The sequence below is a fragment of the Lolium rigidum genome, chromosome 7 (genome assembly GCF_022539505.1).
Source record: "Lolium rigidum isolate FL_2022 chromosome 7, APGP_CSIRO_Lrig_0.1, whole genome shotgun sequence".
NCBI lineage: Eukaryota > Viridiplantae > Streptophyta > Magnoliopsida > Poales > Poaceae > Lolium > Lolium rigidum.
Genome location: NC_061514.1, coordinates 103,892,818 through 104,036,996, shown reverse-complemented (window position 1 = coordinate 104,036,996; position 144,179 = coordinate 103,892,818). Strand labels below are relative to the sequence as shown.

General features: G+C 44.8%; 6 protein-coding genes and 1 non-coding gene across 9 annotated transcripts; 5 read left to right on the top strand and 2 right to left on the bottom strand.

Moving 5' to 3' along the window:
- The first annotated feature begins 69,993 nt into the window (after positions 1–69,993).
- Positions 69,994–72,412, top strand: LOC124677134 (protein FAM133-like). 2 transcript variants are annotated; one of them, XM_047213133.1, is made up of 5 exons: positions 69,994–70,091; positions 70,319–70,420; positions 71,296–71,437; positions 71,554–71,600; positions 71,919–72,412. In XM_047213133.1, the coding sequence occupies exons 1-5, from the start codon at positions 70,002–70,004 to the stop codon at positions 72,132–72,134; spliced, it is 597 nt and encodes a 198-aa protein (XP_047069089.1). In that variant the 5' UTR covers positions 69,994–70,001; the 3' UTR covers positions 72,135–72,412. The 2 variants fall into 2 exon arrangements, with proteins under 2 accessions (XP_047069089.1, XP_047069090.1); XM_047213134.1 differs by having other exon boundaries at positions 71,924–72,081.
- A 669-nt stretch (positions 72,413–73,081) lies between these two features.
- TRNAV-CAC lies at positions 73,082–73,155 on the top strand. Its single transcript has one exon. It is a non-coding gene; the product is annotated as a tRNA-Val (tRNA).
- A 1,444-nt stretch (positions 73,156–74,599) lies between these two features.
- On the bottom strand, positions 74,600–82,121 carry LOC124676861 (splicing factor U2AF-associated protein 2-like). Its single transcript, XM_047212882.1, has 13 exons — positions 81,965–82,121; positions 80,981–81,109; positions 80,662–80,885; positions 78,274–78,519; positions 78,102–78,194; positions 77,928–77,966; positions 77,314–77,403; positions 77,100–77,202; positions 76,951–77,031; positions 76,473–76,549; positions 76,231–76,311; positions 75,238–75,329; positions 74,600–75,037 (listed from the first exon to the last, which is right to left on the bottom strand). Exons 1-13 carry the CDS (start codon positions 82,047–82,049, stop codon positions 74,911–74,913), a joined length of 1,467 nt encoding a protein of 488 aa, XP_047068838.1. The 5' UTR covers positions 82,050–82,121; the 3' UTR covers positions 74,600–74,910.
- Positions 82,122–90,538: 8,417 nt separating this feature from the next.
- Positions 90,539–91,120, top strand: LOC124669618. Its single transcript, XM_047206201.1, has one exon. The coding sequence runs from the start codon at positions 90,539–90,541 to the stop codon at positions 91,118–91,120; it is 582 nt and encodes a 193-aa protein (XP_047062157.1).
- Positions 91,121–94,017: 2,897 nt separating this feature from the next.
- On the top strand, positions 94,018–98,006 carry LOC124675221. Of its 2 annotated transcripts, XR_006993227.1 has the most exons (5): positions 94,018–94,306; positions 94,654–95,210; positions 95,665–95,900; positions 97,183–97,819; positions 97,913–98,006. XR_006993227.1 is itself a non-coding variant. In XM_047211290.1 (4 exons), the coding sequence occupies exons 1-4, from the start codon at positions 94,134–94,136 to the stop codon at positions 97,738–97,740; spliced, it is 1,524 nt and encodes a 507-aa protein (XP_047067246.1). In that variant the 5' UTR covers positions 94,018–94,133; the 3' UTR covers positions 97,741–97,892. The 2 variants fall into 2 exon arrangements, 1 of the variants encoding a protein (XP_047067246.1); XM_047211290.1 differs by lacking the exon at positions 97,913–98,006 and having other exon boundaries at positions 97,183–97,892.
- Positions 98,007–103,574: 5,568 nt separating this feature from the next.
- LOC124675222 ((+)-neomenthol dehydrogenase-like) lies at positions 103,575–107,816 on the top strand. The gene is made up of 3 exons (XM_047211291.1): positions 103,575–104,085; positions 105,839–106,021; positions 107,147–107,816. Exons 1-3 carry the CDS (start codon positions 103,813–103,815, stop codon positions 107,546–107,548), a joined length of 858 nt encoding a protein of 285 aa, XP_047067247.1. The 5' UTR covers positions 103,575–103,812; the 3' UTR covers positions 107,549–107,816.
- Positions 107,817–132,754: 24,938 nt separating this feature from the next.
- On the bottom strand, positions 132,755–133,632 carry LOC124671787. The gene has a single exon (XM_047208118.1). The coding sequence runs from the start codon at positions 133,556–133,558 to the stop codon at positions 132,755–132,757; it is 804 nt and encodes a 267-aa protein (XP_047064074.1). The 5' UTR covers positions 133,559–133,632.
- Positions 133,633–144,179: the final 10,547 nt, after the last annotated feature.

Below are 144,179 nucleotides of genomic sequence, written 5' to 3'. Positions count from 1 at the left end.
AAGTCATTTGCTACAGCAAACGCTATCCAAGTTCGAATTAATGACAATATTAGAATGATGGCTGAATTGCATGCTAGGTGGGAAAGAGAAGAAAAACTTGCTAAAGAAAATAATGTAGCTAAAGTTTGGACTATTACCACCACTAGTAATGTTGATGCTTCAAATGTTGCTAAACCTCCTACTATCAATGGTAAAATAATTGGTGTTGGCAATGTTTCTACTTCTAATACAAAGCATGCAAAATTGCCTGAAACTGCTGAAATTGTTTGTAATAAAAGTGCTGAAATTTTTCAGAGTATTGGGGACAATGATCCCATTGTTTTAGATCATAATGGTTTTGATTTGTCATATCTCTGAAGTTATTAAGTTCTTGCAAAAACTTGCTAGAAGTCCTAATGCTAGTGCTATAAATTTGGCCTTTACAAAACATATTACAAATGCTCTCATAAAAGCTAGAGAAGAGGAATTAAAACTTGAAGCTTCTATTCCTAGGAAGTTGGAAGATGGTTGGGAGCCCATCATTAAAATGAAGGTCGATGATTTTGATTGTAATGATTTATGTGATCTTGGTGCAAGTATTTCTGTTATGCCTAAGAAACTCTATGATATGCTTGACTTGCCACCTTTGAAATACTGTTATTTGGATGTTAATCTTGCTGATAATTCTATAAAGAAACCTTTGGGGAGGATTGACAATGTTCACATTACGGTTAACAATAACCTTGTCCCCGTTGATTTTGTTGTCTTGGATATTGAATGCAATGCATCTTGTCCTATTATTTTGGGAAGACCCTTTCTTCGAACCGTTGGTGCTATTATTGATACGAAAGAAGGAAACAGTAAATATCAATTCCCTCTTAAGAAAGGTATGGAACACTTCCCTAGAAAGATAATGAAGTTGCCTTTTGATTCTATTATTAGAACAAATTATGATGTTGATGCTTCTTCTCTTGATGTTACTTGATTTACACTTTCGCGCCTAGGCGAAAGGCGTTAAAGAAAAGCGCTTATGGGAGACAACCCATAATTTTATTTCTGCAATTTTGTTTTATATTTGAGTCAAGGTGCTTGTTACTACTGTAGAAATACCTTTGTATCTTTACTTTATTGCATTGTTGTGCCAATTAAAGTCTTTGATAGAAGGTTGATACTAGTTTGGATTTCTGCGCAGAAACAGATTTTTAGCTGTCACGAATTTGAGCTGTTCTCCCTGTAGGAGAATCTAAAAATTCTGCAAAACTTCATGAGTAATCCTCAGATATGTACGCAACTTTCATTCAATTTGAGCTTCTTTATCTGAGCATGTTAAGTGCCTCGAAAAAATTTGTCTTTACTGGATCGTTCTGTTTTGTGCAGATTCTGCCTTTTATTTCACATTGCCTCTTTTATTGTGTTTGAGTGGATTTCTTTGCTCCATTAAATTTCAGTATCCTTGGGTAATGTCCAGAAGTGTTGGGAATGATTGTGTCCTTGCTGAACATGTGAATTTTTGATTATGCACTAACCCTCTAATGAGATTGTTTTGAGTTTGGTGTGAAGGAAGTTTTCAAGGATCAAGAGAGGAGGATGATATAATATGATCAAGAAGAGTGAAAAGTGTAAGCTTGGGGATGCTCCCGTGGTTCATCCCTGCATATTTCAAGAAGACTCAAGCATCTAAGCTTGGGGATGCCCAAGGCATCCCCTTCTTCATCAACAACTTATCAGGTCACCTCTAGTGAAACTATATTTTTATTCTGTCACATCTTATGTGCTTTACTTGGAGCGTCTGTGTGCTTTTATTTTTGTTTTTGTTTGAATAAATTAGGATCCTAGCATTCCTTGTGTGGGAGAAAGACACGCTCCGCTTTTTCATATTGAACACTGGTGTTCTTAGTTTTACTTTTAATGTTCATGGCGAAAGTTGAAAGCTGCTTCATTTATTGCTATTTGGTTGGAAATAGAAAATGCTTCATGTGGTAATTGATATGTTGTCTTGAATAATTTGATACTTGGCAATTGTTTTGAGCTCTCAAGTAGATCATGTTTAAGCTCTTGCATCATGTGGTTTAAACCTATTAGTGGAGAACTACCGTAGAGCTTGTTGAAATTTGGTTTGCATGATTGTTCTCTCTAAAGTCTAGATATTTTCTGGTTGAGCAACAAGGAAGACAGTGTAGAGTCTTATAATGCTTGCAATATGTTCTTATGTAAGTTTTGCTGTACCGGTTCATACTTGTGTTTGCTTCAAACAACCTTGCTAGCCAAAGCCTTGTACTGAGAGGGAATGCTTCTTGTGCATCCAAAACCTATGCCATTTGTGTCCACCATAACTACCTACTATGTGCTATTTTTCTGCCATTCCAAAGTAAATTGCTTGCATGCTACCTTTAAAAAATTCATTCCTTGTCTTTGCAATACATAGCTCATGGGAAAGTAGCCTAAAAACCTATTGTAGTAAAGAATATGTCGCTTATGTATCTTAGTTCTTATAAGTTGCTTGTTGAGAGGTAACCATGTTTCTGGGGACGCCATCAACCTGTCACACCTTTGTTCAATATCATGTGAGTTGCTATGCATGTTTGTCTTGTCTGAAGTAAGGGAGATTTGCCATGAGTTAAATGGTTTGAGTATGCATATTGTTAGGGAAGAACATTGGGCCGCCAACCAAAGCCATGTATCATGGTGGAAGTTTCAGCTTGGACGTTAATCCTCAAATCTCTTATGAGAATATTATTTGTTGTTGAATGCTTAAAGCATAAAAGAGGAGTCCATTATTTGTTTTCTATGTTGTCCCGGTATGGATGTCCTCAAGTTGAGATCTATCAAAATTGAGAGATCAAATGCGATCTATCTCCTTGGACCTTTGTACAGGTGGCATAGAGGTACCCTTTGTGACACTTGGTTGAAACATATGTAATGCAATGATAATCCATGAAAATTCGAGCTAATTAGGACAAGGAGCGGGCACTATTAGTATTCGATGCATGAGGCTTGCAACTTATAGGAGGTTTTATGCATAACACATACGAATTATTACTACCGTTGACACAATTGTTTCCATGTTTTCAAAATAAAAAGCTCTAGCTAGCACATGAGTAATCCCTGCTTTCCTCTGCGAAGGGCCTTTCTTTTACTTTATGTTGAGTCAGTTTACCTACTTCTTTCTATCTTAGAAGCAAACACTCGTGTCAACTGTGTGCACTGATTCTTACATACTTGCTTATTTGCACTCATCATATTACTTTCTGTTGACAATTATCCATAAGATATGCATGTTGAAAGTTGAAAGCAACTGCTGAAACTTAAATCTTCCTTTGTGTTGCTTCAAAACCTTCTATTAAGAATCTAGTGCTTTATGAGTTAACTCTTATGCAAGACTTGTTGATGCTTGTCTTGAAAGTACTATTCATGAAAAGTTTTTGCTATATGATTCAGTTGTTTAGTCATTATCTATTTGTTAACAAACTATAGACCATTGCTTTGAATCACTTCATTCATCTCATATGCTTTACAGTAGTATTGATCAAGGTTATGATGGTAGCATGTCACTTCCGAAATTATCCTTTTTATCGTTTACCTACTCGAGGGCGAGTAGGAACTAAGCTTGGGGATGCTTGATACGTCTCAAACGTATCTATAATTTCTTATGTTCCATGCTAGTTTTATGACAATACTCACATGTTTTATATACATTTTATATCATTTTTATGCATTTTCCGGTACTAACCTATTAACAAGATGCCGAAGCGCCAGTTCCTATTTTCTGCTGTTTTTGGTTTCAGAAATCCTACACAGGAAATATTCTCGGAATTGGACGAAACAAAAGCCCACGGTCTTATTTTCCACGGAGTCTTCCAGAACATCGAAGAGGAGACGAAGAGGGGCCACGAGGCGGCCACACCATAGGGGGCGCGGCCCCACCCCTGGCCACGCCGCCATATGGGGTGGGCCCCTCGGGCGTCCCCCGACTCTGCCCCTTCGCCTATATAATCCTTCCGTCGCGAAAACCCTAGTACCGAGAGCCACGATACGAGAAAAGTTACCGAGACGCCGCCGCCGTCAACCCCATCTCGGGGGTTCTGAAGATCGCCTCCGGCACCCTGCCAAAGAGGGGAATCATCACCGGAGGGCTCTACATCACCATGCCCGCCTCCGGATCGATACGTGAGTAGTTCATCCTTGGACTATGGGTCCATAGCAGTAGCTAGATGGTTGTCTTCTCCTCTTGTGCTATCATGTTTAGATCTTGTGAGCTTCCTATCATGATCAAGATCATCTATTTGTAATGCTACATGTTGTGTTTGTTGGGATCCGATGAATATGGAATACTATGTCAAGTTGATTATCGATCTATCATATATGTGTTGTTTATGATCTTGCATGCTCTCCGTTGCTAGTAGAGGCTCGGCCAAGTTGATACTTGCAACTCCAAGAGGGAGTATTTATGCTAGATAGTGGGTTCATGCCTCCATTGAATCTGGGACGATGACAGAAAGTTCTAAGGTTGTGGATGTGCTGTTGCCACTAGGGATAAAACATCAATGCTTTGTCTAAGGATATTTGTATTGTTTACATTACGCACAGTACTTAATGCAATTGTCTCGTTGTTTGCAACTTAATACTCGGAAGGGGTGCGGATGCTAACCCGAAGGTGGACTTTTAGGCATAGATGCATGCTGGATAGCGGTCTATGTTCTTTGTCGTAATGCCCTAAGTAAATCTCATAGTAGTCATCATGATATGTATGTGCATTGTTATGTCCTCTCTATTTGTCAATTGCCCAACTGTAATTTGTTCACCCAACATGTTATTTATCTTATTGGAGAGACACCACTAGTGAACTATGGACCCCGGTCCATTGTTTTACATCTGAAATACAACCTACTGCAATCATTGTTCTTTGTTGTTCTTTGCAAGCAAACATCATTCTCCACACCATACGTTTAATCCTTTGTTTATAGCAAGCCGGTGAGATTGACAACCTCACTGTTAAGTTGGGGCAAAGTATTTTGATTGTGTTGTGCAGGTTCCACGTTGGCGCCGGAATCCCTGGTGTTGCGTTGCACTACACTCCTTCACCAACAACATTCACGTGGCCTTCATCTCCTACTGGTTCGATAACCTTGGTTTCTTACTGAGGGAAAACTCGCTGCTGTACGCATCACACCTTCCTCTTGGGGTTCCCAACGGACGTGTGCTTTACCGTCACAAGCAGCTTTGCTGGTGCCGTCGCCGGGGAGGAAGCAACACTCCATCAAGCCCCGTCACGCGCCATCACATATCTTGAGTTCTTCACTTGGAATCAAGCACTCAAGATCTTGATCATTCATTGCTTAACACATAAGCTAGAGCTAATATTGAGTTCCACATAAGAACGCCATCTTCATTTCTTCATCTTGATCATATCACATATATTTCTTCAAATCGATGATGTTGATGCCAATACTCAAGGTATATCTTTTATCATTATGGCATCCATACTTTAATCCAACACATGGACTAAAAGTAGGGGAATATTCATTCATATAAACTCAATGAAAACATTAGTCCACAGGGGTTGTAATTAATTACCAAAACCACACATAGGGGCAATGTACCCTTACACATGAAGCCAACACAATCTTGATCAAGTTATTGTAAAAGCATTGTGAGCTAGGATCAAAGTACTCTAAACATAGGCATGATAGATATAATTCTAACAATAGAACTTAGCAACTATGTTACAACATGAGAAGTAACTCAAACAAAAGATCATGAATAATTGTGCAATGAAAGCAACAGTTTGTTTTTGAGCATAGAGAAAACATAGCAAAGTGGTATTCAGCTTGTACTTTATGAAGTAGCAAAACATAAATGCCAGGACACCTTTAAAGTTCAAAGGGTGACTAGATACAAAAAAATTGAGAACAAGAAATAACATAATCATGAATCGATCAATAATAATTTTTGGGACTATGCACATTATACTCAAAATGACAACTATACTCTCTTAATTGGTGCATAAATTAAGAAGATGAAGACTCAACATAAAAGTAAAAGAAAGACCCTGCGCAGAGGGAAGCAGGATTACTCATGTGCTAGAGCTTTTTATTTTGAATGCAATAGAGGTGTTGAAAATATATTTTGAGAGGTATGTATGTCTATGTCAACGAATGGCATCAAATGATCTACCATCCTTTCATGTTTAATGGCTTCAAGAGCGGATCCCATAGAGAGAACAATAAAGTTCCTCTTCTCCTTTGTTTAAACAAGCTAAGTTCATGATTTCTCAAGTACATAGTGTTCGGAGATTTAGATTATTGGTTCAATTTATATTTAGTGGGTGGGCACCCGCTGCTGCTCTTTTGCAAAATTAAGGACTAGCACAATGTGCATGCTAGTCAAGGTGTGAATTGATGTCTACGGGTGCTTCTATTCTTGTAGACAGTGTTGGGCCTCCAAGAGCAGAGGTTTGTAGAACAGCAGCAAGTTTCCCTTAAGTGGATCACCCAAGGTTTATCGAACTCAGGGAGGAAGAGGACAAAGATATCCCTCTCAAGCAACCCCGCAATCACGATACAAGAAGTCTCTTGTGTCCCCAACACACCTAATACACTTGTCGGATGTATAGGTGCACTAGTTCGGCGAAGAGATAGTGAAATACAAGTGGTATGAATGAATATGAGCAAGTAGTAATGGCGCCTGTAAAAGTGCTTGCCGGCGTGCAGTTGATGGTAGTAATATTGCAGGAAGTAAAGATGCAGTAGAAACAAGAAACAAGCGATGATTGCGTATTTGGAAACAAGGCCTAGGGATCATACTTTCACTAGTGGACACTCTCAACATTGATCACATAATAAATAAGTTCTCTTCCTTTGTGCTACATATACTCTTGTTTGATAATGAACACCATTCGTTGTGTAGGGCTACAAGAGCACCTCAATGCCGGAGTTAACAAGCTCCACAACATTCGACATTCATATTTAAGTAACCTTTAGAGCATAATAGATCTTTGCAATTTAAACCGAGTACTAACATAGCATGCACACCGTCACCATCACACTACGAAGGGGGAATAAATCACATCAATACTATCATAGTAATAATTAACTCCATAACCTACAAGAGATTATGATCATAGCCTACGCCAAGTACTACACGATGCACACACTGTCACCATTACACCGTTAAGGAGGAAGAGACTACTTTAATAACATCACAAGAGTAGCACATAGACTAATAGTGATACAAAACTCATATGAATCTCAATCATGTAAGGCAGCTCATGAGATCATTGTATTGAAGTACATAGGAGAGAGATTTAACCACATAGCTACCGGTACAGCCCCGAGCTCGATGGAGAACTACTCCCTCCTCATGGGAGACAGCAGCGTTGATGAAGATGGCGGTGGTGTCGATGGAGGAGCCTTCCGGGGCACTTCCCCGTCCCGGCGGCGTGCCGGAACGTAGACTTCGTCCCCCGGATCTTGGCTTCGCGATGGCGGCGGCTCTGGAAGGTTTCTCGTACCGTGGCTTTTCCGTATCGAGGTTTTAGGTCAGGGACCTTTAAATAGGCGAAGAGGCGGAGTCGGAAGGCTGACGAGGTGATGACACAATAGGGGGGCGCGCCCCCCCTTGGCCGCGCCGCCCTGTGGGGTGGGGCCCCCTTGGCTCCCCTCTGGCCCTTCTTCGGTGCTCTGGAAGCTTCCGGGAAAAATAGGATGTTGGGCGTTGATTTCGTCCGATTCCGAGAATATTTCCTTTCTAGGATTTCTGAAACCAAAAACAGCGTAAAACAAGAATCGGCACTTCGGCATCTCGTCAATAGGTTAGTTCCGGAAAACGCATAATAATGACATATAATGTGTATAAAACATGTGAGTATCATCAATAACGGAAGAAGTCTGGTGACCGGGTGTATACGTGAGCACCCATCCATTGATTGACACGTGTCACATCTAGCAATCCACTTTTACCATCGTTGTTGGGTTAGCAAACCACATCAGCACTAACAATACTTCTAAATCACGTAGGACCCACCTTTTTGAATTCAAATAGTAGGCCAGATGCACTTTCAAATCACGTAGGACCCACGCCAAGTACGCTTAGCGATGGATAAGACAACGTCAAGGCAACAGATCCAATTGACGAGAACCGGATCTCAACGCAGATCGTGTGGCATCTAGAGGGTGCTCACGTATACACCTAGTCACCAAATCCCCTCTCTCATCAATAAAGTAGCATGGAACATAAGAAATTATAGATACGTTTGAGACGTATCAAGCATCCCCAAGCTTAGTTCCTACTCGCCTCGAGTAGGTAAACGATAACAAAGATAATTTCTTAAGTGACATGCTATCATAATCTTGATCAATACAATTGTAAAGCATATGTAATGAATGCAGTGATTCAAAGCAATGGTAAAGATAATGACTAAACAATTGAATCATATAGCAAAGACTTTTCATGAATAGTACTTTCAAGACAAGCATCAATAAGACTTGCATAAGAGTTACTCATAAAGCAATAGATTCAAAGTAGAGGCATTGAAGCAACACAAAGGATGATTAAGTTTCAGCAATTGCTTTCAACTTGTAACATGTATATCTCATGGATAGTTGTCAACATAAAGCAATATAACAAGTGCAATAGGTAAACATGTAAGAATCAATGCACACAGTTGATACAAGTGTTTGCTTCTAAGGTAGAAAGAATAGGTAAACTGACTCAACATAAAAGTAGAAGATAGGCCCTTCGCAGAGGGAAGCATGGATTACTATTTTTGTGCTAGAGCTTTTCATTTTGAAAACAAGAAACAATTTTGTCAACGGTAGTAATAAAGCATATGTGTTATGTATAAGATATCCTATAAGTTGCAAGTCTCATGCATAGTATACCAATAGTGCTCGCACCTTGTCCTAATTAGCTTGGATTAACATGGATTATGATGAGGACATCCCTACTACACCACTGATGGCGTGTAACTCACACGTTCGTTGGGAACCCCAAGAGGAAGGTATGATGCGCACAACAGCAAGTTTTCCCTCAGAAAGAAACCAAGGTTTATCGAACCAGGAGGAGCCAAGAAGCACGTTGAAGGTTGATGGCGGCAGGATGTAGTGCGGCGCAACACCAGAGATTCCGGCGCCAACGTGGAACCTGCACAACACAACCAAAGTACTTTGCCCCAACGAAACAGCGAGGTTGTCAATCTCACCGGCTTGCTGTAACAAAGGATTAGATGTATAGTGTGGATGATGATTGTTTGCAAGAACAGTAAAGAACAATAGCATCAGATTGTATTTCAGATGTAAAAGAATGGACCGGGGTACACAGTTCACTAGAGGTGTCTCTCCCATAAGATAGCATGTTGGGTGAACAAATTACAGTCGGGCAATTGACAAATAGAGAGGGCATAACAATGCACATACATGGTATGATGAATATTGTGAGATTTAATTGGGCATTACGACAAAGTACATAGACCGCTATCCAAAGCATGCATCTATGCCTAAAAAGTCCACCTTCAGAGTTATCATCCGAACCCCTTCCAGTATTAAGTTGCAAAACAACGAGACAATTGCATTAAGTATGGTGCGTAATGTAATCAATAACTACATCCTCGGACATAGCATCAATGTTTTATCCCTAGTGGCAACAAGTACATCCATAACCTTAGAGGTTTCTGTCACTCCCCCGCATTCACGGAGACATGAACCCACTATCGAGCATAAATACTCCCTCTTGGAGTTAAGAGCAAAAACTTGGCCGGAGCCTCTACTAATAACGGAGAGCATGCAAGATCATAAACAACACATAGGTAATAGATTGATAATCAACATAACATAGTATTCTCTATCCATCGGATCCCGACAAACACAACATGTAGAATTACAGATAGATGATCTTGATCATGTTAGGCAGCTCACAAGATCCGACAATGAAGCACATGAGGAGAAGACAACCATCTAGCTACTGCTATGGACCCATAGTCCAGGGGTGAACTACTCACTCATCACTCCGGAGGCGACCATGGCGGTGAAGAGTCCTCCGGGAGATGATTCCCTCTCCCGGCAGGGTGCCGGAGGTGATCTCCGTAATCCCCCGAGATGGGATTGGCGGCGGCGGCGTCTCAGTAAGGTTTTCCGTATCGTGGCTCTCGGTACTAGGGGTTTCGCGACGAAGGCTATTTGTAGGCGGAAGGGCAGGTAAAGGGGCGACGCGAGGGGCCCACACGACAGGGCCGCGCGGCCAGGGCCCAGGCCGCGCCGCCCTGGCGTGTCGCCGCCTCGTCGCCCCACTTCGTTACGTCTTCGGTCTTCTGGAAGCTTCGTGGCAAAATAGGCCCCTGGGCGTTGATTTCGTCCAATTCCGAGAATATTTCTTTACTAGGATTTCTGAAACCAAAAACATCGTAAAACAAAGCAATCGGCTCTTCGGCATCTCGTTAATAGGTTAGTGCCGTAAAATGCATAAATACGACATATAATGTGTATAAAACATGTAGATATCATCAATAATGTGGCATGGAACATAAGAAATTATCGATACGTCGGAGACGTATCAAGCATCCCCAAGCTTAGTTCCTGCTCGTCCCGAGCGAGTAAACGATAACAAAGATAATTTCCGGAGTGACATGCCATCATAACCTTGATCATACTATTGTAAACATATGTAATGAATGCAGCGATCAAAACAATGGTAATGACATGAGTAAACAAATGAATCATAAAGCAAAGACTTTTCATGAATAGTACTTAAAGACAAGCATCAATAAGTCTTGCATAAGAGTTAACTCATAAAGCAATAAATCAAAGTAAAGGTATTGAAGCAACACAAAGGAAGATTAAGTTTCAGCGGTTGCTTTCAACTTGTAACATGTGTATCTCATGGATAATTGTCAATGTAAAGTAATATAACAAGTGCAATATGCAAGTATGTAGGAATCAATTCACAGTTCACACAAGTGTTTGCTTCTTGAGGTGGAGAGAAATAGGTGAACTGACTCATCATAAAAGTAAAAGAAAGGTCCTTCGCAGAGGAAAGCATCGATTTCTATATTTGTGCTAGAGCTTTTATTTTGAAAACGAGAAACAATTTTGTCAACGGTAGTAATAAAGCATATGTATTATGTAAATTATATCTTACAAGTTGCAAGCCTCATGCATAGTATACTAATAGTGCCCGCACCTTGTCCTAATTAGCTTGGACTACCGGATCATCGCAATACACATGTTTTAACCAAGTGTCACAATGGGGTACCTCCATGCCGCCTGTACAAAGGTCTAAGGAGAAAGCTCGCATTTTGGATTTCTCGCTTTTGATTATTCTCAACTTAGACATCCATACCGGGACAACGGATAATGGACTCCTCTTTAATGCATAAGCATGTAGCAACAATTAGTGTTCTCATATGAGATTGAGGATATATGTCCAAAACTGAAACTTCCACCATGATTCATGGCTTTAGTTAGCGGCCCAATGTTCTTCTCTAACAATATGCATGCTCTAACCATTAAAGTGGTAGATCTCTCTTACTTCGGACAAGACGGACATGCATAGCAACTCACATGATATTCAACAAAGAGTAGTTGATGGCGTCCCCGTAAACATGGTTATCGCACAACAAGCAACTTAATAAGAGATAAAGTGCATAAGTACATATTCAATACCACAATAGTTTTTAAGCTATTTGTCCCATGAGCTATATATTGCAAAGGTGAAGAATGGAAATTTTAAAGGTAGCACTCAAGCAATTTACTTTGGAATGGCTGGAGAAATACCATGTAGTAGGTAGATATGGTGGACACAAATGGCATAGTGGTTGGCTCAAGGATTTTGGATGCATGAGAAGTATTCCCTCTCGATACAAGGTTTAGGCTAGCAAGGTTATTTGAAACAAACACAAGGATGAACAAGGAAGACGGTGTAGAGTCTTATAATGTTTACAATATGTCTTTTATGTGCCCAGGACGCCCCCCTAGCTGCTTTAGACCACGTTTAAGATAAACCCTAGTTCTTAGTTGTTTGCTCTAGCAAAACTATTGAATCCCTACACCATATTGCTTGATATTGTGTAGATCCTGAAAAAGTCTTGTGTGATCTCGTTGTTCCATTGGGAATTAGACGGTTGCAACTTACCGCTTCGTGGTCGGCGGCTACGTGCGCAAGTGTGTGGAGTTGCGAATATCTTGCAGGGTTGAGAGCCGTTGCATTGGCAACAGGGACCAATCGAGAGATCTCGTATGCGCCATACAAGTTATCATCCACTTCATCGTCGTGTTTCTCCGCTGCCATCACCCCGTGATCATCATCACCACCGTTGCTTATCGAGAAGATCGGGCCACCCCTTATCATCTTGGTATCGATTTCCAGCTTTTCCTCGGTAAGCCATCCACAATCCACCCCATAGTTGAGTTGTGAGTGTTTTTCCTATCCAGAAAAAGCCATAAAAAAAATTAGGGTTAGGGTTTGCCATAGCCTTAGATTGCACTAATTTTGAGTTTTAGTTGCTTTTCGTAGTTGTTTTTGCGTATCTTTTTCTTTCCATCTAGTATTGTTAGGGTTTGTGTTTTCTCTATCATCTAGTTATCATAGTGTGTCAGTTTTTATTACTCCGAGTCCACATAGCGTACAGTGTGCTTGTTCCCGACCATAGACACAGCCTATCGATATAAAGTGACTAGGAACTTCCCCAGAAGAGACTAGTTTTACCGCTCGACAGGCTGCTCGTTAGGTTATCGGTGCTTTGCATATTTCTGTTGGTCGTGTTATCAAGGAGTTGAGTCAAAAAAAAGGAGAAAATTGAAAAGAAGCAAAAAGAGCTACATAGCTGCGTGTGTTCTACAAAAATAAAAATCCAAAAAGAAAAGTGCTGTGCTAGTTGAATCAAGTGAAGGCCTAAGTTTACTTTACTGCACCCGTAGTTGAGCAATCTTGTGCCTGTCTCGTTGAGCTTTGCTAGCGTCTCTCTTGTGCATTGCAACCTTTCCTACATATAGTTGCATTGCCCCATTATATCGCCTTGTGTGAGTATCATTGGTTGTCTACGGTCAGCGCTAGAGCTTGTTATTGGTGCAAATAGGTAGCCTACCTACAGCCCCACATATACCCTGCTTTGTCGTGTGACTTCTTCTTATACCCTTGATATTCGCTTCGCTACATCCGTGCACTAGTTGTTACTACAAGTGGTAAGCAACACTAATTTACTTTGGAACGGTAAGATCTCCTTTTCTTATCATTTTTGAGTGAGTTGTGAGAGTACCACCATATATTTTTGATTTAGTGCACTAATCTACTAACGATGTCTGCTAGTGATCATAAAATTGTTAACCAGGAAAACAAGAGTGCTGCAGATATCATCACATGGAGGGAGTATGAGGCTCTTCGTAATGAGATGCGACGTGAATTCCGCGATCAGGACGAGGTGCTTAATGGGAAGATTGATGAGATTTCCCAAAAGCTGGATGCTACTCATGTGACCGTCACTACCATGCAAGATCAAATGACGGATGTACAACGTAATCTTGCTGATTTGCGCTTAGCTGTTGAGAATTTGACCACGCAACAACAACAAGACGATGATGAAGATCCTGAGCTTCAAGATGACGCACACAATGCTCGTGATGCGCCACGTGGTAATCGTCCTCGCGGTTGGGCTCCACTTGGCCGCAATGGTCGTGGACAAGATGAGGAAGATGGCTTGGGTAAGCCCAAGTTTTCTATACCCAAGTTTGAAGGAGGAGCTGACGTTGAAGAATACCTCACTTGGGAGCTGAAGATTGAGAAGTTGTGGAGCTTACATCCACATTATACTGAAGACCGAAAGATCAAGCTTGCTTCTTCCGAGTTTGATGGCTACGCTTTGCGTTGGTGGGATGCTTTTGTTCGTAATCGCGACGAGGATGGTGAGCAGCCTATACGCACATGGCGTGCCATGAAGGAGGCCATGACTTCTCGCTTTGTGCCTACAAATTACTTGCGGAATATATATGATAAGTCGACTCTATTGAGACAAGGTGTGAAGACTGTGGATGAATACTACATGGAGATGGAGATGCTTATGCAGCGTGGCCGTGTCCGTGAGTCTCTTGAGATGACAATGCAGCGTTTACTCAACGGTTTGAAGTATGATATCAAAGGCATTGTTCGTCACTACAGCTACACCAATATGAATCAATTGTTACATCATGCAAGAGAAGCTGAATCACAGTTGGTTGATGAAGCAAAGGTCAAAGGTCGAGCTACAGGAGGTGGGCGTTTCACACCCCGCACGGCACCATCTTCGGCGCCGGTGCCTTCGACGCGCTCCGCACCTTACTCTACTCCGCCTAGTAAACCGGTCTCCAATGTGTCTAACACAAAGAAGTCCGAATCTGCTACAAGTACGAGTGGCTCTAATGTGTCTACTGCGCGTAACCGTGATATGGTTTGTCATACCTGTGGTGGCAAGGGTCACTTCAAAAGAGATTGTCCTAACCGTAAAGTCATGATTATCAATGAGGACAATGAATACGAGACTGGAGATGATGTTGATCCTAATGCTCCAGAAGATGCTGACTATGACACTGATGGTGAAGATGCATATCCGTCTGATGCTCGCACCATTGTTGTGTCGCAGCGTGCTCTTAATGTGTTGCCTAGTGCATCTACTCAGCGCTGCAATTTGTTCCAAACAAAGGCTTTAGTTGGTCCTGACAAGGCTAGCAAGGTCATTATTGATGGCGGGAGTTGCCGCAATTTAGCAAGCAAGGAGTTATGTACCAAGCTGAAGTTGAAGTATCTACCGCACCCGCATCCGTACTATATTCAGTGGTTGAGCGACAATGGTGAGATGAAGGTAAACCACATGGTGCGTGTTGAGTTTGCTATTGGACCGTATAAGGATTGCATTGATTTTGATGTTGTTCCTATGACGGTGTGTCACCTACTATTGGGACGGCCTTGGCTCTATGACCGTTCTGTGCAACACAATGGCCGTGCTAATACATATCACTTGGAGTTCAAGGGCAAGAAAATTAATTTACAGACCTATGACACCACGAGCAAATTGTCAATGAGTCTCGTCAGAAAGTTGAAGTCCACTTGGAGGATGCTTCATTAGATAGGCGAGAGAATTGTAATGTTGTGAGTGATATAACGAAAAGTGAGAGAGTGAATTCCTTAGTCTCATTAGCCACCAAAGAAGACATGAGAGAATTTAGTGAGGATCCTACAGCCATGCCTCTTGTGCTCTTGTACAGGGGTACGGTTTTGGTTTCTAACGACATGACCCCTCTTCCTATTGGTGTTTCTAATGTTTTGCAGGAATTTCGCGATGTGTTTCCGGACGAGGTACCCGCAGGACTTCCACCATTGCGAGGTATTGAGCATCAAATCGACTTGATTCCCGGAGCTTCGCTACCCAATCGGGCACCATATAGAACGAACCCCGAAGAGACGAAGGAGATACAGAAGCAAGTACAAGCGCTACTCAACAAAGGTTATATCCGCATAAGCCTTAGTCCTTGTGCTGTTCCTGTTATTCTTGTTCCTAAGAAAGATGGTACATGGCGTATGTGCGTAGATTGTAGAGCGATAAACAAAATTACTATTCGATATCGTCATCCTATTCCCCGCTTAGAGGATATGCTAGATGAATTGAGTGGTGCTGCTGTTTTCACTAAAATTGATTTGCGTAGTGGTTATCATCAAATTAGGATGAAAGAAGGGGATGAGTGGAAAACCGCCTTTAAAAAAAATTTGGTTTATATGAGTGGTTAGTAATGCCTTTTGGTTTAACTAATGCACCTAGCACTTTCATGAGACCGATGAACCATGTTTTGCGTGATTTTATTGGCAAGTTTGTGGTTGTGTATTTTGATGACATATTAATCTACAGCCGCAATGAATCTGATCATATTATACATATTTGACATGTTTTGCAAGTGTTGCGTGCTAGTAAACTCTATGGTAATCTTGAGAAGTGCACATTTTGCAAAGATAAGGTCATATTTACGGGTTATGTTGTCTCTAAGCATGGAGTAGAAGTAGATGTGTCTAAAATTGAAGCTATTCAAAATTGGCCTACTTCCATGAATGTGAGTCAAGTAAGAAGTTTTCATGGTCTAGCTGGGTTTTATCGCCGTTTTGTGCCCAATTTTTCTACTATTGCTGCACCTTTGAATGAATTGACTAAAAAGGATGTTGCATTTGAGTGGGGCGTTGCCCAAGATCATGCTTTTGATGAACTGAAACGATTGTTAACTTCTGCACCGTTGCTTGCACTTCCTGATTTCAATAAGCAATTTGAGATTGAATGTGATGCTAGTGGTATTGGAATTGGTGGTGTGTTGATGCAAGAGGGTCGCCCAATTGCATATTTTTCGAGAAACTTTCTGGTGCTAAGTTGAACTATCCAATCTATGATAAAGAATTGTATGCTTTAATTAGAGTTCTTAAGGTTTGGCAACATTATTTGTGGCCAAAAGAATTTATCATACATTCTGATCATGAAGCTTTGAAATATCGGAAAGCCCAATCTACTTTGCATAGGCGTCTTGCTAAGTGGGTTGAGTTCATTGAGTCTTTTCCATACATTATTAAGCATAAGAAGGGAAAAGATAATATTGTTGCTGATGCTTTATCTAGGAAGACTATGCTATTAACCCATCTTGATGTTAAAATTCCTGGATTAGAGGTGTTATGTGATTTATATGCGATCGATCATGATTTTGCTGAACCGTACCGCTTGTGTGTTATGGGTAAAGCATGGGAAAAGTATCACATACACGATGGGTTCTTGTTTAGAGCTAACAAACTATGTGTTCCAGAATCCTCTGTGCGTTTGCTCTTATTGCGGGAATCACATGCTCGGAGGTTTGATGGGTCACTTTGGGCGTGAGAAGACGCTACTCATGCTCGCTCGATCATTTTTATTGGCCAAATATGAGGCGGGATGTGGACAGTGTATGTGAAGAGGTGCATTACTTGCAACAAGTCCAAGTCCAAGCTGAAGCCTCACGGTTTGTATACTCCGTTACCGGCACCTACTACACCTTGGGAAGATATTAGTATGGATTTTGTGTTGGGTTTGCCGCGTACTAAAAGAGGCCATGATTCTATATTTGTGGTAGTGGATAGATTTTCTAAAATGTCAAACTTTATTGCTCGCTACAAAAGCGACGATGCGTCGCATGTTGCTAACCTGTTTTCGGGGAGATTGTTCGACTACATGGAGTCCCGAAGACTATTGTTTCGATCGTGATGTGAAGTTCATGAGCTACTTCGGAAGACACTTTGGGGAAAGCTAGGGACAAAGCCACCGTTCAAGTACTACTTGTCATCCCCAAACTGATGGTCAAACTGAGGTGGTGAATCGAACCTTGTCACAACTGTTGAGATCCATGCTCAAGAAGAACCTGAAGGAGTGGGAAGAGTGTTTGCCGCATGTGGAGTTCGCTTACAACAGGGCGGTACATTCTACCACGGAGCTGTGTCCTTTTGAGGTGGTGTATGGTTTCAAACCCATTACTCTACTTGATTTGTTGCCTTTGCCCATACATGAGAGAGTTAATATGGAGGCATCCAAGAGGGCAGATTTTGTACGTAAGATCCATGTGAAGACTAAAGAGTTGATCGAGAAGAAAGGCAAGAGCAATGCTGCAAGGATGAACAAGAAGCGCAAAGAGATGTTGTTCAAGCCTGGTGATATGGTCTGGGTACATTTTCGCAAGGATAGGTTCCCTAAGCTGCGAAAGTCTAAGTTGAAGCCTCGTGGTGCTTGGTCCTTACAAAGTGCTTGCCAAGATCAATGATAATGCATACTCGATAGATCTTCCAGTTGATGAGTTTGGTGTCAGTAATTCTTTCAATGTTGCTGATTTGACACCATATGATGGAGAAGACCTTGGAGCGTCGAGGTCGACGCCTTTTGAAGGGGGGGATGATGAGGACATCCCTACTACACCACTACCTCCGTCATTGATAAATGAAGATGAACCTCGTCGTGAAGCTCAAGTCCGATGAAGTTCGGATTGGACCAATTACAAGAGCTCGTGCGAAGCTACTTAAACAACAGGTGAACTTGTTTCTAAACGATACTTTGATTGATGAGAACTTTATACTGCCTAAGTCCTATTACTTATGTATCATCGGGTATCAAGAGGAGACGAGCATCGCACGAGGAGAGGAGCAGCTGGACATGAAGACGGACGTCAAGATGGACGTAAAGCTGGACATGGAGCTGAACATGAAGATATCTCATGGACGCGCGAGGGAGGAGCGGGAGGAATGCGCGAGAGGAGAAGACGACGTCCAGGCCGGTCCAGCACCCGGTCCGACCGGACCCCTGACCGGCCAGCCTAGTCACAGGCCCGGTTGACCGGTCGCCAACCGGCCGCCAACCGGATATGAAGCATCGTACCGGGCAGAAACCGGAAAGTTGCGAAGTTTCCGGTTGCCGCCCGGTTGACCGGACCACAGACCGGCCCGCCCGGTCCACAGCCCGGTTGACCGGATTCCAGACCGGACCAGTCCGAGTCTGTCTCGACCAGATCTATTCTGGGTCGGTTATTCTTGTATCTTTTCGACCAGAACTCGTCCCGGACACCTATATAAGTGCCCAGGACGCCCCCTAGCTGCTTTAGACCACGTTTAAGATAAACCCTAGTTCTTAGTTGTTTGCTCTAGCAAAACTATTGAATCCCTACACCATATTGCTTGATATTGTGTAGATCCCGAAAAAGTCTTGTGTGATCTGCTTGTTCCATTGGGAATTAGACGGTTGCAACTTACCTCTTCGTGGTCGGCGGCTACGTGCGCAAGTGTGTGGAGTTGCGAATATCTTGCAGGGTTGAGAGCTGTTGCATTGGCAACAGGGACCAATCGAGAGATCTCGTTGCGTCATACAAGTTATCATCCACTTCATCGTCGTGTTTCTCCGCTGCCATCACCCCGTGATCATCATCACCACCGTTGCTTACTGAGAAGATCGGGCCACCCCTTATCATCTTGGTATCAGATTTCCAGTTTTGTAAATAAACAAATTCATGAAGCATAATGCAACAAGCATAGAAAGATAAAACAAGTGTAACTTCAAAAATTTCAGCATATAGAGAGATGTTTTAGTAACATGAAAATTTCTACAACCATATTTTCCTCTCTCATAATAACTTTCAGTAGTAACATGAACAAACTCAACAATATAACTATCACATAAAGCATTCTTATCATGAGTCTCATGCATAAAATTATTACTCTCCACATAAACATAATCAATTTTATTAGTTGTAGTGGGAGCAAATTCATCAAAGTAGCTATCATTATTATTCTCATCTAGTGTAGGAGGTATAGTATAATCATAATAAACTTTACTCTCCATAGTAGGCGGCACCAAAAGACCAGTATCATTATAATCATCATAAATAGGAGGCATATCATAATCAACATAAACTTTCTCCTCAATACCCGGAGGGCTAAAGAGATCATTCTCATCAAAACCGACCTCCCCAAGCTTAGAATTTTCTATATCATTAGCAACAATGGTGTTCAAAGCGTTCATACTAATATCATTGCTACTAGCATGCAAATAAGGTTCCATTGGTTTTTTAATTTTCGCATTAAACCATTCATGTCTTGACTCGGGAAATAGTACAAAAAGCTCACGAGATGTTTTCCATTATGCCTTACTAGTGTAAAATAAGAAATAAAAAGATGCAATTGCAGGATCTAAAGGAAATAGCTTCGAGCACACACACAATGGCGACCGGAGTATGAGTGCCTTTTACCTTTCCTCCCCGGCAACGGCGCCAGAAAAGTGCTTGATGTCTATGGGTGCTTCTATTCTTGTAGATAGTGTTGGGCCTCCAAGAGCAGAGGTTTGTAGAACAGCAGACAAGTTTCCCTTAAGTGGATCACCCAAGGTTTATCGAACTCGGGGAGGAAGAGGACAAAGATATCCCTCTCAAGCAACCCCGCAATCACGATACAAGAAGTCTCTTGTGTCCCCAACACACCTAATACACTTGTCGGATGTATAGGTGCACTAGTTCGGCGAAGAGATAGTGAAATACAAGTGGTATGAATGAATATGAGCAGTAGTAATGGCGCCGAGAAAAGTGCTTGCTGGCGTGCGGTTGATGGTAGTAATATTGCAGGAAGTAAAGATGCGGTAAAACAAGTAAACAAGCGATGATTGCGGTATTTGGAAACAAGGCCTAGGGATCATACTTTCACTAGTGGACACTCTCAACATTGATCACATAATAAATAAGTTCTCTTCCTTTGTGCTACATATACTCTTGTTTGATAATGAACACCATTCGTTGTGTAGGGCTACAAGAGCACCTCAATGCCGGAGTTAACAAGCTCCACAACATTCGACATTCATATTTAAGTAACCTTTAGAGCATAATAGATCTTTGCAATTTAAACCGAGTACTAACATAGCATGCACACTTGTCACCATCACACTACGAAGGGGGAATAAATCACATCAATACTATCATAGTAATAATTAACTCCATAACCTACAAGAGATTATGATCATAGCCTACGCCAAGTACTACACGATGCACACACTGTCACCATTACACCGTGAAGGAGGAATAGACTACTTTAATAACATCACAAGAGTAGCACATAGACTAATAGTGATACAAAACTCATATGAATCTCAATCATGTAAGGCAGCTCATGAGATCATTGTATTGAAGTACATAGGAGAGAGATTTAACCACATAGCTACCGGTACAGCCCCGAGCCTCGATGGAGAACTACTCCCTCCTCATGGGAGACAGCAGCGTTGATGAAGATGGCGGTGGTGTCGATGGAGGAGCCTTCCGGGGGCACTTCCCCGTCCCGGCGGCGTGCCGGAACAGAGACTTCTGTCCCCCAGATCTTGGCTTCGCGATGGCGGTGGCTCTAGAAGGTTTCTCGTACCGTGGCTTTTCCGTATCGAGGTTTTAGGTCAGGGACCTTTAAATAGGCGAAGAGGCGGAGTCGGAAGGCTGACGAGGCGATGACACAATAGGGGGGCGCCCCCCCCTTGGCCACGCCGCCCTGTGGGGTGGGGCCCCCCTGGCTCCCCTCTGGCCCTTCTTCGGTGCTCTGGAAGCTTCCGGGAAAAATAGGATGTTGGGCGTTGATTTCGTCCGATTCCGAGAATATTTCCTTTCTAGGATTTCGAAACCAAAAACAGCTAGAAAACAAGAATCGGCACTTCGGCATCTCGTCAATAGGTTAGTTCCGGAAAACGCATAATAATGACATATAATGTGTATAAAACATGTGAGTATCATCAATAAAGTAGCATGGAACATAAGAAATTATAGATACGTTTGAGACGTATCATGAATCCATAACAAACATGAAAGAGATGATAAAGCATTCAACACTTCCTCATGAGCTAAAACAAAACACAAAACATGTAATAATTTTTGAAGGTTTAATGGTAGCACATAAGCAATTCACTTTGGAGTGGCGATGAAATGCCACAAATAGGTAGGTAGGTGGAAACAATTGGCAAACTTTGGTTTTTGGGAGTTGGATGCACGAGTAGAGCTCATACTCAGTACATGTGAAGGCTAGCAAAAGACTGGGAGCGACCAACTAAGAGAGCAATAATGACCATAATCATGCATAGCGACAAAACATTATTAATCAAAGCATAAAGTGATATTACAAGTCAAAAGCTAAATGATCATAGAGGCTTAAGGTGACTGGTTTGTAGTCATAACATGGTGTAAGCATGTGCTAAATCAACCCAATAAAGCATCAAAGGAGAATACCACAATATTATGCTTTTGTATGATGAAAACAACACATGATTCTTTCAATGGAACATTAAGCACTCTCAACTATTTGAGAAAGGTCATGCTACAAAATAACGACTAATCATATAATTAAAATAACATCTAACATTACATGCCAAAGTCTAATCCACAGTCTTATCAAGCTTCCTTTTGCATCACTATAAGCATGAAATATTTTACTCGTCTCCAACACCAATCAATTTATTTGGAACAACTCTCATAGATAATAATAAATAAAGACCAGAGAGCTAATCATACCTAACTAAAGAAAACTAAAAATCTCTGAACAAAATACGAGTGGAAAACAAGAGCTAAACGTAGTACTAGCAAAAGAAAACACTCGCTGAACACTAAGAGTGAAAACTAGAGTGTTCTATGCAACGAAAATGGAGTGTGTCATCTCTCCCACACAAGAATGCTAGGATCCAACCAAGTTGATTACAGCAAACCAAACAAAATAAAACTAAAAACAAAAATAAAGACGCTCCAAGAACAACACATAGTATATGAAGCAAAAAAAAATGTAGTGTCTTGAAAGATAACCTGATATTTTTGTTCATGAAGAAGGGGATGCCTTGACCATCCCCAAGCTTTGACTCTTGTACCTCTTGAATATTTATTGGGTGACATGGGAATCCACAAGCTTGAGATTTTTTTTTTTGAGGGTAAAACAGTAGGGTAAAACCCCACTGCAATTTTTTATTATTAAAGAAAATATATACAAAGGTATAAAGCTACTAAAAAACTACAAACTGTACAAGGTGTACAGAGAGGAAAAAAGAAAAAGAAGAAGAAGAAATCTAAACTAGAGAAGAAAGGAAAAAGTCTAGCCAAGCTTTGTAAGTAGCAGCATGTTTTTTCTTCATCCTGAAAGAAAGGAGAATGAGTTCCTGTCTGAAAACTGCCTTCCAAGCACCTAAGGAAGGAAGCTTGAGATTTTGTCTATCCTTCATCTCATCACATCATTCTTCTCTCCCTACACTTGAAAAGTTCCTTCATACAAAACTTCACACAATTTTCATTAGCAACATTAGTGCAATCAAAATAAAAAGTCCACTTTTTCAGTTCTAACATAAGTCAAACATCCATTAAAACATTATCTACTGTAGCAACATCTTTTAAAAGATCTTTCTCTCAAAGGAACTCAAAAATAAAAACATTAAGAGGCAAATGCAAATAGTGGCTGGGAATAAGAATTTTTTTGGTGACAACACAAAATCTGTTTCAGGACAACAACTTCCCCAAATCTTAATTTCTTTCTATTAGAGGATATTCTTGGCACAAAAACGAAACAAAAAGTATAAGGAGAGGTTATTACAGAGGTAACAACTTCGAAGACTCAACAAAAGAAAAATTACAGAAATAAAACATGGGTTATCTCCGAAGAGTGCTTTTCTTTAACGCCTTTCAGCTAGGCGCAGTAGTTTAAGAAGATGCCCACATAAGAAATATGAATTGAAGTAAAAGAGAGAATAAAGAAGCAAATATAAAAGAAATTTAAGTCTAACCCACTTCCTATGAATAGGAATCTTGTACACAAATAAATCCACAAAGAATAAAGTGACAAGCATAGGAAGATAAAATAAGAGTAACTTGAAAACTTTTAGCATATAGAGAGGTGTTTTAGTACCATGAAAACTTCTACAACCATATTTTTCTCTCTCATAATAATTTTCAGTAGAATTATGAATAAACTCAACAATATAACTATCACATAAAACATTCTTATCATGAGCCACATGCATAAAATAATTATTACTCCCCATATAAGCGTAGTCATTCTTATTAATTGTAGTGGGATCAAATTCAACAAAATAGCTATCATTATTATTCTCGTCACCATAATCATCAAATATAGGAGGCGTATTGTAATCACAATTAACTTTCTCCTCAATAGTAGGTGGACTGAAAATAACATAATCATCATATATTGGAGGCATAGCATCATCATAGCAATTCCTCTTCTAAAGCTGGGGAACTAAAAAGATCATTTTCATAAAAAGTAGCTTCCCCAAGGTTAGACTTTTCCATAGCATTAGCAATAACGGTGTTCAAAGAATTCATACTAATAACATTGCTATTAGCATGCAAATAAAGTTCCATAGGTTTTTAATTTTCTCTTCAAACACCTCATGTCCTAACTCAAGATAAATACTATAAAGCTCTCTAATTTTGTTGTTGTTTTCCATTAAACCTAACTAGTGAAAATAAAAACAAGAAGGAAAAAATATATAATTGCATAATCTAAAGGAAATAACTTCGAGCACTCACACACCAGCAACTGTACTAGAAGATAGCTTAGTAGCCAAAGGATGTGAGTACCTTTCACCTTACCTCCCTTGCAACGGCGCCATAAAAGATCTTGATGTCTACGCACACCTGTAATCTTGTAGACAGTGTTGGGCCTCCAAGTGCAGAGGTTTGTAGAACATCAGCAAGTTTCCCTTAAGTGGATCACCCAAGGTTTATCGAACTCAGGAAGGTAGAGGTCAAAGTTATCCCTCTCAAGCAGCCCTGCAATTACGATATAAGAAGTCTCGTGTGTCCCCAACATACCCAATACACTTGTCAGGTGTATAGGTGCACTAGTTCGGTGAAGAGATAGTGAAATACAAGTAATATGGATGATTGTAAGTGGTAATTGCAATCTAAAATAAAAATGGCAGCATGCAAACATGTAGCAGTACTGGTTGTAAAGAGTGTTTCAATACTTAGAAACAAAGCCTAGGGATCATACTTTCACTAGTGGACACTCTCAACAATGATATCATAATTGAATACAAAAATATTATCTCTTCACCATGCTATTCTGAACCACTCTTCGGTTGGATAACGAACACAAATTCACCGCGTAGGGCTGCATAAGCACTCCTTAAAGTTCGCGTTCCCAATCTATGGACGCCCCACGCTATCACTTTGAGCATACAAACATAGTACTAACAAGACACCATAATTTATAAATATTTCTGTAAATTAAGCTTAAGAGACACACACGGTCACCTTCACACCGTGGGACAAGGTGTCTCCAGAGATCACATAATAAAACCACTTGAGTAGCATAATAGTTGAAGAATAACATCTACATTCAACTAGATTACAAAGCTCATGATCACATAAAGATCATATCATGGGAGAGAGAGATAAACCACATAGCTACCGGTAAAGTTCTCAGCCTCGGGGGATAACTACTCCCTCCTTATCATGGGAGTCAGCAGCAGCGATGAAGTTGGCGGTGGAGTCGATGGAGATGGCTCCGGGGGCAATTCCCCGTCCCGGCAGCGCGCCAGAACAGAGACTTATGTCCCCCGAAACTTGTCTTCAATGGCGGCGGAGTTACAGAACTTTTCGTCGATGGAGGCTGATTGATTTAGGGTTTTCGCGTCAGGAGGCATCTTATAGGCGGAAAGGGCAAGGTCGGTGGGTGCCAGGGGGCCCCCACCACCCCTAGGTGCTGCCAGGGGCTGGGCCTCACCCAGGTATGGTGTACGTGGCCACCTCCTGGACCTCCTACGTCTGCCCTCTGGACTCCGTCTTCATTAGAGTAAAATAGGAACTTCGACTTTTGTTTCATTCAATTCCGATAATATTTCCTATACAACTTTTCTGAAATACAAAATATCATAAAACAGGGAACTGACACTGTGGCATCTTGTTAATAGGTTAGTTCTGGAAAATGCATAAAAATTCAACAAAGTGTAAACAAAACATATAAAAATTGGTGTAAAACAAGCATGGAGCATCAAAAATTATAGATACGTTCGCAACGTATCAGTCATTCAAAGGCCAGCGGAGTTGTTGGCATCCCAAGGGTGTGCATCAACAATTAGTAGACAAGCTTTAAGCAACATCATACTTTTGACTCACAACTTTCAGTTTGACATGCATCTCAATTACCGCTAAACTTCATTTCCTACAAACAAATCCTTTCAAAAAGAGCTATCAATCCTATCATCATATCTATGGGGTTGAGTAACTTCGTGGTTAAACTCTTAAGACAATTAACATTACATAAGTCATCATTGGAAAATCTTTCTTATGGTATTTGATATTTTCAAGTGTAGAAATCATGGCAATGTATTCTATAGGATCACAATTTTTTTCTCAAGCTGGATAAAGATTTGAACATAGTGCATCAAATCTCTAACTCAGCTCTTATGGATATTAACAAAAAGCAAGTGCATACTGATTCGTCTCAAACGTATCTATAATTTTTGATGCTCCATGCTTGTTTTACACCAATTCATATATGTTTTTCTTACACTTCGTTGCACTTTTATATGATTTCCGACACTAACCTATTAACAAGATGCCACAGTGCCAGTTCCCTGTTTTTGTATTTCAGAAAAGTTGTACAGGAAATATTCTCAGAATTGGATGAAACAAAAGCCGAAGTCAATATTTTACCGAAACGAAGACGAAGTCCAGAGGGGGGTCGAAGAGGCACCACAGAGCGGCCATACCACCCCATGGCGCGGCCTGGGCCTGGCCCACGCCAAGGGGGGTGTGGGCCCCCCAGGCACCCCACCAACCTAAATCCTCCGCCTATTTATACATCTTCTCGGGAAAACCCTAGATACCCGAGCTTCCATCCACGAAAATTTCCGCCGCGGCTGCCATCACAGAACCCATCTCGGGAGGCTCTGAAGCTCTTCTCGGCACCCTGCCGAAGGGGGAAATCATCGCCGGAGGCATCTACATCGCCATGTATGCCTCTGAAGTGATGTGTGAGTAGTTCATCCCTGGACTCTGGGTCCATAGTAGTAGCTAGATGGTTGTCTTCTCCACTTTGTGCTTCATGTATAGATCTTGTGAGCTGCCCTACATGATCAAAATCATCTTTATGTAATCCTACATGTTGTGTTTGTTGGGATCCGATGAATATTGTATACTATGTTGAGACTGATTATATATTCATGTCATATGTTATTTGTGATCTTGCATGCTCTCCGTTGCTAGTAGAAACTCTGGCCAAGTGGATACTTGTGACTCCAAGAGGGGGTATTTATGCTCAATAGTAGGTTCATGCCTCTAGTTTTCTGGGAGAGTGACAATAACTTCTAAGATTTTAGATGTGTTGTTGCTACTAGGGAGAAAACAACAATGTTTTACACAAGGGTAATTCTATTATTTACTTTACACACATTGCTTCATGCAATAATCTGTTGCTTGCAACTTAATACTGAAAGGGGTTCGGACGATAACCGGAAGGTGGATTATTAGTCATAGACGCAGTTGGATTACGGTCTATGTATTATGTTGTAATGCCCAATCAAAGCTCATAGTAATCATCTTGTCATGTATGGTCGATATTCTATCAATTGTCCAGCTGTAATTTTTTCACCCAACATGCTATTTATCTTTATGGAGAGACACCTCTAGTGAACTGTGGACCCCGGTCATATTTCCTTTACAATGATAAATTCATCTACTGCAATCCCGATCTGTTTACTTTCTGCAAACATCTATTTCCACTTGATACGTCTAATCCTTTGTGTTCATTAAAACGATGAGATTGACAACCTCTCTGCAAGTTGGGGCAAAGCACTTTGGTTGTGTTGTGTGAAGGTTCCACGTTGTTGCTTACGCCGGTAGTGCGCCCTGCCACTAGTCAGCCAGCAACACCTTCAGAAGTCACGCGTTTCTCCTACTGGTCGATTAAACCTTGGTTTCGTACTGAGGGAAAACTTGTTGCTATGCTTATCACACCTTCCTCTTGGGGTTTCCCAACCGCTTCCACAACAACGCTCGGCAAGATTGTCTGGCGCCATCACCAAAGCACCATCACATACCTTATATAAGTACGAAACATAACTTACTCAAGCAAGTCATTTAAAAGAGCGAGATACATGCTTTTTCAAACCTTTATTGAATGAGAGCGTTGCACATGATCCTACACATGTTAAAGTATCTTCCCCAAGCTAGGATCTTGCAAGAACCAAGCTTGAATAGATAACCAGAAGGAAAGCAAAAATGCAGTTTCAAAAGAGAGTGTGAGAAGTGGTTACCTCCCCAAGCTTGTTTAAAGCAAAGGTGATGCACTTTAATGTTGCGGTATGCATAACCTCTCTTTCAAGAACCTTTGCTTCAATGAGCATTCTTTGATATGGCATGGAGAATCTTGTCAAAGTGAAACGACCAAGTGGCTAGTGCGAGTGTTTGAGGGGTTGGCACACACCGTCAATGTTTCCACAAAAGGTTCAAGTCCCTTAGGTTGTTTAAAGAAAACTGACGGGTTTGTTGACATTGTCCCTGCACCTGCTGCTCGATCTGGCCTCCTGGTACGGGCGGGTAGTACGGGCAGATGCCCGCTCGCTATTTCTTCTCACTATTTCTTCAAATCTCCTGCATTGGGAGGCGAGGGCGGTACGGGTGGGTGGTACGGGCAGACGTGCCCATACTGGTGCCCGCTAAACTCTCTGTAACCTCAAAAACCTCTCATTCTTCTCCGAAAATTCACTAAGGACTTGAAACATTAGTACATCATCCAAAAATGCATACATATATTTTGTGGAGAAATTTTAACCAGGATACGCAACTCATGATTTCATCAATGATCAATTCTAACTTTTGAAATAGTCCCAAGCCAACTCTAATACGAAATCATGCATGTGTAAATACAAGTGCGAATGCGACATGAATGCAACTAGACTCAAGACACAAAATTAAGAAAGACACCTAATAACTTATGGGTTGCCTCCCGGGAAGCGCTTTCTTTAAAGCTATATAACTAGGTTGCGATGATCCATTATTATTTCATCAATAGATTTCAACTAGAGAAGTTTTTGGTTTTACCTCATATGGAGGTATACGGCACTTACAATCATAGCCCGTTCAAAGTCGCACCTGCTTACGGTGCATAGGAGTTTGGTAGATAAATAAATTGTTACTTCCAAGTAATGATGGATATGTCATGAATGGTGAGCATGCATCCATAGATAGCTTGATCAAAAGGATTAGAGACTTACAAATGAATTTAAAAAATTTACCTTGGTTGGCATCATAAGGATATAATTCATAATACTCTTCCTTAGTCGCACTATCATGGGAGAACACTTCATACTTCTCTTGTGTAGCAGGGAAAAATTCAAATGTGTATTTCTCCTCTAGTTCATCATACTTGCTAACAAGTTCATCAGTTCTAGAGATATCAAGCCACTCACAAAAGGAAGCATCATCAATAAACATATCATTTGTAATGTTCTCCTCTTGTCCCTGCACATTAGTACTACAATAATCAATCTCCAGTTCATCATTATTAATGTTCTCCAACTGAATATCTAGACACAAGGCCTTCACGGATATATTATCTCCAGTTTTAACACAATAAGGATTATTACTAGAGATAGAGGCATCATAAAAAAACTTGTCATTTTTACTATGTCATAGTGTTCCTTGCTCATGAGTATCAAATATAGAAATAGAACTTGGTGTAGAGGGCATATGTGAGTGAGTACTTAACTCTTCTTCTTGTTCCCTACCATCCATCTTCATCGTGTGCCTCCTGCATATCTTCAAGTTCCATAAATTATTCATCCTTTTCATAATTTGGAATTAACTCATCGTTCGTCAAGCTTCTCTACAATTCATTATGAGGAATACTTCTTTTAGGAAACTTATTTAGTTGATTGAATCCAACCTTTAATTCATCTCATGTGATCTACAAAGACATAATCTCTTTCTTGCTATCAATATTTAGTTCATTTGAAGCACATAATGGTGCTCCCAAAATAATTGGGCAAAAAGGATCCAAAGGTATATCAATAACATGAAAATCAATAGGGTAAACAAAGGCTTCAACTTTAACGTAAGTATTACGAAGAATTCCACGAAACTTTTGATATGTTCTATCAGAAATTACTAAAACGGTGTCACTGGGTTCAAGTTCATGATCGGCAGGATTCATAAGAATGATAAGGGAGAATATTTATATTTGAACTTAAATCTTTTATACCTTCGAAGTCTGTCTCTCCCAATCTAAACTTAATACTTTCATACCTTTCATTTTTACCTTAGGGTCTTTCTCCAATGAGTCGAGAGGATTTACGGTCTATCCTCTACCTCATTATTTTCAATACCTTCTGGAAGCTCCTTCACTATATCTATAATGGTTTTGATCTCCCCCGAATTTCTAAATAACTTCATAGGCTTCGGTCCAGATTTCATCACCTTTCTTCCTTTTAGGTAGACATGATAGAACTTCATGTTTATATACTTCCTCCTCAACCTGCTTGCCTTTTGGAGTTTCTCTTTTAAATAATCTGTTGTCAAATGAGGATTCATAGTGTTTACAATCATCAGGGAGTTGTAAATGTTTAGCATAACCCTTAATAATATGAAAATATCTTGATGGCTACAAGTAAATAGATCAATTGTAGCTAGTTTCAAAATAAGAGTATCGAACCACGAGGAGCTACTAGTAAAGATCTTAATGTCTCGCTTGTTGCTATTTATTTAAGATTACTTAAAATTTGTCTTAAAATCCCAAGTGGGGTTTGGTTTTAAACAAGGTTGTGTTGTGGTTTGAGAAACAAAAGTAAACAAGAACAAAGAAATGAACTAATGTAACCGAGAACAACGAGTATGCTTGCAGGAATGACAATATGGCTAAGGTGTTCTCGGGGAGCGTAGGATACACCACTAGCGTTAATATTAAGTATGGGCAAGATAATCTAAGTATTTGTTCTCATTGTGGATGGGAAAGGCTCGATAATGAGATGCATGTTTGATAACACATCTCTAAATAACCACTGTAGTGACTTTCAGCAAACCACCTATTGATACATCACAATTAAGAGATTCCCCATGGTTATTTGTGAAAGCATAGTGAGTCCTTTCTTATCCCCTCCTTCTGTACAATAGTGCACGGTATGTCAGTTCCCGCCGTATGTACTACCATACTTACAAAGGTAGTTTCCTCTCATGATCAAAGGAAAATATTGCATGGTCAAATTTATATATTATCACGAGAGAAAACTAACACACAATCACATCACAAAGTCATAAATCATCTTTACTACATATCATAATATAACTAGGGTTTCTCCATCGCTCCCGAAGAACAAAGGAAATACTCACACATGAAGGCAATCAAGATGATCTCAAACATATGAATGGAACATGGTAATACAATTGAATACAAGATGAGATCCACACTAGGGATCGGATTACAACCAAGTAAACAAAGGAGATCGGTGTTGGAGATGATGTTGATGATGATGATGTTATAGATCGGTGTTGAAGCCTTCATGATCCAAGTCTATTCTCCTCTTGAGCGGTGGTGATGGATGAGATATTTTGGAGGCGGTAGCTATGGATTTTGCAAGGCGGCAGGGCCCCGCCGTGGAGGTATGTGGTGATGGGTCTATCTCCCTTGGCTTCTCCCCTCTTTATATAGGCCTAGATAGGGGGTATACAATAGCCCCTCCCACGTTTCCTATGACCTAAGGAATGTCTAGGAACAAACGGGGACAAATTATGTGAAAAAACGTGATAAAAAAGGCCTTTTCTGCGCGTCCAACCCCGTGGTACGGGCGGATGGTACGGCTAGACCCGCCCGTACCTATGGTCGCTAAACTTGGAGATGTTTTTCGTATTTTGGCCGCAATTTCCTCATAAGAACTTTTATTTGAATGTTCTTGGGCTTGTTGAACTCGTATGGACGAGAGCTACACCACCATGGTCTTAGATCTTTATTTTGAAATGATGAAAAAATGTCATTTTTTCCGCTCCTCAAATGACTAAGTTGGGTGATTTCCCTCTCTTGATCCTTTTGCCTTGCTTTATCCATAGTTTTCCATAACACCTACAAACATGTAGAATACAAAGGAAAAAAGTAATAAAATCCTACTAAAATTACTAAATATGCAAAGCTCATATGAAAGTGTATAAGAAGTCGTAAGTACGGAAAATAGGCATAAATGTAGCTAGATGGAGCATGAAACAAGTGACAATATGAGTAATTGTATACTTAAAGAACTCAATGAAAGCGTCAAAATTTAGAGCCATCACAGACCATCTTTTACATCTAGGGTGTGTTTCGCGAGTCAATTGAGAATCTCTATCTATCCTCATACATGCTGAGCCTAGTCAAGTTGGGCTAAGATTTTGGCATGTGTTTAATAGCACGTGTGTGTTGATCCCTGCTGAGTTGAAATGTTTTTGGTAGATTTTATATGTGAAGATACATGAGGCTAATGTCGAGGAATATGAAATTACAAGAAGGTCCAAATTTTACAGACATGGCCTTGAACATAAAACGCTAAAAAAAAACCCGGGTCCTGATATCCCATGATCACTGCATCATGGCCTGGGATGCTTGCTAGCCATGGCTGAGGAAGTGCTTGGATATGGATGCCATGCCGGCCGTAGTGGCGGAGCTTGCTGCGGGCGGCCGTGGCGGTGGAGCTTGCATCGGGCGCACGTCGGTGGAGGTGTTGGCGATGCGAGGTTGTGGCTGGCGGAAGAAAGTATTTCTATTTTTGTTTATAAACAATAGAAATGTGCTTATGGTTTTTTCTTTATAAATAATATGCGGTATACGGTCAAGATAAAATACAACATTTTATTTATATAAATAATATATAAAACATATGCAATCAATAGAAAAAACATTAGCTAATCATGTTTCTTTAAAATATTAGCTAGCTAATGCATCTAAAATGCATACATGAAATTTGTAGTTTATTGCCACATATTCTCACACATTTCCACCTTATATAATGTTATATCAATGTTTTTATTTATTTTGCGATTTTTTCCAATGACACCCCCTTATTTAGGTTATAACTCTGCAGAACAGGAAAATCTTTTTTTTGTGTATTTTTAACTTTCACGGACCTAAAAGAAGTCAAATTGATCGGAGATTTTTTTGAGGCTCAATATTTCACGAAGAGAAGGAGAAACTCAAGAGGGATCCCTGAGGCCCAAAAGAGCCTAGGTGGTGCGGCCCCTACCCTAGGCCGCGCCACCTGCCCTCTTTCCCCCCTCGAGCATCGTTAATCGCCCGTCTTCATTTGCAGATCGATGTTTTGACCTAAAAACACCTATAAAAGGGTCCCCTACTCATCTCGGGAGGAGAGCACCGCAGAAACACTGAAACACCAAAACAGAGACATGAGCAGCGAAGATTGGAGGGGGAAACTCCGTCGAAGCCGCCACCAGAGGGATCTCTACCTTCTTCATGTATATGAGTAGATGCATATCATGTACCCCGTCTCGAGTGCTTGTTTTGATCCAACTTGTATGAAAGAACATGTGTTGGGGAATGTGTGTATTAGTTGTAGTAAAATAGTGGTATTGATTGAATAGTGACATCAAATTTGATATCTACTATGGGTTTTACCTATATTTTGTTACCTCACTAGGGATTAATTAAGTGAATTCATGTTCTATAACAATCTGGTGATAACTATGATGCTCTTGTTTGTTCAAGGTAGCATATTTGTAATTCAAACATCATGTCAAAATTACCTAAGGCTACGCTCTGTTAATTCTTAATTCTAGATTGCTTGGAGTTTCCCTTTCTAGAGGAGTATAAGAGGGATGTGTTGTATCATCTCTATGATAGGATGTGATGCCCATATAAATGCTAATCATACATATAATGAAGTTTCATCAATATTATATTTCTTGTGAATTGTTTTATGTTCACTACGCCTTTATGAGAGAGTAGTCAAGTGAACCAATGAACCACAGTCCAATTTAAACATCAGAAACAACTTTCCAACACCATTACTAGCATTTATATTTCTCGTATTAATTAAATCCAAAAATACTTTTACTATTATCAAACACAAACCAAAACCCAAAAATACCATCGTATTATTGTTTTTACCGTGCTTGTCTAGTTATAGGTTGTTTTACTTTACTTTATTTATAATATATTTCAGTTTTACTAATAAGAAACCTTGTGCTTGACAACCACACGGTGGAGTTGGGGACACAAGAAAATTACTTTATTTTCTAGATTTCTTGAAGAGGAGAAGAAAAGGACAACTCTAAGCTAATTCCTCGAGAGTTCGATATTGTAAGGGTATATTGCCCCTATGTGTGGTTTTGGTAATTAGTGACAACCCCTATGGACTAATGTTTTCATTGAGTTTATATGAAGGGATATTCCATAGATACTACTTGTAGTTCATGTGTTGGATTCACGTATGGATGCCATGAAGATAAAAGATATACCTTGAATATTGGCATCAAGATCACCGATTTGAAAAGACATATATGTGATATGATCAAGAAGAAGAAATGAAGAAGGAGTTCTTATGTGGAGATCAATATTAGCCATGCTATAGCTTATGTGATAAGCAATGAATGATCAAGATATTGAGTGTTTGATTCCAAGTGAAGAATTCAAGTTATGACTCTAAGTCGGTTCCATGATAGTCTCATGAGTTGAGCTATGGTTGACTAAGATTTAGAGCATTCAAACAAATGAAGAATTCTTTATACACCTCAAGATAGTATGATAAAGCATGAGAAGATACAGGGTTGACCAATACAAAGAGTGAAGAATAGATTCAAGATTGGTCAACACATGAAGCATGAAGAATGTGCCACGAGAAGTCATGTGGTATGGTATCTTTCCATGGGCATGCATCAAAAGTGAGATCTCATATAACCCATAAGAGGATGACGTCAAGTGGTGATCGTCATCAAGGTTGAGTTGGGCAAGTTCAAGTTGAGCATCTCAAGAGGATCATATGCTTGAAGCTTGCCGTCCATTTGGTGGTAATGGACATGTGAAGATGTGCATCAATGGAGCTTTCCCATCATGATGTATGGGGGAGCATTTGTGAGTCTTCACGAAGTAACGATGATCAAGTAAGGCATTCCGGCTTGAGTGGTACTTGAAGAGTTATCGTGAAGATCAAGCGGGATGCCCAAGGCAAAGGTATGGCCTTGCTAGGTTTTTTCTTTTACCGGTCTCAAGGTGGTTGTTGGGAGACCAGATTATAGGATAGATAGCCGCACTATCAAGAGGGGCTTTCGGTTGGGTAACTTGATCACATCGTCTTAGGGAGCTCAACCCTTTACATACTTTGAATATCCCTATTACTTCTTGGTGTTTCTCTGTGTGAGGTTCTTGAGCTTGTTGCTAGCTTTACAACAAGCCCAAGTTCATCGAAAACGAAATCCGCATGCATCTTCTATTGCGTTTTCGAGTTTGGACGTCTTCACCGTTTCTTGACGGTGGGAGACTCCCTCTCTAGTATCATCTAAAAATATCCTATGAGGAGTCTCCATATTTTTTTGTTGGGTTTCTATTTGTCGTTATCTGTCCAACAAAATTGTTTTCATGTCAATCGGAGTTCGGGAGCATTTTCTATTTTAAAGAAAAAGAAAAGATCTTTAGGAGTCCTGCAGTCCGGCCCATAGCCCGGCACCGCAGAGCCTCCCGTCGGCCCGCCCGGTGGAAACCGGGTGTTGGGCTCGTGCACACCGGGCCTGCTCCAGGGGGTCTCCAGGCCCACGCCCGGCACCACGCCCGGTGGCCGCCAGACTGGCCGGCCCAGCGCCCGGTCGACCGGCCCTCCCGCCGGTTGGGCCCCTTTGGCCTGATGCGCGGCCTGCTTGCCCCGCCCGGCCTGTTAGCCGGCGCTACGGCCTGTGCACCGACCCGTCCGGCGCCCAGCCCGGTGGATCGGCCGGCTGGCCGGCTGTGTCGTTTTTCTTCCCGTTATTTTCCCCAGCGGTTATATTTTCCCTTGGGCTATAAATAGGCCTTCTTCCACCTTGGGATGGGTAAGTTCTTAAACTCTCTCCTCCATTGTTGACTTTGAAGAATTTGCCCTATCTCTTGATTCCCCCCATGATTCTTGCTCATTCTTGAGGGATCTAAGAGAGGAGATCTAGATCTACAACCTCCTCCAATCCATTCCTCCTCTAAGTGAGGGGAACACTTTGGATCTAGATCTCGGAGTCATTTGTTGATCTCCTCCTTGTTCTTCCTCTCTAACCTCATCCTAGCATCTGTTGCTTTGGTGAGATTTGAGTGTGAAGGATTTGAACACCTCTAGTGTTTTTTCTCTGCATCATTGCATAGTGTTGAGCTCTCCACCACGATTAGTTCGAGTGAGAGACCGTGAGCTTGTTACTCTTGGAGGGTGACCTCCTAGTTGGCTTGGTTTGTGTCCCGGTGACCTCTTCGTGGAAGATTGTGAAGGGGCCCGGGCTTCTCCTTCGTGGAGCTTGTGAAGTGGTTGTGGAGCTTGCCATCTCCGGAGTGGAGGAAAAGCTAGCCAAAAGGAAAGGGCTATTCCTTCGTGAGATAGGATCGGAGAATAAGGTGAGCCTTCGTGGCGTTGGGGAATCCTTCGTGGGACCCCCACCTCTCCAAACGTGACGTACCTTCTTGCAAAGGAAAGGAACACGTGAATACATCTTTGTCTCTGTGTGCCTCGGTTATTTCTATACCCGAGCTTACTTTTCTTGTGATAGCCATCGTGCTTCAAGTACATATGTCTTGCTATCACTTATTGTTCATATATATCGTGCCTATATTGCTTAGCTCTAAGTTATTTTTGTAGAACTTAGTTGAGCCTAGCATATTTAGGTTTTGTGCTTGTAAAATAAACGTTAGTTTAATTCCACATTCTTACAAGCCAAATCTGTAAGAGTTTTTAAAACACCTATTCACCCCCCTCTAGGCGACATCTCATCCTTTCAGATATAAACCCTCGAGTCACCCTTATAGGGAAAAGACGCTTGCTACAACACTCTGCACTTGGAGTCCCAACGAGTTCGTACACACAGAGTTTTTGCCATCAAAAACATATGGTTAATTGTTACCATAACAAAACTTTAGACCATTATCAGTCATGTGAACTTAATTTGAATTACATATTTGCTTGTGTACCTTGGGTTGTACTATCTAACTCACCAACTGTTAATCTAATGAAGAGATTTCCATATATTTGTCTATTATCATTTTGTTTAGTAAGTCAGACCAATTTTTGTGCTTGATTTCGAATAGATTTTTTTGTATTGTCATAATAGATAAATGTAGAGACTCGCAAAATTTTAGACTCGAAAAGGTTCTACTTAACTTGCTCCATGAGCAAAACAACCCTTACAATTCAGTTGAGCTACACTATAGAGATTTTTTTAGAACATAACAATATACTGTTGTTGAAACATCGGGTTGATCTCTCTCAATGATCAGTCTTCCTAGGGTATGTAAAACAGTTAGAGCATCTCTAGCAGATCATGCATGATGCCATACCACAAAAGTGATGTGTGGTTTGCCGCAAACAATTTTGTGGTTTCATATTTGATATGTAAGAGAAAGTATTGAATAAATGTACCGCAATTTTCTTATTTAAAAAGGAGTTCGCATTGCTTGCCAACTTCGATCATCAACACGTAGTCATCATACTTCGAAGCACACATAGTTAGTACTTAGATAAATTAGGATAAAACCTAACCCTGAACAAAAGGAGGCCACATGATACTTCTCACCGCGGGCATCTAGGACGTGATGGTGCCACCGAGCTCACTCGTCGTCATAGTCAAGCAAGGCGAGCTACTAGTGGACTCCTCGCAAATCGCCGCGTACCGAGCTTCAGTCTCCCAATCTAGTTCCTCCTCCTCTTTGCGGCCCTTCTTTTGGCAGTTCACCACATGGTACTGAGCAGTGAACTCGGAGTGTCGGAGGACCCTCACTAAGAGCCTCCCCTCCCGCTTGGATATAGTGAGCCCCCGAATTTGATGGGCTCTGATACCACTGATGGGTTCGTTTCGTTGCATGGAAAACAAAAAATTCTACCGTGAACAAGAACAAAACCAAGATCCAATCTAGGAAGCGCCAAGATCTAGTCTATGAAGCTCGAAGCAACGAGAGAGATGAGAGACTAACACTCGAAGATCCAAAGCCTTACGAGATCAGATCTCGTGGTTGATGTAGTCGATCGGTCCGGTGCTGCAATCCGGCAGAACTTCCGTACTCGGTCGTGCGTACGGTGTCGATGAAGTCCTTCCTATCCCCGTTCCAACAGGCAGCGGAGGTGTAGATCTCCTCAAAATCCCAGCAGCACGACGGCGTGGTGGTGGTGGTGGTGGAAGATAATTCCTGCAGGGCTTCGCCTAACCCGGAGCAGGAGGTATGGTGGAGGAGGAGAGGGGCGGCTAGGGTTGGGGATGAAGGAGGGTTGCGCCTCCTATCCCTCCCCTCTTTATATAGGGGGGAGGCCAGGCAAGGTTTGCCTTGTCCCCTCCTCCAAGCCTAGGGCCGGCGGCCAAAGAGGGGGGAAGAATTCTTCCCCTACCCAAGTCTTCCCACCTAGGGTTTTGGGGAAACCCTAAAGGGGTGGCTGTCCTGGGCAATGAGGGGATTGTGCGCCTAGCCCATTAGGGATAGGAAGCACCCCCTCGTCCCATGTGGCCCCTCCTAGGGTCGTGGGCCCACTGGTGGACCCTCCAGGACATTCTAGAACCTTCTTGGTCTTCCACCGGAAAAATCCCGAACTTTTCCGAACCCCAGAAATAAACTTCCCTTATATGAATCTTATTCTCCGGGCCATTCCGGACCTCCTCTTGATGTCCTCGATCCCATCCGAGACTCCAAAAAACATTCGGTCTCCATCTCTTATTCCGAATCTACTTATACAACATCGAACCTTAAGCGTGTCACCCTACGGTTCGTGAATTATGCGGACATGATCGAGACTCCTCTCCCATCAATAACCAATAGCGGGACCTGGAGATCCATAATGGCTCCCACACATTCAGCGACAACTTAGTGATTGTTTGAACCATTAACATACGATACCGATTCCCTTTGTCGCGCGATACTTTACTTGTCCGAGTTTGATCATCGGTATCTCCATACTTAGTTCAACCTTGTTACCGACAAGTAATCTTTACTCGTACCTATTGATGTCAAAAACCCACCGGCGAGTAGCGACGGGCAACACCGTAGAGCCGGGAGGCTCCCAGGACTGCGGTGGACCCTGGTCCCTCGGGCGACGGCCCGCAATGCCTTCTGGCACACGTCCTGGTGTTTGCGAGGGCGTGCCACCCGACCTATACCCGGTCGGGAAGGTGATGGATTGCTTCGACTAGTTTCCCGCATGGCAAACACGTAAACATTAAATACGAGCCCCGATCGGCTCTTAAGTTGTTTCGTGGATCGGCTCAAAGAGCCGATTGCCCCATGGTTCACGTTAGATTTATAATGACATGGGGATCATGCTTTATCAATATCAAGCTAAACTAATCTACGATAGTCTAGGGTTTTCACCGTATAATCGGAACATCCTATGCGTAGTTGAGCCTAGCAAATACGTAAGATGATGGAAAACCAGCCCTAAAGAGGCCTAAAAACCAACGTGAAGTTGATCCCCGGAATAATCCCTCTAGAGCTTAATAAACCACGCCTTACGCACTACCGGATCGTTCAACCCGTTTATAAGGCCTAACCATACGGATATCAAACCAATCCTTGAAGAACAAGGAGCAACTATAACGGATTAGATCTACTAAATAAAGAACAAGCAAGATGCTGCCCTTACACCTAAAATAGGTGTAAGGGCAGCTAGATATCGAGGGGCAGCGTAGCTAAACAAGTACATCGTGAAAGCATCGACGTCAACCCCAAAACACCTAAGATAAGGGTGTTGCTCGCCATCAAAAAGGCTTCAACACGAGCAACACCAACAACGAATAATCGATACTCGCCTAGATCGCAAGATGCGATCTAGGCAGCATGATGCTTACCCGGGAGAAACCCTCGAAACAAGGGGTGGCGATGCGCCTAGATTGATTTGTTGTGAACGTGATCGTCCTCCTTTCTCAATAACCCTAGATACATATTTATAGTCCGTAGACTTTCTAACTTGGGAATAAACCCAACCGTGTACGAGCTAAACTCTATCTCTTAATTCTAACCGACACGTAACCTACTATAATTTACGGATACACGGGCAGTCTAGCCCAAACTTCTTATACAAGGCCGGTTCAGGAATATTCTCCGTGCATATCCTCTAAGCCCATTTAATCACGGCCCATCTCCAGACTTGGTTAAATTCTGGTGATAACACATTCCCCCCTGGTTTTGGCAATGATAATTTCAAAGCCACTGCTTTTTCTCGCTTCGTAGGGTCACGTCGTGGCAGAGCGGTAACCGTCGCAAGTATCCTTCATCATGATGCCTTGCCTTCTCAACTTCTTTGCACGATTTGACAGATTCGGCACCATGTCCTCGGAAACCGCCACAACATTAAATCTCCACTATATCCCCTTTTATTTAACCGCGTCGAGCAACTCGCTTCTTCATCCCCTTGCTCAGTACTAGCCACCGAAAAGCCCTCCTCTACCATGGATTCATCCTCCTCCTCTGCTTCATCGACTCTCTCCTTCCAATCTTCTTCCTCAAGTGAGCCGATGCCAGAGCACAACCAATGGGATGAGCAGGAGTGGGACTTCGACTTCGTGCCAGATGGCCCACCCGAGGCCCTCGTCGGGTCAGATGGTGATTTGCCCCTGACCGATGGGGAGGACGACCTCCGGTTCCTCATCGATGGGGACCTGGAGGCGGAGAGTGAGGATGACCTCCTCTCATGGGATAACCTCACCCCCTCCGACGAAGAGGAAGAAGAGGAGGACGAGGAGGACGACGCCTCCTCCAACGAAGAGGAGGAAGAGGAGGACGACACCTCCTCCGACGAGCCGCCGGCGAAGCGCTTCCGCGGCCGGGCTCCGGTCGGATGACGACGAAGACGACGATGATGAGGAGGAAGAAACCCCTATTGAGGGCTACGACAGTAGCGACGAGGAGCTCGCCAGCAGCAGCACCGGCGGCGGCTACAACGGCGACGACGAGGACAGCGACGGTCCTTAGAGTAGGGACTACTAGCATAGAACTAGTAGTAGCAATCTGTTCTCCTTTTGTTCCTGAGCAATCGGCTCCTCCTTGTAAGAAATCCCCTTTTTAAATCAATGAAGAAGGATTCCATGCTTAATTCTTCCAATTATCAAAATAAATCATTGCTCAAAAGCTGATGACAATACATCAGTCTTTACCCAAAACGCCAACAAGGCCAGTCCCAAAATCGAATGTAAAATTGAATGGTGACCTGATACTTGCTTACGACAGTTGTTCCTCTATAGTCGATGGCTCCGCATCGGCTTTTGAGCTCTAAAGTCGATGTCAGTGCATCGGCTATGCTTTCGTTTAGATTTTTTTATCGGCCGATTTAAAATCGGCCCCCGTATTTCACCGCCCATCATCCCACATACTTGGGAAATACTTCTTGAGATGCTGGCCATTGACGGCCACCGGGAACTTCACACCATCCAACCGCTCGAGCATGTATGCATTGCCCTTTAGGACTTGGTCAACCCTGTACGGCCCGTGCCAATTTGGAGACCATTTACCATACGCCTTGTCCTTAGTCCCCAACGGCAATACAACTTCCCATACCAGATCATCAACATGGAACTCCTTTGGCTTCACCTTCTTATTATATGCACGAGCCACCTTGGCCTTGTTCTCCTTAATTTTCTCAAGTGACCAAAGTCTAAGTTCCGTCAGATCCTCAACGCTATCACTCATCAAGGCTGCATACTCTTCAGTTGTTAAGTCATTCTGAAACGTGACACGTCTTGACCCAGCAGTGATCTCCCAGGGTAACACGGCTTCTTGTCCATAGACCAGATGGTACGGCGAGGTTTTTACCGCCCCATGACATGACATGCGATAAGCCCATAAAGCCTCCGACAAAACCTCGTGCCAACGCCTAGGGTACTCGTCGATTTTTCTCTTAATCAGCTTGATAAGGCTTTTGTTGGACGCTTCAGCCCTGCCCATTTGCTTGAGCATAGTATGGGGATGATCGGATCAACTTAATTCCCATGTCCTCGCAGAAATCTCTGAACTCGCGAGAAACGAAAACCGAACCTCCATCGGTCGTGATGGTCTGGGGAATCCCAAATCTGTGAATGACATGCTCTTTCACAAAACTGATAACATCCTTCGATGCCACAGACTTCATAGGGACGGCCTCCACCCATTTAGTGAAATAATCTGTAATGGGCAAGATCCACTCGTGGCCTTTGCTCGATGCAGGATGGATTTTTCCGATCATGTCCATGCCCCATCCTCGAAATGGCCAAGGCTTGATGATGGGGTTCATTGCTGATGCGGGCACCATCTGAATGCTCCCAAACCTCTGGCATGCCTGACACCCTTTATAGTAATTAAAACAGTCTTCAAGCATGGTGGGCCAATAAAACCCTGATCGCCTGATCAACCACTTCATCTTATGAGCCGATTGATGAGTTCCACAGGCGCCTTCATGTACCTCGTGTAAGAGCCGATTTGCCTCGGCTGCTCCCAAACATTTGAGAAGTAACCCTTCCAAGGTCCTGTAGAACATGTCATCTCCAATAAGGACATACTTCATGGCCTTGTACCTTATCCGTTTAGGTGCCCCCGAGCCGGATCTTTCAAGTAATTGAAGATATCGGCTCTCCAATCATCCGGCTCGATGAAATGTATCTGGACATCGGCTCCTTCCACTCGTATCCTTATAGCTCGACGCCATCCGTGCGAGATCGTTCGCCTCCGTATTCTGCGACCTCGGGACCCAGCTTGAAGTTTATGTACCTAAACCGTGTCATCAGCTCGCGGCAATGCATCCATAACGGGAAGAGCGACTCGCTCTCACACTTGTATTCTTCCGTGAGCCGGGAGATCACCAACTTTGAGTCTCCAAAGAGTTCCACCGCTTCGCCCCGGCTTCAATAAGCAACTCCATCCCCCTGCGTATTGCTTCATACTCAGCAGCATTATTGGTGCAAGGAGTAGATAACCTGATGGAGAAAGAATAGGTTGCCCCCCGAGGCGACACGAGTAGGATGCCGATGCCGCAACCATCATCGCAAACTGATCCATCGACAAACATGGCCCATGCACGTATAGATAGTGCTGCTATATCAGTGTTGATTCGCTCAGCGATCAGATCGGCCAGGACCTGTCCTTTGACTGCTTTCGCAGGTTGATACCGGAGATCCAATTCCGATAATGCAAACATCCATTTACCGAGTCGGCCTTTCAACACAGGAGCCGACAGCATGTGCTTGATGACGTCTGATTTGCAAATGATGACGATTTCTGCTGTCAGAAAGATGTGACGAAGCTTGGTGCAGGTAAAAAATAGGCAGAGGCACAACTTCTCGATCTCCGGGTACCTCGTCTCTGCATCCAACATCCTTCTGCTGAGGTAGAAAGCGACCCTTTCCATACCATCATAGATTTGCACTACCACTGAGGAAATGGAAGTATCAGCTACTGACAGGTAGATGTAGAATGGCCTATCTTGCTGGGGCGGAACCAATACGGGCGGCTTCGTTAGATATGCCTTGATCTCATCAAACGCTCGTCGTTGCTCGCCCCCGGTGAAACTCCTCATCAGGTTTGATTTTTACCAATCCCATGAACGGCTCAATTCGTCCTGACAGATTAGAGATGAATCTTCCGACGAAATTGATTTTGCCGATGAGACTTTGGAGTTCCTTCTTGGTGGTAGGTGGTTTCATTGTTCGTACTGCCTCTTGACTTTTCAGGCCGATCTCAATTCCACGTTCATGAACTAGGAAGCCCAGGAATTGACCGGCCGTCACACCAAAAGCACACTTCTTTGGATTCATTCTAAGTCTGAACTTTCTAGTTCGGTCCAGGATGCGTCGCAAATCCTCCAGGTGTCCTTCCACTGAGACAGACTTGACCACCACGTCATCGATGTAAATCTCTACCAGCTTGCCGATCAGGTCATGAAAGATGTAATTCATGGCTCGTTGGTACGTTGCACCGGCATTCTTCAGCCCAAATGTCATGACCACATACTCGAACAAGCCCACCGAACCCGGTACTCTGAAGGCAGTCTTGTGTATATCTTCTGGAGCCATAAAAATCTGGTTGTAACCGGCATTGCCGTCCATGAAGCTTAAAACCTTATGACCAGCCGCTGCATTGATCGACGTCTCGGCTACCGGCATAGGGTACTCATCCTTCGGAGTGGCTCTGTTGCGATCGCGGAAATCTATGGCGACGCGCCATCGGCCGTCCTTCTTCTCTACAGGTACGATACTAGATATCCACTCGGCATACCTGCATGGCCTGATGAACCCGGCGCTCAACATCTTCTCAATCTCCTTCTTGACTTCTTCTAGAATTTCGGCCTTCATCTGCCGTGCTCGTTGCTGGGAACGGCCGAAATCCTTTCTTAAGAGGTAGCCGATGCTCAATGATGCTCGCTGTCTAGCCCGGCATCTCTCGTATAATCCCAGTGCAAAACAATCCGGGTATTCTTTCAACAAAGCTATCATCGGGCCCCTCGGATGCGGATCTAACTTTTTGCTGGTAAATGTTGGTCGTGGCTTATCCCCAGGACCAATGTCGATCTCTTCTAGCTCATCACCGACGTAAACCCATATCCTAGCTTTCCATCGCCCGTTAGATCGACGTTGAACACGAAGTAGAACGTATGGCGAGGATAATTTTGGCCGATTGCTGGAATCGGCCTCCATGTCGATTGAATTGCTCAATGAAGGTTTACAACTTGTATGTGCTCCCTTACAGGAGGGAGTCTCCCTACCACGACTACGTGACATGTTTGAAGTGAGATCCTTGCTTTTTATTTTTTGGGGCCGATCGCAGGGATCGGCCTTGCCACGTATGTCGATGGATGTTGCTCTTGCTACTCTATCAGGCCGGTGGATAAGACCAGCCTCACCCCGTTTTTTGTCACCTCGATGCGATCACAGCTGGTCCAAACTGATTCCAGAGAGCGGCTCTTGGTCTTCCGAGTCCCAAATGTTCATGCCGGCTATTGAGACCTCGATCGAGTCATCCGCATGTACGACTTCCACGTCGTCTCCATCCCATTGTATCAGGCATTGGTGCATTGTAGATGGAATGCAGCAGTTGGCGTGAATTCAATCCCTTCCTAGCAGAACAGCGTAGGTGCTCTTGCTGTCGACGATGAAGAATGTTGTTGGGATCGTCTTTCGGCCTACGGTTAGATCCACGTTCAGGACACCTTGCGTCCCTGATGCTTGGCCGTTGAAGTCGTTTAGTGTGACGTTGGTCTTGATCAGATCGGCACTCGGAGCGTCCCAAACGCCGTAGCATGGAATATGGCATTATATTGACCGCCGCTCCCGTGTCAACCAACATCCTGCCGACGGGCTGCCCATTGATATAACCTTTTAGGTACAGGGCCTTCATGTGTTTGTAGCCCTTCTCCCGTGGCTTTTCAAAGATGACGGGCTGTGGACCGTAGTCAAACTGTGCTATCGGCACTTCTTCGAGTTCTCGGGGCACGAAACTCGATGGAAGGATGAACACCATGTTTGTGCCGGCCCGATGTACTCACATCGGCTTTTTCTTGCTTGGGACGCCAAACTTTCTTTGGTGGACGACTCTCTTCGTCCAAAGTCTGCTGAATTTTCACGGCCAGATCGGGCCGTGCTTTCCTCAACGTGTGCAACTATCGCGCTTCGGCTTGCTCCAAGCTACGTAGCCGCTGAACCCTACGCTTTTGGGAGTGGCTGAGTCCATCAGGGCACCATCTTGGCCGGTGGTACCTATCTTCTTCTTCATCTTCTGACTCCTCAAAGTCTTCATCCTGAGATGACTCAACTCGTTTGTTCTGTGGCGGGAGAGGCCCTAGACGCTTGAAAACAGAAACTTCCCCTGCACCCTTCTTCCGGCGTCTACACTCCGGGCAGTTGTCGATTGTAGGCAATCGGCTCATCCCTGAATCCCAGCGGTGTTTAAAGAAGGGACAGTCCCGGTGTCTATCCATGTCTTCCTCGCTCCCTTGACCTCTCCTTAGCGTGGTGCTCACGTCCTTCGTCGTCTCCGTCATGCCGACGGTACCTTCTATTGTCTACATCGGACCGATGATCTCTTTCGTCATCTCCGTCGTATCGCCGACGTCGGTCATACCGATACTCATATTTGTTAAGGAGATGCGTGGAGAGTGGTTTTTTATATCGCACACTTCTCACTTGTTCCTCGGTGAGGTACCGTCTGTCATCACGTCGGGGCCGGTCGCGTGGATCGGCCTCCTCCTTTTCCTTGCCGCGGGAGTGACTGCTTTCTTCTTTATCCTTGCCATGGTGGCATACAGGCCCTGCCATGTTAACCTCGAACGAGAAATCTAGTCGACGCCTCGCGGAGTGATCGGGTTCCACCATGTTGACGCCAGGAAACGGATGTGTGTCCACTTTCATGGCAAACTGGCTAAAGATCAGTCGGCCTTGTTCTATCGCCGTTTGGATCTGCCGACGAAACCCCTTGCGGTCATTGGTGGTATGGGTGAACGAGTGATGCCACTTGCGTACGGCCTCCCGTTCATTTCTTGTGCTTGTAGGGATTTTATGGCCTTCGGGTAACTTCAGCTGTTTTTCCTTAAGCAAAAGATCGAAAATCTGCTCAGCTTTGCTCAAATCGAAGTCAAACCCTCTTGCAGGCCCTTGTGGTTTTACCCATTTGCAGGACACGGGATTTGCCCCTCGAGCCCATTCGGCTACAGCCAACTCCGTGTCCGGTGCGGGATCTTCAGCTTCTTCCATCTCGACCAGGCCTACCGGACGCTTGAACTTGTCTTGGTACAATTCATGGTGCCGCTGCTCATACGATGTGAGTTTCTGCACCATGTGCGACAATGAACTGTACTCTGCTTGGGAAGCCAGATCCTTGATCGGCGTTGCGAGGCCCAATGCTGCCAGCTCGATTGCTTCTTTCTCAGATAAACGAACCGAATAACATCGGTTCCTGACAGTCCTGAAACGTTGGATGTATTCAGACACTGTTTCTCCCCGCTTCTGCCGCACCTGTGTTAGATCGGCAATGCCGGCCTCGGTAGCTTCTGAGTGATATTTCACGTGAAACTGCTCCTCCATTTACTTCCACGTCCGGACTGAGTTTGGTGGCAACGACGTGTACCATACAAAGGCTGATCCCGTAAGAGATTGTGCGAAAAACCTCACACGTAACGGGTCTGACGCTGAAATCATGCCCAGCTGTGCCAAATATCGGCTTACGTGCTCTATTGAGCTAGACCCTTCTGCTCCATTGAATTTTGAGAATTTGGGGAGCCGATATTTGGGTGGCAGCGGGATCAGATCGTACTCGTCGGGGTACGGCTTGGAATAGCCGATTGTTTTCCTCTTCGGCAAGATGCCGAACTGGTCTCTCAAGATGGTGCTGATCTGTTCCATGGTATTAGCTGTAGGGACCGAGTTCTCATGACTCGTTCCGGTAGCATATTTAGCTAGCCATGCTTGTTTGTCAGCATCTGCTCCAGAAATCCCTGTTGGTGCGATCTGGCTTGTGCGCGCCAAGGCATTGCAGTCCGGCACGTATGTGCACACATATCCATGTAGGATCTCCTTAGGCGGCTCATATAGGAATTGGCAATCGCTAGGATCGCCTCCAACCTTGTAGACGACGTACGCCGGTGAACCAGGCGGCTCTGGCGCCGCAAGAGCGAATGGCAGCGGCGGTCTAATCTGGAGCGGTATTTCTCCCTGGTGAGTCCCCAGGGTAGGTCCTGACGGAGAGTACTGATGCTTCATGATCTCCTGCACCACTCGGACCGCAACGCGCTCGAAAGCGTTCACCAAGCTCTCAGAATGGCGGTGCAGAGAATGAGCCACCATGTAATTAATCTCCTGGCGTAGAGCTCTGGTGCGCTCCTCTGAAGATGTAGAGAGGTCTACTTCATCGAGAGCACCTTCAGGGGAGAACCCTTTCCATCTGATGCCATGTGAACGGGTCTTCATGAAAGAGCCGATGAGATCAGCTTCCAAGATGGCTTTCATCTCATCGTACTTCTTGTGTTCCTCCGGCAGATCTGCGTACGTGACTGGTTCGCCCACCACCTCATCCGCAGATTTTGACATGGTTGCTGCAGATGTCGACGTAGTGGCTGTAGAATGTCCCACCGGGCGTGCCAGAATGTGTTTCTGTCAAAAACCCACCGGCGAGTAGCGACGGGCAACACCGTAGAGCCGGGAGGCTCCCAGGACTGCGGTGGACCCTGGTCCCTCGGGCGACGGCCCGCAATGCCTTCTGGCACACGTCCTGATGTTTGCGAGGGCGTGCCACCCGACCTATACCTGGTCGGGAAGGTGATGGATTGCTTCGACTAGTTTCCTGCATGGCAAACACGTAAACATTAAATACGAGCCCCGATCGGCTCTTAAGTTGTTTCGTGGATCGGCTCAAAGAGCCGATTGCCCCATGGTTCACGTTAGATTTATAATGACATGGGGATCATGCTTTATCAATATCAAGCTAAACTAATCTACGATAGTCTAGGGTTTTCACCATATAATCGGAACATCCTATGCGTAGTTGAGCCTAGCAAATACGTAAGATGATGGAAAACCAGCCCTAAAGAGGCCTAAAAACCAACGTGAAGTTGATCCCCGGAACAATCCCTCTAGAGCTTAATAAACCACGCCTTACGCACTACCGGATCGTTCAACCCGTTTATAAGGCCTAACCATACGGATATCAAACCAATCCTTGAAGAACAAGGAGCAACTATAACGGATTAGATCTACTAAATAAAGAACAAGCAAGATGCTGCCCTTACACCTAAAATAGGTGTAAGGGCAGCTAGATATCGAGGGGCAGCGTAGCTAAACAAGTACATCGTGAAAGCATCGACGTCAACCCCAAAACACCTAAGATAAGGGTGTTGCTCGCCGTCAAAAGGCTTCAGCACGAGCAACACCAACAACGAATAAACCGATATCTGCCTAGATCGCAAGATGCGATCTAGGCAGCATGATGCTTACCCGGAGAAACCCTCGAAACAAGGGGTGGCGATGCGCCTAGATTGATTTGTTGTGAACGTGATCGTCCTCCTTTCTCAATAACCCTAGATACATATTTATAGTCCGTAGACTTTCTAACTTGGGAATAAACCCAACCGTGTACGAGCTAAACTCTATCTCTTAATTCTAACCGACACGTAACCTACTATAATTTACAGATACACGGGCAGTCTAGCCCAAACTTCTTATACAAGGCCGGTTCAGGAATATTCTCCGTGCATATCCTCTAAGCCCATTTAATCACGGCCCATCTCCAGACTTGGTTAAATTCTGGTGATAACAGTACCGTGGTATGTCATCTCTTGTGACCTTGTCACATGCTTGCAAGCTAATTAGACGATATTCCACCGAGAGGGTCCAGAGTATATCTATCTATCCGTCATCGGGGTGGAAAAATCCCACTCTTGATCCATATGCCTCAACTCATACTTTTCGAATACTCAATCCCATCTTTATAACCACCCATTTACGCAGTGACGTTGGATGTAATCAAAGTACCCATCCGGTGTAAGTGATTTACATGATCTCATGGTCGAAGGATTATATTACTATGTATCGAAAACTTATAGCAAAGATGAACTTAATGACTTGATCTTATGCTACGCTTATTTGGGTGTGTGTCCATTATATCATTCATCTAATGATGTAACCTTGTTATTAACAACATCCAATGTTCATGATCAGGAAATCATGATCATCTATTAATCAACAAACTAGTTTTACAAGAGGCTTAGTAGGTACTCTTTTCTGTTTACATAACACACAAATATTAATTTTTCCGGTTAATACAATTATAGCATGGGATGCAAACATTTATCATAAACACAAAGATATAATAATAACCACTTTATTATTGCCTTTTGGGCATATCTCCAACAGTTGATGCCTTCGTGGCGTTGGAGTGCTTTGGCATCCGCACCGCTCCAACGAAGAGTAGCACTCGCAAGCGTGTGAACTTCGAGATACATCTCATCGTTTTCAGTGGGCATCCACACCGTTCCAACGAAAAGTAGTACTCGCAAGAGTATAAAAAGGGACGTTGTTGACGTCAGAAACCCACTGGCGGGTAGAGACGGGCAACACCGTAGAGCCGGGAACAACTAGGGCTGCGGCTGGCCCCAGTCCCTCTGAGCGACGGCCCGCAAAGCCTCCTGGTCGCACGCACCGATGTTTATCACAAGGGCGTGCCACCCGACCTATACCTGGTCGGGAAGGTGTGGATGATGCCTCGCTTAGTTTCCTGCAGGGCACACACGTAAACGTTAAATACGAGCCTCGATCGGCTCTCGAGGTTATCCTGTGAATCGGCTCAAAGAGCCGATCCACCCATGATTCGAGACGAGGTGTCCGAATATATGGTGGTCCTGCTTGATCAAGGTAAAGCTAATGAGATCTACGACGATGTGGGGTTTTCACCGCATAATCGGATCATCCTACTCCAGGTTGGGCCTCGCGCTCGCGCACGGTGATCGTAAGCCGATCCTAGACAGGGCCTAAAAACCAACACGAGGTTGATCCCCGGAACATCCGTTCTAGGACTAGCAAACGCCACCCTACACGCCGCTGGATCCTCCCCCCCTTTGTAAGGCCTAACTATTGCAGATATTAAACTAATCCTTGTAGAACAAGGAGCAATCGTAACGGATCAGATCTACTAAACTATGATCAAGCGGGGTGCCGCCCCTACACCTAAGATAGGTGTAAGGGCGGCTAGACATGCAAGGGTTGCACTACGAAAGCATGTAATATGAAGAACGATGCTAACCCTAACATGTCTAAGATAACTACGTTGCTCGCCATCAAAAAGGCTTCGATACGAGCAACGCATGAACAACGTAGGCAGGCTTGTGCTGCCTAGATCGCAAGATGCGATCTAGGCAGAATGACGCTTACCGGTAGAAACCCTCGAGACGAAGGAGTTGGCGATGCGCCGAGATTTGTTTGTGGTTGAACGTTGGTTGTTGTTTATTCCATAAACCCTAGGTACATATTTATAGTCCAGCGGACTTTCTAATGTGGGCGTGCACTAAACCGTGCACGAGTAAGATTCTATCTCTAAACTAAGATGCGATCTAATATGTTACAGATACACGGGCAATTAAGCCCAACTTGGTATAAAAGGCCGATTCACGTATTTCCTTCCATGCATATTCTTCAAATCCATCTTGATCGCGGCCTACCTCTGACTTGGTCAAATTCTGGTGATAACACATGCCCCCCTGGTTTTGGAAATGACATTTCCAAAATCATTACGCTTTCTTTCGTCGGGTCATGTCGTGGCAGAGCAGAGCTGCCGCAGAATCCCCATCATGATGCCTTGCCTCTTCCACTTCTCCACGTGGCCGTAAAATTTTCCTGTTGGGCAACATCTCCTCGGAAACTGCTGTGGCATTGAATCTCTCTCATATCCCCTTTATTTAACCGTTCTAAACAGCTTGCGTCTCCTTCGCCCTCCTCGCATTACACCAAAAACCCTCTGTGCCGCCATGTCTTCTTCCTCTTCCTCCGAGTTTTCCTACGGGTCCGACTCCTCCCGCGAGACGCCGCCAGAAATTCGTGCCCCGGAAGACTGGGACGAGGAGAGCCATGCCTCCTCCATCCGGTCCGAGGACGACAAGTCCTTGACCAGCGGGGATGAAGATCTTCGCTCCTCGCTAATGGGGAACCGGAGCCAAAAAGTGAGGACGACCGCTTCTCCCGGGGACGGCTGCCCCACCTCTGAAGAAGAGGGAGAAGAAGAAGACGACGACGACGACTCCCTCGAGGGCTACCCGCCGGCGAAGCGCCTCCGCATGTGGTGGGACGACGACAGCAGCGACGATGAAGACGGGGATGAAGCCCCCGTGGAGGGCTACGGGAGTAGCGACGAGGAGCCCATCGGCAGCAGTGCCGATGAGAGTTCTGAGGACGACGATGAGGGCAGTGATGGCCCGTAGATTAGGATCTAATAGTATAGGCCTAGCAGTAGTAGATTGGTCAATAGACCGTTCTTTTGTTCTTCCCTCCTTGAGCAATCGGCTCCCCATTGTAAGAAATTCCAATACTAATGAAGAATTCCCTTAGCTTGATTTCGCCGATTTCTTTCATGCTGAGTTTGTCGACTGTTGGCCTAATCCATGCTTAGTGACTGATGGTAACGCATCGGCTTCATGATAATCCGCGAGACAGGCCAATTTAGCCATCCCTCCAAGCTAGTCGAGCTTCGCCGATGACAATGACACAGCCGATCTTAGTAGGCTGGCGACTTGATCTTTGAGCAGGCGACTTTAAAAGAGCCCTGGAACCGTCTTGGATGCTCAAACTGATGACTCCGTAACAGAACACCGCTCTTCAAACCAGCTTGTGTCGCGAGGCTAGCCGATTCCAACCAAATCGGCTCCCTAGAGCAACGACCTTTAGGGCGAGCTGCCCCCCGAGCCTTACTGAAGGCGAATCAGCCACATGTGCCGACATTAGCCTTAACTCACGACGTAGCCCCAAGCAGAGAACCTTCAAGGTGAGATGCCCCCCGAGTTTCTTCAGTTCTTCCTGCGCCTTGCCAGTTAGATCGGCTCCTTTCCTTTGGTAGGTCTGATGCGATCCATCCTTGACCTGATCTGCACGTCCAGGCTGCTCTGGGTCTTGTCCTTGAAGAGAGGATCCGAGCTCTTAGGCTACTCCATTAAGTAGTTCTTTCATTAAAACCCTCTTCGTGCTCCATTGACCCTCTGACCGTGACAGTTATTCCTATTGAGTCGATGGCCATGCATCGGCTTCCATATCCTTAAGTCGATGTCTGCTGCATCGGCTGTGCTTGAAAATTTTCGAATTTTCAGAATTTCTATTTTCTTACGGCCGACTAGCGCATCGGCCCCCATATTCCGGTACCTATCATCAAAAGATGAGATGCTTCCGTTGCACATCCTCGTATTTTATCCACCTGGGTGCCCCCCCGAGCCGATTCTGTCAAGAGAATTGATGGTATCGGCTCGTTGGATAACATGTCGAACTCGGTGCAGAATGGTGGGTGAGGATAATTTTGGCCGATTGCTCGGAATCGGCCTCCATGTTGCTTGTTCGATGAAAGGTTTGTAATGTCCCTTCATAAATTTTTGGGGCCGATCACAAGGATCAGCCTCGCCATGTTTGCTCATTGACGTGTTCTTGTTACTCGTCCGGGCCGGTAGACGTAACCAGCCCAATCTCTGATTTTATCATGTTGGTGCGCTTGCCGTTGTCCACCTTGAGTGCATCGTGTAATCGTGGAGCACTAAGCTTCGTCGGAAGAACGAGCACCATGTTTGTGCCAGCCGATGTTTCATCATCGGCTTTCCTTTGCTTGGGGCGCCACTCCATTTTCCGTGGACGACCCTCTTCATCCAGGGTTCGCCGAACCTTTGCAGCCGGATCAGGCCTTGCCTTCCTCAAAGTATGCAAGTATAACCTCTCGGCTTCTTCCAGGCCGCGCAATCGTTGAACCCTGCGTTTCGGGAACGGCCGAGTCCGTCGGGGCACCACCTTGGCCGGTGGTACCTGTCTTCTTCTTCTCCCTCGTCTTCTCGAATCTTCGAGATCTTCCAACCGAGGGGACTCAGCTCGTTTGCTCTCGTGGCGGGAGAGGTCCTAAGCGCTCGAACACGGACACGTTGGCTGCCTCCTTCTTCTTCCGGTTGCATTCCGGGCAATTGCCGATTGTTGGCAATCGGCTCATTCTCGAATCCCAGCGAGTGCTCGAAGAAAGGACAATCCCGGTGCCTGTCCTCGTCGTCTCGCTCCTTTGCCTTTCCCTTGGCACAACGCTCGTGCTCCTCCTCATCGCGATTATGCCGACGATGTCTTCTCGGCTTCTCTAGCCGGACGATCTCTTTCATCATCATTGCCGGACCGTCGGCGTTGGTCGCACCGACTCACATACTTGTTGAGGAGGTGATCGGAGAGAGGTCGTTGATATCTTATGTTCTTCACTTCTCCCTCTCGTTACGTAGCGCTTGCCGTCTTGGCGGAGCCGATCGCGTGGAGCGGCTTCCTCTCGTTTCTTTGCTATGAGAGCAGCTGCCCTCATCTCCATCCTTGCCAGCCGTGGTGTCCAAGATCTACCATGTTGATATTGCACAGAAACCCGGCTGGCACCCCGCATGGCAAGCATACTCCACCATGTTTACGGCGGGAAAGGGGTGTGTGTCGACCTTCATGGCGTATTGGTTGAAAATCAACCGTCCGTTTTCTATCGCCGCTTGGATGTGCCGACGCCACACCCGGCAGTCGTTGGTGGCATGGGAGAGCGAGTTATGCCATTTGCAGTATGGCTTTCCATTCAGCTCTTGCGCCGTGGGGAATTTGAGACCTTCAGGTATCTTCAACTCGCTTTTCCTTGAGTAGGAGGTCGAAGATTTGCTCAGTCTTGGTCACGTCAAAATCAAATCCCCCGGGCGGGCCTCGGTGGCTTTACCCATTTGCGGGACACGGGGGTTCCTCCCCGAGTCCACTCAGCCATCGCTACTTCTTGGTCTCCCGCAGGAACTTCGTCTTCCTCTCGCATCGACCGGGGCTACCGCACGCTTGAACTTGTCTTGGTACAGGTCCGGGTGGCGCTGTTCATATGCTGAAAGTTTCGAACCACGTGCGCCGGCCGAGGGATAATCCGCTTGGGAGGCCATGTCCTTGAGCCGTGTTGCAAGGCCTCGCTATCGCCAACTCGATCGCTTCCTTTTCAGCTATACGAACCGAAAAGCATCGGTTCCTAATGGTCCCGAAGCGCCGGATGTATTCCGTCACGCGTTTCTCCGCGCTTCGACGTAGTTGTGCTAGATCGGCAATGCTAGACTCGGAAGCTTCCGAATGATACCGCTCATGGAACTCGCTCTTCCAACTCGCTTCCAAGTTTGGATGGAGTTCGGTGGTAGCGATGTGTACCAACCGAAAGCCGATCCCGTGAGGGACTCGTGAGAAGAACCTCACGCGCAACTCATCTGATGATGAGATCGTGCCCAGCTGTGCCAAATATCGGCTCACATGCTCGATGGAGCTGGACCCCTCTGACCCACTGAACTTTGTGAAGTCCGGGAGCCGATACTTGGGTGGCGGCGGGATCGGTTCGTAGACTCGTTGGGGTACGGCTTGGTGTAGCCGAACGCTTTCCTTTTCGGCATCATACCGAACTGATCTTTCGGAATTGTACAAAGGCGATCGCTTCCATAGACCCCCAACGTCGAACGGGTATGTTGAGCGGAACACAAGAACGACCCGCATTACTCCGCGGCGAGGGGCAGGATCGTCTTTTCAACTTCGATTCGGGTATAGAAATGCCCGCTCCAAAACCCGCAGGACCCGTTAGCCCGAGGAGGTACGCGTATCACCGCGAGAATACATACACGCCCGTACACCTCTTCCGCGTACACGCCCGTACCCCTTCCGCGTACACGCCCGTACCCCTTCCGCGTACACGCCCGTCAATGCCCACGGGTCCACACACGGGTCCACGCACACGCGCACAGTCCAAAAGAGTCCACTACTTTATCCCCAGCCGGCCGCATCCCCTCCCCACCATCCCCATTTCCGGCAAAAAGCAGAGGAGAGAAAACCCTAACCCTAGTTCTTCGGTGCACGAAGCCTCTCTCCCTACACTCCCATTTCTTCGGCGAAGCGAGATCCGGCAATGGACATGAACCTAGCCGCGGCCGCCGCTGGTTTGGAGGGCGGAGAGGGAGCGGCCGCGGCTGCGGCCGCGGGGCGGCCGCGGGAGAGGTTGCGGGAGCGGGAGCCGGTTGCGGGAGCGGGAGCGGGAGCGGGAGCCGGAGCGGGAGCGGCCGCGCCTTCGCCGCGGCGGCGGACATCGGCGCGGGAGCCGCCGGTGCCGATCCGGGCGGCATCGCCGATGCGGTGGCTGCCGCCGCCGCTCGCGCCGCCGCCGATAGGGAGGCGGCGTACAAGGAAATCGACGCCATGTACGAGGCCAGCCAGCACGTCCAGCCCTCGCGAGGTAAATCTATGTCTCCCCTCTCGGATCCGGTAACCCCCGCAAAGTAGATGTAGTAGATGCGCGTGGATGCTATGTCGATCCGGTAACCGCAGCTATGTCCTCGAGTACATCGAGCCCCGCGAGTTAGATCTACTCCCTCCGTCCAGTAAATAAGTGGATCTTGTATTAAAAGCAACAAACATTGGCGAGTTAATATTACTAGTTGAATGCCCGTTGTGATCCGTATCCAAAGCAACAAACATTCATTTTTCTTGCACTTCTTCTACCATTGTGATCTTGTATCCAAAGCAATAAACTTTGTATTAAAATCATTACCGTGTACCACTATAAGAAGACGATACCATTCAAACTATTGTGGATTCAGCTAAATTATTCTCAAACAACAAATAAGATACAACTACTAAATAAGCCACTTGCCTAATATAAATGAAAGTTGCAGTCATACTAAGTTGGTTTGGAGCTTCTTCATATAGAAATGAGCCTATTTGCCGTTGGGGATTGAAATGGGTCAAGAGCTGAAGGTTTGCCGTTTACCATGATTTGGATACGCAAGAATGTATGATAAACGACTTGAGAACCACTTTTTAATACAGACCTCTCATTTGAATTTTTAAACAAGAAAAACATAGTTAACAGAGTGTTGAACCGTGTAGAAAAGCAATATAAGGCACATCTAAATTTTTACAGACATAAATACTAAACATATGTGCCGACAAGTGTTAAACAAGGAAAAAGTATTGGTATTTCAGACCTTGATTGTGGATCAGGTCCTTGCCCCGTTTCCCTGTAGATTCAGTGAATTATGGGAAAGCTTTTTTATGTCGGATGGAAAACTCATCATTTACATCCCGATGTATGTATCAAACAAACCAGAAATAATATTTATTATATCAGCTCATCGCTTTATGTCCGCCGCTTGCATAAGAACATAAAGTCCTAAGGAAATTCAAACTTATGCTCAAATTATAAACAGTAACAGAAAAATAGTAATTGGACTTCCACTAAGAAAAATAAAAGATATGTTCAAATGAAAGCTACTGCTTTCTTCATGAAAAAAGTAATATAGGAAACAAAATCAGCAACATATGTGACAAGGTAACCAAAAATGGACTGCCTTTTGACAACCTGCAAACCTAGAAATTTTAGGTGGTTGAAGAATGCCTACCTACAGTTGATTTGTTTTTGGATGTCGTAGAAACTCTTAGTAAGCTATTATTTTTGAAATTATTCATGCTTAGTAGTGACTCTTCAGGTTTGCCGAATGTGTGGAAAGTCCTTTCTTGGCGGTATGTAAATCTTGTACCAAGATAGAAAGCATAAATACATTATCTTTAACAGTTTGTAAATCGTGTATCCAAACTCCCATGGTTAAAGTTTGCTCTCTATGTTCCTCATGTATGAATTGTAAGAATTACTCATTAAATTTAGCAGTTAATATTAAGAAGATATGAACTTTGTGAATACCATACCATGTTCTGCATCCTTTAGCCGCTTCCTCACATGTGCCCCTTTATTTGCAGTACAACACAGATGACGACGTCGACGAGGACAACTTTGAGTCCTACGTGCGGAGGCAGGTCAAGGGATTCGAGTCTCGGATTCTCGAAGACAATGCGGAGGGGAAAGCATGCTTGCCCCTTCTGTCCCCGCAAGGTGAAGGACGGCGCGCCGGCTTCCCTTGAGATGCATGCTATGGACACTCGCAACAGCCGCCCCCGAGTGGCAGGGCAAGGCTGACCACGAGGCACTTGCAAGGTTTCTGCCGGGTCCTCGCCTTCCCCGTTACGGCAGGATCCTCAAGAGGCGTCGCAACATCCGAACCTACCATGCATGCCTCAGCCCGATGCTCGCCCCCGTATATATGTTATGTCCTTGGAGCTTATTTCCGTCCGGTTGTAATGGATAACTAAGAACTTTTAGGTTTAATGTGTGTACGTAGAACCTTAAGTTCTACTTATGGAATTTCTTAGTACTAATTAAGAACTTATATCTCCGAGTGTTATGCATGAATGCCTCGCTTGTTTAGATAAATGCTAGTTATGACCGTTATGCATGAATGCCTGCTTGTTTAGATAAAGGCGCCTTAGATAAATGCTAGTTATGACAGTTATGCATGAATGCCTTGTTTAGATAAATGCTAGTTATAACTTTTAAGCATGAATGCCTTGTTTAGATAAATGCTAGTTATAATCGTTACTCTTTTATCTAGATAAATGCTAGTTATAACCGTTATGCATGAATGCCTTGTTTGTTATTCTCATGCATAGATTGTTTTTCACATAGACTGCTCAGTCTCCGTAGCTAAACTTGTTCGATCCCTCGATAACAAAGTCATTGCCACGTAGAGATGTTATCTAAAATCAACAAGTTTGATTACCATAGAAGGTACAGGTAAGAAAGGAGTAAAAAATAGTCACATATGAGTTTGAGGTAAAAAATAGTCACATATTTGTGTACTTGTGATTATTTCGACGTTGACTAAATAGACCATGCACTCCTAGGTTTCTCACATGAAATAACCATGCACTCAGCTTGGACTCACCCCGGCAACCCCATCCACATCCACATCCACATCCATCCACTTGATTTGGCATCGAAGGTTTCGTGTGAACACACGAAACCTTTAAAATACTTTTTTGGTATTTTCATTTCAATTTCCACAAACTAATACATAATTGGGACATGGTTTTCCACAAACTAATACATAATTGGGACATGGTTTTCCACAAACTAATACATATTTTGAACCATGGTGGACACAAATATAAAATTTTGCAAAAAAACTAAACCTAACTAGACCGTGCATCCAAGGTTTCCTGTGTTCACTGCTAACAATCCCCAATCACCCAAACCGGAAAATCCAGCGGGAGGATGAGGCGAACACCCGTAAACTTCCGTGCACGTATTCGCTGCGAAGAAACAACACTCTTCATCGGCCGTCCTCCTCGTCGGTGCTGTCGCCGTGGTTGTCGTGGTTGTCCCGGCGGCAGCGCGTCTCGTCGAAAACCTTGACGCTCAAGTCCCCGTCGCCATAGTAGGTGAACAGGAGGATGAAGCCGGCTTCGAGTCTGTGGTGGCGCGCGAACTTCTCCCAGCCGATGTGGAGGTACATCTTGCCGCGCCCGTCGTATATCACGTCGACGATCCACCGGTAGAAGCCGGACGAAGCCTCCCGCGGATGCAGCGTGCCCGGTCGATCGTCGCCGGCGACATAGACGGCGAAGGGGTCGGAAGTCTCCGGATGCCGCGTGGGTCGCCCTTGAGTACGAGGACGAACTCGAACAGCACGGGCCCCTCCACGTCCATCTCCGGCGATGAAGCCGACGGTGTGGCGGGCGACGGCGAGCGTGCAGCTCCGCCGCGGCCACGGCCACGACCACGTCGGCCTCCGCCTCTCCCAGCCATGGCGTCAACTCTTGTTGAGACGGTGGCGGCAAGGGTTGGGGAGAGAGCCTCTAGGGTTTGTGTGTGAAAGGGACGATGAGAGGCGGCCCTTTTTATAGTCCTTAGGGAGGCGATGGAGCGGTGGGTAGGGAACACTCATGGCCCATCCAGCTGGGTTCTCTAGTTTCTTCTGTCTTTTTTCCAATTCGAATTTAACTGAAATTTAGTAGTTTATTTTTACAGAAATTCAAAAAATGAAAAAACCTTCACAGTTCGTCTTAGAATGGATACGAGAGTGTGTGCAAAAATTTCTGGAGCGTTTCTCGAAGGTCGAAAAATCCACATTCTTAGAAACGGAACCGTTTGGGTTACATCAAACCACTTTTTGTAAGCTAGTCGATTTTTCGACCTTCGAAAAAAATTCCAGTTTTTTTACCCAATATGTCACACGTTTTTGTGAACATAATCCGTTGGTTAAAACTTTTTTTGAATTTTTTGAATTTAACCAGGTTTGCTGCAGATTTATTGAAATCAAAACTAAAAAACTTATCAGTTAGGCCGAAAGACATGTAACGCGGTTTGTACTAAGCCCATTAACGTGGAGCATGGACGTGGGGAAGGAATACTCATGGCCCATCCAGCAGGGTTCTCCAGCTTTTCTTCTGTTTTTTTTCAACTCGAATTTAACTGAAATTTAATAGTTTATTTTCACGGAAATTCAAAAACTGAAAAAACCTTCACACTTCGTCCTAGAATGGATACGAGAGTGTGTGCAAAAATTTATGGAGCGTTTCTCGAAGGTCGAAAAATCGACATTCTTAGAAACGGAACCGTTTGGGTTACATCAAACCACTTTTTCTAAGATAGTCGATTTTTCGACCTTCGAAAAAAAATCCAGTTTTTTTACCCAATATGTCACACGTTTTTGTGAACATAATCCGTTGGTTAAAACGTTTTTTGAATTTTTTGAATTTTACCAGATGTGCTGCAGATTTATTCAAATCAAAACTAAAAAACTTATCAGCCTAGGCCGAAAGACATGTAACGCGGTTTCTACTAAGCCCATTAACGTGGAGCATGGACGCGGGGAAGGAACACTCATGGCCCATCCATCAGGGTTCTCTAGTTTTCTTTTGTTTTTTTTTCAACTCGAATTTAACTGAAATTTAATTGTTTATTTTCACATAAATTCAAAAATTGAAAAAACCTTCACACTTCGTATTAGAATGGATACGAGAGTGTGTGCAAAAATTTCTGGAGCGTTTCTCGAAGGTCGAAAAATCCACATTCTTAGAAACGGAATCGTTTGGGTTACATCAAACCACTTTTTCTAAGCTAGTCGATTTTTCGACCTTCGAAAAAAAATCCAGTTTTTTTTACCCAATATGTCACACGTTTTTGTGAACATAATCCGTTGGTTAAAACTTTTTTGAATTTTTTCAATTTAACCGGATGTGCTGCAGATTTAAAGAAAAATTAAAAAACTAGGTCTGTCGGACATGTAACGGGCCAATGCACGCGGGGAGGGAACTCATGGGCCATGGCTTTATCTGTCAACTTTTTTTCGCCTGAATTTAACAGAAATTTATAGGTTTACTATCACAAAAATTGAAATAAATAAAAAACTTCACAAATTTGTTTTGTACGTGCTGTCAAACACCAGCACGTCACCGAAGTCGGCATAGTCCTGCCGAGACTGAGAATCACACCAGAACAGGTGTAACAATTTTCCACCTTTACCAAGCTTGTAATCAAAATAGAATTCGAGGATCATCTCGCTTCCTCTTCTCCATAATGCCAATGGTTGTGTTGGCGTCACCCTTTGCAACCATCTTCCTCTTTTCACGGCAAGACATGTTGTAAAGATCCTTTCTTACAAATCCTACCATGCTCGTATTTTCCATTGTCACCGATAAATGTCCTCATAATGTTGAATAATCTCATCCCGAGCAGCTCCCGGTGACATGATCCTAGATTTCGATGAGCCTTGATCTTTCTATGAGACCTCATAAAAGCGATTTGATCAGCCGTAGCAGGGCTTATGGTTGTGATTGTCGTCAAATCTCGGAACAGTCCAAACACCCTTTTTCCCGTTATACGACACCTTCGAAATGGGCACCACGGTTGCAGCGAGACTCGGGACGGTGCCTATACGTTCGTCTTTCATTTCTAAGTACTTGCTTTCACGTTGCCCAACCTCGGAGCAAAGAAACCGCCTATACCGAATGGTGGGTGTCCCTAATTCATCAAGGCGTTCCTTTTTCTTCTCGCGTCGAATGCTAAAACCATGTTCTTTGGCATACTTGTTGTAGAAATAATAGGCAGCCTCTTCGGAAACAAAGATCATGGCCCTTACAGCCTCATACTTTCGTCTGTCCGCTCATTTCAGCATCAATATCATATGGATCCTTATTATCTTCCCGCTTAGTATGGTCCAATCGGGAACTTCCTGTCACCTAAACAAATATGACAAACATGGCGTTATTGTTACGGACACTTTGATTTGTTCTATTATGCATTGCAATGCATCAAAATAAAATCTTACTTCGCTTTTGCATTCAGATTTTGACAGACTGTGAAACCCCCTTCTAATGATTTCGATCTGCTCAGGAATATCCTCTTCATAAGCAAAGTCTTCCAAATCAGAATCCCCATAGTAGGTAAGCTCACCGTTTCTGATTACAACAACCCGCGCAATTTGTAGGAACATAGCAAATTACATGTATATTCATCTTCACCTGGAAGAAGGCAAGTAAGATAAAAGAAAACATACATCACTCGTATTTTCGAAGTGGGTTCATCATCTTGTCTCTCTTATGATGTCTTCATCATCGATGTCCATCTACAAAATTTGCAACAAGGAGGCAAAATTCAAGGACAAAATATTCCCATGCACACCGTACTGATAAAATATGAAAATGTGAGTGACTCACATTATCAGACTCAGATACAGGATCACCAAAAATGCTATCATCATCATCAGACGAAGGTATTTCATATTCATCTTCTGAAGATGAAATATCAAAAGCATCCCATGTGGAGTCATCAACATCCGTAGTTGCTTTCTCATTGCCAATCCCGAAGCCATAGAGCCGTCTTATCTGTCCAAATAAAACCAACATCACTGACCTAATCAACATAAAAACTCGGCTTGGAATTCATTGTGAAATGCTTATTAACAAAAAATATACGAAAAATTGGTAAAATTTTGAACAACAAATTAAACCCTAAGCACAAATGCGACAATACATCCTATAAAGTATACATGGAATAAGAATAGAATAACAGTGTGGCACGGGGGCTAACCTCTTCCGTTCGTCGGTGGCAATCCGGGCAGCCACGGGAAGTTGGGCTCGGCGGTGCTCGCCTTGCAATGGAACGACCTATATGTCGATCGTGGGGAGGCGGAGGGTGGATGACTCAGACGTTCGCCGCCGTATTATCGTGCGCACCGCGGTGACGGCCAACCGATCCACCGGATGCGGGAAGGATAGGAGATCGCCGAGGTAACCAGCCGGACTCGCTACGATTCACCGGGGTACGTGCAAATGGCGGTGGTGAGGGATCGACCGGCTACAACAAGACGGAGGGATCAAAACCCTAGGTATGAATGGCGGCCGTGGGAGGGAGGGGTGGAGTTGGGCCAAGGTTGGACGCCGGATCCTTGCCGCGATCGGCGGACAAGCGAGTATTCACCGGAGAAGATCTAGATCGGAGATCGCCGGGCTGGCGGCTGCGACGAGCTGATCAAGGTACGTGAGAATGGAAAGTGACAACCGACGACGAGCTGATCAAGGTACGTGAGAATGGAAAGTGACAACCGACGACGATCACCAAGCGAGTATCCATCGGACGTATACACCGACACGTACATACACCGAAACGTACATACACTGTATACCTTTTCAACGAGTACAAGGGTACACCGTATACCCTTTCAACGGGTACACGGGTACAATCGATATGGATCTTCGGAGGCTAACCTAGCCCGACCCGTTAGCGCCGGCGGAAGGAGCACGTGCATAATGGTACGTTTATGCAATTGTTGGTTTGGGGGTCTATGGAAGCGGTCGCCTTGTACAAATCTGATCCGCTGTGATGGCTGAAGGTGTCGAACCCTGAAGATTCGCCGGGGTGGCATACTTAACCAGCCATGCTTGCTTTTCCGGTTCTAAGCCAACTGCAGGAGCTGGGCTTTGGAGGTTTGTCGGGGCGGCGTACTTAGCCGGCCACGGCCGCTTCTCGGGATCGGCTCCGACGTTCCTCCTGCCGTTCCGGAGGCCGGCCGTTATTGCAGCCTGGTTCGAGAGTGTCCAGGCGTTGCCGTCCGGCACGTATGCGCACGCGTATCCGTGCGGGACCTCCTTAGGTGGCTCAGGCAGGAATTGGTAGTCACTAGGATCACCACCAATCTTGTAGACGACGTATGCCGATGAGTTCGGCAGTTCCGGTGCTACCCATGCGAACGGCCGGGGCTGGAGCGGCATCTCTCCTTTGAAAGTCCCCGCAGCCGGTCCCGACGGGGAGTACCGGTGACTCATGATTTCCTGGACGACGCGCGAGCGACACGCTCCAAGGTGTTCACCGGGCTCTCGAGTGGCGGTGCAGCGAATGAGCCACCATGTAGTTGATCTCCCGCCGCAGCGACCCGGTGCGTTCTTCGACGGAGCGGACAGGTCTACTCCATCGAGCGCGCCTTCGGGTGTGAAACCCTTCCACCGACGCCATGGGAGCGGGTTCGGTGGAAGGAGCCGATGAGTTCGGCTTCGAGGGTTGCCTTGATCTCGTCATGCTTCTTCTTGAGCTCATCGAGCGGATCCGCGTATGTGACCGGAGTATCTTCCGCCATCTCGGATGTAGATGGCGATGTCGTGGATGTCGTCGACCGTCCCACCGGGCGTGCCGAGAATGTGTTGACGTCGAAACCCACCGGCGGGTAGAGACGGGCAACACCGTAGAGCCGGGAACAACTAGGGCTGCGGCCGGCCCCGGTCCCTCCGAGCGACGGCCCGCAAAGCCTCCTCGGTCGCACGCACCGATGTTTATCACAAGGGCGTGCCACTCGACCTATACCCGGTCGGGAAGGTGTGGATGATGCCTCGCTTAGTTTCTGCCAGGGCACACACGTAAACGTTAAATACGAGCCTCGATCGGCTCTCGGGTTATCCTGTGAATCGGCTCAAAGAGCCGATCCACCCATGATTCAGACGAGGTGTCCGAATATATGGTGGTCCTGCTTGATCAAGGTAAAGCTAATGAGATCTACGACGATGTGGGGTTTTCACCGCATAATCGGATCATCCTACTCCAGGTTGGGCCTCGCGCTCGCGCACGGTGATCGTAAGCCGATCCTAGACGAGGGCCTAAAAACCAACACGAGGTTGATCCCGGAACATCCGTTCTAGGACTAGCAAACGCCACCCTACACGCCGCTGGATCCTCCCCCCTTTGTAAGGCCTAACTATTGCAGATATTAAACTAATCCTTGTAGAACAAGAAGCAATCGTAACGGATCAGATCTACTAAACTATGATCAAGCGGGGTGCCGCCCCTACACCTAAGATAGGTGTAAGGGCGGCTAGACATGCAAGGGTTGCACTACGAAAGCATGTAATATGAAGAACGATGCTAACCCTAACATGTCTAAGATAACTACGTTGCTCGCCATCAAAAAGGCTTCAGTACGAGCAACGCATGAACAACGTAGGCAGGCTTGTGCTGCCTAGATTGCAAGATGCGATCTAGGCGGCATGACGCTACTCGATAGAAACCCTCGAGACGAAGGAGTTGGCGATGCGCCGAGATTTATTTGTGGTTGAACGTTGGTTGTTGTTTATTCCATAAACCCTAGGTACATATTTATAGTCCAGCGGACTTTCTAATGTGGGCGTGCACTAAACCGTGCACGAGTAAGATTCTATCTCTAAACTAAGATGCGATCTAATATGTTACAGATACACGGGCAATTAAGCCCAACTTGGTATAAAAGGCCGATTCACGTATTTCCTTCCATGCATATTCTTCAAATCCATCTTGATCGCGGCCTACCTCTGACTTGGTCAAATTATGGTGATAACAGACGTACGGAGGAGAGACGTGAAGAAGGGAAAAAAATAAAAAATAAATAGACATTGGGTAGTGGGCCTTTTAGTGAAATATTGCAGAATATTCTTTGCGGGATTTGCTCGGCGGCAGCCCGAGCGAGACCATAAAATGCGATTACCTTAACTTTTATATCCATATTTTTAAGGGTTGCGAGACAAAGGCCTGCTAATTTGCTCCAGTGGAGATGCAGCGAGATTTCTTTTTTTTAGAGTAATGCAGCAAAGATTTAAATCATCAAACCATAAACAAAAGGGAAGCATTCCCTATGTTTCATGCACTCAATCAGTCCATCCGTTATGGATCGGACGGTAGCAACGCGCCTGCAGCGTAGAATCCCCATGACCTCATCTACGAGGCGATTTACACAAAAATAACCCAAAAGTGGAAGAAAAGCACAGACTGACCCTCCGGCGAAACTATTTCACCAATCTAACCCTTTTGTGTGGCGCCCCTCCCACGGGCGCCACACATGCCCATGTGGCTCCCCTCCGCCGGCGCCACACACCCAGCCGACGTGGCCCCTCGCCGGCTGAGCCGGTGCGCCCGTCCGACGTGGCAGCATGTGTGGCGCCCCTCCCAACGGCGCCACACATGCACTTGGAATCCCCCAAAACATACTGTGGGACAAATCCTCTGGGACTTAGCCGTTTTGCGAGGCTCGATGTGTGGCGCCGATGACACGGGCGCCACACTAGCTTGTGTGGCGCCGATGCCACGGGCGCCACACATAGAGGCTCGCGAAAACGGCTAAGGACTTATCGTCCGGAGCCCCTGGATGTTTTGGACCCAATAGTTCATATAAGTTGGCATGTGTGGCGCCGATGCCAGGGGCGCCACACTAGCACTTGTGGCGCCGGAGTGGAGGGCGCCACACATGGACTTGTGTTGAAAACATGAAAAAGCCTACGAAACTCCAACGAGTCTACGAGTACAACATTGGACACAACAAGTAGCAATTTCATGACATACACATATAACACTTCATAGGTCACATTTGTAGCACGTAGATTCAAACAACAAGTAGCATTACGGACCATGGTTCGAAATGACATAGGGTTCACAAATCGATACTTATGAATATAGAGTTCGGAACAACACGTAGCACATCCTAGTAGCGTCCTCGACGTGCCGTCCTCGTGGGCTGCTTCCGGACGGCCATCCTCTTCGTCCGCTGCCTTGGCTGTTGTTGCCGCTGCTCCTGCTGCTCCTGCTCCTCCTCCTGCTCCTCCTGCTGCTCCTCCCGCCGTCGCTCCTCCTCCTCCTCCTCATCCGAAGAGAACGGCTCGTCGTTCCTCATCCTCGACATAGCTGATCTCCGCGGCCGCCCGTCATCCTCCTCGGTGACAACCTTCTTTCCTCGGTTGACATAATCTTCCGGAGTGTACCGGTTTGGAGCCTTGCCCCTTGGCTTCAACCGGTAAGCTGACCGTTGCTTGGAGGTACGCTTCGGAAGTATGCCTTGACTCAGAATTAGGTCGTCCTCGGAGGAATCTTCACAAACATGAACACATGAGATTACAAAAGTTGAAATTAGTAAGAACATGTTTCACAAGCAACAAAATAGTCCATACATGTTCTTCGAAGAGGAGGATGTAGGGATTTCGCCTTCGCGGCAACCTAGCAAGTTCGCTAACCGCCGCATCTTTCGTGCGGTGTTCGCGTCATGGAACTCATGGTTACAAAGCCACCGGAACATAATAGTGTACATTCAAAGTTGGTGATCATACCTTAATGAAATTCCGCAACGGTCCGACGAGCTTTTCATCTCTCCCGCTCTGCTCCCACATAACCTCGCAAGTCCTCGACTGTTTTTTGGATCTCCTCCCGTCGTGACAAACATAGCATACACAATTTAAGCGAGCACATGGCAATCTAGATGATGTACTAGTTAGTGAGAGAATCCATTACCACGAAGTTCAGCTCGGAAGCAATAGAAGTCGATCTCCCTCTGCGAGCAAAAGTGTCGTGCTTGGCTTTGCCCAACCTCATCGAACTGGATGGGGTCGTCCAAGATCTCTTCACGATACGCGCGCTTCACTAACTCGATACGCGTGTTCCGATGGAACCACTCGAGGTAGTTGTTGAAAGCGGTGAAGTCGTGAGGCACAATCTGCTCGGGGCCGGCATTCCGTGCCACTTCCAAGCAGTGTTGGAACGCCGCGATGTGGCCGCTATGATGGACCGGCCAATTTGTGATCTTCCTCTCGCCGCTGCCTATCAAGCCTCGCAAGAATCAACAAGTTAGTTTGTACCTCTTCTATCAAGAATCTTCCATCGCATGATTCCGAAGTTTACCTATGAAGCGCCTTGTCCGTGTCTTGCCACATTGGTGGGCACTCCGATACAGCCCAAACTTGTCTCATCACTCTTTGCGGTTGGTGGTGTTCAACAAGCCACATGCATATGAGTGGGCAGCGCATACGCCGGAACCGCGCCTCCTCCGTGCACTTGGGGTTCGAGTCGGCCATCCCCGCGCCAATATGGTAGTAGCTACCATATGGCTCCCATTCCACCTGCTGAGCATACAATTATTTAGAACATGCCGGTAGAATCAATCAAAACTAGGATTGCAACTCCGCAGTGATCGGTTACTCGCTCGGCGGTAAGAGTGTCCAACTCCGCGAGTGTACTGCCTGTACATGACCATTGGATCGCTCGTCATCTCCGAGACATTGTCCCAAAGGTATGCCCAAGTGGGCTCCCGATCAGGAAAGTGAGGGAAATGAGGCCATGGCGTCTCGTTGAGTACCCTGGGACGCCCAACTGATAGGCGGTCCCAGCTCCATACGGAAAGTAGGAGCATGCATCCACCAATACCGCCGCTCCCGGTCTTGCTCCCGATCCCGCGACAAGCTTCGTCCAACTCGCGTACATAAGATATTTGGTTACTACTTTGTGTAGCGCACTACTATAGGAAAATAGTACATAAAACAAATCATCACCTGCTCGGTAGAGGTAGGCAAGTGCCGCTGTTCCCCAACTCCACCAGGTCGTCTAACACCGTAAGCGCCTTCGGCCAACACCAATGGGCCAGCTTACCCCCACTGTCGAGGAAAGAGAGTCCCGAAAATCATGTACCATAAGTACACGCGGGCGTACGTCCTCCGAGTGTCCTCGTCGGCCTCTATCGGGCATTCTCCAAAGTTAGTCCTGATCCATTCGAAAGACGCGCCGGCGGGAACTCTCTACTTTGGATTTGCTGGCGCCGGAGGAGCCCTGCCAATAAGCCCCTCCATCTGCTGGCGCCACCCATCAGAAGCTGTGTTCATACACAGTGGCTCGCCTTGAATAGGTAGTGCAAGGATCATAGAAACATCCTGGAGAGTAGGGGCCATCTCGCCGGCCCTCAAGTGGAAGGTGTGAGTCTCCGGCCTCCACCGGTCGACAAGGGCGGTGAGTGCCGAGGGGTTCATGTGTGGCCCCCACGGCTTACAAGGGATATGAACGGCATAAGACCGGTAGGCCGGATGAACTCCGTGTACCTCTCGTCATAAGGTATATCCGATGTGCCATGGTAACGAATCTTCAAAGGGTGAAGATCCGTTTCCCTCTCCGTCATATGAACAGCCCGGTGCTCCCTGTCGTACTCTTCATCCAGAAGCCACACCATCCTACATGTTTACACAACCATGTTATGAGTCATTCCACTAACAAAAATGAGCAACACATACATGAGAATATCCAAATACACGAGAGTTCATATCCAAATACATCACACATATGAATTTCGTAAGACATACCATTCCTAGGCACATAATAGACATATGTAAGACAATAGAATGCATTTGCTAAGCTCCAATTTTGTCTTTCACCACATACATACATAAGGTTCCATACACACATACATTCATATCTAGGGATAGAACACCATATGAGTTATTCCTACAAATACACATTCATGAAATTTGATGCCTAGGGTTCCTCCACAAATCTAGGATACATACATTCAACACTTACATACCCATTTCAACACATACATAGTCATTTCAAACATCTTTAGATACAATGCATACAATCTAACAAAATTTAACATCTATGGTTCAAACACATGCATACAATCTATGGTTTCAACAAATCTATGGTTCAAATCTATGGTTCAACACACATGCATACAAATCTATGGTTCAAACACAACCAACATTTCCAATCTAGGATGAATCAAAGGGGAACGAATTAAACCGGAGCAAATCTTGGATGAATCGAAGGGGAACGAAGGGGAATACCTTGAGGATTGTATGGGGATGGATTTGGCCGGCCAGATCTGTAGAATCCGTGGAGGATTTGGTGGGGGGCGGCGGAGAGGCGGCCGGCGGCGACGGTTGGGGTGAGAAAGAGAGGAGAGAAAGAAGAGAAAGAGAGGGTCGGGCTGGGCGCGGGCGCAGGCGCCACACTTAAGTGGATGTGTGGCGCCCGTGGCATCGGCGCCACACGGGCTAGTGTGGCGCCCGTGTCATCGGCGCCACACATCGAGCCTCGCAAAACGGCTAAGTCCCGGAAGATTTGTCCCACGGTATGTTTTGGGGATTCCAAGTGCATGTGTGGCGCCGTTGGGAGGGCGCCACACATGCGCCACGTCGGACGGGCGCGCCGGCTCGGCGGCGAGGGGGCCACGTCGGCTGGGTGTGTGGCGCCGGTAGGAGGGGGAGCCACATGGGCATGTGTGGCGCCCGTGGGAGGGGCGCCACACAAAATGGTTAGATTGGTGAAATAGTTTCGCCGGAGGGTCAGTCTGTGCTTTTCTTCCACTTTTGGGTTATTTTTGTGTAAATCGCCCTACGAAGGTCCTTTCCCTCTCCTTATCGGCGTTATCGTCACCACCAGTCACAACTCGCGGCGCACGCGTGCCATAGCCACAGGAGAGACGGAGGAAAAGGGATCTCCACTCCACTAATCCGGCGAGCGAGGAATCGAGGAGCGGAGGCCAGGCGGGCGGGCGGGCGGGCGAGATGGGGAAGAACCAGGCGTACAAGGCGATGCAGAGGTCGCGGCTGGGGTCCTCCTCCGGCGCCCCCGGCGAAGGGGAGGAAGACGGCATGGTCGGTCCCCTTCCTCACCCCCACCCTCCCTCCCTACAGATCCTTCCTTGCGCGCCACCCGTAGTCCCGAGCTCGCAATTCATCCGCTATCTTGTCGTCCTCCCACATCCCGACGCGCCGCAAACCCTATCGAGATCTGTCGTCGACAATATCCATGACCTAATCATGCTGTTCCGTGTTTTCTTTTTATTGAGAGGGGGAGCTTTTACTAACGAGGGCCGTCACAGACGGACGGTTCATTTCATTCTCCAGAGTGGCACGCGGCGCGCTTGGCCAGCCTCAACAAGACTCACACCCTCACCTGGGAGGAGTTCAAGAAGAAGCAGAAGGTACGCGCTAGCCTCTGCTAGCTAGCTTTACTGCTGTATATTTAGCTTCTTCATCATTGTGTCCGTTCGTGTGCCCCCAGCCATGAATTTTGTCCATCAGTGCTGTTATATGTGTTGGTGCTCCTAATTATGCTGGAGGCTGAACTACTAAACATAAGGCATGCTGTTTGCGATGTGTGATGCTCAAATTTGATGTAACCTCTTACGGAATGGTGACTCCCTTTAACACATACAACCATATAGTTGTAAATAATGAAACACGATAGCATATGGGAAGAATTAGAAACCTGAACTTTTGCAGTCGAAGCTTGGTCCTGTGCCACCCTGGATCGCAGACCTTTGAGTTTCTCTTGCTGTGATTTGCCATCAGACACTCAGACTCGTGCAATCATAAAAATTAGAAGAGTTCGAGCATTTATCCCTGCTCGGAGGGTCACTGAGTAGCCGATAAACTAATTAACTGGCCAATTAGCCTATTGATCCCCTACCCGCCAGCCAACCGAACAGCTTACTTGTTAACGTTTTCCTCAACAATGCACAAAGCTCATTGCACCCATTCACGATGATTCAACCCATCTCCAGAGATCTCATGATGATGCCATTTTAATTGATTTCGATCCCTTCATTTGTCTTGTTCAATTGGATAATGGTATAAAATTGCACTCTTAGATGGAGTACGTGTATGCCGAATCCAAACTAATCAACCTATGTCAACATTGGTCGGGGTGTTCACAAGCTTTCTGCACTGACCCTGCAAGGTTACTGGCTTGCTGCAGAACAAACTGAGCCTTTGTACTTGTAATTTCACTTTGAAGCTTTGGTTGTGTGTTATCAGTAGTTTCACAGTAACTGATGATGCTCTTATTCTCTAATAGGACGAGGAGCTGAAGAGAGGTGAAGTGGAGGCTGACAAAGATAAAATGATGAGAGAGTATAGAGCTCAACTGGATGCTGAAAGGGCCCAAAAACTAGGTCGTGGAAGAGATGTTGTGAAGTCAAAATCATCATCCAAGAAAGGTAAACTAACCTAATAGCCTGCCGAATGATGTTTCCTACATCTGGATCTCCTTTGGTCAGCTGTTTCTTAAGTTTATTGCCTATGTTGAGTCCTCTGACAAGGAATTTTGATACAGAAAAGAAGGATAAGGATGGAAAGAAACGGAGTAAAAAGAGGAGGAAGGTATACTCTCCATATAAGAATATAATACTCCCTCTGTCTACAAAAAGATGTCTCAACTTTGTCAAAATATGCATGTATTTAGTCATGTTTTAGTGTGTAGATACACGCAAATTTAGACAAAGTTGAGACATGCTTTTGTGGACGGAGCAAGTAGTTAGCACTTATTGTAGGTGCACAAGTTTTAGTTTGAAGATAGCATGAATTGAGCTTTAACTTATGTGACTCCTGTTACTTCCCTAAAAGATGTAGATTGATGAATAAGACACACCAAAAGGTCCATTGTAGAATCCTGCATACTCACTTCTTCATTCATAACAGCACAGAAGTTCGTCGGAAAGTTACGACTCATCATCAGAATCATCAAGTAGCGATGACGAAGACAGGAGTTCAAGGAAGTCCAGATCCCGGTCAAGGTCAAAGAGAAGTAAGAAGGATAAGAAGCATAGGTCAAGATCCAAGCACGCTGGCAGTGACAGCGAGGAGGAGGAAGGCCCCGTTCGTCTCTCGAAATTCTTTGGAAATGCAAAGAACTAGATGCTATACATCGATACACCCAAAACCAATCGGCTAGCTCCTGAAGTCGCTCATCATTTTATGTTGCCTATTGGTGGGTGTTGGTTGTATTCTATTCAGATTACTATCTGAAGGCCGTGGGAAACAATTTCATTTATGTTTATCAAGAGAACGTTTGGTAATTGGAGGGTTAGGTGTTAAATCGCTATATGGCATCCTGCAACTTGTAAGAAATATCAACTCATTGTTGTACTTGAGAGATAGTGACAGTTATTTGATTCGAACCGCTTTATTTATTTTCAGAAATTGATCTTGTATGGCTGCTCTGAACGGTGTGAACTGTGAAGGGGTTGAATGGCATGTTTAAGTCATCCTCCACATTGGATTTGATCCAGGATGGGCTATGGAAACAGTTGACATTCCATTTAGTTGCTTCGATTATCTCCCTATTTTCCATTAATTAAGAAAAACTTCAACCCTATTTTCCATGAATTAAGAAAAACTTCAAGCTACTACTACCTCCAATCCAAATTAGTTGGTTTCACTTTATCCAGATACAGATGTATCTAGTGAACAAATATATGTAGGTACATCTATATCTAGATAAAGTGAAGTTAATTAATTTAGGTCGGAGTAATTACTACAATGTTCCACAAGCCATGCACCCCGACGGAACTTACAGGCCCGACCCTCCCAAAACCTCGATAAAAGTTCAAAATGTAACAGGACATAAAACACAAGCCCAGAAGATCTGGTATTGCCAACTAAAAGAAACGTAGTCGTAGGCACTGGGTATCTATGTGGCCGGAGCATGCCCAAAAAATGCAACCTGTTATAGTTGCAAATGGGCGAAATCTACGTTCCTGAGTGGTGCTATTCATTCCGTACAAAGCAAATGGGGGAATTTGTGTCGCTGCGTTGTTACCACAATATTTTATGACTATGTTGATTTAAGTTACATCAGAACCGTCTGGGTGGTGTAGTTGGTTATCACGTTAGTCTCACACACTAAAGGTCCCCAGTTCGAACCTGGGCTCAGACAAACAACTCTTTTTGGTGCGTGTTGTTTTTTCTTGGTTCTTGTCTTTGTCAGAAAATTTCCTTTTATGGGAGCGATATTTTGAAATACATCTTACACATATTTTAAATTTCAAAATAATTGAAACAAAAAATTCGCACGTACATCTTCATGTGCTACGCGCTCACAAAGTTGTTTCATAAAAAATGAACTTATCATGTGACGTGTGTAAAAAAGACAAAATTCAGTGCTGAAAACAATGCTTTTCACAGGATAAGTTTTCTCTTTTTTACATAGGCCATAAGTTTTCTCCTTTTTAAAGGTCCCCAGGTGCGTGTTGTTTTTTCTTGGTTCTTGTCTTTGTCAGAAAATTTCCTTTTATGGGAGCGATGTTTTGGAACATGGGAGCATATGCTCCCTATATTTTGAAATGCATCTTACACATATTTTAAATTTCAAAATAACTGAAACAAAAAATTCGCACGTACATCTTCATGTGCTACGCGCTCACAAAGTCGTTTCATAAAAAATAAACTTATCATGTGACGTGTGTAAAAAAGACAAAATTCAGTGCTGAAAACAATGCTTTTCACAGGATAAGTTTTCTCTTTTTTACATAGGCCATAAGTTTTCTCTTTTTTAAAGGTCCCCAGTTCGAACCTGGGCTCAGACAAACAACTCTTTTTGGTGCGTGTTGTTTTTTCTTGGTTCTTGTCTTTGTCAGAAAATTTCCTTTTATGGGAGCGATGTTTTGGAACATGGGAGCATATGCTCCCTATATTTTGAAATGCATCTTACACATATTTTAAATTTCAAAATAATTGAAACAAAAAATTCGCACGTACATCTTCATGTGCTACGCGCTCACAAAGTCGTTTCATAAAAAATGAACTTATCATGTGATGTGTGTAAAAAAGACAAAATTCAGTGCTGAAAACAATGCTTTTCACAGGATAAGTTTTCTCTTTTTTACATAGACCATAAAAAATATTATTTTTTCGTGAAACTTGACCCATACACATATATTATGGAGATGTACATGTAGAATTTTTTGTCAAAATTTTTCCACATTTCGAAATATGTTTTGTTGGGAGAGGGAGCATACGAACCCGAGAGCCGAATTGAATTTCCCTCCTTTTATCGACTTCTTTGTGCCCGTTATTTTTCTCTTCTAATTTTTTCTTTGGGGAAGACTTGGATCGCTTTCTTAGGTTAGATCATAGGATCACAGGCCCGCTTCAGGTTCCGGTGCTGCCAGGAGTCGGTGCATTTTGCTGCATCTCTTTTTCTGCAACATCGGCCATCGGCTGTTTACTTTTGCATATTTCTGCGCACAGCTTGACAACGTTCTGCAGTATTTTTGTTCAGGTGACTGATGAAGATATGCGACTCTCCTACATACACCCATCGTCCAGGGATCAAGGACAAATAAAATTATGGCAGTAACAATTTTCTGACAAGACAGGGATCCAGTATCGTAACAGCTGACATATATTTAAAAAAAGTATCGTATCAGTGGTTTGGTTGTATGTCAATGAGAGTACCAGATTGCACACGGAAAAAGGGCCCAACCTCTGTAATGTACATTAAGACAAAGTTTAGCTGCTGACCACTGGTAACAGTTTTTGGCTCCGCTGCTTAAAGCTAACCCAGAAGCAGTCTTGCTAAGATTAACCGGGTGAACAGATGACCCAACTGCGCTTCGTTTGTTTTGCTGTTGTTGTAATTTCATCCTATCACCTACAGAACAGTCCTAAACTGCCATATGATCGAGACTCCCTATGTGGATTCCTCTAGCTCTTCTCCAAAGCGATCCAGCCTTGACACCTCGCCATCATAGTCACGTATCAGAGCATGTTTGATTGTACCATCATCTTCGCTCGCTTCTACCTGCCTCCCACCAAACCTGCGCAGCAAGAAATATACACCGTAAGAAAGATTTTCCCTTCTCCAAACTGTTTGTTTGCTTTTTTTTCTAACAGTTGCAGTTAATATCGTCGAGGGTTTTGAAGAAAATAAAGATGCAGAGTAAACCTAACTTTGTTTTAAAACACCCATCAGAAAGCAAGGGAAAAGAATGGCAGAGGGATTTATGTTAAAACATACCATCTTCCGTTCATCGCCCCTATGCATTTGAGGCCATCTTTCCGGTCTTTGAATTTTACCAATATAACTCCTTGTGGGTGATTTTCACAGACCTGCGACAGCATGTAAACAAAAAGTGGTGAGCTGGAAAAGAGACAAATAAACAAGAAACCCTAGTAGCTAGGGCGAGTTTGCTCGCTATTTTAGTGTTTGTTTGACCCACTTTTGCCTATTTTTGTGGCTAATTTTCTAGAGCAGATTATGAATAATCACAGGACATCACAGCTCAGCAACGACAAATAGAGCCTTAATGTGTATTGAAAGACCTATAGGGGGAGGCTAAACTTATGGGTTGCGAGAAAAAAGGCTACGAAGACCAGCAAGTGATAGGAAGAAGTAACTGAAACTGGTAACAGCAAGCCTACAGAGCACAGCCCTGACTGGTTTTAATACTCAGTATGTGCATGTGGATATTCAATTTGTTGGCTACAGTTTAAACTTGCTGCCATGAAATCCTATGAAATTGTAACACACTGGCCCATACTTAAGTAGATTGAAGACCTTTGTTGCTTAGCACACTTCGCTGACTATTCTATTTGCCTTTTCCAGCCTAAGTAACACCTTCTCACATGAGAGAAGTATGGCCAGCTTTCGCATAGCAATAAACAAGAATCAGTCAATTTGGTATACAATGCAGATGTAGTTGCCCGGTATGTCCGTGTCACAGTGCTTAGGCAGGCTAAACTCCAAAAATAGTCAGCACTCAGCACATCTCCAGAGGTAACAAGCTAACAGCCAGGAACTTTTCACTCCATATGGTTTGGATCATATCAAGACTCTACATGATTATGGAGAAATACAGCTAAAAGACAGTCTGGCAAGTATCTGAACTACTGCAGAAGAGTCATCAGTCATTCGTCCACACTGATTCCTGGGCATGTTCTCAACTAGTCTACGGGTTGTGATTTTCCAATTATGGCAAACAAAGAGTATGCGAGTGAAATTAATAATTACCTTGACATTGTCAACCGGACCAAATTTCACGCATTCTTCTCTAACATCCACCTCAAGCTCGGGAAGAAGAGCATCATTCTCCTGCATGATCAGGAACTTCTCCATTAATACAACTGACATGAGCAAAATGAATTTTTGCTATAAAGTAGAACAGAAGCCAAGTAATCTGAAACAGTGTATTGTTGTTCCATATGAAATGAGAACATTATTTTTGTATATGTCAAGCATAGTCAGCTACTTACTCTCAATTCAACAGGAGCGAACATATTCCGCAAAATCACTTGAGTAGGAATCATGACCTTCTTATCATCATGTCCACCTAAAAATAGAAAAATGGTCAGGAGAATAAGTTGTTGAAGTTTTAATGAGCTATTTTGCTTGAGACAGCAGATAATAATGATCAATGAAAAAAAAACTCATCAACAAATGTCATTATGTAGCAAACACTCTGTGTACATGAATAGGTTCTGCAACTTGATGCTTTTAGAGATATTTTACTAGTAGGAGAAGATTTAGAAGTTGTATCTATTTCTAAAGGTGCCAATATCTTCATGGTTCTCATAACATATTGCTACATGTAACTAGCATGAAACATGGCCTACGGTTCGGTGCACCTACACTAGAGCAAATGAAACTCGTGGCTGCGTAAATTCTTAAGGAACACATGGCACATTTAAATCCGCCGTAATAAAAATACTTGCAAACCAAGATAGAAATTACCCCATCCTAACATCTTATCTTCGACCTTCTTGCCTTTCTTTTTCTTTTGCTTATCTGCCTTCTTGGCCACGAAAACCTCACCTGATGCAGATGCAAAGACATGATATATTTGTGTAGTTTGTGTGGTTTTAATAAATCGTGGAACTTACCTCTCTGCTGAAATTCGGCCACACTTACGGACATTAGGGTCTTACCACCAGGACGGAATGATGTCCCATCCAATAGCTGAATTGCTAAAGGTACAGAAGGCTCCTGAATCATTGAAAGAAAAAAACTTACACAAAGATATAAAATAAACATGCATATCTTCCAATAGTAACTAGTAAGATCAGTCAGAGTCTGATAAGTTTCAAACGGCAATACCTTTAGATAGGTCACTAAAGCGTCACCCTTTTTTCTGCCTGTTTCCTTGTCAGTATAGATTTTCACCCGGGGATTCCTCGTCCCTGGATCCTATAGCATCAAATATTTTGAAGTGGATCAGTCCTCTGAAGTTCAGGACCAGAATATCGTTTATGAATAAGACAGAGAGCCATTGCTATCTAAATATAGCAGCAAACAGGTATCATAATTATGTTCAGTTTCATTTCAAAACTGACCTTCTCTTAAAATTATTAGGATATCCATCCAAAGATAATCTACAGTTAAATTCTCCAATATGACAATGTCTAACAGTCATCAATACGCAACAAGTTCAGACAGCTGGAATACGCTAGATTTTATATTTACAGTTGTGCTCGCCTATAACACAGAAATGAACAGCCCTGGCGTGAACAAATCAAGAGTCAAACTGTGTCACAGTAGTTACATGCAAAAATGGCAATCAAGAAGAACGAGTCAAGGTACTAAGTAATGATAAAAATAAAACTAAGTTTTTCCATAGGGAAGAATGCAAATATCATCAAGCTTAAAATACTGAATAAATAAGTCTGCATCAAGTTTAAATGGTCTCTGCAAGACAGAAAAATATTGCGTACCTCCTTTATAATTCCACACTTGGAAAATACCTCTACAATCTGCAACAGAAATCCATTATGAGAACAGTAGTTTTTCTATTGTTATAAATGTGCTAAACAGTCCGTGTTGAAAATGGTATTTCTAACAGGAATAATGAAGAGTAGCCTCAGATTTTGGAGTTATAAGTAAATTACCTCCTCGGCTGTGACATCATCAGGCAAGCCAGTAACATAGACATTTGTGTTAACTTTGAGTTCAAACCAAGCTTCTGGAGGTTTGTCAGCTTCCTACCCAAGAACAACGTTTGAAAGAATTAGTTCATGCGGAAGTTATAAATAACTCCCTTGAATAACTTGAGAACTGTACCTTCTTTTCAGCTGGCTTCTCTTTAGACTTTCGCTTCTTTTGTTGTCTATTTTCTACCTTCTCTGGTTCTTTGTTTTGTTTTTCAGTTAAAGCATTGTTTTCATCTAATGTGGAGGAAACAGGAATTTCTGGTGGTTGAAGTACTTCTTCCTCAACTGCAAAAGTCATTTCTTCAAGTCCATAATCATCCTTTTTACCTGATACATCATTCTCCTTATAGCCTTCTGTTTTACCCGATACATCATTCTGTAGAAGGTACGCCGCAAAAGAGGTTAGCTGATAAACACTGATAATTATGAAAGTTAAACATGACGAATAAGGTAATTAACTTCTCCTCAAATGAAGAACAGCGGGTGCAATATACAACAGAATCTTACAAAGATATCGCCTAGGAATACAGGATAAGGCACTGACAACAATTAACACAACTAATAACTAATGGAATCTAAATTAATCAGCTGAACTACTGTTTAGAGTAATATTACTTAAAAACAAAATATAGTAACTTTTTCAGTAACAAAACTTTCATGCAACGTTAGAACTAATTTCCGTACAACTGCCTGTGAAAAATAGGTACATTCCAAGGGAGTATGATGAGGAATGATACGTTGCGAGAAAGTGTGCCATGAACTTGATAAAATTCTGATTTCCGTAAGGTTGTTTATAGAAGGGTAGATTTTATGGAAATTTTAAAAATGATAAGAGACTACTGAAGCACACAATTCACAGAACTTCGGGTAAATCTTACGGAACTTTGGATAATGTGCATTATATTTGAGGAGCCACCACAACTAGACATCTCTGAGCAACCTTCTATTGAGGGCTATTAAAGAGAGAAAAACTAGGGTCATACTACGCTATTTGATGGATGTTGCTCATCAAGCTGTGAAGGGTCACACTGATTCAACTTACAATTAGATTCCAGAGTTGGTTTGTAAGAGTAAAACTTGGTAGTGTTTCTGATTAGCTGATTCTGATTCAACACTGAGTTGTTCAATAGCTACCGTTCCACCATGAAAGATCAGAAAACCCTGTAGAGAACATTTTTCTCGAGGTTGATTCGTCGATAAATCAGCTCCAGTGACTTCGTTTCAGTACAGTTGCGTGTACAAAGGGTATATATATATGGGAAATAGTGGGCTACCCACCTGGGTAGCTATGCACCCCCATCCAGCCGATGGATCAGACTATAGAGCATTTCTCACCCTACATCTAAACTGACGTCGTTAACCCGCCGAGTCCCTTTTTTTTTCCTTTCCTCCCGCACCAACCCCACTTTCCCCGCTCCACCCACCCCACACTGGAACTCCCATCGACCTGGCTTTCCACGCCGAACACCGACCCCAATGCACAGCCCCAACCACGCACCACGGCCGACCACGTCCTGCTACCCCACACGCCACCACGGCCAGTCATGCACGTGGCCCTGGGCTTTATCCGTGCCGCCGGCACGACTACCTGCAACAGCCACAGTGCCCTACTCTACCTCAGGCGCAGCAGCAGCTGGCCTCCATCCTCCGCCACGGGTGTGCCCAGGCGCCGCGGCAGGAGTCCCTGAGATGCATGGCCACCTGCACTGCATACTGCATCCCAAGCTCACCAAGAGGCAGGGGCGGGGGGGGGGGGGGAGGTCCTGTGGTGTGTGGGGACGTGGAGATGCGCTGTCGCGGTGATGTACGGGTGGCCGGGGAAGGAGCCAGGGTGCACAGGGGTCTGGGATGGCACCAACGGTGGTGCAATGGGGCCCGGTTCTCTTTTTCGTACATATGAAACGGGCACGGCTGCTTTTGCTGACACCAACAGGCAACGGCGGCCAAAAGGTCTAACAGATGTTAACGGTAGTACAGATCGCGAAACAATATCGGACGATCGTAATCGCATGCACAGCTACCACCGTAGGTAGGAAATCCGCATTGATTAATATATTCTGTCTGGAAGGCTGTTTCAGAAAGAAAAAACTTGCACCGACATTCCTTGCCAGAGTAAAATTTTACATGGCACAATCCCATCAGCAACTTCACCTCAACAGAAAAGAGTAAAGTGCCAAATGCCATGCATTAAAATTTCCAAGCTAAAAAGCCCTATAATAACCAAGGTTCTATTAAGCACTAGGCGCTGAGCGGGTGCTCCCTCGTCTGAAGGATTGAAGCGCTAAGCACAATTAAGTGAATACTTAGCGCTAAGCACAATTAAGCGAACACTTAGCGCTACGCGGTTTGCCTTCGCTCGGCGCCTAGGCGTGCACTTAGGAGGGCTTAATTTAATAACACTGATAAATAACATCAGTAAATCATGTAGCCGAGATGATCCTGAATAGAGAATACCCAAAAAAAAAATCATCTGATGATGGTTAGCTATAAAGCCTAGCGAAAGGAAAGCAACACTTACTTGAGGAACCATTGCCCTCAGGGTGCGATCCCACTTGTAGATGGTGCCATCATCGTCAGTAAATTCTTCCACACCATCTGGTGGGGATGTTGGTCGCTCGTCAGGATCATCAACGGCAAGCTGTATGTTTACGTCATGATCTGCAGTCTTGTCTTTCAACGCTTCCACCTCTGACTCAGCTTCTATAAGCTCCTTCTGGAATTTCTCGAAACCATCTTCAGTTTCTGGAGCAAAAGGCCGTTTGAAAGAACGTCAAGATACCACTTGGAGTGAACCATATTGAATATATTGCTTTAAAGAGAATGTAGACAACATTAACCTTGTTCGGGCTGATCCTTCTTTGTGACCCCAGAATGCACCTCCGGAACCGAAGACAGCGGCATCCATTCACTCCTCCCCTCTGCCCAGAGCATTGTGCTCTCGTTGAGGTACCCATTAGCAAAATGTCCTGTAAAGGGACACAAGTTACTCAAACACAAACCAAACTGAAAACAGGACACGTAGATTTTCAGAAAGTAATGAGGCTAACTAGCTCTGGCAAGTTCTGGACGCTGCTGTTGGTTATTTGTGAGCTGTGGACTCACTAAAATACTTATGCTATGTGCTAATGCTGGTCTCCAGTTTGTGAGATGCTAACTCGCTAAAAAACTTAAGATTTGTGCTCCTTTGTGATGCAACCAAAGCCGTCAATTTGTGCTCCTCTGGCTATGATTCATTGTTTATTTGCATCCACTCATTTCAAATATGCAATTTCTGCCATTGATTAATTTGGTTTCTACGGAAATGCTGTCAAACCTGTTAAACTCAAAGTAGGGCAGTTCGGCAAATGGCCCAAACTAAAACAGGGTATTTGAGCTACGCCAAAGTCAATGTGCCGTTTGGGGCAAATGGCAAAGTAAAGTGGGGCGTTTTATCAAATAGCCCAATCTAAGCTTACCTCGTAATGCGAATTCGAACTGTTGCCGTCAGCTGCTAGCATTAATTCCCAACCCCATTTAAACATCAATTTACTGGTTACAAAGGGAAATTCCCAAGTTAGGGTAACACGCCCAAATGGCCCGACCGAACAAAGACCTGATCCTGGGATTCGCATCACCACAAACACAGCCCCCAAAACTTGGGGATAGTACATACAGGAAACACGAAGTAGTGGGAGCCTTGTGGGCTGCAGCATGGCCGCGCGCGAAGTTCAGGTTTCTGCGAGGATTCAGGCTGAGCCTGTGACCTACATGCGTCCGCATTCGCACTAATCGATACAGCGAACAGATAGGGTGGATGGAGGGGGGGGGGGGGAAGGGGGTACCTCGCAGCTCGGTGAGCGTGTAGGGGCCGACGTGCTCCTGGCTCGGGCCGAGCACGTACCAGCCCGCCTGGCCGGCGCTATCCATGGACGCCGCGCGCGCGAGGAGTGGAGGCTGTCCGGTCTCGTCGCCGGCGGCGACACGGAAATCGCTCTCGTCAAGCGACCGCCGGTAGGAGGGGAAGGATTTTGGGGGCTGGGGTTTCCAGAGAGGTCCGTCCAGACCTGGGTCGGGCAGAGAAACCGCTGACCGTCCGATCTAGAGAGTTTCACGATCAAAGTCGGTCCAGACCATACACCTGCAGATATATCTACGAATAAATAGTCGCGTGAGAAATGTTCAGAAAAACAAAAGAGGCGAACGTGAAAAAATGAAATCATGCATCTTCCTGACGATATGTACTGGTTTCCTTGAAATCCGTTTGTTGCAACAAAATGAAGTAATTTTTCTGGTGGCCTTTGTATGCCCTGACCTAATGTCTAGAAACTAGAATTAACATTTTGGTTGAGTTGGCTAAAATACAAAGATTTTGCATTGATATTTGGCACACTTGCATTATATACCATTGACTAAATCCATTTTTTTCTTGGATCTTTTGTAACTTCATTTTTTAATTTTAAAAAAATAAATAGCTACCGTGCAGCTTGACCTCCTCCATTTGAAGTTTCCATTAATGTAAACCAAAATGGTTGAGTTTATACTTGATTAGAAGTTTATAACCTAAGAGCATCTTCATCGGCGGCCCCCAAATAGACGCCGGCGGATGCGCCGGCACGAGGGTATGGGTGACGTCGGCACGTCCTCCGAACTATAGGGACGACAAAACCATGTAAATTTTGACAAAGTGTGTAGATAAAAGTATCAATATCTATATTATCAAATCAATACGATTAATCATGATATATATTTTCATATGGTATACGTACATTTGGTATTGTAGATATAGATAATTTTTTTAATAAACTCGGTCAAACTTTACATCTTTGATTTTTTTAAGACCTTATATGAACTATATTGTGGCAACAATATTTACACATTATTGTCTAGATTTTTCTAGAATTTAATTGTATTTTTTGTGTCCAATTATAGGTCTTTAATAAGTACATATATTGTATGTGTCCATGTGATCTATCTCTTTGATAGAGCTGATGGAATGGTATATATAGACAAAATCTTCATCTCCGGTGCACTGAAAAGGGACCTAAAGTACATCCCCACATCATGGAGACATATATTTATCTAATGCATGGCATGGTAGGAACTAATACCTACATATGTACATGTAAATATAATATTACAATAAACATTAGTGAGATCCATTGGTACCAGAAGAGAGATACCAATTAAAATTATAGGGGTGCTTGCTCTATCTAAATGAGCCTCTTGAAATAGGATAACCTGGCTGAAATCACGATATTTATTTTTAGCCACGTAAATATCCTCATAGTATTCAGATACCAATAAGCCCCGACAGGTGACTTTCTCCGGTTATCATTATGAGATTTTTTTTACTATCGTCATAATGACCAAGATAATGATATTCCATTCATTTGTAGAAAGTTGTTTGGTTACTTAGTCTTTAGTTTTATGCTCTCATGGGATGGTAAAAGATGTGTTCATCCAGTTTTCACCGTGAGTATTCTTTGTTCACATTCTTACATTTTTATGGAAAAACTTCATGTGAACATGATAGACTGATTGTTCATGATGGTTAGGAGTTGAGGAAGAAGCTTACACGTGGTCAAATACCATGAAAATGAAGTTGCAGAAAACATTCATGGTGCTATATGAGAATACCTTAGGCGCGTCAAGGAGATGTATATGTCCTTGCATTTTATACACATTGCATTAAATTATTTGAAGTAAACTTTAAAATATTTTTAATACTATGTGATTTTTATATATACTTAAATATTTGTGTGCATTGTTTGCACATGTAACATGTGTGTGGCACTAGATATAAGGTAGGAAGCCGTGGCGAAGCACGGGCATTCCACTAGTGAATAGTAGCCTGAGAAAAGTTCAGAAAAACAAAAGAGGGGAATGTGACAAAATGAAATCATCTTCCTGAGGATATGTACCGGTTTCCTTGAAATCCGTTTGTTGCAACAAAATGAAATCATTTTTCTGGTGGCCTTTGTATTCCCTGACCTAATGTCTAAAAACTAGATTTAACATTTTGGTTGAGTTGGCTAAAATACAAAGATTTTGCATTGATATTTGGCACACTTGCATTATATACCATTGACTAAATCCATTTTTTTCTTGGATCTTTTGTAACTTCATTTTTTAATTTTAAAAAATAAATAGCTACCGTGCAGCTTGACCTCCTCCATTTGAAGTTTCCATTAATGTAAACCAAAATGGTTGAGTTTATACTTGATTAGAAGTTTATAACCTAAGAGCATCTTCATCGGCGGCCCCCAAATAGACGCCGGCGGATGCGCCGGCACGAGGGTATGGGTGACGTCGGCACGTCCTCCGAACTATAGGGACGACCATCCCACACCGGCGACTCCGACCAAGTGAGAGCAGGGTACCTGATAGGTGAAATGTTGCTGGAGTACACCAAAAGCCCGCTCAACATCCTTGCGAGCTGCTTGGCATGTCGCAAAATAAACGTCCATCTTCGAAGCTGGAGCAGGAATATCATTGTGGGTTCATATGGGCACTGGAGAGCGCTGCAACACATTGATAGCATTATGGGTTTCTGCCATGCCAAAGAAAGCATGCCAAATCCAGATGTCATGGTCTGCCACCACCACAAGAATGACACTACACTGACATTTATGACCTTTGTACATCCCTTGCCAAACAAAAGAGAAATTCTTCCAACCCTAATGCATGCAGTCGATGCTTCCGAGCATCCCAGGAAACCCTCGGGTAGCATTTTGTGCCAGGATCCGAGCTGTATCATCTTCCCTCGGTCCTCTCAAATAATCTACACCAAACACCGCTATTGCGGCTCGACAAAACCTGTAGACAGCCTTGGAGCATGCCGACTCCACCATGCGTAGGTAGTCATTGTAGGAGAACGTTGCATAGAAAACAAAAATTTTCCTACCGCGAACACGCAATCCAAGCCAAGATGCAATCTAGAAGACGGTAGCAACGAGGGGGTATCGAGTCTCACCCTTGAAGAGATTCCAAAGCCTACAAGATGAGGCTCTTGTTGCTGCGTAGACGTTCACTTGCCGCTTGCAAAAGCGCGTAGAAGATCTTGATCACGATCGGTTCCGGCGCCACGAACGGGCAGCACCTCCGTACTCGGTCACACGTTCGGTTGTTGATGAAGACGACGTCCACCTCCCCGTTCCGGCGGGCAGCGGAAGTAGTAGCTCCTCTTGAATCCGACGAGCACGACGGCGTGGTGTCGGTGGTGGTGGAGAAATCCGGCGGAGCTTCGCTTAAGCGTGCGGGATATGGTGGAGGAGAGAGACCGCTAGGGTTTGGGGAGAGGGGCGCCGGCTAGGGCACCCTTGAGGGGTGCGGCCATGGTGGTGGCTTGAGTGGCCGGCCAGCCCCTCTCTCCCCCTCTTTATATAGGTGGAGGCCCCAAGGTTTAGGTCAAAGAGTCCGAATAAGACCCCAACAAAAACCTTCCAAGTGTCCAAACCTAGGGGAGTGGGACTCCCCTTTTCCTTAGTGGGGTGGCCGGCCACCATGGTGGGGAGTCCACTTGGGACTCCTCCTCCCTTAGGTTGGCCGGCCAAGGTGGGTGGAGTCCCTCTGGGACTCCACCTTCCATCCTTATTTCTTCCGGACTTTTCTAGAACCTTCCGTAGAACCTTCCGGATCATTTTAATTCACATAAAATGACATCCTATATATGAATCTTATTCTACGGACCATTCCGGAACTCCTCGTGATGTCCGGGATCTCATCCGGGACTCCGAACAAATATTCGAACTCCATTCCATATTCAAGTACTACCATTTCAACATCCAACTTTAAGTGTGTCACCCTACGGGTTCGTGAACTATGCGGACATGGTTGAGTACTCACTCCGACCAATAACCAATAGCGGGATCCGGAGATCCATAATGGCTCCCACATATTCAACGATGACTTTAGTGATCGAATGAACCATTCACATACAATACCAATTCCCTTTGTCACGCGATATTTTACTTGTCCGAGGTTTGATCTTCGGTATCACTCTATACCTTGTTCAACCTCGTCTCCCGACAAGTACTCTTTACTCGTACCGTGGTATGTGGTCTCTTATGAACTCATTCATATGCTTGCAAGACATTAGACGACATTCCACCGAGAGGGCCCAGAGTATATCTATCCGTCATCGGGATGGACAAATCCCACTGTTGATCCATATGCCTCAACTCATACTTTCCAGATACTTAATCCCACCTTTATAGCCACCCATTTACGCAGTGGTGTTTGGTGTAATCAAAGTACCTTTCTGGTATAAGTGATTTACATGATCTCATGGTCATAAGGACTAGGTAACTATGTTTCGAAAGCTTATAGCAAATAACTTAGTGACGAGATCTTATGCTACGCTTAATTGGGTGTGTCCATTACATCATTCATACAATGACATAACCTTGTTATTAATAACATCCAATGTTCATGATTATGAAACTAATCATCCATTAATCAACAAGCTAGTTAAGAGGCATACTAGGGACTTCTTTGTTTGTCTACATATCACACATGTACTAATGTTTCGGTTAATACAATTATAGCATGCTATATAAACATTTATCATAAACATAAAGATATAAATAATAACCACTTTATTATTGCCTCTAGGGCATATCTCCTTCAGTCATCGACTGCATCTGGGGGAGCTCCATATGCAAGACATCATAATGCAGCAGTGCACTTCTGGATTGAGGACAAACCCCACAAATTGGTGCAATCTTGCTTGCACATGAAGTAGTCATCGTACTCCCTAACATCAAAGACAATCTTGATGAACAAATCCTTGTTCATCCGAAACCAGCGCCAGAAATCCTTCGGCGTGTGAGTTGCGTCGTCAGCGATGACTTTAGAGTCAAGAAGTAAGGCCCTGACTTGACGATGACACTCCTTGTTCCTCGTCTTGCCAACCCTTGAACCGCCACGCCGAGGCGCGGTCAAGGCTAGAATGGGTTGGCGGAGGCGGAGGAGGATCACCAGCATCAGCTGCCGCTGGTGCCGCCGGACGGCGGTAGAGTTCTCCTCCTCCATGGACAGGTACGCCAACATCTCGTCGTCGTTGTCCATCGCGAAAATCCTCCGAACACCTTGCGGGCGGGACAGACGATTGTGGCGGCAACCTCCTACTGCCAGGCGCTGAGATCAGGCGCCATCGGTTTCAATTGCCGGTGGCTTCTGGACAGGCGGGATGGAAGGCGAGCACGGGGAAGGTGACGTCGACAACGGCGATGGAGATGAAGAAGGGTTTGGAGGCGGATCGGACGTGGGTGGGAGGTAGAGGAAACACGCGCATGTGGATGGCAAAAGGGCCCCACGGGCGTTTTCCTACATGGGCGAGGTTGCTGGGGTCCCGATTTGCACCCTACGCGAAGGGGCTAGCATGGGGTTGCCGGCGATTTTATCGGCTCGAAACCGCGCCGACGCTTTATTGGACGCGCTGGTGTGAGCCCAATTTTAGCGTCGACCTCCAAATGGCTATCAGGGTATTTGGCTCACCGGTGGAGATGTTCTAAACATACGAATATAGACTTTGTATTAAGTTGTATGCCAGGTTATCGATTTTGGAGCCCTACAAACTCTTACTCAAGTTTTAATATATATCTCATTAGCAAAGGCCCAGTGGAAATGTTTTGTTATTTGATTGCAATATTTACTCTCAATCAAGTGCAGTTGCAGTTTTTGGCACTGCATCTGGTTAGGATAATGTAGAGACAAAAATGTTGGAGATCAATGGAAATTTTGGTGGGAACGAACAAAAGTATTAAGGAAAGAGAAAATATAATATCTAACACTATCAGCAATATTTTGTCTGGGAAATATCATTTCTTTTATGGCAATTGGGGGATACTAATGAATACTTTTTGGATAGAAAAGTCACGGATACCTTGCAGCACTCCATTCATATGGGTTTTAGAGTTTGATGGGCTAGGTTTTCCGGCCCAAATACAGAAGAAGTTCCACTCGGAAGGAGCACAACCCATGGAATAGAGACACATAGTGAAGGTCGTCAAATCCTATACACCGCCCGTTGCGGCGTATAGGATTGATGATGCGTACCCCGCGCGCCTGCCGCGTCGCTTTGTTGGTGGGCCACCATCACACATCGAGGAGGAAGACGAATGCGTGGACGGATGCAACCCTCGCTCACAACGGGGCTGACACGGCTGGCCGCGGCGCCCCGCCCGAGGTGAGGCTAGTACCTCATTGGAAACAGGGACGACGCGGAGGTGAGGCAAAGAACTTATAGTTTAGGGTGGTTGGGGGATGCGAGTGGGGTCTCGCCGGCAACCAAACTTATGGTTATGGGTGGGGACTCGCTGTGCCGGAGAACAAGGTGTGGCAGCCGGGGTTAGATGGATGGTCGGGGCGGCGGAGGACCAATGGAGGCGGCGATTTGAGGAGGACGGGGTGCCAAGGCGGCGTGGTAGCGGTGCCTGGCGCGGGTGGCGATGACAAACAGTTGCGATCGGCGGTTGGGGGGGGGGGGGAATTGAGCGTGGGAGAGATGGTGTGGTGGCGGCGGAGGAAATGGTGGGTGCGTCATTGAAGAAAACAAGAAAGATGGAAAGAAGAACAGGCACTATCTGGCTGTGTGCAGCGGCCCACAACGCGCTACGCACCGCAACACATGGTGTATTGAGCCCCCATGTTCAGTCAGCTGGGGCATACGCAGCAGGTGGCCGGGTGGGTCGTGGGTCTCGTGGCCCGCCCTGAACTTTTGGAAAACGTTTATATTTAGTTATTTGAGCAAATTTTTATCACATATAGGCAGTGTAAAAATAAAAATTAGGAGATGTGCATACCCTATAGTTTTCTTTTTCCCTCCACCATCGACTGTCGGCCTTAAAATTTGCTTGGCAGGTCAGGAACCTCTGGGAAGAAGCTGCCATATTAAAAAAGAAAACAGACTCAAAACCGGGAAGTCTGGGAAAAAACTGTTCGCTCGCTCGCCCCCACCCCGCCCCCGCGGGCGACGGGCGAACCCTAGCCGCCGCCACCCCCAGTCCTCCTCCTCTCCATTCCCCCGGTCGTCGCCGCCGGCGTGGGCCGCTGGGCGTTGCCCGCGCGGTGGGGCTGACCTTACCCGCGGCGCGGAGGGGGCGCGGGGGCTCCTTGGTGGCGCGGTGCTGCTCGGCTGGCGGCGGTCCGGCGCGGCGTCGTGAGACCCGCGCGCCGGGTGGGAGGAGGGACGGCGGCACTGCTACTTGGCGGCAGAGCAGCGAAGGCGGGCGGCGCGGGCGGGGCCTTCTCGACCCAGATCTGTCCCAGGCAGGGCCCAGATGGGCTGGGTGGGCTGCCTGCGTCTTCGGCGCGCCAGTGGTGCTCCCTGGCGGCGGAGATGGCGCGACGGCGGTGGATGGGTGGTTGTGGCGCTTCGGCCGGCCTGCTGCAGCTTGGCAGTAGGGCTTTACGGGCCGGCTTGGGCCCGGCCGGGCCGCTCGGTGCCCGGTGTGCCCTCGTTGCCATGTCCAGTCGACGACCGCAAAGCGCGGAGGTAGTTCCCTCCCGCCCGGTTGTGGTACCGCTACCCCGTCCATGCTGCTTGTCTTCTCTCCCTCTAGGCCCTGTTCCGGTGACCACAGTGCGACGGCGAGGGTGACTACAAGACCGTGGTGGCGTGTGCTGGTTGGTGGCATGTTTGGTGGAGCACGTCGGGGCTTTCAGGGTGGTGGGTTTGGTGGTCAGGAGAAATCCGTGTCGGTATGTCCGACTCTGACGCGGCGACGCCCGCGGGTGCCGCCTTCCTTCCTGAAGGGCGTCGGATGTATTCCTCCCCAATCCCTTCCGCGTACCGGGGGAAACCCTAGGCCTAGTCCGGGTAGCAGCGGCGTCGTCATCGTTCCCTTGTTGAAGGTGCTGCTTGGTATGCGGCGTCTCAGCGTGCTAGGAGCGTGGTGGTACTTCTCCGGTGGGCGCAGCGGTTGCGGAGTCATCCTCGTTTTCGTCAATCTGCCGTTGTTGGCATTAGTTTTTTTTTCTTTTATTTTTCTTTTCGTTTGGGCTCGGTTGTGCTGCGGCACCAGCTTTTTCGTTGTATCGGTCGGTTGATATATTAATATAGCGGGGCGAAAATCTATATCGAGGAAAAAGAAAACAAAAACTCCGACATGTGCACAAGCCAACGGGAGGGAAGATGCTTTGCCACGAGCTCACTCCAACCGCGCGCTTGGCGCTTCTGAAACGGCCAGCCGGCCACCTCTGTCCCCATTCTCATCGCCCTTTTCAAACTAGCCGTTGCTCAAGCTCCGCTCCCTCTTCGTCTTCTTCCCTCCCTCAAACGGTCGGATCCTCCTCCCCATTTAAGCTCCCCGCCTCTTCTCCCAATCCTCACAACTCACTCCCACTCCCCACTCTCAACCGCGCCTCGCTCTCCTCCCTCAGCCAGCCAAGTCAGCCCCCGCGGCAGCAGCAACATGGGCGGCCTCTCGGTGATCGCGCCGCCGGCGGGCGACTCCGCATCGCCCGCGCACCGCCGCGCGCGCCGCGCCTTCCTGGTCTCCAACTACATGATCCTGGGCGCGGCGTCCGGGTGCGGCTTCCTCACGCTCTCGCTCCGCCTGGTGCCCTCCGTCGACGGCTTCCTCCTCATCCTGCTCCACGCGCTCACCGTCGCCGCCGCCGTCGCCGGCTGCGCCGTCATCGCGGCGCCCGACCCGCCGCGCGGCCGCGTCTACACCGCGCACATGTCCGGCACCGTCGTCGTCTCCATCCTGCAGGGCGCCGCCGCCGTGCTCGCCTTCTCCCGCACCGCCGAGTTCCTCGCCGACGGGCTCCGCTCCTACGTCCGCGAGGAGGACGGCGCCGTCATCCTCCGCATGGTCGGCGGCCTCGGCATCGCCATCTTCTGCCTCGAGTGGGTCGCCCTCGCGCTCGCGTTTGTGCTCCGGTACTACGCCTACGTCGACAGGGAGTGCGGCGGCAACCCCATGCGCCGCAGCGCCAAGGTCGGCGGCGAGGACGGCGCCGGAACCTGGCCATGGCAGTTCCAGGTCTGATCATCGGCTTCAGGGACCGAGCGATGCCGCGGCAAGGAAGCTATCGTGTTGGGGAGGGTGGTTATCTGAAGGCGAGAAGAACCCATAGTTCTTGGGAGAAAAACTAGTTTGTTAATTTGGTGATCTTAGTTATTCGTTCATTGGGTTGTGTACTGTGTGGTGGTATATGATTATGTTGTAACGCAACTGTTTGCGCCTCTATATATCAATTATTATTTGAAATTCCAGTTCGATTGACTCCCTTTTTCAACCCTTTTTGGACTCTTGGTAATACGGTAACAGTAGGATCAATACTGACTCTGAAATATTAGGACAGACGCCACAGGTGCTTCTTGAATCTGAAATTTTGCGAGATCTTTGCAGCTCGCTTGGCAAATTTGCATCCTTGCCTAGTGTATGGAAATGGTGATTCTGAAATGGATTCCGTTTTCTGACACAACCTAGGTAAACAGTTTCTGAAATGGATTCCTGTGTCTTCTGTTATGACTTGGAGTTGATCACAGTCCACGCACAAATAACTGAACAAATGGTACATACTGGGAGCAAGACGCTTCTGTTCCGGTCTGGGAGGGACTCCGATTCTAGCCAGCCTTGCAAGGTTCTCTGGATTAATCCAATTGCAAGGCATTTACAGACATGTGTCTCCATTATGTTCTGACCTTTTGGCATCAATTTTCCTGCTTCTCTGCCTTATGAGTTATGTCCCGTTTCAGACAGAGACCCGAGAAGAAAGCTATATAAACACATATCGCCGGAGAGAAGAGATTGAAGGGGGGAATTGCCATCGGAATCATCGTCAGAGGCATCTTCTCATCTACCTCCTGCCTTACTCCTCCATTATTAGGGGCAATACACCCCCTGGATTATAGGTTTGTGGTAGTACCTTGTCATTGATCTCTCATGTGCCTCGATGTTTATAGACCATATGAGCTTCCGTACATGACTACACTCTTTCGATCAGTAAAGCGATAACTACTTTCTTTTTTCCTTGTAGGATAAGTTATGGGTGCTACAAAAAGTACTATTCGTTTGAACTCTTCTAGCACTTGAATGTGTTGTATGAAGTTATTGCCGATGATCTTTTTTTTTTGTCTTTGATGACATTAGAAAAAAAAACCATCTATTTGGAACTCAACAATCAAGAAAATAGCTTCTACAAAAACCATTTTTTTTTTCATTTGTTCGGAGTCACACACATTGTATTAACTTATCCAACACACATGTGCACAAGAACTCACTATGGTGGATATCTTGCAGACACCATGAACTCTTCTTCTTGACTATATTGCCTGCTCACATCCACTTAGCTTATGTTTCCTATAGTTGATGAATATATTCTTGCCAAATGAGTCCCCACTTTTGTTCCTGCTTGCAAATCATGCAGTATGTGCTCCTTCGGTGCTTGGAGACCTTCAAGAGTCATCTCCACTTGCCTCATTGTAGGTCGCTCTTCCGCACTTAGTTTTATGCACAACATGGCTAGAGCAGCTACTTCTTCAACTTGGCCACCTCCCTCATCCATGACATGTGGGTCTACTATTTCGACCAATTTACAATCATCAAGTAGTTCAAGGAACTGTGACCATCACCATTGGATGATCTATATGTAATTGGCATCTTCCCTGTAAGCAATTCAATAAGAATTACCCCAAAGCTATAAACATCATTTTTTCGGTTAGCCAAATACTGCAATAGTATGTAGGATCCATGTATCCTAGAGTTCCTTGCACCATTATTGTTATACAGGTTTGATCCTTAGGAATGTACCTGGAAGCTCCAAAATCAGACACCTTCAACGTCATGGCATCATCAGGAAATACTATATTGGCAGACTTGATATCTCTATGTATTATGGGGCCAGAAATAGCCGAGTGAAGGTAAGCAAGAGCTTTACCAATTTCTGTTGCGATCGTTAACCTATTGAACATGTGTCATACAAATTTCATCCTATGCATATTAAGGGGAGTTCAAATCTTCCATAATTTCTTCACACTCAAGAACTTTTTGTCATGTGATTTTTTGCATGGTTGACCTAAAAACAAGAACACATTGCATGTTTTCATTTTTATGTGTCTGTGCTAGGAATATGAAAATTGATCCAAAATTAAGAGTGGTGGAACTCCATGATAGAAAAAAGGAATGTTCAAACCATACTTCCAGTTTTATGTATTCATGATTTTTTTCTAGGAAACTCTAAGCGTGAAATTCCATGGCCTAAAAAATATTCAGTAAAAATCAACTCGTATAAATATAGCCTCCCGCTAAATTCTAGGAAGCCATCCCTAGCTAAGGAAAAGTACCCTCCTTTTGCTTGCGATGTTGGTTGGCTGGTGCATCCCATGTTCATTTTTTTTCCTTCTCTCTCTTTCCAACTAAACAAAAACAAATGTGGCATACTTTTTAAAAAAGTGAAAACTCTAATAAAAATTCTTTTGTCATTTAAGAATTTTTTTGATATCCACCCATTATGAATAGGGGGGAATATACTACTCTCTTTCTCACAGTTTATTAGGCGTGCGCGTACCCCTGAGTCGCAAATTTGACCAAATTATCATTAGTTATATGTTATAAAAATTATATCATTAGAAAGTTTAGATGTTCTATTTTCTAATGATACAATTTTGCATTATATAATTTAAATTATATAAATCAAATTGACGACATACAAATACGGAAAAAAACTAGTAAACTGAGATGGAGGAAGTACATCTTTTTCTTCGAGGGAGAAATATACACCATCTACCTACATCACCCACACCGACGGGCCGACCCAGCAGGCCCGATGGGCCACCGAGACCAGAGCTAGAGCAACAATCAGCGCGGTGTTGGTTTTTGCGTGGGTGGGTCGGCCTCGTTCCCAATTTGCTCCAGAAATTTCCCCAGTTGCAGACGGAAACCCCTACGCAGCAGAGATCTAGTAGAAGACACAGTTCCTCATTGAAAGAAGATACAGGGAGACAGTCCGCCGTGCGTTCACCCGATTCCGCCACCCTGCCGGCCACCGCGCGCTCAGATGCAAATCCTCCACTCCGTTCTTTCTCTTCTACGGCGACCTGGCGTTTCTACCTCTCCTGCTCTCCTCTATCCCATGGCGTCTCCTCCGTGTCACTGGTGGCCACCGGCGCTTTCGCGACGAGTTTTCCGACTCATGGTGGCTCCCAATCCACCTGCACGTCGTATTTCCCGGTACGTTTATGTGCTATATGATGATGCTAATGTTTACGCCTTCAATTAGTTTGAAATCTTTTAGTTAGGGCCTGTTTGGTTTCTATCCACAATTTCTAAACCAAAGTGTGGTTAAAATATTGAAGCCAAACTTTGGCAAAACTTGGCAAAAATGTTGAGTCTATGAAAAATTGACCATACATGCAATAAAGTGTGGCAAAAACCAATCACATGCCAAATAAACTATGGCTGCTAAATTTTGGCTTGCCAAATTGTGGCTAGGAAACAACATGCCCTTAATCCCAGAAAAGAAGGGCCAAATATGATCGTTGGATTTTGAGATTAGCTTCTATGTTTTTTGGTGATAGATTTCCTCATGGTTCTCGGAACATGGCCATTACCTGTGGAGAAAAAGTTAATGAGTCAGACAGGAGATTTCTCGCCTCTTGTATCAGCAAAAGTTCTGCTATCACCCAAGGCATCATAGAGACGAGGGGCACAACCAAGCAGTTCATTGCTCATTATGGCGATAGCCGTCTTGCCAACGGTGAATACAATGGGAGGACTGACATGGTTGCAATTAATGGGGACGAAGATGATTGTAGAACTACCTTTGAGGTTATAGATGTTATAGCTGACAAACACGATGCGCGTGGGAACATTGTGGACACCTCTGGGTGTGAGGAAGACAGGAGCGCAACCATGGGTCACACAGGGGAAGCGTTCGTCAGTGACGATGACAAAGAAGATGTGACCACGAATACGAAGATGAATGAGAGTTCTAATGCACCGATGTATCCTCGTTACCATGTCGACGATGTAATCCCTATGGATATACTTCCGGAAAGTAGGCACCGTGATGGTTCTATATACAGGGCCACTCATATGTGGAAAAAAAACTACAATATTGCTGACCGTACTGAAAGTAAGTGATCAATATCTCTTTTCCTATTTCTATTTGCTAGTAGTAGCACATTTTCAAGCTATAGTGTCAACTGATAATTCTCTGTTGACATCTTAAGGTTAATTTTGCTTACTTTTTCTAGTTTATTGCCGGTGCATTGCCATAGATAGAAGGAAATCTCGTCAAGTGGTACTCAAGGGTTGCATTTGTTAGTTTTTGCTAAAGTAGGAGACAACTAACTACCGCGCCTTATCTCCATAAAATGTTTTTTCTTTGTAAGGTGATTTTTTTCTAAAAGAATTTTCTTAGGCTGAAAAAATCCTAGTAAAACGAAACATAGATAGTTTTCCCTTAGATGAAAACAAAAATTTCGAATACGGCCATGGAATCCTTCGACTCCATGTTTACTTTTTGTATGGCAAATATTTGTTTACTGCATTGTCCAAATTGCATTATAACTTGTATTTTTTTGAAGCTCGGTTCGAGGCAACGATGTTATCAGATGCCACTAATTGCATCATCCGTGATGGAATTTGCGTGATGCATCCACCTTGTTGTATGTTGCAGATTTTTTCGTTAAAGTTGGCTAAACTTTATGTGGATGGTGGCTCAGTAGAGTTGTATGGATATGTAGCAGCACGGGATGGTTTGGATCCATTGCTTAATTATATTGTCAATGTTAGTAGGGACGATCCCATCATCGTGGAGCAGGTGCACACCCATACTCATCTGCAGTTATATAGAACCACTTGATCTCTTTTGCATCATTAAAGATTCTTCCATGTGGTTAATCTGTCCAAAAGTTGCAGAATAATACTTTGGATTATACGCCACTATTATGCCAAGTCTTATATTTGAAGTTATGATTTACTATGGTAATAGATCTGAATTATGAAACTAAGTGAGTATCACGTTCCAAACAAAATCAACCTGAATAGTTTTGGACTCTTGGTTGCTAATTATTACACCACAAAAAGTTGATATTCTTTTGTTTTTGGCATATGAAGATGCATAGAATGAATGGTCCCTTCAGTACAAAGTCATTATTTTTCTCTTTTTATTTCAACAAGCTTATTTATATGAATATTTGGAATTAAAAAGACCAAATGAATAGCGGCAGGGGTAGAGCCAGGATTTAGACATGAAAAGGGCGATGAAGATAATAGTGCACACAAAATACAGAACCCAACAATATATTAATTTTCCTTGACAGGAAAGAATAACAACATATTTTTCAAGATGAAAGAAAACTACATTTTATGTTAGTTTATATAGCTCCACAAAATAAAACAAAGTTTTGGGTCGAAGATTGAAGCATTGGCTTCAAAAAGGAATTTATTTATTCATCTTTATTCTTGAAGCATAAAAAAACTTATGAACAAGATGATTCAAAGATTTCTACCCTCACGATACCTAATAATCAGGAAAGAAATCTCTTGCCATTTAAACAAGTTCACTGTATAGTAACCAGGCTAGTAGTTTACAATCAATCTTATAGAAATAATGTAGTAACAACTAATTGTAATAGTTGGGGCGAGAGGCGGCATATACAAACGACTTTTCTTGATAGAGTACAGAGCCATACATGATCAGTTCAAGAAATCAAGGGAAACTGTTTGTGCTTGGTGTCTGATAACCTAGGTTTTGTGTATATACAGCTGGAAGCCTGCCATGGTCTTTATTTGGCTGGATAAGCCTGTTCTCCCAGAACTTGCATTTTTTTTTTCAGATTTTTATGAGTTTTTAAAAAGTAGCTTTTCAGTTTTTTGAGCTTGCGATCTAAAACAACTTCTGGTAGGTGGGGGCCAGTTTTCACTCTTAACACTGATATGCACTTTGCAACCATTCAGGGTGATACGTGAAAACGATCTTGCCCATCAATAAAAACAATCCTTGAAACTAAAAATTGTTCAAGTGAAACAGCATGTAACAATTATTTAGCTTTAGATATTTCTGTATTTATATGAAGATGTGCTAAACAATCTTTTTGTAGGGTTCTCTGATCAACATTGTTGGCCCTAAGCGAGGGATAGACTTGTGTGGCTCTACTCTAATCGAATACGACATGAGGATCAAGACAGGTGAACAGGAAAAGGATGATCTACAACTGATCGATGGTGTATCAGACATAGACGGAGTGGCCTTATGGGATCGTTGCACATTCACAAATCGCATCCATGGCGATTATGGCGCAGTTGACTTAACTGCATCATGTCTTGAACAAGCAGTTGAGGCGTCTGTAGAAGTTGTCATTTCAGAAGTGCATAGCAGTTTTAATTTGTGTCTAATTTGTTTTATCCGTGGGTTGAATGAGGAACTCAAACTCTTTGATGGTGGTATTGGTGAGCCACGCGGCTTGAATAGGTCTGTGGTTGCTGTGATGGAGGATTCTTGGATGGAATTGAAGTTCAAGGTAGGCGCGGAGTCATCCAGTTCAGCTGAACATTGTTGCTCCTTCAAAGCGAACAACCATGGTCGTGCTACTCAAGAGATAAAGATTGATTTTGGGTTGATCTCAGTGAAGGTGACCTGGTCCACTTTGAATCTTTGATTGGTCGGCAGCAGGCTTATTTCAGTGCATTCCAACCTTCGCAGGGAAGTTATGTCTGTGACTCCGCTAAGACATCCAGGTTAGCAGTTTATGAGTCCTGAACTTGTGGTTGATCTTGTACATACACTACATTTCGGGTAGCTAAAGCTGCCTTCAGCAATCTCGATTTCAGTTTACTACCCCAAACCTTTGCAAAGAGACGTCAGGAAACATGTAGGTCATGAATCACATGAGCTTTCCAAGCGACTCCAAGATGTGCTGCTGAATCACTGGTTTTTCATGCTTTATTATAAAGAAAATTAAAACAATATTCACTGCAGTACAATGTCAACTTCTAAAATAACATTATGAGATTTTCAAGATTTAGAAAACAAATATCGATCAAATAGAGACAACGGTCCTGAAAAACTTAATGTCAAGGTCGGGTGCAATTAGGACGAGCAAACGGTATAGAAAACATCTAGGCCCTATCTGCCATTCTCTCGGCGGCATCGGCTGCTGGACATAGTGTTGTGCCGCACTTAATTTCAGGGGGAATTACACATGTGCAAACCTGAAATTTCTGCTCATGTGTTTTAAAGATATGTTAGACCTGAAAATCAACTACCACAAAAGTGAGGTCATTGTTATGGGTCAACCAAGAACTGAGCAGATCCGCATTGCCAACAAGTTCAATTGCAAATTGGGGGCGTTCCCTTTTATATACCTTGGGCTGCCCATCTCTGACAGAAAACTCACGATTGAGCAATGGTTTTCCTGGTTAGAAAACTGGCGGTTAAGATTGAACCATGGCTTGGAAGATTACTCTCCTTCTCGGGGGACGACTAATCCTCTCTAATGCTTGCCTAGACAACTTGCCAATGTTTGCGATGGGCCTCTTCCTGCTGTATGATAGGATCCATGCAAGATTTGACACTCATAGATCCGAATTTTACTGCGAAGGATCAGAACCAAAGCGTAAGTACCATCTGATTAACTGGCCAACCATTTCCAGACCCAAAGAGATGGGGGCCTCGGACTCCTCAACACAAAAAAGAAAAAGTTTGAAGCTCACTTCAACCTTCATCCAGACCGTTAGGATTGATTAGGGGGAGTGTTAGGATTTAATTAATAGGTTAATAAAGGGATAATCCTCCCATGTAATTCTCTACATTGGTTGGTTGGTCAACAGACACAACTGTTTCTCACACCTCTTCGAATGGACGTGATCCATACTCGTGTCTTTTCCCTTATATATAAGCCGTGAATCATCAATAGAGTAGAATAGTTAAATCATTTGTTATCTCTCTCGATTTACATCTCGATTACTTCAAACACGATTGATATGGACTGCCCATAGGCGTTAATCCCCTGTGGGAAATCAACCCCATCTAAGCCAGCTTTGCGTGTCATACTCTCAGTTACGTACACTGCATGGCGCTACCGGGCCAATTAGTGGTACATACATGCATAGCGCGCTTCCCTGTCGCCCCATGCTTAATCACTCGATGTGACCACGATGCTTAGACCAGCCGGCACCCGAGCTCAGGATCGACCCGCCTTGATTAGCAAATGGTGATTGCGTGCCGCCATCAAGCGTTTAAAGCTGCCACACATCGCTGCGGCAACATCTCATTTGTTCCTTAATTTCTTCCGTATGTCTGCCGTCACCTGCTAAAAACCCGTCCACTGTGGATGATCCACAGCACATGAAGTCAACCAACCCACTGTGGATGATCCACAGCACATGAAGTCAACCAACAGGAATGGTGCGCTGGTAGCACTAAAATTAATTAATCCACTAACGGCAGAGTGTGTGTGACCAAACGCCATGGTCGGCGTTTGTCTCATGCGCGACTAAACTATGCCATCTCCGTCCAGAACGGACGGCCAGTGGCGCACCGGTCTCAGTTCTTTGGGAGAAAACTAGTAAGCAATCAACCGCTCCGCCTACCTAATATTGTAATGAGCTGGTGATTAGTGACATGTGGATTCCACTTGGCGATCAACTATATACATGGATCTGTAGTGGTTAGCTTGTACCGGTGCGTAACCTTGAGCAGTCACCGATTTCTAGCTTTTGATTGTGTTGTTGTGTGTTGCACGACAGGCCAGCACCGATGGGAGGAATACCCAGCAACTCCTATTGTTTTGATGGGATTTGACGATTTGCCATATCTATCTTTGCAATTTAGGTATTTGCGCAACATCATGCATGTGTCACTGAAACGAGGTGGTCAATGAAACAGAAGTGATAAAAATGCATGGCGGCCCAACGTGTGGTTTTGCTAATCAATACCATCTCTATAGACTACTATTTTTATCGAGTTATATATAAAGGATTTTTTTCATGGGTAATGCTTCATGTCAATGTGTTGGATGGCATGAAGATAAATATATCTTAAGTATTGGCATAAAGACCATCGTTTTTTGAAGAGATGAATTCAGTTTGATCAATAAAAAGTTTAAAAAAGGTGGAGTTCTCATGTGGCCCTGGGTCGCACCATCTGGGCTCTTTTGGTCTCCGGGCTCCACTCGTGGGGTTCCAATGCTCTAGGTGCTTGCCTTCATAAAAAATATCCTCACAATATCACAGGTACATTTGACTTGTTTAGGTCTCTAAAAGTTAAAAATACACAAAGTTAGAAACCAAATAAAGGAAATAATTGGTAAATCTCTAAAAAAATCAATGTAACACATGAATTTAACATTTTATAAGATGCAAATGTAACTATTATTTCCTTTCCCCTTTCTTTCTTAGCATCCAAATTAAACTTTCATTTTATTCCAGTAGCTCATTCGTATCCATTAAATACATTTTCATATGGTGGTATTTTTATTCCAAATGTAAAATTGCAAAGAAAAACATAAAAACTATAGACACCCGCTCAAAGTTTATGCAAAAGTAGAATGGTGCCTGAAAAACAAAGTTAAAATATGTACAAACCAAGAGTTTGATGGGTCCAGTGGGATGCTATGGGAATCCCCAAGATTATAGTTTTCACCAGTTCTTAAATGACTCCTTGTTTGTTGGTCCTTTCTTTCGTATGAAAAAACTTCACCGCAAAACTCTTTTCCATTTTCTTTTCTCTGGGGTGATATTAGTTGCCATAAAGATAAAATGTCAGCATCTATAAAACCTCCAAATAAAATTGTGTTTGAAGTATACAAAGAGTATACTCCCTCTCTCACAGTTTATAAGGCACGCGCGTACCCCTAGATCGCAAATTTGATCAAGTTAGCATTAGTTATATTTTATAAAAATTATATCATTAAAAAGTTCAGATGTTCTATTTTCTAATGATATAATTTTTATATTATATACTTTAAATTATATAGGTTAAATTGGTGACCTAGGGGTACGCGCGTGCCTAATAAACTGTGAAGGAGGGAGTACTAAGTTTCCAACATCCACGAAATATCTAAAGACTCAAAAAGAATAAAGCTAAAACTCAAAAGAACGGCTTAAACAACAAAAGACAAAAGTAGTCAAAAAAAACAACAACAACAAAATGTAATTATTTGGACCCCTTAGGAGAGTCAATAATTTTTTGCTTATTTTTGCGCATACAAAGGATAGAAATTTGTAACTTCAGTATAAATTTCAGCATAATCGGAGGTACCAAAAAAATCGTAAAAATCTTTTCGTGAACAACAACATTCAGGAATATGCAACTCAAATAGTTTTGAGAAAATAATTTTGTACTTACATGCATGGGTGTGGTGTTTCGGTCACCGTCCGTTTTGCTCTGAGATTTGGATAAAATGAGGAGAGGGAAAGGAATCTTTCCATCTACCAAGGTGAGCGTGAATCTTGAGGAATAAATCGACGGTCTAAAACACCGACCCATGTATGTAAGTACAAAATCCACTCTAATATTTTTTTCAACTTTAGAACATCTAAATGGGTAAAACTTGGTACTTTATTGAAAATCAAAATAAAACTCTCTTGCAACATCAAGAGTGTAAAATTAAAACAAAAGAAAAACAACTATGTTTTCTCCTGTAAAGTGTTTTCTTTATAGCCATATAGCTCGACTTATTTACCATATTTTAGTATGGATGAAGATCATGTGTACACATGTACCTCTGTGCCACCTCCTTCTTCTTTGAAAAGTGATCCATTCTCTTCTTCTGAGGGAATTTAAATTTTACATTTCCTTCCTTTGAGTCAATAATAGCCCATCTGGTTCTCGTACAAGGTCTTCCCAAGATTATAGGATTGGAGGTTTACTCCCCATATCCATGACAATAAAATCAACAGAAAGAAATATCATACGTAATTCAACCATAATATCACTAACTCTATGTAAAGCATGGTTGGTAGAATCACCAACAAGTAAAAGATCTATAGTGCAGTTTCCATACTTTTAAGTTCAAGAAAGTAATATACTTATTTTGTAAAAAAAAGAAACATTAGATTCTAGATCTAATATAGGATGTTGAGTTTCTTTACCAATAGTAACTAGTATCTTGGGATCCAAGCATCCCAAGCTTAGGTGCTATCATAGCTTCATTATCACACATGTCAATATTTTCTTTAATGACATAGTTATCTATGTATGATCCAAATCCTTCTTGATGAACATTAATACAGAGATCGTTAGAAAATTCTTGTAGAAAACTAATAAGTTCATGCAAGCTACATTTATTAAGGTCTAGTAGAGGTTCATTTATTAAGATCTATATTCCTTTTAATAGGTAATCTTTTAGCATAGTCCTCAACTATATTTGTAACATATGTACATAAGTAGAGCAGCAATATCAATTTCTCTTATTTTTCTAATATTGGTTCCATATATATTTTTAATTGCAAGAGAGGAACCTTCTGTTGGCAGGTTTTTCAAAATCTGACCTAGTCATTCGAGTCTAGCCATATCAAATGGTGTGACTTACTTATTTTTTACTAAGAGGGTGCGAGAATATTTTAAGAGGCTTCATGATCTTTAAAAACTAACCAAACTTCTTGACCTAGTTGTTTTTGGGCCATAAATGGCAAAGTCATTTCACCCCATCCATCCTAATCGCTGTGTATAATGGCTTAAATAAGCGAGTCCAACTGGTGTGATTAAAATACATAGATGTTTAAACATTTTTCAAAGGGGCAAAAGTGGTGAGAAGTATGAGTAAAGACCATTAAGGACCAAGAAGTCTAGGTGGTGAGACAACCATCCCAAATCCAATATATTGCCCAATGCGTGCGGCACGACCCGTGCAACACGCTCTCTTGGGCTAGCCCATTTAACAAACATTTTATCGCAGGTTTTTGCCATTTTAAGTTTTCCGTTGTTTTCTGATGGCTTTAGCGATTTACTTAGTTTTCTCTTGGTTTTCCTTAGTATTTTTTTGTTTTCAATTTTGTTCGGATTTTGATTTTTGTTCAGGTTAAAAAATTAGTCAAATTTGACAAGTTTCAAATTAAAAAATTACTTAAATTAAAAAATTATCCATTTTTTCATTTAAAATTCATTCTTTTTTAGTTTCTTATGAAATTCAAAAATTATTCAAATATATTAAAAAGGAAAATAAAAAGGTACTCCGTAACTGTTATTGGGCCGCATTTTGGAGAGGCCCTTTTGCCCAAAGCGTGCGGGCGTGCAGCATTCCTATAGGGCCCCCCCTGTGGAGCGGAAGCAATCATGCAGAGAGCAGAGGAAGTGAGCAACGCAAAAGGCTCTGTCTGAATCTATCACTAGCGACTACCGTTGACCTGTTCCATTCCATCAACCAGCAACCCTACCCTACCCATGAGGGCAGCAGCAGCAGCTTTGCCGGAGCTGAGCCGGGAGTAGTGAGCAGAAGAAGATGGCTACCACTCGCCCATCTTGTCTATAAATATCCCTCTCCCTTCCCAGCTTCCTCCTGGTCGGCCAGTCCCCGCTCCCGTCTCCTCTCCTTCCCTGCACCACCGCCCCAGCAGCTGACACGCCTCCCTGCCCGCACGCCGTTCGTCACATGGACTACACCGGCTCCAGCGCCAAGGACCTCTATCCCACGCGGTAACCAATCAGTCAATCAATCGTTCGCCCGCGATCCATCTCCCCCCCTGCGCGGGCATTCTTGGCTCTGCCTGCGGCTCCCGACCCGGTGGCGATGACGTCTGGTGCGTGGTGGTCCAAGGAGACGGTGGCCGTGGTGACGGGCGCCAACCGGGGCATCGGCCACGCGCTGGTCGCGCGCCTCGCGGAGCACGGCATCACCGTCGTGCTCACCGCGCGGGACGACGACCGCGGGGAGGCCGCCGCCGCGCCGCTCCGCGACAGGGGGCTCCCCGTCCTCTACCGCCGCCTCGACGTCTCCGACCCCGCCTCCGTCGCCGCCTTCGCCGACTGGCTCCGCGACACCCTCGGCGGCCTCGACATCCTGGTACGTTCTCCGATCACAAAGTCAGAATCTTCCGAGTGCTCCTACCACCAAAGTTATTATTCCGCCCCTTTCGCCATGGATATCCACCGCGATTCCGCGCGCGCGCCGATGCGCATCCTCATCCGTAGCGCTAGGAGATCAGTCCGAGTATATGCGCCTTGCGCGCGCTTTGCATCTCGGATCAGGACCAGCCCGCCCCGCCGTTTCACACCGCGCGCATTATTGCGCTCTCCGTCTCGGCCGGGGCACGCAACATCTTCAACAGCCCACAGCTTGCCACCGCGGCGACCAACGGAATAAAAACGTCATGTCAGCCCTCGCAAAAGGCCAACCCGTGACCGCCGCCGCAGCAAGTGGCAGCAGGCGGTCCGCCCGGTGTGCGCAGTTATGGCGTCCAACGACCTTTTCTTTTCTTTTCCCGTTCGGCTTCCGGGCTTCTGCGCCGCCGGACAGCGGCGACCGGCCGGCAGCCCGGTCCAAGAAGCTCCATTTGAAAATAAAAAGAATATATTGATGGTCGGTACAGTACACACCTACACCTTGTTGGTTTGGTCTGAACACCAACCCGAGCACTCAACCTCGTCAGATCTTTGATAACCCGCCCCACTCACTCACAACATTTTGCTTACATGGCTCGTTGACTAGGAGATAACAACGCGCGTGCGTGCGTGATCTACGCCACTTGCCAGAGCTTGTGCTTAGTTATACGGATCGTTTTCGACTAGCATCCTTTCACAGTCACTCTGTCAATGTCTGCGTAATTAAGTATGCAGAATTTCGGACATCTCTACTTTGAACTGTTCAGATTTAGTATGCTTACATTTCCAACTGAAAATTTACAAAGGCAAATGAAGTTACCCCGCTAAAGTCGAAAAGGTATCTTTTGCTGTCAAGAACCAGTGATCCCTCTTTTAAGTTAGTCGATGATGTATCCTAAAAGCATGTAAAATCGCAATAATGCGATTTTTTTTTCTTGTATTATGGGCTACGCAAAAATGACAAATTTTGGTAAAGTTTGGAGATTTGAAGATATGTATTGTTCAATATACTCATATCCACACTCTTATGTAGCTCGGAATACAAAGTATTTGAAATTGAGTTTTGCATGTTTTTGGGATACATCATTGGCTAGATATGTACTTTTCTGAAACTCGTAAATACGATTTTTGATTTTTTTAAAAATAAATAAATAAAGAGATTACTGGAGCTCAGGAGCCAGAAATCTCCGCTCAGGCGCTCAGCAAAACTCGACTATACAGTCTTCACCTTAGCTGGAGCAAACGCATGCCTTATTCTGAGCGAGCCAAGAATACTCTTCAGTCTTCAGCACTGTTGTTATAGATGAACCCGCAACCTGCAATAGTAGAACCAAACCATTACAACCCAGTTGGTGGTCCATAACAGAATGTATTCAATGATAACATAGTTGCCCCACTCGAGCTGAATTAGGACTTCCATGCCGCTTAATCATGTACTCATCTCGACATTCTTATTGGCCCATCTATGCTGTCAAGTCCTCATCTGATGTGGAGAACTTTCAAAAGTATAGTTCATTAAAGTCACATTACACCACTCAGCAGTCACCAGTGCTATTTCCATTTCTAGCTCTGACGTTAAAAGGCTTCAAGAAAAAGGAAGCTGTTACGAGCTAGTTGAGGCCTCTTAAATCGCTCCACGCCGATGTACCAAGAAGAGGACATGTCCTTCCTATGATGCTTGAATTAATTGGTGCACTCCTGTTGTGTTGATGTAGGTGAACAATGCTGCCGTGTCGTTCAATGAGATCGACACCAACTCCGTGGAGCACGCCGAGACGGTCCTCAGGACGAACTACTACGGGACCAAGCTGCTGACCGAAGCGCTCCTGCCTCTTTTGCGGCGATCGCCGGCCACCAGCCGGATCCTGAACATCAGCTCGCAGCTTGGCCTTCTTAATGTAAGTGCCCATATGACTTATTTTCTTTCAGATGAGGTAGTATTTGCAAATTAAATTGCAACACCGTTTCAGACTTGCCTAGTCACATGATTGTGGACTACGAAGTGTGAATGCACGAGGCTAGCTTCATATAGAGACAAGTAATGATTTTGAAGTATATCTTAAAGCTAGCCTACCACATCAGCAGAGCGCTACATAGTACATTGTCCATTCATGCATGTGATGCATATATGTCCAAATTAGACCATTTGAAATTCGAAAAGTCTTTTCTTTCCTGATCATTGACAGAGAAAAAGTGGGAAAGCTACAAGTCTTTCTTCCCACAAAAAACTCTCAAGCCTATTATCTCCTTACAGAAAATCCAGTTGAGCATATAGTATAGAGTGGTAGGTATCAATCAAGCCCACTAGTTATATTTCCAGAGTAAATAAACGAATCAAAAGGGACCACCCTCTGTTTACCTGCGCTAGAATCTTTTGGACCTTAAAAGAATGATATCATACTAGAATATGCGTAGTACTATTTTGAGTGCGATTTAATTGTATAAGTTCCAAAATTTTGTTTCCAACAGGATCACATGGCAATTGGGAACATATGCTACGAAAACATTATATCCTGTCAGAAGCATGGACATATAGGCATGTAAACATGTGCACGGGTTAAGAACATAATTCTCTAGGGAAGGCTTGGGACAAAGGGGCCTGAAATTGAAAGGTGCACATTTACAAGCGAAGAGAGTGGGGTTTCTTATGTGCTTGATGCCCAATTTGTAGAGCCGACAAGTTATTTAGAATAGGATATGAGCAAATGAGGTGCAAACAGGCGCTGTGAGATAGCTAAACAAGCCGGGAACTTTACAACAACTTGTGTACACAGCTACAAGGCGACTAAGTTTGGAGAGACAGCAGCTAGTGCTCCCACTGCATGCTCGTAGTCTCACCTAACATAAAACCTGAAAGTTCTGGTTCAGATGTTTCTATACTCTAATTGCACGGCTGCACTCATTCCCTAGCTGAAATTATGGAAACTTTGAACATGTGTAGTGCCCTATTGTACTATAGATATCAATATTATCCAACAAAGCTTGTGTATCTTGACATTCGGTGTCGTGTTTGATTTCTCCAGAAGGTGCGCAGTCCGTCGCTGCTGAGGCTGCTCCTGGACGAGGAGAACCTGACGGAGGCCAAGATCGAGGGCATGGTGTCGCAGTTCCTGGCGCAGGTGAAGGATGGGACGTGGGAGGGGCACGGGTGGCCCAAGGTGTGGACGGACTACTCCGTGTCCAAGCTGGCTCTCAACGCCTACACGCGCGTCCTGGCGCGGCGGCTCCAGGCCGGCAGCGAGCGCGTCAGCGTCAACTGCTTCTGCCCTGGCTTCACGAAGACGGACATGACCAAGGGGTGGGGAAAGCGCACCGCCGACGAGGTGGCCGACCTCGGGGTCAGCCTCGCGCTGCTCCCGCCGGACAAGCTCCCCACCGGCACCTTCTTCAAGTGGTCCACGCCGCAGCTCTACTCCAAGCTCTGAGGTTCAGCGCCATGTCGACTGCCGTGTGATCGAGGCTAGAACCTAGAATCCTACGCACGTGTCGATGCTGTGCTTATAAGTGATGGAGTACATATTCGTTTTGATTTAGCCTTCGACCATTGTTGTTGTTGTTAGTTTGCTGCTCCTATCTAGCATACGTACAGAATGTCAGGTTTACCTGTCAAGACACTGATAGCCTGCCAAAAGGTCAGAGTACCAGCAATTCGTATTCCAGTCAACTCATCTCTGGCTCTGAAAAACGAATGATTGTCAGTTTCGGATGAATGTGATGATAAAACCGCTAGATCGTCTAGGTGTAGATCTTAGCCGGGAGAGAGATGTACTGTGGGTTTACCTTTTCCATTGGAGGTGGATCTCGCCGATCTGGACATGGCGAGGACGGCGATGCGTGGGCGAGGTGGTGGTGGTGCTTCCCGTCGGCACTGCACTAACCCTGATCGGTGGGTTGTCTGGTGGGGCGAGTGGCAGCTCAGGGAAACCTCGTGTCGAGTGCCACCAGCCCCCACCATTCTATATAGTCCAGGCGACAGGGGCCCACCAACCAGCTAACGGTTGGGCGCCCCCGATCAGGGCGCGGTCAAAGGGCACGTCGAGCCGTTGGGCTCGAACGTGGTGGAGATCAACCTAACATTTACCCCTTTGATCTCAACTTTACTTTTAACTTTATACTTTTATTTTATTCGTTTCATTTTAGATCAGTCCATAGGGCATGTTTCATCGTCACAGCTATATTGTCGATAGAATCAGACAGCCACAATATACTTCTCTGTTTTGAAACAAATTCTTTTACTTTTGGGCCTCTTATGATCCAGGATAGGTAAGACTTTCCCTTAAACCCATGCTGGCTACGTGCTCCTTGAGCACGCTGGGTGGTAAGCATTTCGTTAGCGGATCCGCAAGCATATCTTTTATCCTTATATGCTCGAGACTTATAGTTTGATCCTGGACCCTGTGTTTCACAACATAATACTTAACCTCAATCGGTTTCGTAGCTGTACTCGACTTGTTGTTGTGAGCATAAAATACTGCAGGGTCATTGTCGCAGTACATCTTTAGTGGTTTGTCAATACAATCTACCACTTTCAAGTCGAGTATAAATTTGTTTAACCATAATGCCTGCCCCGTGGATTCATAACATGCTATAAATTCTGCATATATCGTGGATGATGCAACTATCGTCTGTTTGGAGCTTCTCCACGAAATAGCTCCCCCTGCGAGGGTGAATACATATCCATATGTGGATTTTCTATCATCTTTATCCCCCGCAAAATCTGCATCTGAATACCCTCTTATTTCTAAGTAATTAGATCTTCTGTATGTTAGCATGTAGTTCTTTGTGCCTTTTACGCAATGCAATGCAGCGAGTGGCGCGCAGACAGAAAACGCTCACGCGGGCTGTGGACCGCGGGAGCAAATGGGCTGCGCACGGTGTTAAACAGTTTTTCTGCTTTTTTTAAATTTACATAGGCATTTTTAGGCAGTTTTGGGTCACTTTTTGGCCCAATTTTGTCTAGTTTTTTTGAATAAATAGGACCAACGAAATATTTTTTCAGAAATTAAAAAGTGAAAGATATGCCTCTGAAAAGTTGAAAAGTTAATATTTTAAAGTCAAAGTTTCCGCTGCAATAGTAAAAGAAGCATTTTTATCAAGTTTTTTCCAAGGAAATTGAACCAACGAGATATTTGTTTTCGGAAATTAAAAAGTTAGAGAGATGCTTCTGAAAGTTTTAAAGTTTGATGAATTCAAAGTTTCCGCTGCAAACAGCTAAAGTTGCATTTTAATTTTTTAAAAAAATGCAAAAGTGATAATTAAATTTTGAAAGAGATGATTAAAGTGATTATTGTGACAATTATGGTCCTGTTATTTTTTAACCAACATTATTAATGATATGATCATGATTTGTTGCAATTAGAAGTTCTCTTATCTCTATTTCTGCCCAACGGTGATATAGTTTTAATTGCACAAACAGTTGTATGTTCTAATTTTAACCAACGTTGAATTATTGCATGCAATTGTTGTTTTGATCTCATTTCATTGTGGTTTAAAGGAGGGTACTACTTGATGAGCTGCATCAAGAATGTTCCAACCCTCAGAGGTGATAACTACACTGAATGGAGAAAGAAGGTCGATTTGTGCTGAGGTGGACTGGGTTCCCACAGCCGGTCTGACCAAAAGATCCAGTCAGAAATGACAAGGATGATGATGCTGCATGGCAGAATAAAAAGTGGCTAAGTGCCATTTATAAAGAATACAATTGAGAACGCTATTTTAGGCTCAATTGTAGAGTGTGCTTCCGTAGGGGAGTATGTTGAAAGAATAAAGAGCCAGTTCACTGGCAAATATATGTGCGATCCAGCTGCTGAAGCAACTGGTGACAGAAAAGTATACATGAACAGGAAGGACATGGCAAGTGTGCCATATGGTGTAATAATGCTTATGTGGGGTTGTTTTACTCCATGATGAGCTTTATTTATTGTCCTTGCGTGAAAAAGTATTGTCTGTGTGTGTAATGTGAGTGAAAAGTGTTATCCGCGTTGGACAAAGAACAAAAGAAAAGAACCGATGAATCATCGAAATTATGGCACTGTCGCTTATGCCATATTTCGAGGGGGAGAATAGAAAGACTTGTTAAAAATGATATTCTTCCTCCATTAGAATTCTCAGACATAGTACAATGTATCTATTGCATTAAAGAAAAATTTGTAAAGCAAATTAAAAAGGGTGCAAATCGAAGCACAACAACACTAGAAATAATTCACACCGATATATGTGGAACATTTCCTGTGAAAAGTGTGGATGGCTATGATTCGTTCATAACATTCACGGATGATTACTCCCGATATGGTTATATTTATCCAATAAAAGAAAGAACAGAAGCGTTGGATAAATTCAAAATATTCAAAGCAGAAGTTGAAAATCAACATGATAAAAAGAATAAGGATAGTCATGTCTGATCGTGGAGGGGAGTACTACGGTCGACATACTCCATATGGCCATGTCCCTGGACCTTCTGCAAGGTTCCTACATGAGACTGGAATAGTCGCCCAGTACTCGATGCCGGGCGAACCTCAGCAGAATGGGGTAGCTGAAAGGCACAGCCGTACCCTTATGGATATGGTGCGCAGTATGATGAGCTATTCCACCCTACCATTGGGATTGTGGATCGAAGCGTTAAAAACCGCTATTCACATTCCAAACAGAGTACTAAGCAAATCGGTGCCCAAAACACCGTATGAGCTATGGACAGGGAGAGTGCCTTCTCTAAACCACCTGAAAGTGTGGGGGGAGCCCTGCTGAGGCCAAAGTATTCAATCCAAATATCGCAAAGTTAGATACCAAAATAGTCAGCTGCCATTTTATTGGCTATCCTGAAAAGTCAAAAGGTTATCGTTTCTACTGTCAAGAGAAATACACAAAGTTTGTGGAAACGAGACATGTTGTCTTCTTAGAGGACGAAATGATGAGGGGGAGCATGGTAGCTCGAAAAATTGATCTTGAAAAGAAGAGGGTGCATGCACCTAATCCGATGACTCAGGAGCCATTTTTGCTCTACCATGTGCACCTATACCGACGATCCCTCAATTGTGGTGCAAGCACCTGTTGTGACTCCACCCATGACAACGATGAGTGAAAATTCGGAACCTGTCCGTCAGGAGCCGAATGAACCATTTGTTGAGCATGAAAGGGAGCAACAACAGCCACCTCCTGAAAAGTACAAAGCACGACTTGTGGGAAAAGGATTTACACAAAGAGAATGGATAGATTACAATGAGACATTTTCTCCGGTCTCATGTAAGGATTCTCTTAGAATCATCATGGCACTAGTTGCACATTTTTATTTAGAGTTGCATCAAATGGATGTAAAGACGACATTTCTAAACGGGGATTTAGAAGAATCTGTCTACATGAAACAACCCAAGGGTTTTATCATGGAAGGCAAGGAAGAAATGGGATGCCGCCTAAAGAAATCCATTTATGGATTAAAGCAAGCCTCCAGACAGTGGTATCTAAAGTTTAATGAAACAATTAAGAGATTTGGATTTAAAGAAAATATTGAGGACAATTGCGTTTATGCAAAGTTTAAAAGTGGGAAATATATTTTCCTAATCTTATATGTGGATGATATTCTGCTTGCTAGCAGTGATGTTAGTCTACTGCAAGAGACAAAGAAGTTATTGTCCTCAAATTTTGATATGAAAGATCTTGGTGAAGCGTCATATGTTTTGGGCATAGAAATTCACCGAGATAGGAACAATGGAGTATTAGAACTATCACAAAAGGCTTATTTAGAAAAGAGATGTACTGTGGGTTTACCTTTTCCATTGGAGGTGGATCTCGCCGATCTGGACATGGCGAGGACGGCGATGCGTGGGCGAGTTGGTGGTGGTGCTTCCCGTCGGCACTGCACTAACCCTGATCGGTGGGTTGTCTAGTGGGGCGAGTGGCAGCTCAGGGAAACCTCGTGTCGAGTGCCACCAGCCCCCACCACTCTATGTAGTGCAGGCGACAGGGGCCCACCAACCAGCTAACGGTTGGGCGCCCCCGATCAGGGCGCGGTCAAAGGGCACGTCGAGCCGTTGGGCTCGAACGTGGTGGAGATCAACCTAACATGTGAGACTCTCGGAATGAGATTGGCTTAGGGTATGTTTTGTTCCTACATAGCATGTCACCCGCTGGCAGCCAAAATATTGGTTAGAGATTCCTTAGCCCCATGTTGGCCAAAAAAGTTAGTATGATTTGTGAAGAGAATGTGAGAATGTTTGGCGAGATTTCATAGGCAACCAAAAATTTGACAGCCAACCAAACAAGGACCAAAATACCATGGACTGCCAAATAATTGGTAGGGCAAAATTAGGCACCAACCAAACATACCCTTACTTTGCATGAAGGCCGCAGCTTATGCATTTCATGTAGCAAGAGGTCTGGATTTCTTTCTGTTTCTTACATGGATGTTGTACCATACATTGCGAGACAAAGAGAAAATATAATAATAATGTGTGTGTGGGCGGCGCCACAATAGGCCGTGCTAGGCCAAGACCGATCATTTTTAGAAGCATGATTACTTGTAAAAAATAATGCTTTTGCTAGTTCTCGGTGATCATTGTCAAATAAAAAGAAATCTCAACTCTCGATCAATCCAGCTGATTTTTCTCCTTTTTCTTAAAAAAAAGGATTGTACATTTTTTTGCTAGGGTGTTTTTTTTTCTGCCATCCTAGTCTTGCTTCACTGGGGGAGAGAGAGTACTTGATGGAGAAGGGAGACAAATATATAGTTGTGTGGAGTTACACAATAGAAAGTAGTTGCATCTTTCTTATCATCTTGTAGTTGCAGTTGCCATTTTTTTACTTGTATGCAACTGCATATATTTGTGCAACTACATATATGTGTAATTGGTAACCTATGCTATTTTGTATTGGAATTGTGTATATGCGTGCAATTGGAAACCCTTGCCTTTTTTGTATGTGTGTTTGCACATATATGTGTGATTGTACATATGTGCATATATAATTGCATATATGTGTATATTTTGAATGTATATTGTACAATCACACATAATATACACATATATGTGTATATTTTGTATCTGTACAATATACTTGTATGAGCAATTCTAAGCATCAGAAAATCTATGCATTTATTTTGTGTAGACGCAAAATTGCACATGGGTCTGCAATTGCGTACCGATGTGTAAATTTGATCTTTTTGTGTTATTTTTCGCATCCTTCTGTAATTGCAATTGCCATGTGCATTTTTTCCTTACTTAAAATGGCCTAGTTAAAAAATCCCATAAAAGAGGACATGCTGCTTTTTGCTCATGGGTGCATATGCTCCCTTTACTTAAAATACATTTTAAACATATTAAATATATCAAAAAAAACAAAAAAATGTTGCACGTGCATCTCAACATCATACGTGTTCATGAAGTCGTTTCTGGAATTGTTATGTGGCTTGTACAAAAAAGAGAAAAATCGATGCTAGGAATTTGTTTGTCTTTTTTGCATAGGCCACAAAAATTATCATTTTACTAAAAACTATAAACGATGACATGCAATGTGGAGACATACGGGCTAAATGTTTTCTCCGAAATTTTTAATATTTTGAAATTTGTTTTTTAGGTAAAGGGAGCATATGACCCGGGATCAAAAATGCATTTCACAATAAAAGAGGGAAACTGGATATAGGACTAAAAAAAGTAGATGACATGTTGATACGTCTCCAACGTATCGATAATTTCTTATGTTCCATGCTACTTTTATGATGATACTCACATGTTTTATACACACTTTATGTCATATTTATGCATTTTTCGGCACTAACCTATTAACAAGATGTCGAAGAGTCAGTTGCTGTTTTCTGCTATTTTTGGTTTCAGAAATCCTAGTAAGGAAATATTCTCGAATTGGACGAAATCAACGCCCAGGGTCTTATTTTTCCACGAAGCTTCCAGAAGTCCGAAAGGGAAACGAAGTGGGGCGACGAGGCGGCGACACGCCAGGGCGGCGCGGCCCAGGCCCTGGCCTCGCGGCCCTAGTGTGTGGGCCCCTCGTGACGCCCCCTGACCTACCCTTCCGCCTACATATAGTCTTCGTCGAGATAACCCCAGTACCGAGAGCCACGATACGGAAAACCTTCCAGAGACGCCGCCGCCAATCCCATCTCGGGGGATTCAGGAGATCGCCTCCGGCACCCTGACGGAGAGGGGAATCATCTCCCGGAGGACTCTTCATCGTCATGATCGCCTCCGGATTGATGCGTGAGTAGTTCACCCCTGGACTATGGGTCCATAGCAGTAGCTAGATGATCGTCTTCTCCTCATTGTGCTATCATTGTGGGATCTTGTGAGCTGCCTAACATGATCAAGATCATCTTTTTGTAATGCTACATGTTACGTTTGTTGGGATCCGATGAATATGGAATACTATGTTATGTTGATTATCAATCTATCATCTATGTGTTGTTTAAGATCTTGCTTGCTCTCCGTTATTAGTAGAGGCTCTGGCCAAGTCGTTACTTGTAACTCCAAGAGGGAGTATTTATGCTCGATAGTGGGTTCATGCCTCCATTAAATCTGGGACAGTGACAGAAAGTTCTAAGGTTGTGGATGTGCTGTTGCCACTAGGGATAAAACATCAATGATATGTCTAAGGATATTTGTGTTGATTACATTACACACCATATTTAATGCAATTGTCTGTTGTTTGCAACTTAATACTGGAAGGGGTGCGGATGCTAACCTGAATGTGGACTTTTTAGGCATAGATGCATGCTGGATAGCGGTCTATGTACTTTGTCGTAATACCCAATTAAATTTCACACTACTCATCATAATATGTATGTGCATTGCCATGCCATCTTTATTTGTCAATTGCCCAACTGTAATTTGTTCACCCAACATGCTTATTTTTATCGGAGAGACACCACTAGTGAACTGTGGACCCCGGTCCAATTTTTACATCGAATACAATCTACTGCAATACTCGTTCTTACTGTTCTCTGCAAACATTATCATCCACACTATACATCTAATCCTTTGTTACAGCAAGCCGGTGAGATTGACAACCTCACTGTTAAGTTGGGGCAAAGTATTTTGGTTGTGTTGTGCAGGTTCCACGTTGGCGCCGGAATCCCTGGTGTTGCGCCGCACTACACTCCGCCACCATCAACCTTCAACGTGCTTCTTGACTCCTACTGGTTCGATAACCTTGGTTTCTTTCTGAGGGAAAACTCGCCGCTGTACGCATCACACCTTCCTCTTGGGGTTCCCAACGAACGTGTGCTTTACCGTCATAAGCACATGTCAACTGAGCCGCAGCGACATCTAAAAAATAATATGTTTTTCCGTAGCATTGACACAAAATCAAGTTATTCTACAGTGAAATTTTAAATCAAAGTTGAAACTCCACTTTGAGTATCCAATAGATAAATTTGGTGCAAACAGTTTCAAAATTAAAACAATAAAACATAAGAGGCACTCTTCACATTATTTTGTCTCTGTAGCTCTCTTAATGTGCATTTCGGTTTTGGTTCAAATCTTGCACCGTGGTTCATCATATGAATAGGCCTCTAGGGAAACAAAACTAGGTGGACTAACCATGGGACAAAATAGCCATCTAAATACATACTAGAGTATAAGTAAGAGAAATTTTTGCAAGCCCCGTACATAGGTGTTGCAATTCACTGTAGACGCTTTCTAGATGTATGTATCTTTGTTTGCACCTGAAACATTAATAATAATAAACTCTAGAAAAATCTTCAAGATATTTGTTACACATGTACTTCGTTATATGCAACATATTTAAGGCGACTAAAAAAACAAGTGAACACATAAATTGCACTATACAATGTACATACCACATCTAAACAATGCAAATTAATCTTGGAGCACTAAAGGTTTGCCGTTTTAAATTATATGTCCAACAAATTTTTAAATCAAAGAAAAAATGATCTTCGTGGAAATACACAACTTCAATTTAGCACATTTTAGAATCATATAACAACTTATACTCTTTCTCTCTCAAAATGAATGACCCATCAATTATGAGTGTGAGTGTGTGGTCTAGATTGTCTTAGGTAAATACTACATATCTGAGTCCGATGGCTGTCAAATCATCGGACCTCTTCCAGAGCGTCCATCGCATCTCCATCGAGCGCCTTGGTTTTGCATTTTTCCCCATGTACCTTCCAAAACGCCTCCCCAAATCACTCCCCTGAAACGCCTCCCCAAATCGACCTCCGCCGCCCTCGCGACCTTTCCATCGTCATCCCTCGGCTCTCCACGCCGCCCCAGCATCCATGTTCTCCACCCCTCTCCTCATCACGGTGCCACATCCTATCATCGAGCCGATGCTTCCCCTCCACCTGCTGGTAATCGGACGCCGGAACACACACATGAAGCTCCGCCGTCAGGGCATCAATGGCCGGCGACCGGCGCAGACGCGGCGCAACCAGGCTGGAAAGGATCCAATCCAACCAAAGATGTGGGTTGTAGGCTGCTTCTAAACGCTCACGTTTTCGATCGTGATTTCTTCAACGACTGCACGATTTTGGGACAAGGTAATATCACCCGACCTAGCTCCAATGTGCGCCTATTCCTTTCCACTTGGATTTTCGTAAACAAATTTACCAGCTGGTTCACATAGGCTATAGCCGAGAGAGTGATATCCTGCAAGCAATTTATACTCTTGTAGTTCAAGCATGTAATTTTGGCACCAACAGATTGTGTTTTGTTCTTGCTTAAGCTGGTGATATAGCTTGTATTTTGCCCATCATGCAGCGTGCGTAAACTGACAAGACAAAGAAATTGTTTCAGATCAAATTGGTACGTACATCAGAGGAAGATGTATCCACATGCTGGACGGACTGAGATCCAGTGCCCCGACGTGGGCAGGGCACGCCGTGCCCAGAGGCTTTAAATCCAGCATTCGTTTTCTATCTAACGGTCAGCACTACCCAGCAGCAAAGTTAACATTTATCTGTCCCACTCAGACACGCATCGGGAGAGCAGCAGCGACGCAGACCGCGGGAAGAGAAGGAGATGTTCTGCTTATACAAGTGACCATATTGTTCACCTTTTTTTGTTGATGTTCTGCTTAAGTGAAAAAAAGGCGAATTTGCTGTGCTACTATTTCTCTAAGTGCATCTCTAACGGAAGTGACGCATCGTCTGTTGGTTTAAATTGTCGAAATCGATCGCGCATCCGTTTCAAAACGTATTTTTTCGGTTTCGCATTTTTTTAACACAAACATAATTTACATAGTAAAGAAAGGAAAATAATAAAAAAAAACTAACGCCTGTGCCTACTAGTTGTCGTCATCGTCGAGCACGACGAAATCCGGTACCGACCACGATGCCCGGTAGGGCCTCTTCCTCCGTGAGGCCCGGTGGCATGATGCCGGTGGCGTACCGGGGCAACAACCTGCTCCGCCCACGGTGCCGCCTACCCGCTCCCCCCTCGCCGCAGCGTTCTCCCCACACTCCGTACCATACGACGGCGAGGTGGTGGATGTGGGGAGCGGCGGTGGCGGATGGTGACGGAGTTGCGGAGGCGGGGGAGAACGATGACGAGAGCAACACTGCCGTAAGAGGGAGCGCGGCTAGCAGGCTGGCCGTCTGCCAGGTAGTACGGGCAAATCCGTGGACATGTCCACTTGCACCCTGAGGCGAGTGGGATGATTTCGCACGCGAGCAAGGGCGTAGTCTGCGTCGGACTCCGTCTACACCGCTTGCCTCCATCGCCTATGCGGGAAGAGGAGCAAGCTCCGGCCTCAGGCTCTGCAGACATATTGCCCGCCAGCCATCTCCGCCCCGCTCCGTCAACCTCCTAAGCCCCGCTCCGACACCCTCGTCCCGCACCAATCTGATGCCCCGCGCGGGCGTCGCACTCCGCCCTGCGCCGGCCGGCTCTTCCACAAGCCCGTACGACGCCCTCCGACGACCACCTCCGATGGCCTCCTTGTCTCCTCGCCGGGTGCCCATCCCTCCAGTACGTGCGCGTGAGCCTGATCGGACGCCGGAGATCCGGCGCAGGACGACTTCCACGAATGGCAGCAGGCCTTGGCGGAGGGCCGGAACTTCGACTTCCCGGACAACATGACGGACGACGAGATGGCGAAGGTCGCCGTCCTCGTCTCCGAGTACGACGCGCCTGTGCAGCCGCCGCTGCCCCGCTACGCCACCGCCGTCATGCCGCCGGGCTCGTCGGCGGATGAAGCACTTCGACGGGCGCTCCGGAGTCGGCGTCGCCTCCGCCACCGCCGCCACAGCCCGCAGCACGGGCGCCTCCACCGCCGCCACGGCCGCGAGCACGGGCGCCTCAACCGCCACCACAGCCGCAGGCTCGGGCGCTTCCACCGCCGCCACGGCCGCAGCACGGGCGCCTCCACCGCCGCCACGGCCGCGATGCTGGGCGCCTCCACCACCGCCACGAGACACGGCCAGGGCGCCTCCACCGCCGCCACAGCCGCAGCCTCCTCAACCTCGAGCACCGGCGGCGGTGCGCCCGGCGTACGCTCCCCCGGATGCCAACTGGCCTTGGGTCATACCGGAGCTCATCGTGCTCGACAGCGACGAGGAGCAGCACATCGACGAGGAGCAGTAGGCGTTTAGGTTTATTTTTTAAATATGTAAACTATGTTTCATGTTTAGAAAAAATGATTCGTCCTAAAAAAATGAGTCGTGCTGCTGGAGCCACTCCGACGCAAACGGACGCGCGGTCGATTTCGACCAAAAGGATCGACGCAAACGGACGCGCGCGGACGCATTTTATGCGTCGCGCCGCTGGAGATGCCCTAAGCATAACATCTGAGTCTGAAGCTTTCTTCTCTTCCCGCGATCTGCGTCGCTGCCGCTCTCCCGATGCGTGTTTGGGTGGGATAGATAAATGTTGACTTTGCTGCTGAGTAGTGCTAACCGTTAGATAGAAAACGAACGCTGGATTTAGAGCCTCTGGGCACGGCGTGCCCTGCCCACGTCGGGGCACTGGATCTCAGTCCATGCTGGACGCAAGCATATCCAATATTACTTGAAATTTATATGTCTCCACCATAGATGAGTTATGCTGAGATAGCACTACTTATGTGCTTCAAAACATCTATGCCTCCAATACATATTGGTTATATTGTGAAAAAACTAATTACTTGCGTAGAAATATTCATGCTTCCAATTTTAAGTGATTCACATATAGATGATCTGTATTCAGGTAGCACTAATCTCTTGCTTCGAAATATCCCTATGTATACTATATGTTTTTCTTCGGTCTGGATAGTTTGTGGCATATAACCATGCTTCTTGCTTCTTGATTTTTGTTAGTGAATTTCAGTACCATTGTAGTTTAAATATTGCCCTCGTGCTAATAGTTATGTTTGATCCTTCGAGGCTTCTATGTGGTACTAGTTATGTTGAGATAGCATAAAATTGATGCTTCCAAAGCATATATATTTTTTAAGTTTGCATAATAGAACCATGCTCTAACTTTGCATTTGTTGTTCTAAAATTGATGCTTCCGAAGCATGTATGTTTTTCAAGTTTTGCATAATAGAACCATGCTCTATCTTTTGAATTTGTTGTTTAAATGGAAATAGCATTGTGCCCTGAAGGCGAAAACCTTATGACCGATTCTTATTTTACACTGAAGCAAGTTTTGATATTACTGGAAGCAAATTATATCATCTATAAGAAGCTTTTATTTTGAACATGCCTCTCAACCATTATAGATTGCTGATCAGTGCATGCTCCGGCCGTATTAGGGTTGTATATCAAAAAGTTATGTACCCAATCTTTTGGGGAAAGCGTGCCTTTTGTGTTTTGAAACATCTATGCTTCCAATAAGTCTCATATACGTTGACACTGACAAAGTCTTTTTTTCGAAAATTCATGTTTCCCAACATGTTGTGATACTACACAGTTTTGCTTCCGAAAATCCATGCTTCCTAAGTTTCTTTTGTGATAGGAACATAGTTTTCATTCAGAGCATCCATGCTTCACATGTCTACTATATGCATACTTCTGTTTCTACAAGGAGATGATTGCAGGTCGTCGACGAGCCCCCATTGCTCTTCATCAACACGGTCATCGCTGTTCACGGGCGTTTCTATGATCTCGTCGAGGCTCCTTCTCGAAAACAGTGGTCTACACACCGGTGCTATGTTCAAGCATGTGTTGTCCTAACAGGCGTGCTTCTATAGTCTCAGGGGCATGTAGGGCCACTTATGTTGCCCCATTATTGTACATGGAAGAAAATTCCAATATTAGTACATCCAAATACCATTTTCTCTAGATGCAAATTCATTTCTCTTTTCTGAAAGATATATTGTTTCATTTGAAGCAAACACACACTACTTTTTGGCAAGCAATATTGATGGAAAGGAATATTTGTTAGTATATTGGAGGCAAACACACATATTTGTTTCATTGGAAGCAAAATGGAAACAATTATTTGGTCATTCGAAGGACATTCTTTCAAATCTGGAAATAAACTAAATGGAAACAATGAAAACGAGAAAGATTGTTGATTCACAGGGAAGCAACCTCGTTGTCCGATCGCAGCAAAATATTTTTGGTGGAAATCAAAATTTAGTTAATCTGGAAATGAAGCTCACCACAAGTAAACATATTTTTTTTTCATGGAAGCAATTTTGAAAATCTTGAGAAACACAATTTTGATTCAAAGGAAGCGTACTAGTATATGGCATGGAATCTGAATTTCCCATGCATTATTAGCTTTCATAACAAATAGTACTAAAAAGTTCCGCTTAATTAGCTTTAGAGATTACAGATCAGACGTGATTTAAGGGAGCAGTTTTAAGAGAGTACTTAACGCGCTAGTTTTAGGAAGCAGCAAAGAAGGCAAACTGGACATATAATCGCACGGTTCACAAAAGAAAGATCGTAGGGCGCTGGCCTAGTCCGATGGGAAGCTAGGAATCGGCGTCCGATTCCTAGTGCTCCCCATTGTCTTATTGTTATCTTCATGCTCATCTCATTTTTCGCACAAAGCACTAAATTACCACTTTCCCTCCTCAGAGCAATACCTCCATTTACAAGAAACACTTAAGTAGGCACTTTCTCATGAGAATGGTGAACGCAAAAATAGAGCACAATGATTAAAGTTGCATGTGGTCTAGAAATACACCTACTTTGAGAGAATATAGGATATGTTAAAAGCATGTATATTTAACAACAAGGGTTTTATCTAACATTTAACAATAGTTGAATACTTGGATGGTTCTAATCTTTAGAAAGAATGTTTTAATTCACATCAAATGTATACAAATAGGTCTTAATCAAAATAAAAATACTTAGTATAAATAATTCAGGAAAAATAAGCATGTGGTTTGGTCCCTTACGGCTCTGTTATTAGACATGTGAGGCCGTTAAGATAATTTAGGTCTAAAATTCAACTCACACCTCATTTGTTAGGTTAACGGTCCAATGTTTAGATCATGGTGTTTTATGTTGGGATATGGGCCGATGGATGTGGAAAAATGAAGCAATTCCACTAGTTTTATATGTACTCCAAGAATGTTGGAAAACACTTGTATCATCAAATTATCGGTACAAATACAGTTAATTTTTTTGGAAAAACATATGACATAGTGGAATTTAGTAAATTAAATTCATTTTATATGATTTGGATTCTTTGTGTCTATCGAACAATATCCGCATCGCCCAAAGAAAAATAACATGCAATTTAAATTAAAACATAAATCTGAACAAAACGATTGATGTTCAATTTCTTTAAGAAACTCAAGTTTTATATTTCTCTCGTCTCTTTTTCATCAAATACTTTTTCTATAAAAAATAATCAAAATTTTACTATTCTTATAATTAGATTCCGCCATAATGGTTTTCCTCGATATCTCATGCTATTTTTCCCTTCTTCCTAATATTTTGGTGCGGTATGTAGGTGATATGGGACATAAAGTTGATGGGATTCGTAGCATAGAAAATAAAAAATTCCTACGGCGAAAACGAATAACAAGCCAAGATCCAATCTAGAAGATGGTAGCAACGAAAAGATCATGAGACTAACCCTCGAAGATTTCTAAATCCTACGAGATTAGATCTCGTTGTTGCTGTAGTCGATCACTTGCCGCTTTCAAAAGCGCGTAGAAGATCTTGACGGTGCCACAGTCGGGCAGCACCTCCGTACTCGGTCACACGTACGGTGTTGATGACGACGTCCTTCTCCCCGTTCCAGCGGGCAGCGGAAATAGTAGATCCTCCTCGGAATTCCTCCAGCACGACGGCGTGGTGGCGGTGGTGGTGGAGATCTCCGGCAGGGCTTCGCCGTAGCCGTGCAAGAGGGAGGAGGAGGAAGGGGCGGCTAGGGTTTGGGGAGAGGGGGCAAGGGCTGTGACTTGTGCACCTCTTGGGGCTCCCCTTGCCCTCCTGTTATAGGTGGAAAAGGTCCTTGGGTCGTCCAAGACCTTCCCCCAAAGTTTGGGAGAGTTCCGGTAGGTTTCTGTCAGCCGAAACCTACTAGAACTAGGACTCTTTTGCCAAATCCGAATCTGTCTTAGGGGAAACTTCTTAACCCTTAAGGAAAACATGGATACACCTATTATGAAACCCTCCAGACTTCCTTAGACAGCCCGGGTCGTCCCGGACACTTCCGGAACCTTCCACAATATTTCGGACTATTCCGGACCTTCCAAAACCTTCTAGAAGCTTCGGTCAAAACACCGGATTTTTTCCAAACCCCGGAAAATGACTTCCCATATATGAATCTTATTCTCCAGACCATTCTAAACCTCCTCGTGATGTCTTGGATCCCATCCGAGACTCCGAACAACATTCGAGCTCCATTCCATATTCCATATCTACTTAAAACAACATCAAACCTTAAGTGTGTCGCCCTACGGTTCGAGAACTATGCGTACATGATCGAGACTCTTCTCCAATCAATAACTAATAGCGGGACCTGGAGATCCATAATAGCTCACACATATTCAATGATGACTTCGTGATCGAAAGAACCATTAACATACGATACCAATTCTCTTTGTCGCGCGATACTTTACTTGTCCGAGGTTCGATCATCGGTACCTTCATACCTAGTTCAACCTCGTCACCGACAAGTACTCTTTACTCGTACTGTGGCATATCATCTCTTGTGAACCAGTCACATGCTTGCAAGCTAATCAGACGACATTCCACCGAGAGGGCCCAGAGTATATCTATCCGTCATCGGGATGGACAAATCCCACTCTTGATTCATATGCCTCAACTCACACTTTCCGAATACTTAATCCCATCTTTATAACCATCCATTTACGTAGTGGCGTTTGATGTAATCAAAGTACCCTTCAGGTATAAGTGATTTACATGATCTCATGATCGAAGAACTAGGTAACTATGTATCGGAAGCTTATAGCAAGTTGAACTTAATGACTTAATCTTATGCTACGCTTATATGGGTGTGTGTCCATTATATCATTCATCTAATGACATAACCTTGTTATTAATAACATCCAATGTTCATGATCACGAAACCATGATCATCTATTAATCAACAAGCTAGTTATACAAAGGGCTTACTAGGGACTCCTTGTTGTTCACATAACACACATGTATCAATGTTTCGGTTAATACAATTATAGCATGGTATGCAAACATTTATCATAAACACAAAGATATATTATAATAACCACTTTATTATTGCCTCTTGGGCATATCTCCAACAAAAGTAGGATTAAGTTTTGTATGGTTCTAGAGTTATCTTGAGTAAATGCACACGAATTAAAAATTGCCCGTCAGCATGTGGTTACATCACACATATGTGCTTAGTGTGGAGTTTGGACGCCTTTGTTCGATAAAACCCACAAATGCACTTACAAGCATATTATGATATGTTGATTTGTCGAAGTATAAGTGTATATATTGCACTCCATTCCCTGTCAGCCCGAGTTTTTGGGTGATGTACCTTGTGCGTGCAATTCCACATGGCATCAGCAAGAGACTTTGAGTTCAAGATCCGGTTGGCAAAATTTAACCAAAAAATGTGTAACCCACTTTCGGTCCATGTTTAAGGGCCAAGGGACTTTTTTACAAGGTTCTCTGCAAATCAATCTAGTTTCTTGTTCGAGCGCATATGTTTTTTTATTTGTTTTGTTTGTTTATCTTTTGAACGCGTGAGTGAGGGAGGGGGAGATATTAGCCACAATTTTATAAGAAACTTGAAACATGCACTCCTCCCCATTTATCAATATTGGGCACAATAAGTTTTACTAACGTAAGCCGCTAGGGGGGGGGGGGCGATCCATCTCCTTCCGCCACCTCTCCCTCCGCATTCTCTCCCTCCGCAGCTGCCGTAGGCGCTGGCCACGGTGGCGGCGGGACCCGGCGCCAAAGTGCCCGGGGGTTGTTGGAGGCGGCGATCGGCGGTGGCGGCTGGGGCTGCGATCACCGACTTCGACGTGCTCCGCGTCTAGGGCGGCGGCCCTGGACGTGCGTCGGCGGCTCCACCTCCACGGCCACCGGCGATGGGTGGGGATGGCGGCGACTGTCGGATCTTGGGTCCGCCAAGATCCATCGCCGGCTTTTGTTGGCGGCGTGAGGAAGGGGGAGGCGATCTATGGGGCGAGGATGGTGTGGTTGCGGCTACCGCTGTCCACCGAATTCTCCTTCGTTGTTGTTGGTCAGCGGATGGCGGTGTGGGGGCCTGTTCGCCTGCTTCGGGTTTGAAGGTGGTGGTCCTAGGTTTCTTCTTCTGCGAAGATGAAGACCTACCGGATGCTGACCCTCTTCATCTAGCCGGAGTGATGAGTTCCAAAAGTCTCAGTCGATGAATGGAACAACGCATCTTTTGCCTGTAGTTTGCTGGGTCGAGTGGTATTCGGTCGCGCACACCCATGTTTTTATTCCGACCATTTGGTTCTGGAGGGAGCGTCACGAAGCTCTTTTTCTGTGTTGACATCAAGTGACTATGGATCCATGATGAAAGTCAGAAGAAGAGAATATCATGGAGGCCGGATGGGAGGACTAGCTAAGGGAGGTTCAAGTCTCCGCGATGTTGAGGGACTTGCTTGGTGTTCCGGGCTTCACAACAGCAGTATGAATGTGGGGGCGATAGCACAGGTGAACTTCAGAGTCCTACCTTTCAGGGTGAAAACCCAAGGTCTGGCCTTAACTGGTTGTGCATGGCAATGACCTTGATGGAGGGATTGTTTTGAGAGCGGGAACTATCTTTAGGGTGAAAACCTAAGATCTTTGATCGAGCGACGACGGTGTTGGAGCACTGTTCCCTTTTGAAGGCGCCGCTTTTGGAAAGTCTGTATTTTATGTGTTGTCTTGATGGTGGATGTATTGTTGTTCTTAGGCCTGAGATACTATAGCGGGACTTTTGTTTATTATGTTTCTTTTCTATTTTTTGGTTGTGTGCATCCGTAGTGTCATTAGGGTGGTGCATTGTTGCAGAGGCTGGGTGTAATTGGTATCTTTTGATACTAATATATTCTCTTTATTGAAAAAATATTTTACTAAAAATTAATGTATTTGATGGAAGTTTGAATATAAGGTAAATCGTAATGACTTGTCACATAATTTATATGGTAGAGAAATTGCATGCCAATCCTTTATCATATCATCTCAGTCGCGTCCCGCAAACCGTCCCCCAGACCGAGCCGGATCGAGCGTTCGGGGGACGTATTTTTTTCGTTCCGCGTTTGGGGGACGTCGCTCCCCAGTCACGTCCCCCAAACGCCGCCCCAAACATTAAAAATAATTTAAATAGATAGAAGAAAACTCTTTACTAGTATTTAAATCGGTTCAACATAAACAAATTACATATAAAACTTCGAAAAAACATAACTAAATTACATATAAATTATTTTAAACTACTTCTTCTTCGATGATGGCCCCGCCTCGTCGTCGTCATCACGGTGGCGCTTCCTGCTCGTCACCTCTTCCGAAGAGGCGGTGTCGGCCGACGCGTCGGAGGAACTAGTGTCCTCCTCGTCGTTGCCGGTGCTCGCCGGCTGCGCCTTGGCCTTGGCCTTCGCATTCGCGTCCGCCTCCGCCTTCGCACGTGCCGCCGCCTCCTCTGACCCTTCCTCCTCCTCGTCCTCCTCCACGCCCAGCCATTTCTCCGCGCTGTCAACTAGCGGCGGGGAATCGTCGCCGCTGCTGGGAATCCAGGTATTGTCCCACCAATGGCACCATCCAGCAGGCTTGCCCTAGCTGGAGGTGTCGGATTGAAGCTCGGAGATGTAGCTCATCGTCGCTGGAGGTGTTGGATGGGAGCTTGGATGAATGGCTGCCGGTTAAAGATACAAAAGCGCCGACCTACGGGTCTTATTGAGCGCGGATGAACGGCGACGCAGAAGTCGAAGAGGGCAGCGGTTGCTCTTCCGAGGAGTCTGCGCTCCATTCCGGCGGTTGGCGCGTTGGTCCACGCGGTTGCCAATGCGACGGTTCCGCTTCCCGGCAACTGCACCGTCGCTACGTAGGCGGCGGCGGTTGAGCATCCGAGCCGCTGACGCGTTGGGCCCGCGCCTCCTCGCCTCTCATTTCGTTCTGTCCGGCGTGCCCGGAGGCCGGAGCGTCCCCTGTGTAGCGGGAACGGGCTCGGGACGCCGGATACCGTATTGGGCCGCGCCGGGCAAAAAAAGTCTTTAGGGCGCGCAGCTAGGAACACTTTTTTGTCCGACGTGTCTCAGTTTCCTTTGGAGGACGGTTTGGGGTCGCGACTGAAGATGCTCCTAGTTCGCCATAGATTTGTTTTAGAGTCGTGTTTCGTAAGCCAAGAGTGAACTGTATATGTTGCGTGTTTCTTTTTTTTTTGAACAAAATATATGTTGCGTGTTGTAAGCGGAAATCGAAACCAAAAGCGCGTAGTTATATGTTTTTTTTAAACTTGTGTAAATAAAAGTTCAAAAGACAAAAAACAAGTACGGAGTAGTACTAGTAGCAAACCCCTTGGGCCCTGGCGAAGACGCCGAGCGAGATATGTCCTGCAGCGGCGACAGGTCAGGGAGCACAGATTCCCGGGTTCAAAACAAGCCCACGGGCGAGAGTTAACCCAGCTGGGCCCACGCTTTAAAAATCTGCTCTACTATAGTCCTAGAGTCTCCCCTGCCAATTCAAGGCCCGCTCTAGCCTAGACCAGAAAAGGTCACGCCGGACGTCAAAGCACGTGGGCCCGAGCCGGCGCTGCTACAGCCTAGTACCACCACTGATCACAGCATCCACTGCTCAGGGTCAGAGAGACTATGCTCGTAGCTTCTTCGTCTGCCAGCCGAAAAGAAGACGAACGAACGAACATCAATCATGCACGCCTACTCGTACCTCAATCCATTAGTTTAGCTTAGGAGGAGGTAGCTAGATTAGATCAGACGGTTATGCAATGTGCTTCTTGGTTTCTCGCAGGGCCGTCCGTCTGCAAGCCAATATTCTAGCCGTCGTCTGTCGAAGCCGTACCACATTGACACAACATAACGTGGCTTGTCTTGGTTGCGCGGTGACTGATCGAGACGGCCGAACCTTTCCGGCGTACAGCAGCGCCGGCTAGCAACTCGGCCGCCCGGTCCCAGAACGTGGCAAATCTACCGTGCATGGATGGAGGAGAGGGTCACCCCGCAGGCTTCGATTTTACCCAGTTTCGTGCTTTGCGTTTCGTGCCGGTGAATGAAACCATGGACGGGAGAAAGACATTGACCTCGGAACGAAACACCGATCTCCTCTCGGAATCGGAATGGTGGTTTGCCTTGCCGCGCGCGCGCGCTCACGGTTGGCGAATTGTGCACGCGGTTGTGTACGTGCATCTGTTTTGGTATGTTTGTGTCGAGTTGAGTATATGTACCTACGAGACGAATTGGATTTCGTGCTACAAGCCGCCATAGAGACGTTCTAGAAAAAGATGTATGTATATTTGTTTGCACCTGAGAGAGTTATAATACAAAACTTCAGAAACGTCTTCAAGATATTTGTTAGACACATATTTTGTTCTATGCAACATATTCAAGGATACTTAAAAAGAATGGGAACATATAAAATGAACTGTACATACCACATCAAAACATTACAAATTAATCTTGGAGATTTACGTTTCTGTTGTTTTAAAATTTGTCTGACAATTTTTATATCAAAATTGTGGTATCAATTTTGCGGAAATACACAACTTCAATTTAGCATAGATTAATAATTATATGATTAACTTATACTCTCTCTCTCTCACACACACACACATATCGGATGGCTCGAATTAACATGGGGTTTAGCTAATACTCTATTTAACATTAATGTTAATTATTAGAATGCTTTCACTTTTAAAAAAATCCTTAAATTCACATCATGTGTATATAAATGAGATTAATAGAAGTAAAAAAGTTAGTATAAATAAGTAAGAACAATTGTCAAGGTTAGCACTTGCGTTCTGATTTTATTATTGGACCTTTGAACCTTGCTAGGTTAAACTAGGTCAAAGGTTTGAACCGCCACTAGCTTGGTAGGTTAGCGAGTTCGGTCAGCAAGTCCTATCTAAGGTATGGGATTATGAATGCAAGAGAAATAATTCTACTGATGCATTAAATTTTGGCAAATACTTGTATAATCATTTTTTGCAATAATTATAAATTTTGCAAACACCAGAATGTGACATGTTGAAATATTATGAAAACGTTATTTAATTATAAAAAATGATCACATACATAAATAAAGCTCAAAAAACAAAAGCAACTGTAAAACACCCCTAATTTTTTTGAACTAAACCAAAAACACCTCTTAGCCCGTGGCGCCAAGAACAGGCGGCAGCGAGGCCCCGATTCCCAGGTTCAAATCAAGCCCACGGGAGAATTTATCCAGCAGGGGCCAACACTAGACTATCTCTACTAATTCAAGGCGATCCCTCAAAAAAAGAGACTAATTTAAGGCCTGCTCTAGTCTAGTGTAGTCCAGAATAGTGGTCGTCCTAGACGTCAAAGCACCCTTGCAAAAAAAATGTCAAAGCAAGTGGGCCCGTGCTGGTGCTGCTACAGGCTAATACCACCACTGCTCAGAATTCACACTATTCACTGCTCAGTCAGAGAGACGATGCTCGTAGCTTCGTCTGCTTTTCCAGCCGAAAAGAAGGAGGAACGAACATCAATCATCCGCGCATACTCGTACCACAATCCTATAGTTTAGTTTAGGAGGAGGTAGATTAGCTCAGATTATGCCATGCACTTCTTGCTTTCCCGTAGGGCCGCCCGCACGCCAATATTCTAGCCGTCGTCTGTCGAAACCGTACCATGTATGAGTAGCATATAACCTGTCGACTCGACTGTGTGGTGACGGATCGAGACGGCCGAAACTTTCCGGTGTACAGTACAGCAGTAGTTACTGGTTAGCAACTCGGCCGGCCGGCTGGCCGTCCAGAACACGATACGCAGCTCTTTCCACCCGACCGAAGAAACCATCTCCTTCCTCTCCGAATGATGTTTTGTCGTGCGCGCTCACGGTTGGCAAAGTGTGCAGGCGCCCGTATTGGTGACTTGGTGCGCGCTTTGCATGAAGCCGAGACGGGTTCGTGCGGTGTCCAATACTCCCTCCGTTTATAGTCTATACATTCTAGAAAAATTAAAAAAATGAGACAAACTAGTATTGCATTTATTAGTACTATTTAGATATGTGAACAGCCAATTCAATCTTGATTGAAAATAGCAACAACCAATAAAGAGAGAAAAACCACTTCATTTTCAGTGTTGTTAACTAAACGCTAGAACGTAGAGTATTTCGGAACAAATTTTGGAGCTAAAATCTAGACTATTTCAGAACGAAGGGAGTAATCTAATAGTGGCCAGATGGCATACGGCAAATAGTCGGTCGAATAAGGAATGCCATCAGATGTTGACGCGTTTCAAGGACACCTTTGTCAAGCCTAGAAACAGGCGGCGATAGGGTATCCTGGTTTGTTCACAATCGGATCTTCATCGAATCACAATAAACTAGTTTACGAATGCTCACTATGTCGGGACCCTAGTTTGTTCACAATACCGCACATGTATCGATGTTTCCGATTAATTCAGTTATAGCATGGTAAAAAAATATTATGAACTATTAATATATAATAATAAACACTATTTATTATTTGCATCTAGAGCATCATATCTAACATAAATAACCTCGAGCAAGAGGAGAGGCAATGTGACGAGGATGTGGTGTGGGCTGCACCGCTGGCGTGTGCTATCCGGCTGTCGGTATCCTACCTGACTTCAGAAGCGTCTTATGTCGAGTGTACCTAGAACACATCATGTCGGTCGGGGATGATCTTGGAACATCAGACACTCCATTGGGCCGTGTTGGAACAAATACCAGTTTAGGGCGTGTGGATGGGTTTAAAATTTTGTACAACGCTCCCAATAGCCCTTTGGGGCATAAGGCTAGGATTTTGTAACAATATCTCTAACAGATGATGTGTAATAGGGGTGATGATGTCCAAACTAACTTTAACATCACCTGGGAAAGAAATTGCTCAAACACGTGACCTATACCTATCTAGTGATGTATACCCCCCCCCCCCCTCCCCCGCTGCACGCAGTGTGATGTAAATATACATCACAACTAGGATGATGTAAAAAAGAATATCCCTTCCCGCTAAGCAAACCACCATGTTGAATGCATCATGCCTCTTCTTCCCTCAGCCGTGCAGCCCAACCTTGCGAGGGAAATAGACAATGACCCTGCGTGCAATTGATGTTTTTTTCGAGCATCCTAGGAAATCCCCTCGATTTATTTTGTGACATGATACGAGGTGTCTATTCTTCGTTCAACCCTCTCAAATAGTTTGGCCCAAACTTTCCCACCACTACTATGCATAATATATGAATGGCTTTGATGGTTGTGTATAATCTTTTGCATCACCAGGGGCCCCATATGCAATCATCCTCATTGTAACCGTGTATTTCTGAATTGATGAGAAACCAGGCACATCTCTCTCTCTCCCTCTCTCTCCCTCTCCCTCTCGCTCTCCCTCTCCCTCTCCCTCTCCCTCTCCCTCTCCCTCTCTCTCTCTCCCTCTCTCCCTCTCTCGCTCTCTCTCTCCATGCACAAGTGCCATGAGCAATTCCTCATTCATCATATATCGCCATCAATCATCCTTTGGCTATATAGCATGGAATGAACCTCCATCCTCTACATTGGCTTCGATTTGTTTCTCCAAAATTCAAACCTACACATTTGGGAGTGGCGTTCTTCAACTCATTCGCTTGTAATTGTAGAAGGCAAGCAAAAATTGTTAAGCATTGCTCTTCATCAGCGGCGATATTAGCTGCCTCTTCCATGAATTAATGGATCATCATCTCGTCGTTGCTATCCATATTCTACAAATCAAACAACAAAGCAATCAATCAATTTAACGACGATGAGAGAGAGAGGCAAAACATACATAGCCAAACGGCCGAACACCTTGCGTGCAAGACGTGCGCGTGAAGTCATAGCATCTTCTGTGAGGAGTAGATGGGCATTGGAAGTGGGTGAGGCGAGAGGGGAGGTGCAGTTGCCATAGGCTCGTGTGGTGGTGCATGGCCTGAAATAAGCAGCGACACTAGAAATTTCGTCGGGATGGGAAAGACCTCGAGCAAGAGGAGAGGTGATGTGACAAGGGATGGGCTGGATCTCTAGCATGTGGTATCCAGTTGTCGATATCCTACTACGTGGCTTCAGAAGCTATTGTGTCAGTTCAGCCCACAAGGCGCTCTCTGAGTCGGGGACGGCCTTGGGACGTCAGGCAAGCTATTGGGACGCGCTGGGCTGATAACCAATTTAGGGCGTGTGAATTGGTGCCCAATAGTCCTTTGGGGCACTCGGCTAGGATGCTCTAAGAGCATCTCTAACAAATGATGTATAAAAGGGACAGTGACGTAAAACTAAGTTTTACATTGCGAGGGGCCAAAGAAACTGCTTCAACATGTGACCTATACGTAAACATTGGATCCACCGTGCAGTTGGAGGTGGAGTGTTACGCCGCGATAGACGCAACAAAGAGAAAGCCATGGAGCCGGAGGTTGGACCCTCCACGGTCATCGTCTCGTCGGACTCTCGTGAGTTGGACTCTGACTTCTGGAATGCCTTGATGCATCCTCCTCGTCCGATGACGATGACTGGGATGATCTCTAGACAGGGTGTTCATCGTGTCGGAGTTGAGGACCAGTGTTTGTTCGAGTCAAATAGTGTATGTCGATTCCAGGTAGTGTGTGTCGAACTATGAAGTGAGACGGTGCCGGTCTATGTAATGTCGAAGTCCATGTCAAGTTCTATATATCGTCGGATTGAGTTTGAAATTTGAATTGTTGAACTGGAAGTTTAAAGTGTCAAAGAAGAAGGCTTTGAAGCAGCAGGCTTGTCTTCTTGTGAACATTGTTGCTTAATTGGGGTGCGGGTACCTCTGCAGTGTGCAGCAGTACCCAACGGTATGCATGGTTCGTGTCGGTTCATGCTTTGATGCCGATCACACGTACTCGCATTTACCACGATTGGCCGATTAAATGCTTTGCCGAGGCGCCCTCACCGCCGTTGCTAGCCGTTGCGTCGGGCGAATGGCACGCAAAATGCAGAATGAGAAGAGGGCGTGGCAAACACAGCAAAGGACAAAGCAGCCGGAACACCTGTAACGTCTCCAGATTTTTGTTCATGCGTGACATCGATTAACACCACAAGTGAGAAGAAAACGAAAACGACAAGAGAGTGAGTGAGAGGAAGGAAGGAAGCTTCACGCTACGCTACTCAACTCATCCAGGAATGCTCTGTCCGTCCGTGGCGTCTCCGCCACCGCTACCGCCTCGTCCTCGCCTTCCTCCTCCTCGGACGACTCCGGCAGGGCCATCCTGCGCAGCGGGCTGGGGCCGAGGCGCCGGCGCTTGGACGACGCCGCGTGCCGCCGCCTGATCACCTCCATCTGGCTCCGCCGCCGCGAGGCCACCTCGTCCACCACCAGCCGCCGCATCAGCACGTCGTCCGTCAGCGACTTGCCCCGGAACACCGGCCGCCGCTCCACGCTCCCACCCCTCTGCGGCGGCTCGGCGCGCGGCGGCGGGGCCACCAGCGGGTTGGCGTTATTGCCGCACCCTGACCCGGACGCGGACGCCGACGACGCGCGCGGGTAGCTGTAGCTCCGGCGCGGGGCCGCCGCGTCGCCCGCCTGGAAGTAGAGCGACTGCTCGTTGTAGGAGGAGATGGGCGCGCAGAGGCACACGCGCGTGAACGACGCCGCCACGTTCAGCGACGACGACTTGCGCAGCCGACCCGGCCCGGAACCCGGTGCCGCCCCCGCCTTACCGGTCCCGGTCGCCGACGCCGACACCCCCGCCGCGGCCGCCGCCTTCGACGGCGTCGGCGCCCCCGCGGCAGCAGGCTGCTTCCATATGAGGAGCAGCAGCTCCACCGCGCGCTGGTACCACGGGGACTTCTTCGACAGGTCCCTCGCTCTCGCCGCACCGCCGTCCTTCGACTTCTTCGACCTAGCTTGCTGTGGGTTCTTGGCCATGTTTTGCAGCAGGAGGGAGTGGAGAAACATCTGGGCGGCTGGCGCGCGGGTGGGAACTGAGGTCACATCAGGTTGTCACATTCCCTCCTAGTATTGGCATGCGAATGAGCATCCATGGCGTGGAGGTAGGTGTGCGTACCGGGAGAGTTGGTTAAGTCGAGGCCTTGAGCGGGGCAGTTTGGTCATGTTGTGTACTTGCACAGCAGATCGAGGATGCAATGGCATGTCAAAGTTCTATGGAGGGAATGAGACCTTTTTTTGGGAGGGACCCTTCCAAAGCTTAACTACGGGACACCAAGGCCCAGCCCAGCAGACGGTAGGGGGAAGAGAGCTCAAGATTTGATGATTGTACTGCACATATAGCATAGCATAGCATTTGTATGTGCAATGCCGGCGAAAACGCATTTGATGCACTCCCACATCGAGATTGACCTTGCTCTCTAGCTGTGAGCTTTTCCAAGTGCTTAGCTTGGTCCTAGCAGGAGCAATGCTTTGACAAAGGTAATGCAGTTACTCACCCTTGCAATATTTACTAGCTATGCACACATGTAGAAGTAGAACTACCTTCACAGAAAGTTATGGCATGTTTGATTCAAATGATTTTAAATCACCGATATAGAAAAAAAAATGCAGGAACAACGTGTCATAACATGTGAAATCCTACAAGAATAAAAAAAACGCAAGAATAGTTGCAGAATTCGTTTGGTCACCACACGAAAAATGCAGAAAAATTTATAGAGATTGATACATGTGATAGTTATCTTTTTTGAGAAATATGCCAAAGATGTACCGTATCTACATAGCACAAACTCCAAAACTAGACTAATCCAAAGACAGCCATCTAAGACAAAACAACTACTCCCCCCTCCTAAAATATAAGGTGCCTAAGGTTAGTCAAAAGTCAACGTCTTCAAATTTTGATCAAGTTTTACAAACCACCGCATCACCTTGCCGTAGTAGTCGCAAAGCCTTGGTCAACCAACACTCCACACAGGCTGAGAGTAACGCGCAGATTCGACCTCCAACCTGGACCAGGGACAACAACATCCCACAACCTCCGATATGCCGCTATGGGCATTACCCGCTCCAGGGAAACACCCATGCGACGCACCCAGAACCAGCCTAGATCTAGCCCTTGCGCCGGCGAAGGCAACCGATACCTCCCATTGCCGTTCTCTTCGCCACACCCTCGATGCCCAGTGACGTCCTTCCTTCGCGAGAAGGGGGTACGTCATGGTGCGCCGCCCACAGCCGCCACCTTTGATGACCGGGAGAAGTAGATCAGTGTGCTCCTCACGCAAGATGCCCGGAAGGAAGTCTAGCTATGTTTGGTCTGTAATGAGAATTATACATGTCATAGACACATAGGAAATTTCCCAAGTGGTCTAACCTCTTGCTATAAATCCTATGAAATTGTGTACTTATATGAAAGAAATCTATAGAAATTTTGGATGGTTCAATCTTCTGAATCAAATAATCTCTCTAAAAAAAACCTCTGTGGGTAAAAATCCTAGAAAATTTCTTTGAAAATCTTTTTAATAGAACGGACCCTCATGTGCCTTAATATGCAGTCTTCTTATGTGACAGAACTACCAAGTACAGTGGTGTCCACAGGTGTGCATAATATACGTTATCGTGCATCCATGATTTCGGGAGAGACCAAACCAAACACTCCGCGGAATTCCAGCGCTACACTCTCTGATAACAACTCAAAGATATATATTCAGCGCATAGCCTTTTTTGCAAGCTTCATCGACACTGCTGTCTTCCCTTCCCTTTGTTGCATGTTAGCCATGCATCTGCCTTTTCCTTTAGCCATGATTCTCACCAAGCAATGCAATGGCCGGGCGGATCAGCTACTGAATTTTAAAACCCCAGCTGCGATGGGCCAAAGCAACCCTAGCTTTTCTGCATCGACTGCATGATACCAGTATCATATACGCTGCTGTTAGTCTAGTAAACAGCCAACGGCCACTAAAGTACACGCCTACTGGGCTACGCTAGCTGCATATAGGAGGTAGTTAAAGGCTCGATCACTTTAGGCTCTATTGTAATCTCTCGTGTCGGCCAAATCGATTGAGTACGTGTAAACAGTGCGTATACTTAATTACTACCGCGGGCTACAGTATTTGTACTTGTACATGTCTCTGCATTTGTAGCTGTATCTCTGCAAAGATTCCTTCCGATCCTCGTTAGATATGTACTTCCTACTACGGCTACTTTAAATTGATAGGGGATTGATCAAGCCATTTTGATGTTCTCCTCTTGTTCTACTTTAATTGCACAATAAATTTTGTCCGTATGTACAAATTTGAAATTGAAATGGTTGGGTGTGCAACACCGGTGGTCAAACTGCTTTTGAGGTATGCAAAAGCTAGCCGACTGGTACATGTTTGATGTGTTCAGTGTTTAGGATATACTAGTGCTTAACAGCTTAAGGTTGTAACCCTTCAAGTTCAGGGACTAAGAGGAACGGCGTGCCCTAAGGCCTAGCCGACGTTGAGAGGAGAACACAGGATCATGCATGGAGGGGATAGGAAATCCAGTCGAGAGGCCACAATTGTTCCCGTCGTGGAATACGTACATGTATTGATATGTATGTATACTACGCAAGTACATATGCTCCATGATGCAGACTATCGCATTAAGAACTAATCAACCTTTTAAATGGTGTGGTATGCAATCGGCAGGAATTGTTTTCGCGCCAGTGGATCGATCGTCGATCGATGGAGGGAGCCATGATGATATCCGTGTTGGATCGGAGGTGTAAAAGAGGGGAAAGAAGTGAAAAGCTATAGGCCATGAGAAAGGCGAGGAAAAAGGGACATGATCGCTTCTTCGACCTCGATGCCTTGCGCTGGCTGGCCGGTCTCGCCGCTGGCTAAAGATGGAGGATCACATCCATCATACGGTTGGTTTGGTTTCATCGCACTTTAGCTTTAGACCAAGCTTGCTGTCCTGCCGTCACTGAACATGCACGTCGCAAAAGCAGATCAGCTGATGCCGGATGGATGAGCTGCTGATCCGGCATTCCGACCACCGCAAGGGACTACTGGAGTACTAGCGAACCTTCATGCAAACTAGTAGTATCGCATTAAGATCGATCGGCAAGACAGCCGGCAATTCGTGCTCGCGTGCTAGAATCTTGCTTGGACCTGACCAAAATCTCTGGTAATCTTCGATCGGTTTCGTGATCTCTCGTAATCTTGGAGTATAATGGCATGCATTGCTTTGAGCTCTCGTCTGGAGATCTTTGTTCAGCCAATGATCTCTGCCAGAAACCCTCCTCTACTGCTCTCTTGTTCTGCGCAAGCGGGGCCATGCAGCAGCCTAATGAGTTCTGCAAAGCTCTTTCGCTAGCTAGACCGCCCGTACCAAGGCATGAGGTTCCCTGTGGCGTCGGCGCAGGAGGCATCTGTTGCATCTCAGTACCTGTTATGTTGTGTTGTGTTCTTTCAATGCAGGAAAAGAGGCCGAGCCTCTGTTCCTGCGCAGTGGGAGAAAGAGCTTTGGCCGCCATGGCAGCCGGCCGGTCTCCTGGTCAAAAGCCTGGTCACCGAAGGCGCACAGGACAGGCGCTTCATTTGCCGGCACATCGTCGGCATGGGCCTCCTCTCACGTCGCCGATGGCTGGTACATGCGCTCATCAAACTATCAATGGAGGGGACAGCGGCAACTACCCCGGCCGGCCGGCCGTGGGTCCGAATCAATCGAGTTCGCCGTCTCCCTCCCTGTCTGCGTGTTCGCCATTCATAGGACGTGCATGCTTGCCATTTCGCTTCCTGTTGGAGGCAAAATAAAGATGGCAATTGCAGGGTAGAGTATCATACCAATGGGTCCAAAATACGTAGCAAAATCTCGGTTAGTTTACTGTGCGGGTCTAAAATCCGTATTTGTGAATCTCTAAAAAGTTTAAATAATTTGTTTGCATATAGATGCATGTATGTACTTGCGTGCCATTTTTTATAATTAAATTTGAAAGTATGTAACTTAAGCAAAAATAATAAGTTGATGATGAACAGTATGAAGGAAACTCACCCCTCCCAAAAATTTCTGTAACTTTGGGATCAAAGTAACTAGGTACTATCAGACTAAGTTTAATCGGGTTCCGCTAAACCCAGGTCCCAAAAAATTTCTATAGCCGGTGGATACAAACGTCTACCTATACACATACCTATGGGTATAAAACTTATCCATATTCATACCTGACGGATACCTGTACTCATTGGATACCTGACGGGTAGGTCAAATAGCTTATTCACAATTTTACATTTATCGATAGCAAATTTGATAAAAGAAATAAATTATCTCAACTCAATTACAGGTAGTTAAGTATATAACAATTATTAAAATATCAAAATCATAACCTCATATTCTAACTCATAAGTCAACGAGAGTATACGCGTCACATGAAAAAGTGATAATAAATGGGTAGGGTATGGGTTTACCCGCATGTACGAGGCTATACCGTGCCCTATTTATGACTTAACGGCTAGGATATAGTACTTTTACATTGGGTAGGGTATGGGTTTGCCCTATTTACATGTGGGTGTAAAAATGTATCCATACCCTACCAATATGGATACGATATCGCGGTTACCCGTATCCATGAGTAAAATTGCCATTCTTAGATGAAAACGCGACGGGGCACGAAGGAGGGCCTCCATGCAGGGTGCTCCTATACAATGATCGGTTCGGTGCATGCGGGGTGCCGCACACCTCCAACCTGGCGGCTGTATAGTGAGCCGCGGCTCATAAGGTAAATTTTGTTTCTTTTCTTATTTTTTCTGTTTATATTTTCATTTTTCAACTAACATTTAATAAAAATCGAGTTTTTCAAAAAAAAATTGGAATTGTTTTTAAATATAAATAATTTCTAAATTTGAACTTTTAAAATTTTGAATAATTCCTAAATTTAAGAAATTTTAAATTAAAACAACTTTGAGATTTGAACATTTTTTAAATTTAAGCAATTTTATATTTAAACGACTTTTAAATTTAAATATTTTTCAAAATTGAAACAGTTTTATATTTAAAAGACTGACGAGGTTGTAAGCGAGCAGCTCGGTTAATTTTTTTTTTAGACAACCAGCCAAGCTCTTTATTGATCGAAATCAGCGATTACAGGTACTGTTAGGAATTTCCAGCCAAAGATGACGGCCGACTACCAGAGCTAACATATGATTGGTTAAATTGTGTGCTTCAAAATTCGAAGCTCTACTCTCATAAACAAAACTTTACTCCTGGAAAAGAATAGTCTTGTGTTTTATTTTAAAAATAACTACTCCATGTCTACCCATGCTTCCTTTATGTATATTTTTGACCACTTGTTTGCAATCAGACGCCATATATATTTTGGAAAGCATCAAGTCCTCTGCCAAAGCAAAAGCTTCCCTGCACGCAAGTGCCTCGAGGCAAGTCGGATCAATGATTCCATCGAATACCACCGTCAACGAGCCTAAATACCTAACATTGTGATCACGACACACAGCAGAAGTTGAACCCTTATTTTCCAGTTTAGCTACTGCTCCATCCACATTTATTTTTGATATCTCTACTATTAAGAGTAAATTGGTGAATGCCTGGTGTCACATTTTCAGGATGGACAATAATACCCCCACATCAATATACCAAAATATACCACCGCGCACCCTTTCCGCCTCTCGTTTCACGCACGCAAACAACCACGGAATTTTCCCCTCATATTGTGGATCGGCCCTTTTGCTTCGGTCAGAAAGTTAAGGTACGTGATTACTCTAATCCCTATCTCTATGGCCTCCTCTCCGCACCTAGCACATTTGTTGAACTAATCAAATCTCAATGCTCAAATGATCATCCATTCCGATGCCACAACAGGACCTTCCAACCCGGTGGCACTCACGTTGCAACCTCCTGTCCCGAGTAGGTGTGGCACGACGCCTTGCGCTCGATCTTGAGCCTCTCCATCGCATCGGTGAACGCTCCGCACCTGCTGGCCACGGGACTGGCGCCGTCACCGGGGACACGTCCGGGCTGAACTGGGCCCTCGCGACACTTAGCAACATCGTGGCCGCCTGTCCCGAGGGCCGGCGCGCGAGGAGTCGCGTCCCGGACGCGGTGCCCGTCCACCAGAGCGTGCTCAAATGGTCCGACAAGGCTGGGTGCCAGGAGAAGGCCACGTACGTGCCGATGGTCCCGGCGCACCGGAGCTACGGCGACCGCGTAGCAATGGCTGAGACTGGCGCTACGTCCACGCTCGTGGGCACAGTGCTGGCGCAGAACCGTTCATCGATGATCCGCGTCGACAAGGGCAAGCAGGCCACCGCTCATACATTTTCTCCCATAACGAGCATCATAGCAAATTACTACCGAAGCATAACTGCTGCGGAAAAAAGAAGATCCATCACGTGTGAAAGCCTACAGGGTTTCTTCTGTACGCTATCAAATTACCTATCTATGAATGATGGCACTTAATGTTTGTAGAAGTTTCTTTCCCTCATTTGGTTCTCATTGATTTGTTACTGTGAGTTAGGAAATTAGTGGTCTAATGCAACATTTTGGTAATGTTAGGCACTTAGGCTCTTAGACTGAATAAACTAGATTCCCTCTCGGTCGACTATGAATTGTTTCTCATGACTCCCGAGTACCTTTACCAAAATATAGTGATACTCATCGTATATTGGTAAAAAATATAGTTATAATCGGTGGTGTCAGCTGGTAAAAATACTAGGTTAAAAACTTTGTATGTCAAAAAGTTCGTTTAGTACGTTAAAAAACAGGGTCAAAGCTACGTGGTGACCGAGCAAAGTTTCGTTGTCTGACCGTGCTGGCAAAGAACTCCTATCATCTGGAAGTGAGCATGGGGAGAAGGAAAAAGGAAAGCGCATATCACACGAAACGAACAAACCAGAGAGAAGGAAAAAAATAAATCAACGCACAACACGCTACCTTACTCCCATCGCCGTATAAAAGAGATCACAGCAACATAGGATCGAGCCATTGAGCGGCGGTGGGGATGGATCCAAGGGCAGCATGGTAAGAGTGAAGCAGGTCACGCCAGGAACCTGGCGGAGGCGTGACGCTATGGTGGGGCGAGGGTGCGAGATGCATCATTCTTGGGGTTCGACCGAGGGGTGAGCAGCGCTACGAGACGCGCGGCTCGAGCCTGCTGCATGGAGCTACGGGTGGTGGCCAGTCTGTAGGATTCGAGGGCCGCTGGGACATGGAAACAAGGATCTCATGACGTTGTTGTTTTGTGAGAGCCTCCATTCTGAGGAACCAGGCGACGGGGTGAGGGATCGATAGGAGCGAAATGGGGAGCGCTTGGGAAAGCTTCGCTAGGATGGGACCGGGTGTGTGCGCTCACGCGCTCACCCGTGAGCGTATTGCGCACAGTGTGTTGTGTGTGGTGGCGGGGTTAGGGGGGAGAGAGGCACTTCAAAGGGTGGATCCCCTAGCCCTAAACCCTAAACCCTAAACCAGTTAACGCTAGCGACACAATAGTTGCAGGCTTGCAGCATCAGGGAGGTCGATGTGCTCGTGGAGACGACGACCGGATTTCTTTCGTTCCGGGCATGTGAATGGCGGGTCCACCCACGTGATGGAGGTGGGAGAAAATGTCTTGGATGCGTGTTGTTGATCGGACGAAGGCGCGCACTGGGTTGCCCCGATCGGACGGCTAGTGACCCCGGGGATCGGGGGATTTGATCCCCCGGGAGACGCTCAGCACTTCCCCCGTTAGATATGGTTTGTTGAGATTAATCGGTGAATCCATCCTTTGGTAAAAAAAAATGATCGATGGGGCGTAAGCACGTGCAATGCAGCTGATTTTCTCTTCTCCCTTGCGCTAGATTTTCTCCTTCTTTTTGTGGTACGGGGATGGTTGTTAAAGCTTGCGCCCTGATTTTTAGTTCAGGGAGTTTGCGGGAGAGAGGAAAACATGGGTGGTGTGTTGTTTGTAATCTCTTATAGGTGTGACACCGTCAGGCATTCATAATGTTGTGCGAGAATACCTTAGGCGCGTTGAGGGAGAATGTCTCTTAAAATGAGGGATAATATGTATGTACTTGCATTTTATACACACTGGATTAAATTATGTGAAGTAAATTTTAAATATTTTTAAATACTATATGATTTTTTATCTACTTAAATATTTATGTGCATTGTTTGCACGTGTAACATGTGTGTGGCACTAGAGATAAACGAGGAAGCCGTGGCGAAGCACGGGCATTCCACTAGTCATTTGAGGATGTGGAATCCACTTAGTCTTCCTAGGAGGAGCAAGTCTCCTATCAGCAAATATGATCAAGGGTTTTTCCATGCTTCTCAATTCCCTCAAAAAAGAGTATGAAAGTATGAGTACATAAAGGGCTTTGGAAAATCTCCTCATGTATAGCTTTCCTTCGAGCCGTCCAAATTTGCAACAGTATGATAGTTACACGGATGAACCGATCATGTGGCATCGACCCTAGCATGTCAAACAACCACTGCTTTGCGCTTGGTTCATTTTTAATCATCAAACATTCCACCATCAAATCATTAGATAAAGCCGAGACGCTTGCTGTTATATTACACTCAAGTAAAGAGTGTCTCCAAGAATCCATTGCACCACAAATCGAGCACGAGCTTGAGTGAGACATGTTGCGGTGTTGAAGAAGATCAGCAGTCCGTGCGTGCAGCTCGGTTAATGGCTCACAAATGCTCGTCCTGGCTTTGGTTCGGCTTTAACGTGGGCCGTTTGTGCGTTTGTGATGCTTGAAACCGCTTACTTTCGGCCTCGGGACTTCCAAGTTCGTTCAGAAAAAAAACTAATAAGTTGTATAAATTTATGCAAGCACTAGGGTCAGCCGGCTCTAGCATCAGTCGAGTTTCTTTTCGAGAATTCAGCCTTTTATTGATTAACCAATAACATTACAAAGTTCAGACCGGATACAATCCTGGAAAGAGTTGCGGAAAAAATAACAACCAAAATGTTCAACTCAATGAGGTAAGTGTAAGGGTACATTGCCCCTATGTGTGGTTTCGGTAATTAATGACAACCCCTATGGACTAATGTTTTCATTGAGTTTATATGAAGGAATATTCCATAGGTACTACTTGCTCTCCATGTGTTGGATTCAAGTATGGATGCCATGAAGATAAAGATATACCTTGTGTATTGGCATCAAGATCATCGGTATGAAGATATATACGTGATATGATCAAGAAGAAGAAATGAAGATGGAGTTCTTATGTGGAACTCAATATTAGCCATGCTCTATCTTATGTGAGTATGAGAAGATACAAGGTTGAGTTGGGCAAGTTCAAGATGAGCATCTTGTGTGGATCACATGCTTGAAGCTTGCCGTCCATTTGGTGATAGTGAAGATGTGCATCAATGAACCTTTCCCATCATAGTGTATGGGGGAGCATTTGTGAGTATTCACGTAGCGACAATGATCAAGTGATGGGATGCGCAAGGCAAAGGTATGACCTTGATAGGTTTTCCTTTTACCGGTCTCGAGGTGGTTGATGGGAGACCGGATTATAGGATAGATAGCCGCACTATCAAGAGGGGCTTCCGGTTGGGTAACTTGATCACATCGTCTTAGGGAGCTCAATCCTTGCATGCGTTGCATATTCTTATTGCTTCTTGGTATTTCTCGGTGTGAGGTTCTTGAGCTTGTTGCTAGCTTTACAACAAGCCCAAGTTCATCGAAAACGGAGTTCACATGCATCTTCTATTGCGTTTTCGAGGTTGGGTGATTTTACCGGTTATTCATGATATAAGGTTCTACCTTTTATATTCATGATAAAATCCTCCTACAGATTCTTGGGTTTTCACTTTCCATAGGATAGCATTTGTTGTTATCTTCCAAACAAAATTGGTTTCATGCGATTCGGAGTTCGATAGCATTTGTTATTAAAGAAAAGGGAAAAAGGAAAAAGGATAAAAAGAAAAAGAAAAAAGGGGAGGGGCAGCCGGTCGACCGGCCGGCCTGCCGGGCCACGCGCCGGCCCACCCGGTCGCTGACCGGCCCGGGCGCCATTGCCATCCGGGCGATTCCAGTGGGCCTGGCGGGATACCCCGGCCCAGGCGCCGGTTGCTGCCGGGCCGCCCGGTTGAGGCCCCGGCCGGACCGGCCTCTGCGCCGGCTGGGCTTCATGCTCCGGTCCGGCCCACCTGCCCCGCGCCCTTCCCACTTATCCGCCGCCCGGCCGCGGCCGCTGTCCTGTCCGGTTGCTTCGGGCCGGTCGGTCCGGGCCGCCGACCGGGCCACTCGGTGCCCGGGCCGGTCAACCGGCTGCAGCAGCCGCCGGGCTGTTTTTAGCTCGTTTTTTATCAGTTTTTCACCTGGTTTTTTCCCCAACAGCTCTATTTCTCCCTTTGCTATAAATAGGCTTCTTCCACCTTGAGCCAAGATACTTCTTCCCTTTCTCTCACCTCCATTGTTGCTTTTGAAGAAGTTGCTCTCTCTCTTGTTCCCCCCTATGATTCTTGCTCATTCTTGAGGGATCTAAGAGAGGAGATCTAGATCTACACTTCCACCAAACCAATTCTTCTCTAAGTGAGGGAATCTCTTGGGATCTAGATCTTGGAGTCTTTGGTTGACTTTCCCCCTTGTTCTTCCTCTCCAATCTCATCCTAGCGTTCGTTGCTTTGGTGGGATTTGAGTGTGAAGGATTTGAACAC

Coding starts and splice junctions, on each gene's coding strand:
- LOC124677134 (XM_047213133.1), top strand. CDS start 70,002: ATGGGGAAGAACCAGGCGTACAAGGCGATGCAGAGGTCGCGGCTGGGG. Junction 71,438..71,553: donor AAAATCATCATCCAAGAAAG/GTAAACTAACCT, acceptor ATTTTGATACAG/AAAAGAAGGATAAGGATGGA. Junction 71,601..71,918: donor GGAGTAAAAAGAGGAGGAAG/GTATACTCTCCA, acceptor CATTCATAACAG/CACAGAAGTTCGTCGGAAAG.
- LOC124676861 (XM_047212882.1), bottom strand. CDS start 82,049: ATGGATAGCGCCGGCCAGGCGGGCTGGTACGTGCTCGGCCCGAGCCAG. Junction 78,520..80,661: donor TGAGGGCAATGGTTCCTCAA/GTAAGTGTTGCT, acceptor TACCTTCTACAG/AATGATGTATCGGGTAAAAC. Junction 77,203..77,313: donor CTTTAGTGACCTATCTAAAG/GTATTGCCGTTT, acceptor TCAATGATTCAG/GAGCCTTCTGTACCTTTAGC.
- LOC124669618 (XM_047206201.1), top strand. CDS start 90,539: ATGGGCGGCCTCTCGGTGATCGCGCCGCCGGCGGGCGACTCCGCATCG.
- LOC124675221 (XM_047211290.1), top strand. CDS start 94,134: ATGCAAATCCTCCACTCCGTTCTTTCTCTTCTACGGCGACCTGGCGTT. Junction 94,307..94,653: donor CCTGCACGTCGTATTTCCCG/GTACGTTTATGT, acceptor TTTTGGTGATAG/ATTTCCTCATGGTTCTCGGA. Junction 95,211..95,664: donor TATTGCTGACCGTACTGAAA/GTAAGTGATCAA, acceptor ATTTTTTTGAAG/CTCGGTTCGAGGCAACGATG.
- LOC124675222 (XM_047211291.1), top strand. CDS start 103,813: ATGACGTCTGGTGCGTGGTGGTCCAAGGAGACGGTGGCCGTGGTGACG. Junction 104,086..105,838: donor TCGGCGGCCTCGACATCCTG/GTACGTTCTCCG, acceptor GTGTTGATGTAG/GTGAACAATGCTGCCGTGTC. Junction 106,022..107,146: donor CGCAGCTTGGCCTTCTTAAT/GTAAGTGCCCAT, acceptor TGATTTCTCCAG/AAGGTGCGCAGTCCGTCGCT.
- LOC124671787 (XM_047208118.1), bottom strand. CDS start 133,558: ATGTTTCTCCACTCCCTCCTGCTGCAAAACATGGCCAAGAACCCACAG.